The 123,968-nt window shown below is 43.9% G+C and overlaps 25 non-coding genes and 8 pseudogenes across 25 annotated transcripts; all 33 read left to right on the plus strand.

Annotated features, from left to right (window-relative positions):
* Positions 1-5,488: 5,488 nt before the first annotated feature.
* On the plus strand, positions 5,489-5,657 carry LOC130300471 (U2 spliceosomal RNA; annotated as a pseudogene).
* Positions 5,658-7,755: 2,098 nt separating this feature from the next.
* On the plus strand, positions 7,756-7,946 carry LOC130300442 (U2 spliceosomal RNA). Its single transcript, XR_008851304.1, has one exon. It is a non-coding gene; the product is annotated as a U2 spliceosomal RNA (small nuclear RNA).
* A 2,094-nt stretch (positions 7,947-10,040) lies between these two features.
* Positions 10,041-10,231, plus strand: LOC130300453 (U2 spliceosomal RNA). Its single transcript, XR_008851315.1, has one exon. It is a non-coding gene; the product is annotated as a U2 spliceosomal RNA (small nuclear RNA).
* Positions 10,232-12,316: 2,085 nt separating this feature from the next.
* LOC130300464 (U2 spliceosomal RNA) lies at positions 12,317-12,507 on the plus strand. The gene has a single exon (XR_008851323.1). It is a non-coding gene; the product is annotated as a U2 spliceosomal RNA (small nuclear RNA).
* Positions 12,508-19,719: 7,212 nt separating this feature from the next.
* LOC130300466 (U2 spliceosomal RNA) lies at positions 19,720-19,916 on the plus strand. Its single transcript, XR_008851325.1, has one exon. It is a non-coding gene; the product is annotated as a U2 spliceosomal RNA (small nuclear RNA).
* A 2,088-nt stretch (positions 19,917-22,004) lies between these two features.
* On the plus strand, positions 22,005-22,195 carry LOC130300456 (U2 spliceosomal RNA). The gene has a single exon (XR_008851318.1). It is a non-coding gene; the product is annotated as a U2 spliceosomal RNA (small nuclear RNA).
* A 2,089-nt stretch (positions 22,196-24,284) lies between these two features.
* On the plus strand, positions 24,285-24,475 carry LOC130300474 (U2 spliceosomal RNA). The gene has a single exon (XR_008851327.1). It is a non-coding gene; the product is annotated as a U2 spliceosomal RNA (small nuclear RNA).
* Positions 24,476-26,568: 2,093 nt separating this feature from the next.
* Positions 26,569-26,759, plus strand: LOC130300457 (U2 spliceosomal RNA). Its single transcript, XR_008851319.1, has one exon. It is a non-coding gene; the product is annotated as a U2 spliceosomal RNA (small nuclear RNA).
* A 2,097-nt stretch (positions 26,760-28,856) lies between these two features.
* On the plus strand, positions 28,857-29,047 carry LOC130300475 (U2 spliceosomal RNA). The gene has a single exon (XR_008851328.1). It is a non-coding gene; the product is annotated as a U2 spliceosomal RNA (small nuclear RNA).
* A 2,099-nt stretch (positions 29,048-31,146) lies between these two features.
* Positions 31,147-31,256, plus strand: LOC130300473 (U2 spliceosomal RNA; annotated as a pseudogene).
* Positions 31,257-32,028: 772 nt separating this feature from the next.
* On the plus strand, positions 32,029-32,231 carry LOC130300467 (U2 spliceosomal RNA; annotated as a pseudogene).
* Positions 32,232-34,333: 2,102 nt separating this feature from the next.
* LOC130300443 (U2 spliceosomal RNA) lies at positions 34,334-34,524 on the plus strand. The gene has a single exon (XR_008851305.1). It is a non-coding gene; the product is annotated as a U2 spliceosomal RNA (small nuclear RNA).
* Positions 34,525-43,823: 9,299 nt separating this feature from the next.
* On the plus strand, positions 43,824-44,013 carry LOC130300465 (U2 spliceosomal RNA). Its single transcript, XR_008851324.1, has one exon. It is a non-coding gene; the product is annotated as a U2 spliceosomal RNA (small nuclear RNA).
* Positions 44,014-46,105: 2,092 nt separating this feature from the next.
* On the plus strand, positions 46,106-46,296 carry LOC130300444 (U2 spliceosomal RNA). Its single transcript, XR_008851306.1, has one exon. It is a non-coding gene; the product is annotated as a U2 spliceosomal RNA (small nuclear RNA).
* Positions 46,297-48,397: 2,101 nt separating this feature from the next.
* LOC130300445 (U2 spliceosomal RNA) lies at positions 48,398-48,588 on the plus strand. The gene has a single exon (XR_008851307.1). It is a non-coding gene; the product is annotated as a U2 spliceosomal RNA (small nuclear RNA).
* A 6,800-nt stretch (positions 48,589-55,388) lies between these two features.
* On the plus strand, positions 55,389-55,565 carry LOC130300459 (U2 spliceosomal RNA; annotated as a pseudogene).
* Positions 55,566-57,659: 2,094 nt separating this feature from the next.
* LOC130300446 (U2 spliceosomal RNA) lies at positions 57,660-57,850 on the plus strand. Its single transcript, XR_008851308.1, has one exon. It is a non-coding gene; the product is annotated as a U2 spliceosomal RNA (small nuclear RNA).
* Positions 57,851-59,939: 2,089 nt separating this feature from the next.
* On the plus strand, positions 59,940-60,130 carry LOC130300447 (U2 spliceosomal RNA). The gene has a single exon (XR_008851309.1). It is a non-coding gene; the product is annotated as a U2 spliceosomal RNA (small nuclear RNA).
* A 2,093-nt stretch (positions 60,131-62,223) lies between these two features.
* On the plus strand, positions 62,224-62,414 carry LOC130300448 (U2 spliceosomal RNA). Its single transcript, XR_008851310.1, has one exon. It is a non-coding gene; the product is annotated as a U2 spliceosomal RNA (small nuclear RNA).
* A 7,181-nt stretch (positions 62,415-69,595) lies between these two features.
* Positions 69,596-69,781, plus strand: LOC130300462 (U2 spliceosomal RNA). Its single transcript, XR_008851321.1, has one exon. It is a non-coding gene; the product is annotated as a U2 spliceosomal RNA (small nuclear RNA).
* Positions 69,782-71,861: 2,080 nt separating this feature from the next.
* On the plus strand, positions 71,862-72,052 carry LOC130300449 (U2 spliceosomal RNA). The gene has a single exon (XR_008851311.1). It is a non-coding gene; the product is annotated as a U2 spliceosomal RNA (small nuclear RNA).
* Positions 72,053-79,232: 7,180 nt separating this feature from the next.
* LOC130300469 (U2 spliceosomal RNA) lies at positions 79,233-79,440 on the plus strand (annotated as a pseudogene).
* A 2,096-nt stretch (positions 79,441-81,536) lies between these two features.
* Positions 81,537-81,696, plus strand: LOC130300472 (U2 spliceosomal RNA; annotated as a pseudogene).
* A 694-nt stretch (positions 81,697-82,390) lies between these two features.
* LOC130300461 (U2 spliceosomal RNA) lies at positions 82,391-82,565 on the plus strand (annotated as a pseudogene).
* Positions 82,566-84,654: 2,089 nt separating this feature from the next.
* On the plus strand, positions 84,655-84,845 carry LOC130300450 (U2 spliceosomal RNA). Its single transcript, XR_008851312.1, has one exon. It is a non-coding gene; the product is annotated as a U2 spliceosomal RNA (small nuclear RNA).
* A 2,098-nt stretch (positions 84,846-86,943) lies between these two features.
* Positions 86,944-87,134, plus strand: LOC130300451 (U2 spliceosomal RNA). The gene has a single exon (XR_008851313.1). It is a non-coding gene; the product is annotated as a U2 spliceosomal RNA (small nuclear RNA).
* Positions 87,135-89,227: 2,093 nt separating this feature from the next.
* Positions 89,228-89,418, plus strand: LOC130300452 (U2 spliceosomal RNA). Its single transcript, XR_008851314.1, has one exon. It is a non-coding gene; the product is annotated as a U2 spliceosomal RNA (small nuclear RNA).
* A 7,633-nt stretch (positions 89,419-97,051) lies between these two features.
* LOC130300460 (U2 spliceosomal RNA) lies at positions 97,052-97,239 on the plus strand. Its single transcript, XR_008851320.1, has one exon. It is a non-coding gene; the product is annotated as a U2 spliceosomal RNA (small nuclear RNA).
* A 2,092-nt stretch (positions 97,240-99,331) lies between these two features.
* Positions 99,332-99,522, plus strand: LOC130300454 (U2 spliceosomal RNA). Its single transcript, XR_008851316.1, has one exon. It is a non-coding gene; the product is annotated as a U2 spliceosomal RNA (small nuclear RNA).
* Positions 99,523-106,437: 6,915 nt separating this feature from the next.
* On the plus strand, positions 106,438-106,622 carry LOC130300470 (U2 spliceosomal RNA). Its single transcript, XR_008851326.1, has one exon. It is a non-coding gene; the product is annotated as a U2 spliceosomal RNA (small nuclear RNA).
* Positions 106,623-108,719: 2,097 nt separating this feature from the next.
* Positions 108,720-108,910, plus strand: LOC130300455 (U2 spliceosomal RNA). Its single transcript, XR_008851317.1, has one exon. It is a non-coding gene; the product is annotated as a U2 spliceosomal RNA (small nuclear RNA).
* A 7,196-nt stretch (positions 108,911-116,106) lies between these two features.
* Positions 116,107-116,290, plus strand: LOC130300463 (U2 spliceosomal RNA). Its single transcript, XR_008851322.1, has one exon. It is a non-coding gene; the product is annotated as a U2 spliceosomal RNA (small nuclear RNA).
* A 6,800-nt stretch (positions 116,291-123,090) lies between these two features.
* On the plus strand, positions 123,091-123,266 carry LOC130300458 (U2 spliceosomal RNA; annotated as a pseudogene).
* The last annotated feature ends 702 nt before the right edge of the window (positions 123,267-123,968 follow it).

Genomic DNA, 123,968 nt, shown 5'->3' on the forward strand with positions numbered 1-123,968 from the left:
AGCCAAGGAGGCATCTGCAGGCAACAAAGGTAGGTGTGTGCTTGTGTGTGTGTTTCCTATGCAGATCCTAAGCCCAGTGTCACATGCAAGTAGGAGGAGTAAGAAGGGTTCCTGGCAAATCCGGGTTATGGATTGCATTTAAAAAGGCCCCGTGGGAGTGCAATGGGCCCCTGTCTTGCTGCTTAGCAATAATGGTATGGGTTTAGGTTCTGCTGTGTGTACTGGTGGTTGACTGCCCCCCAGCCCAGAGTGTGCATGGAAAATTGTCTGGCAGCCTCCCTGACAGCAAGCAGTGATAGTGCCCATGAAGGGGACCTTGTTGGGCCTGCCCCTTTCACGGTTATCGCTTCTCGGCCTTTTGGCTAAGATCACGTGTGGATTTCTGTGCGTGGTTTGGGTTGAAAGGAGTGGTGATCGGGGCCCTCTTTACGGGGGGCCCTGGATTGTTGCTGAGCTGTGATCGTGGGTTTTACCTGCAAAAATGAGCGAGAAGGCGCGTGGACTTGAGGACACGGTGCGGATCTACGTTCCTGGCGAGCACCGGGGGACGATCGGACTTGACCAAATCGTTGTGGAGATTCTTCGCAAGCTTGATTACCTACAGGTATGGAATGTATTGGCTATACAGGATTTTCCTAGGCAAGGAATTTATGATATTACTTTTTGTGGTTCTGAGATTTGCCAGAGAGTCTATATGGATCTTGAAGAAATGAAGAGGAAAAGTGAGCCTGCTATAATGAAGAAGATTAAAGTGGAACCGTTATTTATGAATACAACAAAGGTAGTAATTGTCCACATGTATAATCCTAAGGTTTCTGATGAAATGGTTACAAACTTTTTGTTCCGGTATTGCGAGGAAGTGAAATTTATAGGAAGACTTAAGAACAAGTTTGGGTACTTTAATTGTAAGAGAAAGTTTATTGTAAAATTTAAAAAAGATGAAGGAATGCAAGATGGAAGGAAGAGCATACCACAGGTGTTTTCTATCGGAGGAGAGAGAGGTTTCTGCTTTTATGAAGGCCAGTTGCAATATTGTAGAAAGTGCCATGCCTATGGCCATGTGCAGGATTATTGCCCTGAGAAAGGAGAATGTTGCAGAAATTGTGGGAAAACTGGTCATGAAGCAAGTATTTGTACAGAGAAGAAGACATGTGATATCTGTGGAAGTGAGGAACATTTGGCAAGAGGCTGTGATATGTGGTATAAAAAGAAGAGAAGTTATGCTGATGCAGCTGGGAATAGAGGAGAACAAAGAGAAAAAGGGGGAGGGAGGTTTGTTCTTGGAGTTGGTGAGAGTGTGAGTGTGAGTGTTAATGTGGCACAGGTGGCTGAGGAAAGTTCTGTGATAGTGGAGCACATTAGCACTCAGGAGAGGTCAGGGGAGGAGGGTGTTTCCACTGCTGTGACTGGTGAGGAGACAGGTGTGGGAGGTGAATTTACCTTGGTGAAAAAGAAAAAAGCAAAAAAAGTGAAAGTGGTGGAGAAAATTGAGACAGTGTATGGTGATGTTCTTTCTAGTGAAGAGGCTATGGATGATATTGAATGTCCAAACCCAATTGTGGGGGAGGAGGAGGGAATGGAAGTTGTTGGGTCATCTCAGAGATCTCTAACACCTGGTCAGAGAGTTTCTCGCAGTAAGGAAGAAGAGGAGGAGGAAGATGAGGATGTGCAGGTTGTGAATAAAAGGTGTAAGACAGGGAGCTGGTCTGAGGATCAGGAAGCCCTTGTTCTTGGTAGTGATAATGAAATAGACAGGGACTCTAACATAGGGTCGCCTGATTGTTTTGCAAGTTTACATAGGAAAGTTGAAGGCCAAAATGTTAATTTCTAAGTTAAGATGGATTTTAAAGCATTTGGTTTTCTTTTCCTAGTTATTATGACTTTGGTTGTAACAACTATTAATGTAAGAAGTATTGAGTCTGAAATTAGGAGAGCTGCAATTTTTGATATTCTTGAGAATGTTAGAAGTGATGTGATATGTTTACAGGAGTGTGCAATAAAGTCAGCACCTTATGCAAATGAGTGGAAGTGTGGGCAGTCCTTCTGGTCCACATGTGCAGAAAACAAAAATGAAGTTGTTGGGATTTTATTGCGAAACAGGGACATTAAAGTTTTAAATTGCCAAACTTTAGTACCTGGTCGTTGTATGGTTTTAATTTTTGAGGTTTTGGGCCAGAGGATGAGAATTTTTAATGTGTATGCTCCAGCAGAAAAACAAGCACGTTTGTCTTTTTTAGAGTCCCTTAAGTTTTTTATCCCTGGTCGTGAAGATACTATTATTGTTGGCGATTTTAACTGCATTAGATCCGTCAATGATCGTGAGAGCTCTGCTGAGGTTAGAACTGATATTACTTCCAATGTTTTAAATCAAATTATTCAAGACTTGCATTTTACTGATGTTGGACTGATGGTTAGCACTGATGAAAGATATACGTACATATCAGATAGTGGCCGCTGTAAATCCCGGATCGATTACATCCTGGTCTCTGATGGGATTAAGGTGGTCCGGTGCAATCAAATGATGTCAACTTTCTCAGACCACAAGATGGTGTCGGCTGAGATAAGTGTCACAGAGTCCCTTCATTTTGGGAGGGGGCTCTGGAAATTAAATGTAAGTCTATTGGAAGATGAGGAAGTAATGGCTGGTTTTAATCATGTGTTTTTATCCTGTGTTTCTAAACAACCTGATTTTAGTAATGTCTTAGTGTGGTGGGAATGGGCTAAAGGAGAGTTTTCTAATTTCTTTAAGATGTTTTGCATAAAGAGAGCACAAGAGAAGAGGAGGAGTGATGAAAGGCTTGTATCCCGGTTAGAGACTCTCTATAAGTTTAAACGTGTTGGTGTGGAGGTGGAGGATGAGATTGTTAAGGTGAAGGGGGAGATGAAAAAAAGGTTGTTGGAAAAGGGAAGGAATATTGTATATAAGTCTAAAGTGCAGCACCTAGAAGAAAATGAGCAGTGTACACGGTATTTCTTTAAAAAATGTTTTAATGCTAAAGGTGTTTTTAAATCTGTTTTTACCCCTACGGGGGAAGTTTTTGGAGAGGAGATGGTGAAGGAGATTGGCAGATTTTATGAGACACTCTTTAGTAATAAGAGCAGAGCCAGTGAGACGGAGATGAATGATTATTGTAATATTTTGGAGAATAATGTTCCTGTTGAAAAAGTAGATTTTTTGATTGATGATGTTAGTGAAGGGGAGATCAAGCAGGCCCTGGATAAGATGGCCAAAGGGAAGACACCAGGCTGTGATGGTCTCCCCGCTGAGTTTTATTCCGCGTTCTGGAATATTTTAAGTAAAGAGTTTACACGGGTGGTGCAATATGTTTTTAACTCAGGTGTTTTAGCTGAATCTATGAAGAAAGGGGTCATAACATTAATTCATAAAAAAGGTGATGGCAGAGATCTTAAAAATTGGAGACCTATAACTTTATTAAATTGTGACTACAAGATAATTGCTAAGATTGTGGCTAATAGACTGAGTGATGTAGTGGACCACCTTGTGGGAGAATACCAAGTTTGTGCAGTACCGAAAAGAAAAATAACAGATAATTTATTGCTTTTAAGAGACTCTATTTATTACAGTAACTTTAACAAGAATGCACTGTTTGTTGAGTCCATAGATTTCGAAAAGGCTTATGATAAGGTTGCACATGATTTTATGTTCATTGCTTTAAAACACTTAGGTATTCCAGAAAAGTTATTATCTGTTATTATGAGTTTTTATCATGGGGTGACAAGTCAGATTTTAGTAAATGGGCATGTGGGGCCTGCTTTTAATGTCTTGTCTGGAGTCAGACAGGGATGCCCACTCTCCCCAATTCTGTTTATATGCGTTATAGAGGGCCTGTTGAAGAATGTGCAGAAAGATAAATGTGTGAGTGGTGTTTTTATTCCAGGTAGTGATGGTAGTAAGTTAAAGGTTTTAAGTTATATGGACGATGTGGTTTTTACTTGTACATCCCAAGCAGATCTCAACAGAGTAAATTTGCATGTGAGGATTTTTTGTTGTGTGGCTGGGATGAATGTGAACTGGGGGAAGTGCCAATTATGCAGTTTTGGGAACCAAGAGAATATAGTAGTGGATGGTGTTAAGGAAAAAGAAGACATTGAAGTGCTAGGAGTGATATTTGATAAAGACCTCAAAGGAAAGAAAAGTTATGAGACTTTGGACAGTAAAATTGAGAAGAAGCTATCCTTCTGGAGGTTAAGGAACTTGTCACTTAAAGGGAAAGTTCTTATCATTAAGTCTGTAATCCTACCGCTTCTCTTGTATACGGCTATGGTGCTTCCTCCAGGGAAGTTATGGACTAGGAGAGTCACAAGGAAGCTTTTTGTGTTCTTCTGGGGGTCTAAGATGGAGAAAATGAGAAGAGAAGAAGTGATGAAGAGTATGAATTTGGGCGGATATAACTTTCCAAACATTGATCTGTTTTTAAAGGTGCACTATTTTCTTTTAATTTTTAAATTGATACAGTGCAATAATAGGGCGGCAGACATGAGTAAATACCTTGCAGGATGGTTGTTTTCCAAATGGGGCTGGTGTGAGAGGGATTTGAGGAGACCCATAGCACATGTGATACCTACCTTCTATGTGCTCCTCAGGTCTTTCAATGATCAATTTGGTTTGAGCTCTTTAGGTGAACCTGATAAAAAGAAAATAGAACAAGAAATAAGGAAAAATGAGAGATTATATGAAGTACCATTCTGCACTAATGCTCAGTCTGTGAAGATTTGGAAGTTTTTTAAAGTTATTGGACTATCAAACAGACAAAAAGACGTTAGTTGGATGTCCTTTCATGGCTGCCTCCCAACCCGATCTTTTTTAAATGGAAGAGGTTTGAGAATAAGTGACAGATGCCCAAGAGAGGGTTGTGGAGGTAGAGAAGACTTAGTGCATCTTTATTGGGACTGTTTTTATGCAAAAGAATTTTTTATGTTTTTAAAGAAGTTTTTAATCCAACTCACTGGATATAACAGTTTTTCTTTTGAGAAAGTTTTTATTGGTCAAGATCTTAGTAAAAAGGAAGATACACGTACTAATTGGATTCTTTTTTCTGTTTTTAAAGAGGTTTTATGGGACTCACGCAATTTGCTTGTTTTTAAAAATGTTGTTATTTCTCCGAGGGAATTGAAAAGATTGTTTTTAGGAAGGATTTTTACTATCTTTCTACTGGACAAAAAGAGAATTGGTGAAGAAGAAGCGGAGAAAATCTGGATGCATACACGATGGAAAAATTTATAAGAAGTACGTAAAGGAGAAAGCTGTAAGTTTTTGACCAATTTCTGTGATTGTTTTTGACATGTTTTTTTGTTTTGTTGTTTGGTCACTTTTTCTTGGCACTCGGTTCCCTTAGTTAGTTTTTTCCGTATGATGTTTTTTCAGATATTGTTTTAAGTGACGAGTCTTGGTAGGTGACCTGATGATCGTCCAAACAATAGTCTGTAACTGAGGAAAAAAAAGAAAAAAAAAAAAAGAAAAAAAAAAAAAGAAAAAAAAAAAATCTGTTCTTATCAGTTTAATATCTGATACGTCCCCTATCTGGGGACCATATATTAAATGGATTTTTGAGAACGGGGGCCGATTTCGAAGCTTGCTTCCGTCGCCCTATGCATTGACCCGATATGGCAGTATCTTCGGGTACAGTGCACCACCCCCTTACAGGGTTAAAAAGAAAGATTCCTACTTTCATTGCTACCTGCTTGCTGGCTAGCCAGCTAGCCAGCCCTGTGGGCCTTGCTGCTGCTGCAGCCAAAAAACAAAAGGTGGTGCTGCTGCTGCTTCTGCTGCTTCTGCTTGTGTCTGGCCCCTGTTGGAGCGTCCAGGCACAGGACTTCTGCTGCTGCTGACTAAATGGCCTCCTTAATTGGATCATTTGAGTAGCCAGCACACCTGTGCAGGTAGGGCATGACATGATAGGCAGCTGCCTTGATAGCGGGTGGGTGCTGAATGTTCCTAATTGACAAAATAAGATTAATGCTTATGAAGAAATATAAAATCTCATCCCTTCCCCAATATCGCGCCACACCCCTACCCCTTAATTCCCTGGTTGAACGTGATGGACATATGTCTTTTTTCGACCGTACTAACTATGTAACTATGTAACATAACATGGGGGGGGGGGGGGGGGGGTCTCCTGGCTGTTCACACAGGTGTGTCATTGCTGTACATTGACCATGCATTGCTTCTGTGGTATTGCAAAGGCAAAGACAAATGCTTCCAGCCATCCATTGCACTAATGGATTGGTCATCAGCTGGCTGTCTATGTCCCGCATCAATATAGACCAAAGTACAGAGGGTTAGGCTATGCTATTGTGCACCTACCTGATGCATCAGAAGGTGCGAGGCCCTTGCTAAATTCTGTGCACAGACTTTGAGATCTATGCTTTAGACTGTATCTAAACCTGCTCCAACATGGACTGACATTCTGGCCTACTTTCAGCCGATGCGACTTGTCTGTCGCTGAACAGTCGCTTTTTATGTATTCAGCACCTATGTATAATGTTGTAAAAATGCTCTAGAAGCTAAAGTCGCAGAAATGTCACACATATTTGGCCTGTAACTTTCTGTGCGACAAATTCAGACAGGAAAAATCAGTATAAATCCTTAGAAAATTATCCCCCAGTGTCTCCATCTGCTGGCGGTATTGAATAAGCATTGCTGCACTGATGGGGTATGCATTAGACGAAAAAAAAGAAGAAAAAGAAGAATAATACGCCCAGAAAAGAGGCGAAAAGGAGAAAAACGTAAAAAAACGTGAAAAAAAAGTAAGAGGAAGAGAAGGGAAAAAAAGGTGGAAATGGGTTTAAAAGTGATTTCGGCGGAGAAATATATATATATATATATATATATATATATATATATATATATATATATATATATGCGCACACACACACATAGATATAAACGTATTCTCCGTTGAGATATTGCAGCCGCTGCTGTGTCCAGGCCCAGGAGCCTTAGCACTGTGCTGTGATGTCACTCAATACCACTGACATCACTAGGTGTAAACAACATCTCTCCTTTGCTGTGTATGTGACTATGGAGCTGTTTGGTGATGTCGTCTATTACGGCCTTCATAGAAGCAACAGGAGATTGTTGCATCCATCTTGAACCCTCAGAACTACAGTGCTATGATGTCACTCACTTCCACAGGCCTTGCAGAGTGTAAACAACAACAACCCAGCTTTGTTGTGTATGTAACCAAAGGGATTTGTGATGTCACCTAGAACCTTCACAGCAGCGACAGCTTTATGAGGAGCATCAGCACTGCTCTGCCTGAGCAGAACCATCACCGCCATAGGTTGTCAAATAACCCGGATTTAACCCACACAGGTAAGTCCAATGGGGTGCAGGCATGTCCTCTATGCTTACAGCTTCCCGTGGGTGTTGGTTTGATACCGTTTGGGGACAGCCAAGGAGGCATCTGCAGGCAACAAAGGTAGGTGTGTGCTTGTGTGTGTGTTTCCTATGCAGATCCTAAGCCCAGTGTCACATGCAAGTAGGAGGAGTAAGAAGGGTTCCTGGCAAATCCGGGTTATGGATTGCATTTAAAAAGGCCCCGTGGGAGTGCAATGGGCCCCTGTCTTGCTGCTTAGCAATAATGGTATGGGTTTAGGTTCTGCTGTGTGTACTGGTGGTTGACTGCCCCCCAGCCCAGAGTGTGCATGGAAAATTGTCTGGCAGCCTCCCTGACAGCAAGCAGTGATAGTGCCCATGAAGGGGACCTTGTTGGGCCCGCCCCTTTCACGGTTATCGCTTCTCGGCCTTTTGGCTAAGATCAAGTGTAGTATCTGTTCTTATCAGTTTAATATCTGATACGTCCCCTATCTGGGGACCATATATTAAATGGATTTTTGAGAACGGGGGCCGATTTCGAAGCTTGCTTCCGTCGCCCTATGCATTGACCCGATATGGCAGTATCTTCGGGTACAGTGCACCACCCCCTTACAGGGTTAAAAAGAAAGATTCCTACTTTCATTGCTACCTGCTTGCTGGCTAGCCAGCTAGCCAGCCCTGTGGGCCTTGCTGCTGCTGCAGCCAAAAAACAAAAGGTGGTGCTGCTGCTGCTTCTGCTGCTTCTGCTTCTGCTTGTGTCTGGCCCCTGTTGGAGCATCCAGGCACAGGACTTCTGCTGCTGCTGACTAAATGGCCTCCTTAATTGGATCATTTGAGTAGCCAGCACACCTGTGCAGGTGGGCATGACATGATAGGCAGCTGCCTTGATAGCGGGTGGGTGCTGAATGTTCCTAATTGACAAAATAAGATTAATGCTTATGAAGAAATATAAAATCTCATCCCTTCCCCAATATCGCGCCACACCCCTACCCCTTAATTCCCTGGTTGAACGTGATGGACATATGTCTTTTTTCGACCGTACTAACTATGTAACTATGTAACATAACATGGGGGGGGGGGGGGGGGGGGGGGGTCTCCTGGCTGTTCACACAGGTGTGTCATTGCTGTACATTGACCATGCATTGCTTCTGTGGTATTGCAAAGGCAAAGACAAATGCTTCCAGCCATCCATTGCACTAATGGATTGGTCATCAGCTGGCTGTCTATGTCCCGCATCAATATAGACCAAAGTACAGAGGGTTAGGCTATGCTATTGTGCACCTACCTGATGCATCAGAAGGTGCGAGGCCCTTGCTAAATTCTGTGCACAGACTTTGAGATCTATGCTTTAGACTGTATCTAAACCTGCTCCAACATGGACTGACATTCTGGCCTACTTTCAGCCGATGCGACTTGTCTGTCGCTGAACAGTCGCTTTTTATGTATTCAGCACCTATGTATAATGTTGTAAAAATGCTCTAGAAGCTAAAGTCGCAGAAATGTCACACATATTTGGCCTGCAACTTTCTGTGCGACAAATTCAGACAGGAAAAATCAGTATAAATCCTTAGAAAATTATCCCCCAGTGTCTCCATCTGCTGGCGGTATTGAATAAGCATTGCTGCACTGATGGGGTATGCATTAGACGAAAAAAAAGAAGAAAAAGAAGAATAATACGCCCAGAAAAGAGGCGAAAAGGAGAAAAACGTAAAAAAACGTGAAAAAAAAGTAAGAGGAAGAGAAGGGAAAAAAAGGTGGAAATGGGTTTAAAAGTGATTTCGGCGGAGAAATATATATATATATATATATATATATATATATATATATATGCGCACACACACACATAGATATAAACGTATTCTCCGTTGAGATATTGCAGCCGCTGCTGTGTCCAGGCCCAGGAGCCTTAGCACTGTGCTGTGATGTCACTCAATACCACTGACATCACTAGGTGTAAACAACATCTCTCCTTTGCTGTGTATGTGACTATGGAGCTGTTTGGTGATGTCGTCTATTACGGCCTTCATAGAAGCAACAGGAGATTGTTGCATCCATCTTGAACCCTCAGAACTACAGTGCTATGATGTCACTCACTTCCACAGGCCTTGCAGAGTGTAAACAACAACAACCCAGCTTTGTTGTGTATGTAACCAAAGGGATTTGTGATGTCACCTAGAACCTTCACAGCAGCGACAGCTTTATGAGGAGCATCAGCACTGCTCTGCCTGAGCAGAACCATCACCGCCATAGGTTGTCAAATAACCCGGATTTAACCCACACAGGTAAGTCCAATGGGGTGCAGGCATGTCCTCTATGCTTACAGCTTCCCGTGGGTGTTGGTTTGATACCGTTTGGGGACAGCCAAGGAGGCATCTGCAGGCAACAAAGGTAGGTGTGTGCTTGTGTGTGTGTTTCCTATGCAGATCCTAAGCCCAGTGTCACATGCAAGTAGGAGGAGTAAGAAGGGTTCCTGGCAAATCCGGGTTATGGATTGCATTTAAAAAGGCCCCGTGGGAGTGCAATGGGCCCCTGTCTTGCTGCTTAGCAATAATGGTATGGGTTTAGGTTCTGCTGTGTGTACTGGTGGTTGACTGCCCCCCAGCCCAGAGTGTGCATGGAAAATTGTCTGGCAGCCTCCCTGACAGCAAGCAGTGATAGTGCCCATGAAGGGGACCTTGTTGGGCCCGCCCCTTTCACGGTTATCGCTTCTCGGCCTTTTGGCTAAGATCAAGTGTAGTATCTGTTCTTATCAGTTTAATATCTGATACGTCCCCTATCTGGGGACCATATATTAAATGGATTTTTGAGAACGGGGGCCGATTTCGAAGCTTGCTTCCGTCGCCCTATGCATTGACCCGATATGGCAGTATCTTCGGGTACAGTGCACCACCCCCTTACAGGGTTAAAAAGAAAGATTCCTACTTTCATTGCTACCTGCTTGCTGGCTAGCCAGCTAGCCAGCCCTGTGGGCCTTGCTGCTGCTGCAGCCAAAAAACAAAAGGTGGTGCTGCTGCTGCTTCTGCTGCTTCTGCTTCTGCTTGTGTCTGGCCCCTGTTGGAGCGTCCAGGCACAGGACTTCTGCTGCTGCTGACTAAATGGCCTCCTTAATTGGATCATTTGAGTAGCCAGCACACCTGTGCAGGTAGGGCATGACATGATAGGCAGCTGCCTTGATAGCGGGTGGGTGCTGAATGTTCCTAATTGACAAAATAAGATTAATGCTTATGAAGAAATATAAAATCTCATCCCTTCCCCAATATCGCGCCACACCCCTACCCCTTAATTCCCTGGTTGAACGTGATGGACATATGTCTTTTTTCGACCGTACTAACTATGTAACTATGTAACATAACATGGGGGGGGGGGGGTCTCCTGGCTGTTCACACAGGTGTGTCATTGCTGTACATTGACCATGCATTGCTTCGGTGGTATTGCAAAGGCAAAGACAAATGCTTCCAGCCATCCATTGCACTAATGGATTGGTCATCAGCTGGCTGTCTATGTCCCGCATCAATATAGACCAAAGTACAGAGGGTTAGGCTATGCTATTGTGCACCTACCTGATGCATCAGAAGGTGCGAGGCCCTTGCTAAATTCTGTGCACAGACTTTGAGATCTATGCTTTAGACTGTATCTAAACCTGCTCCAACATGGACTGACATTCTGGCCTACTTTCAGCCGATGCGACTTGTCTGTCGCTGAACAGTCGCTTTTTATGTATTCAGCACCTATGTATAATGTTGTAAAAATGCTCTAGAAGCTAAAGTCGCAGAAATGTCACACATATTTGGCCTGCAACTTTCTGTGCGACAAATTCAGACAGGAAAAATCAGTATAAATCCTTAGAAAATTATCCCCCAGTGTCTCCATCTGCTGGCGGTATTGAATAAGCATTGCTGCACTGATGGGGTATGCATTAGACGAAAAAAAAGAAGAAAAAGAAGAATAATACGCCCAGAAAAGAGGCGAAAAGGAGAAAAACGTAAAAAAAACGTGAAAAAAAAGTAAGAGGAAGAGAAGGGAAAAAAAGGTGGAAATGGGTTTAAAAGTGATTTCGGCGGAGAAATATATATATATATATATATATATATATATATATATATATGCGCACACACACACATAGATATAAACGTATTCTCCGTTGAGATATTGCAGCCGCTGCTGTGTCCAGGCCCAGGAGCCTTAGCACTGTGCTGTGATGTCACTCAATACCACTGACATCACTAGGTGTAAACAACATCTCTCCTTTGCTGTGTATGTGACTATGGAGCTGTTTGGTGATGTCGTCTATTACGGCCTTCATAGAAGCAACAGGAGATTGTTGCATCCATCTTGAACCCTCAGAACTACAGTGCTATGATGTCACTCACTTCCACAGGCCTTGCAGAGTGTAAACAACAACAACCCAGCTTTGTTGTGTATGTAACCAAAGGGATTTGTGATGTCACCTAGAACCTTCACAGCAGCGACAGCTTTATGAGGAGCATCAGCACTGCTCTGCCTGAGCAGAACCATCACCGCCATAGGTTGTCAAATAACCCGGATTTAACCCACACAGGTAAGTCCAATGGGGTGCAGGCATGTCCTCTATGCTTACAGCTTCCCGTGGGTGTTGGTTTGATACCGTTTGGGGACAGCCAAGGAGGCATCTGCAGGCAACAAAGGTAGGTGTGTGCTTGTGTGTGTGTTTCCTATGCAGATCCTAAGCCCAGTGTCACATGCAAGTAGGAGGAGTAAGAAGGGTTCCTGGCAAATCCGGGTTATGGATTGCATTTAAAAAGGCCCCGTGGGAGTGCAATGGGCCCCTGTCTTGCTGCTTAGCAATAATGGTATGGGTTTAGGTTCTGCTGTGTGTACTGGTGGTTGACTGCCCCCCAGCCCAGAGTGTGCATGGAAAATTGTCTGGCAGCCTCCCTGACAGCAAGCAGTGATAGTGCCCATGAAGGGGACCTTGTTGGGCCCGCCCCTTTCACGGTTATCGCTTCTCGGCCTTTTGGCTAAGATCAAGTGTAGTATCTGTTCTTATCAGTTTAATATCTGATACGTCCCCTATCTGGGGACCATATATTAAATGGATTTTTGAGAACGGGGGCCGATTTCGAAGCTTGCTTCCGTCGCCCTATGCATTGACCCGATATGGCAGTATCTTCGGGTACAGTGCACCACCCCCTTACAGGGTTAAAAAGAAAGATTCCTACTTTCATTGCTACCTGCTTGCTGGCTAGCCAGCTAGCCAGCCCTGTGGGCCTTGCTGCTGCTGCAGCCAAAAAACAAAAGGTGGTGCTGCTGCTGCTTCTGCTGCTTCTGCTTCTGCTTGTGTCTGGCCCCTGTTGGAGCGTCCAGGCACAGGACTTCTGCTGCTGCTGACTAAATGGCCTCCTTAATTGGATCATTTGAGTAGCCAGCACACCTGTGCAGGTAGGGCATGACATGATAGGCAGCTGCCTTGATAGCGGGTGGGTGCTGAATGTTCCTAATTGACAAAATAAGATTAATGCTTATGAAGAAATATAAAATCTCATCCCTTCCCCAATATCGCGCCACACCCCTACCCCTTAATTCCCTGGTTGAACGTGATGGACATATGTCTTTTTTCGACCGTACTAACTATGTAACTATGTAACATAACATGGGGGGGGGGGGGGTCTCCTGGCTGTTCACACAGGTGTGTCATTGCTGTACATTGACCATGCATTGCTTCTGTGGTATTGCAAAGGCAAAGACAAATGCTTCCAGCCATCCATTGCACTAATGGATTGGTCATCAGCTGGCTGTCTATGTCCCGCATCAATATAGACCAAAGTACAGAGGGTTAGGCTATGCTATTGTGCACCTACCTGATGCATCAGAAGGTGCGAGGCCCTTGCTAAATTCTGTGCACAGACTTTGAGATCTATGCTTTAGACTGTATCTAAACCTGCTCCAACATGGACTGACATTCTGGCCTACTTTCAGCCGATGCGACTTGTCTGTCGCTGAACAGTCGCTTTTTATGTATTCAGCACCTATGTATAATGTTGTAAAAATGCTCTAGAAGCTAAAGTCGCAGAAATGTCACACATATTTGGCCTGCAACTTTCTGTGCGACAAATTCAGACAGGAAAAATCAGTATAAATCCTTAGAAAATTATCCCCCAGTGTCTCCATCTGCTGGCGGTATTGAATAAGCATTGCTGCACTGATGGGGTATGCATTAGACGAAAAAAAAGAAGAAAAAGAAGAATAATACGCCCAGAAAAGAGGCGAAAAGGAGAAAAACGTAAAAAAACGTGAAAAAAAAGTAAGAGGAAGAGAAGGGAAAAAAAGGTGGAAATGGGTTTAAAAGTGATTTCGGCGGAGAATATATATATATATATATATATATATATATATATATATATATATGCGCACACACACACATAGATATAAACGTATTCTCCGTTGAGATATTGCAGCCGCTGCTGTGTCCAGGCCCAGGAGCCTTAGCACTGTGCTGTGATGTCACTCAATACCACTGACATCACTAGGTGTAAACAACATCTCTCCTTTGCTGTGTATGTGACTATGGAGCTGTTTGGTGATGTCGTCTATTACGGCCTTCATAGAAGCAACAGGAGATTGTTGCATCCATCTTGAACCCTCAGAACTACAGTGCTATGATGTCACTCACTTCCACAGGCCTTGCAGAGTGTAAACAACAACAACCCAGCTTTGTTGTGTATGTAACCAAAGGGATTTGTGATGTCACCTAGAACCTTCACAGCAGCGACAGCTTTATGAGGAGCATCAGCACTGCTCTGCCTGAGCAGAACCATCACCGCCATAGGTTGTCAAATAACCCGGATTTAACCCACACAGGTAAGTCCAATGGGGTGCAGGCATGTCCTCTATGCTTACAGCTTCCCGTGGGTGTTGGTTTGATACCGTTTGGGGACAGCCAAGGAGGCATCTGCAGGCAACAAAGGTAGGTGTGTGCTTGTGTGTGTGTTTCCTATGCAGATCCTAAGCCCAGTGTCACATGCAAGTAGGAGGAGTAAGAAGGGTTCCTGGCAAATCCGGGTTATGGATTGCATTTAAAAAGGCCCCGTGGGAGTGCAATGGGCCCCTGTCTTGCTGCTTAGCAATAATGGTATGGGTTTAGGTTCTGCTGTGTGTACTGGTGGTTGACTGCCCCCCAGCCCAGAGTGTGCATGGAAAATTGTCTGGCAGCCTCCCTGACAGCAAGCAGTGATAGTGCCCATGAAGGGGACCTTGTTGGGCCCGCCCCTTTCACGGTTATCGCTTCTCGGCCTTTTGGCTTCGATCCCGTGCGGTTTACCGGGCGGGTTAGGAGTTGAAGGGGGTGGTGATCGGGGCCCTCTTTGCGGGGGGCCCTGGGTTATTTCGGAGTTGCGATAGTGGGTTTCATCGCCTGCAAAAATGAGTGGAGGAGAGAGGATTCGCGGAATGGAAGACACGGTCAGGATTTTCGTCCCAACGGAACATCGGGGAACGGTTGGCCTGGACCAGATTGTGCTGGAGATTCTACGCAGGCTCCAGTACCTAAAGGTAACAGATGTATTTGCAATGCAAGATTTCCCTAGACAGGGTATTTATGATGTTACATTTGTTAATTCCGAGATTTGTCAGAGGGTCTACAAGGACCTGGAAGGAATGAAGAGAAAGAATGAGCCGGATATTATGAGGAAAGTTAAAGTAGAGCCTTTGTTTCTGAGTACAGAGAAAGTGGTCATCGTACATATGTACAATCCCAAAGTTACAGACTCAATGGTAACAAATTTTCTTTATCGTTATTGTGAAGAAGTGAAGTTTTTTGGAAAACTAAAGAACAGACATGGTTTTTTTAACTGTAAAAGGAAATATGTTGTGAAGTTCAAGAAGGATGAGTCTATGGAGGAGGGAATTAAGAGTATTCCTCAAGTTTTTTCCATTGGAGGAGAGCGTGGTTTTTGTTTTTATGAGGGGCAGCTTCAGTTTTGCCGCAAATGTCAAGCATATGGCCACGTGCAGGACGCATGTCCTGTGAAGGGTGTTGTTTGTAGGAACTGTGGCAAGACTGGGCATGAAACAAGTTTTTGCGTTGAGGAAAAGACTTGTGATATTTGTGGGAGTAATTCCCATTTGGCAAGAGGATGTCACTTATGGTACAAGAGAAGGAGTTATGCTGATGCGGCTGGAAGTAAAGGTGGACAGAGCAATGAACAGGGAATGGGAAGGAGGTCTTTTTCAGAAGCCACAGGTGTGGATGGAGGTGTGGATGGAGGTGTGGATGGAGGTGAAAAAGAAAAATCTAATGTGGAGGGGGAATGTGAAGTCGGGAGGAGCGCAGGTGGTACGATTGTTAAAAATGTTGTTGCTCAAGTGGATGTGATTAAAGAGGCTTTTGTGGAGACAAGTGTGGTGGTTGAACAGGAGTATAAGAAAGTGGTCTCCACAAGTGAAGTAACATGTGCAAAGGGGGTGGAGGTCAAGAAGATTGAAACTGTGTATGGAGATGTGTTTCCTTGTGGAAGCATGAGTGGTGATGTGGAATGTCCAGACCCTGTTGTGGGGGAGGAGGAGGGAATGGAATTCCAAGAAAATGTGCAGTCATCTGAGAAGTCCCTTACACCTGCTCAGAGATTTGTCAGCAGTGATGAGGAGGATGAGGTGGGGGTGGAAAGTAAAAGAAGTAAAAAAGGAAGTTGGACTGGGGATCAAGAGGACCCAGTGGTTGGAAGAGGAGTTGAAATGGACAGGGACTCTGATCCAGGGTCGCCTGATTGTTATGAAAATGTTTTAAGGAAAGTTGAGAGTCAGAGCAGTAATTTTTAACTATGATGGATATTAAAGTTTTGATTTTATTCATTTTAGTTATTATGACTCTTATCTTAACAACCCTTAATGTCAGGAGTATTGGATCAGAAGTAAGAAGAGCTGCTATTTTTGAGGTGTTGGAGAATGTGAGAGCTGATATAATATGTTTACAGGAGTGTGCAATTAAATCTGCACCTTATGCTGATGAGTGGAGGATGGGACAATCTTTTTGGTCAACTAGTACGGATAACAAGAATGAAGGAGTTGGTTTTTTAATCAAAAATAACAATATCAAAGTTTTAAATTGCCAGATTTTAATACCAGGCCGTTGCATGGTTTTAAACTTTGAGTTTTTAGACCAGAGGATTAGAGTTTTTAACGTATATGCCCCAGCAGAGAAGAAAGAGCGGTTGGTTTTTTTAGAGTCCTTGAAGTTTTTTATCCCTGGTCGGGAAAGTACTATAGTGGCTGGTGATTTTAACTGTATCCGTACTGTTAATGACCGTGAGAGTGCTGCTGAAGTCCGAACTGACATTACCTCTAATGCTTTAAATCAATTAGTACAAGACTTACACTATATAGATGCTGGACTGATGATTGACACTGATGATAGATATACATATGTATCGGATAGTGGTCACTGTAAATCCCGGATAGATTATATTTTTGTGTCTGAAGGGATGAAGGTGGCCCGGTGTAATCAGATGATGTCGATTTTCTCAGATCATAAAATTTTATCTGCTGAAATAAGCATCTCAGAGTCCATTGCCTTTGGTAGGGGACTCTGGAAGTTGAATGTGAGTTTACTTGAAGAAGAGGAGGTAATGGCAGGTTTTAAAAATATATTTTTATCCTGTGCTGCTAAACAAGACTGTTTTAAAAATATTTTAGACTGGTGGGATTGGGCTAAAGTGAACTTTGCTGGTTATTTTAAGTCTGTTTGCATTAAGAGAGCACAGGAGAAGAGGCGGAGAGATGAGACTTTAGTTTCACAGTTGGAGACTCTCTTTAAGTTTAAGAACGCTGGTCTAGAGGTGGATGCTGAAATTTGTGAAATTAAGGAAGAGATGAAGACAAGGTTGAAGGAAAGAGGAAGGAATATTGTTTACAGGGCTAAGGTGCAACATTTGGAGGAGAATGAACAATGTAGTCGATATTTTTTTAAAAAGTGTTTTAAGCCAAAGGGGGTCTTTAAGTCAGTTTTAACCTCAAGTGGTGAGGTGGTTGGTAGGGAGATGGAGGAGGAGGTTTGTAAATTTTATGAAACACTTTTTAGTAATGAAAGTAAAGCTGCTATTAATGAAATGGAAGACTACTGTAACATTTTAGAGGATCAAATTCCAGATGAGGAGAAAGTTTTTTTGGTGGAAGATGTTAGTGAAAATGAAATTAGAATGGCGCTGAATGGAATGGCAAAAGGTAAAACCCCTGGTAGTGACGGCCTTCCAGCTGAGTTTTATGTTGTATTTTGGCCTCTTTTAAAAGATGTTTTTACTCGGGTTGTGCAATATGTTTTTAAGTTTGGGATTTTAGCTGATTCAATGAAGAAGGGAATTATCACACTAATACATAAGAAAGGTGACGAACGTGATATAAAAAATTGGAGACCAATTTCATTGTTAAACAGTGACTATAAAATTATTGCTAAAATTGTTGCAAACAGGCTTAGGAATATTATTGGCCATATGGTAGATAATTACCAAGTATGTGCTGTACCCGGGAGAAGAATTACTGATAATTTATTGATTTTAAGGGATGTTATTTATTATTGTAATTTTAATAAGGTGCCTCTTTTTGTCGAGTCAGTGGATTTCGAGAAGGCCTATGATAAAGTCGCACACAAATTTATGTTTATGGCCCTAAAACATATGGGGATCCCAATGAAGTTATTACATGTTATTAAAGGGTTATATAATGGTGTTACTGGACAAGTTTTAATGAATGGCCATGTTGGTCCTGCTTTTAAGATTTTATCAGGGGTTCGGCAGGGTTGCCCACTCTCCCCAATCCTTTTCATCTGTGTAATAGAGGCCTTGTTAAAGAATGTTCAGAAAGACAAATGTGTTAAAGGAGTTTTTATACCTGGCAGTGGTGGGAGTGATCTTAAGGTTTTAAGCTACATGGATGATGTTGTGTTTACATGTACTTCAAAAGCAGATTTGAATAGAGTGAATTTGCATATTCAAATTTTTTGCTGTGTGGCCGGAATGTGTGTAAACTGGGGCAAATGTCATTTGGTGAATTTTGGGAAATGCGAAGATGTGTTGGTGGATGGAGTAGAGATAAAGGAGAATGTGGAAGTTTTAGGGGTCATTTTTGAAAAGAATCTTAAAGGGACAGAGACTTACAACAAGCTGGACAGTAAAATTGAAAAGAAATTGAATTTTTGGAAATTGAGGAGTTTATCCCTTAAAGGGAAAGTACTTGTTATTAAGACTGTGATTTTACCTTTACTTTTATATACTGCGATGGTTTTTCCACCTGGTAAGCTTTGGATGAGGAAGACAACAAGAAGATTTTTTGTTTTCTTTTGGGGATCCAAAATGGAAAAAATGAAAAGAGAGAAGGTAATGAGTACTGTAAAGAATGGTGGATATGACTTTCCAAATATTGATTTGTTTTTAAAGTTACACTATTTTCTTTTAATTTTCAAGACGATCCAGTGCAATAGTAAAACAGCTGATATGTGTAAATATTTAGCAGGATGGTTGTTTTCTAAGTGGGGCTGGTGTGAGAGGGATCTGAGGAAACCAATGGCGCTGATTATACCTACCTTTTATGTGGTTCTTCGGTCTTTCAATGATCAGTTTAATTTGAGCTCCTTGGGGAAACCTGAAAAGAAGAAAATAGAATATGAGTTGAGAAAGAGTGAAAAATTTAATGAAGTACCATTCTGTAATATTGCACAGTCAGTTAAGATTTGGAGCCTTTTTAATTCCTTTGGTTTATCAAATAGACAAAAAGATGTGGTATGGATGTCTTACCATGGTTGCCTCCCAACTCGAGTGTTTTTAAGAGGAAGAGGAATAAGAGTGAGTGAACAGTGTCCAAGAGAGGGTTGTGGAGGTAAAGAAGATATTGTACATTTGTGGTGGGACTGTTTTTATGCCAAGGAAGTTTTTAGGCTTTTAACAAGATTTTTTATTGCACTTATGGGTTTTAATGATTTTACTTTTGAGAAAATTTTTATCGGTCAGAACTTTAACATGAAGAATGATGCACGTGTTACTTGGATAATTTTTTCTGTTTTTAAAGAAGTTTTATGGGACTCCAGGAATTTGCTTGTTTTTAAAAATGTTTCCATTTCTCCAAGTGAATGTAGGAGGTTGTTGCTCGGAAGACTTTTTATTGCATATTTATTAGATAAGAAGAGAATGGGAGAAGACAATGCTGAAAAGATCTGGAAATATACCCAATGGTGGAAACTGTAAGTCTGACCAGTTTATGTTTGGTTTTTTAAAAGTTTTTGTTTTCCTTCAGCTTTTACCTTTTGGTTTTAAGTTCTTGACCCTCGGTTCCCTTTTTTTTGTCTTTCCGCATGATGTTTTTTCAGACATTGTTTTAAGTGACGAGTCCTGGTAGGAGACCTGATGATCGTTCAAACAATAGTCTGTAACTGAGGAAAAAAAAAAAAAAAAAAAAAAAAAAATCTGTTCTTATCAGTTTAATATCTGATACGTCCCCTATCTGGGGACCATATATTAAATGGATTTTTGAGAACGGGGGCCGATTTCGAAGCTTGCTTCCGTCGCCCTATGCATTGACCCGATATGGCAGTATCTTCGGGTACAGTGCACCACCCCCTTACAGGGTTAAAAAGAAAGATTCCTACTTTCATTGCTACCTGCTTGCTGGCTAGCCAGCTAGCCAGCCCTGTGGGCCTTGCTGCTGCTGCAGCCAAAAAACAAAAGGTGGTGCTGCTGCTGCTTCTGCTGCTTCTGCTTCTGCTTGTGTCTGGCCCCTGTTGGAGCGTCCAGGCACAGGACTTCTGCTGCTGCTGACTAAATGGCCTCCTTAATTGGATCATTTGAGTAGCCAGCACACCTGTGCAGGTAGGGCATGACATGATAGGCAGCTGCCTTGATAGCGGGTGGGTGCTGAATGTTCCTAATTGACAAAATAAGATTAATGCTTATGAAGAAATATAAAATCTCATCCCTTCCCCAATATCGCGCCACACCCCTACCCCTTAATTCCCTGGTTGAACGTGATGGACATATGTCTTTTTTCGACCGTACTAACTATGTAACTATGTAACATAACATGGGGGGGGGGGGGTCTCCTGGCTGTTCACACAGGTGTGTCATTGCTGTACATTGACCATGCATTGCTTCTGTGGTATTGCAAAGGCAAAGACAAATGCTTCCAGCCATCCATTGCACTAATGGATTGGTCATCAGCTGGCTGTCTATGTCCCGCATCAATATAGACCAAAGTACAGAGGGTTAGGCTATGCTATTGTGCACCTACCTGATGCATCAGAAGGTGCGAGGCCCTTGCTAAATTCTGTGCACAGACTTTGAGATCTATGCTTTAGACTGTATCTAAACCTGCTCCAACATGGACTGACATTCTGGCCTACTTTCAGCCGATGCGACTTGTCTGTCGCTGAACAGTCGCTTTTTATGTATTCAGCACCTATGTATAATGTTGTAAAAATGCTCTAGAAGCTAAAGTCGCAGAAATGTCACACATATTTGGCCTGCAACTTTCTGTGCGACAAATTCAGACAGGAAAAATCAGTATAAATCCTTAGAAAATTATCCCCCAGTGTCTCCATCTGCTGGCGGTATTGAATAAGCATTGCTGCACTGATGGGGTATGCATTAGACGAAAAAAAAGAAGAAAAAGAAGAATAATACGCCCAGAAAAGAGGCGAAAAGGAGAAAAACGTAAAAAAACGTGAAAAAAAAGTAAGAGGAAGAGAAGGGAAAAAAAGGTGGAAATGGGTTTAAAAGTGATTTCGGCGGAGAAATATATATATATATATATATATATATATATATATATATATATATGCGCACACACACACATAGATATAAACGTATTCTCCGTTGAGATATTGCAGCCGCTGCTGTGTCCAGGCCCAGGAGCCTTAGCACTGTGCTGTGATGTCACTCAATACCACTGACATCACTAGGTGTAAACAACATCTCTCCTTTGCTGTGTATGTGACTATGGAGCTGTTTGGTGATGTCGTCTATTACGGCCTTCATAGAAGCAACAGGAGATTGTTGCATCCATCTTGAACCCTCAGAACTACAGTGCTATGATGTCACTCACTTCCACAGGCCTTGCAGAGTGTAAACAACAACAACCCAGCTTTGTTGTGTATGTAACCAAAGGGATTTGTGATGTCACCTAGAACCTTCACAGCAGCGACAGCTTTATGAGGAGCATCAGCACTGCTCTGCCTGAGCAGAACCATCACCGCCATAGGTTGTCAAATAACCCGGATTTAACCCACACAGGTAAGTCCAATGGGGTGCAGGCATGTCCTCTATGCTTACAGCTTCCCGTGGGTGTTGGTTTGATACCGTTTGGGGACAGCCAAGGAGGCATCTGCAGGCAACAAAGGTAGGTGTGTGCTTGTGTGTGTGTTTCCTATGCAGATCCTAAGCCCAGTGTCACATGCAAGTAGGAGGAGTAAGAAGGGTTCCTGGCAAATCCGGGTTATGGATTGCATTTAAAAAGGCCCCGTGGGAGTGCAATGGGCCCCTGTCTTGCTGCTTAGCAATAATGGTATGGGTTTAGGTTCTGCTGTGTGTACTGGTGGTTGACTGCCCCCCAGCCCAGAGTGTGCATGGAAAATTGTCTGGCAGCCTCCCTGACAGCAAGCAGTGATAGTGCCCATGAAGGGGACCTTGTTGGGCCCGCCCCTTTCACGGTTATCGCTTCTCGGCCTTTTGGCTAAGATCAAGTGTAGTATCTGTTCTTATCAGTTTAATATCTGATACGTCCCCTATCTGGGGACCATATATTAAATGGATTTTTGAGAACGGGGGCCGATTTCGAAGCTTGCTTCCGTCGCCCTATGCATTGACCCGATATGGCAGTATCTTTGGGTACAGTGCACCACCCCCTTACAGGGTTAAAAAGAAAGATTCCTACTTTCATTGCTACCTGCTTGCTGGCTAGCCAGCTAGCCAGCCCTGTGGGCCTTGCTGCTGCTGCAGCCAAAAAACAAAAGGTGGTGCTGCTGCTGCTTCTGCTGCTTCTGCTTCTGCTTGTGTCTGGCCCCTGTTGGAGCGTCCAGGCACAGGACTTCTGCTGCTGCTGACTAAATGGCCTCCTTAATTGGATCATTTGAGTAGCCAGCACACCTGTGCAGGTAGGGCATGACATGATAGGCAGCTGCCTTGATAGCGGGTGGGTGCTGAATGTTCCTAATTGACAAAATAAGATTAATGCTTATGAAGAAATATAAAATCTCATCCCTTCCCCAATATCGCGCCACACCCCTACCCCTTAATTCCCTGGTTGAACGTGATGGACATATGTCTTTTTTCGACCGTACTAACTATGTAACTATGTAACATAACATGGGGGGGGGGGGTCTCCTGGCTGTTCACACAGGTGTGTCATTGCTGTACATTGACCATGCATTGCTTCTGTGGTATTGCAAAGGCAAAGACAAATGCTTCCAGCCATCCATTGCACTAATGGATTGGTCATCAGCTGGCTGTCTATGTCCCGCATCAATATAGACCAAAGTACAGAGGGTTAGGCTATGCTATTGTGCACCTACCTGATGCATCAGAAGGTGCGAGGCCCTTGCTAAATTCTGTGCACAGACTTTGAGATCTATGCTTTAGACTGTATCTAAACCTGCTCCAACATGGACTGACATTCTGGCCTACTTTCAGCCGATGCGACTTGTCTGTCGCTGAACAGTCGCTTTTTATGTATTCAGCACCTATGTATAATGTTGTAAAAATGCTCTAGAAGCTAAAGTCGCAGAAATGTCACACATATTTGGCCTGCAACTTTCTGTGCGACAAATTCAGACAGGAAAAATCAGTATAAATCCTTAGAAAATTATCCCCCAGTGTCTCCATCTGCTGGCGGTATTGAATAAGCATTGCTGCACTGATGGGGTATGCATTAGACGAAAAAAAAGAAGAAAAAGAAGAATAATACGCCCAGAAAAGAGGCGAAAAGGAGAAAAACGTAAAAAAACGTGAAAAAAAAGTAAGAGGAAGAGAAGGGAAAAAAAGGTGGAAATGGGTTTAAAAGTGATTTCGGCGGAGAAATATATATATATATATATATATATATATATATATATATATATATATGCGCACACACACACATAGATATAAACGTATTCTCCGTTGAGATATTGCAGCCGCTGCTGTGTCCAGGCCCAGGAGCCTTAGCACTGTGCTGTGATGTCACTCAATACCACTGACATCACTAGGTGTAAACAACATCTCTCCTTTGCTGTGTATGTGACTATGGAGCTGTTTGGTGATGTCGTCTATTACGGCCTTCATAGAAGCAACAGGAGATTGTTGCATCCATCTTGAACCCTCAGAACTACAGTGCTATGATGTCACTCACTTCCACAGGCCTTGCAGAGTGTAAACAACAACAACCCAGCTTTGTTGTGTATGTAACCAAAGGGATTTGTGATGTCACCTAGAACCTTCACAGCAGCGACAGCTTTATGAGGAGCATCAGCACTGCTCTGCCTGAGCAGAACCATCACCGCCATAGGTTGTCAAATAACCCGGATTTAACCCACACAGGTAAGTCCAATGGGGTGCAGGCATGTCCTCTATGCTTACAGCTTCCCGTGGGTGTTGGTTTGATACCGTTTGGGGACAGCCAAGGAGGCATCTGCAGGCAACAAAGGTAGGTGTGTGCTTGTGTGTGTGTTTCCTATGCAGATCCTAAGCCCAGTGTCACATGCAAGTAGGAGGAGTAAGAAGGGTTCCTGGCAAATCCGGGTTATGGATTGCATTTAAAAAGGCCCCGTGGGAGTGCAATGGGCCCCTGTCTTGCTGCTTAGCAATAATGGTATGGGTTTAGGTTCTGCTGTGTGTACTGGTGGTTGACTGCCCCCCAGCCCAGAGTGTGCATGGAAAATTGTCTGGCAGCCTCCCTGACAGCAAGCAGTGATAGTGCCCATGAAGGGGACCTTGTTGGGCCCGCCCCTTTCACGGTTATCGCTTCTCGGCCTTTTGGCTAAGATCAAGTGTAGTATCTGTTCTTATCAGTTTAATATCTGATACGTCCCCTATCTGGGGACCATATATTAAATGGATTTTTGAGAACGGGGGCCGATTTCGAAGCTTGCTTCCGTCGCCCTATGCATTGACCCGATATGGCAGTATCTTCGGGTACAGTGCACCACCCCCTTACAGGGTTAAAAAGAAAGATTCCTACTTTCATTGCTACCTGCTTGCTGGCTAGCCAGCTAGCCAGCCCTGTGGGCCTTGCTGCTGCTGCAGCCAAAAAACAAAAGGTGGTGCTGCTGCTGCTTCTGCTGCTTCTGCTTCTGCTTGTGTCTGGCCCCTGTTGGAGCGTCCAGGCACAGGACTTCTGCTGCTGCTGACTAAATGGCCTCCTTAATTGGATCATTTGAGTAGCCAGCACACCTGTGCAGGTAGGGCATGACATGATAGGCAGCTGCCTTGATAGCGGGTGGGTGCTGAATGTTCCTAATTGACAAAATAAGATTAATGCTTATGAAGAAATATAAAATCTCATCCCTTCCCCAATATCGCGCCACACCCCTACCCCTTAATTCCCTGGTTGAACGTGATGGACATATGTCTTTTTTCGACCGTACTAACTATGTAACTATGTAACATAACATGGGGGGGGGGGGGGGGTCTCCTGGCTGTTCACACAGGTGTGTCATTGCTGTACATTGACCATGCATTGCTTCTGTGGTATTGCAAAGGCAAAGACAAATGCTTCCAGCCATCCATTGCACTAATGGATTGGTCATCAGCTGGCTGTCTATGTCCCGCATCAATATAGACCAAAGTACAGAGGGTTAGGCTATGCTATTGTGCACCTACCTGATGCATCAGAAGGTGCGAGGCCCTTGCTAAATTCTGTGCACAGACTTTGAGATCTATGCTTTAGACTGTATCTAAACCTGCTCCAACATGGACTGACATTCTGGCCTACTTTCAGCCGATGCGACTTGTCTGTCGCTGAACAGTCGCTTTTTATGTATTCAGCACCTATGTATAATGTTGTAAAAATGCTCTAGAACTAAAGTCGCAGAAATGTCACACATATTTGGCCTGCAACTTTCTGTGCGACAAATTCAGACAGGAAAAATCAGTATAAATCCTTAGAAAATTATCCCCCAGTGTCTCCATCTGCTGGCGGTATTGAATAAGCATTGCTGCACTGATGGGGTATGCATTAGACGAAAAAAAAGAAGAAAAAGAAGAATAATACGCCCAGAAAAGAGGCGAAAAGGAGAAAAACGTAAAAAAACGTGAAAAAAAAGTAAGAGGAAGAGAAGGGAAAAAAAGGTGGAAATGGGTTTAAAAGTGATTTCGGCGGAGAATATATATATATATATATATATATATATATATATATATATATATATATGCGCACACACACACATAGATATAAACGTATTCTCCGTTGAGATATTGCAGCCGCTGCTGTGTCCAGGCCCAGGAGCCTTAGCACTGTGCTGTGATGTCACTCAATACCACTGACATCACTAGGTGTAAACAACATCTCTCCTTTGCTGTGTATGTGACTATGGAGCTGTTTGGTGATGTCGTCTATTACGGCCTTCATAGAAGCAACAGGAGATTGTTGCATCCATCTTGAACCCTCAGAACTACAGTGCTATGATGTCACTCACTTCCACAGGCCTTGCAGAGTGTAAACAACAACAACCCAGCTTTGTTGTGTATGTAACCAAAGGGATTTGTGATGTCACCTAGAACCTTCACAGCAGCGACAGCTTTATGAGGAGCATCAGCACTGCTCTGCCTGAGCAGAACCATCACCGCCATAGGTTGTCAAATAACCCGGATTTAACCCACACAGGTAAGTCCAATGGGGTGCAGGCATGTCCTCTATGCTTACAGCTTCCCGTGGGTGTTGGTTTGATACCGTTTGGGGACAGCCAAGGAGGCATCTGCAGGCAACAAAGGTAGGTGTGTGCTTGTGTGTGTGTTTCCTATGCAGATCCTAAGCCCAGTGTCACATGCAAGTAGGAGGAGTAAGAAGGGTTCCGGGCAAATCCGGGTTATGGATTGCATTTAAAAAGGCCCCGTGGGAGTGCAATGGGCCCCTGTCTTGCTGCTTAGCAATAATGGTATGGGTTTAGGTTCTGCTGTGTGTACTGGTGGTTGACTGCCCCCCAGCCCAGAGTGTGCATGGAAAATTGTCTGGCAGCCTCCCTGACAGCAAGCAGTGATAGTGCCCATGAAGGGGACCTTGTTGGGCCCGCCCCTTTCACGGTTATCGCTTCTCGGCCTTTTGGCTAAGATCAAGTGTAGTATCTGTTCTTATCAGTTTAATATCTGATACGTCCCCTATCTGGGGACCATATATTAAATGGATTTTTGAGAACGGGGGCCGATTTCGAAGCTTGCTTCCGTCGCCCTATGCATTGACCCGATATGGCAGTATCTTTGGGTACAGTGCACCACCCCCTTACAGGGTTAAAAAGAAAGATTCCTACTTTCATTGCTACCTGCTTGCTGGCTAGCCAGCTAGCCAGCCCTGTGGGCCTTGCTGCTGCTGCAGCCAAAAAACAAAAGGTGGTGCTGCTGCTGCTTCTGCTGCTTCTGCTTCTGCTTGTGTCTGGCCCCTGTTGGAGCGTCCAGGCACAGGACTTCTGCTGCTGCTGACTAAATGGCCTCCTTAATTGGATCATTTGAGTAGCCAGCACACCTGTGCAGGTAGGGCATGACATGATAGGCAGCTGCCTTGATAGCGGGTGGGTGCTGAATGTTCCTAATTGACAAAATAAGATTAATGCTTATGAAGAAATATAAAATCTCATCCCTTCCCCAATATCGCGCCACACCCCTACCCCTTAATTCCCTGGTTGAACGTGATGGACATATGTCTTTTTTCGACCGTACTAACTATGTAACTATGTAACATAACATGGGGGGGGGGGGGGGGGGTCTCCTGGCTGTTCACACAGGTGTGTCATTGCTGTACATTGACCATGCATTGCTTCTGTGGTATTGCAAAGGCAAAGACAAATGCTTCCAGCCATCCATTGCACTAATGGATTGGTCATCAGCTGGCTGTCTATGTCCCGCATCAATATAGACCAAAGTACAGAGGGTTAGGCTATGCTATTGTGCACCTACCTGATGCATCAGAAGGTGCGAGGCCCTTGCTAAATTCTGTGCACAGACTTTGAGATCTATGCTTTAGACTGTATCTAAACCTGCTCCAACATGGACTGACATTCTGGCCTACTTTCAGCCGATGCGACTTGTCTGTCGCTGAACAGTCGCTTTTTATGTATTCAGCACCTATGTATAATGTTGTAAAAATGCTCTAGAAGCTAAAGTCGCAGAAATGTCACACATATTTGGCCTGCAACTTTCTGTGCGACAAATTCAGACAGGAAAAATCAGTATAAATCCTTAGAAAATTATCCCCCAGTGTCTCCATCTGCTGGCGGTATTGAATAAGCATTGCTGCACTGATGGGGTATGCATTAGACGAAAAAAAAGAAGAAAAAGAAGAATAATACGCCCAGAAAAGAGGCGAAAAGGAGAAAAACGTAAAAAAACGTGAAAAAAAAGTAAGAGGAAGAGAAGGGAAAAAAAGGTGGAAATGGGTTTAAAAGTGATTTCGGCGGAGAAATATATATATATATATATATATATATATATATATATATATATATATATGCGCACACACACACATAGATATAAACGTATTCTCCGTTGAGATATTGCAGCCGCTGCTGTGTCCAGGCCCAGGAGCCTTAGCACTGTGCTGTGATGTCACTCAATACCACTGACATCACTAGGTGTAAACAACATCTCTCCTTTGCTGTGTATGTGACTATGGAGCTGTTTGGTGATGTCGTCTATTACGGCCTTCATAGAAGCAACAGGAGATTGTTGCATCCATCTTGAACCCTCAGAACTACAGTGCTATGATGTCACTCACTTCCACAGGCCTTGCAGAGTGTAAACAACAACAACCCAGCTTTGTTGTGTATGTAACCAAAGGGATTTGTGATGTCACCTAGAACCTTCACAGCAGCGACAGCTTTATGAGGAGCATCAGCACTGCTCTGCCTGAGCAGAACCATCACCGCCATAGGTTGTCAAATAACCCGGATTTAACCCACACAGGTAAGTCCAATGGGGTGCAGGCATGTCCTCTATGCTTACAGCTTCCCGTGGGTGTTGGTTTGATACCGTTTGGGGACAGCCAAGGAGGCATCTGCAGGCAACAAAGGTAGGTGTGTGCTTGTGTGTGTGTTTCCTATGCAGATCCTAAGCCCAGTGTCACATGCAAGTAGGAGGAGTAAGAAGGGTTCCTGGCAAATCCGGGTTATGGATTGCATTTAAAAAGGCCCCGTGGGAGTGCAATGGGCCCCTGTCTTGCTGCTTAGCAATAATGGTATGGGTTTAGGTTCTGCTGTGTGTACTGGTGGTTGACTGCCCCCCAGCCCAGAGTGTGCATGGAAAATTGTCTGGCAGCCTCCCTGACAGCAAGCAGTGATAGTGCCCATGAAGGGGACCTTGTTGGGCCCGCTCCTTTCACGGTTATCGCTTCTCGGCCTTTTGGCTAAGATCAAGTGTAGTATCTGTTCTTATCAGTTTAATATCTGATACGTCCCCTATCTGGGGACCATATATTAAATGGATTTTTGAGAACGGGGGCCGATTTCGAAGCTTGCTTCCGTCGCCCTATGCATTGACCCGATATGGCAGTATCTTCGGGTACAGTGCACCACCCCCTTACAGGGTTAAAAAGAAAGATTCCTACTTTCATTGCTACCTGCTTGCTGGCTAGCCAGCTAGCCAGCCCTGTGGGCCTTGCTGCTGCTGCAGCCAAAAAACAAAAGGTGGTGCTGCTGCTGCTTCTGCTGCTTCTGCTTCTGCTTGTGTCTGGCCCCTGTTGGAGCGTCCAGGCACAGGACTTCTGCTGCTGCTGACTAAATGGCCTCCTTAATTGGATCATTTGAGTAGCCAGCACACCTGTGCAGGTAGGGCATGACATGATAGGCAGCTGCCTTGATAGCGGGTGGGTGCTGAATGTTCCTAATTGACAAAATAAGATTAATGCTTATGAAGAAATAGAAAATCTCATCCCTTCCCCAATATCGCGCCACACCCCTACCCCTTAATTCCCTGGTTGAACGTGATGGACATATGTCTTTTTTCGACCGTACTAACTATGTAACTATGTAACATAACATGGGGGGGGGGGGGGGGGGTCTCCTGGCTGCTCACACAGGTGTGTCATTGCTGTACATTGACCATGCATTGCTTCTGTGGTATTGCAAAGGCAAAGACAAATGCTTCCAGCCATCCATTGCACTAATGGATTGGTCATCAGCTGGCTGTCTATGTCCCGCATCAATATAGACCAAAGTACAGAGGGTTAGGCTATGCTATTGTGCACCTACCTGATGCATCAGAAGGTGCGAGGCCCTTGCTAAATTCTGTGCACAGACTTTGAGATCTATGCTTTAGACTGTATCTAAACCTGCTCCAACATGGACTGACATTCTGGCCTACTTTCAGCCGATGCGACTTGTCTGTCGCTGAACAGTCGCTTTTTATGTATTCAGCACCTATGTATAATGTTGTAAAAATGCTCTAGAAGCTAAAGTCGCAGAAATGTCACACATATTTGGCCTGCAACTTTCTGTGCGACAAATTCAGACAGGAAAAATCAGTATAAATCCTTAGAAAATTATCCCCCAGTGTCTCCATCTGCTGGCGGTATTGAATAAGCATTGCTGCACTGATGGGGTATGCATTAGACGAAAAAAAAGAAGAAAAAGAAGAATAATACGCCCAGAAAAGAGGCGAAAAGGAGAAAAACGTAAAAAAACGTGAAAAAAAAGTAAGAGGAAGAGAAGGGAAAAAAAGGTGGAAATGGGTTTAAAAGTGATTTCGGCGGAGAAATATATATATATATATATATATATATATATATATATATATATATATATATGCGCACACACACACATAGATATAAACGTATTCTCCGTTGAGATATTGCAGCCGCTGCTGTGTCCAGGCCCAGGAGCCTTAGCACTGTGCTGTGATGTCACTCAATACCACTGACATCACTAGGTGTAAACAACATCTCTCCTTTGCTGTGTATGTGACTATGGAGCTGTTTGGTGATGTCGTCTATTACGGCCTTCATAGAAGCAACAGGAGATTGTTGCATCCATCTTGAACCCTCAGAACTACAGTGCTATGATGTCACTCACTTCCACAGGCCTTGCAGAGTGTAAACAACAACAACCCAGCTTTGTTGTGTATGTAACCAAAGGGATTTGTGATGTCACCTAGAACCTTCACAGCAGCGACAGCTTTATGAGGAGCATCAGCACTGCTCTGCCTGAGCAGAACCATCACCGCCATAGGTTGTCAAATAACCCGGATTTAACCCACACAGGTAAGTCCAATGGGGTGCAGGCATGTCCTCTATGCTTACAGCTTCCCGTGGGTGTTGGTTTGATACCGTTTGGGGACAGCCAAGGAGGCATCTGCAGGCAACAAAGGTAGGTGTGTGCTTGTGTGTGTGTTTCCTATGCAGATCCTAAGCCCAGTGTCACATGCAAGTAGGAGGAGTAAGAAGGGTTCCTGGCAAATCCGGGTTATGGATTGCATTTAAAAAGGCCCCGTGGGAGTGCAATGGGCCCCTGTCTTGCTGCTTAGCAATAATGGTATGGGTTTAGGTTCTGCTGTGTGTACTGGTGGTTGACTGCCCCCCAGCCCAGAGTGTGCATGGAAAATTGTCTGGCAGCCTCCCTGACAGCAAGCAGTGATAGTGCCCATGAAGGGGACCTTGTTGGGCCCGCCCCTTTCACGGTTATCGCTTCTCGGCCTTTTGGCTAAGATCAAGTGTAGTATCTGTTCTTATCAGTTTTTCATGCCGGTGTATAGTAACGCCGGTATGGGGCTGGTGGGGATGGGTGCTGCATGGAGGAGCAGGTGTACCAGGGCTTTCCGGGGCTGGTTCTGAGGAATCAGCTCGACGGCTGCCCCGATGTGACCTGTTCCCTCCGGGTCTCGCCATGAGGCTGAGAGGGTCTAGAGCCGAGGTACTTTTGTGCCTCGGGGAGTGGTGACCCCGAGGTGCCGAAACTCACTGGGAGAATAGGCTCACTGAGTTGAAGCACGGGCACCATAATCTCTTCACCTTGTGGCACTCACCTCTTGATTCCCGGCCTTCTGGCTAGGATCAGAGAAATTTTTATAGATCCGGCCGGATGTCCGGGCAGTATATCTGCACACATTCACTTATTTATTTCTTTCTTTGTCTCACTGTGTCACTTTTTGCGTGTTGTGTGTTCACAGGATTGGTCAGGATGCGGTAGCCCTTCTGGGTGTCCCTCCTGGCGGTCTAGGGGAGGTGTGTGTGGCCATTAGGTTCCGCAACTCCCTGCAAACACCCCGGGTACTCCTGCTTTGGCAGGGTACCTACCGTAATCGGCTCTGCGGGCAGATACCTTGGCTAACGCCAAGGGGGATGCCGGGAGCATTTGTGGTCCCCTAGTAGCTTCGGCGAAAAGGGACATCGAACCTGGAACCTCGCAGGTACCTTTTGGTCCGGAGGCGAAGGGTAAGGTTTGTTGGGGGGCCTCTCTCCTATCGGAGAAGGGCTTGCGATAGACCGCATCCTTTGTGCACGTTTTTTTTAGTGTAACACGTTTGCACTTTTTCTTGCACTTTGGGTGAATCGAAAGCACGTTCCTCGGCTTTAGAAAAAAAAAAAAAAAAAAAAAAAAAAAAAAAAAAAAAAATCTGTTCTTATCAGTTTAATATCTGATACGTCCCCTATCTGGGGACCATATATTAAATGGATTTTTGAGAACGGGGGCCGATTTCGAAGCTTGCTTCCGTCGCCCTATGCATTGACCCGATATGGCAGTATCTTCGGGTACAGTGCACCACCCCCTTACAGGGTTAAAAAGAAAGATTCCTACTTTCATTGCTACCTGCTTGCTGGCTAGCCAGCTAGCCAGCCCTGTGGGCCTTGCTGCTGCTGCAGCCAAAAAACAAAAGGTGGTGCTGCTGCTGCTTCTGCTGCTTCTGCTTCTGCTTGTGTCTGGCCCCTGTTGGAGCGTCCAGGCACAGGACTTCTGCTGCTGCTGACTAAATGGCCTCCTTAATTGGATCATTTGAGTAGCCAGCACACCTGTGCAGGTAGGGCATGACATGATAGGCAGCTGCCTTGATAGCGGGTGGGTGCTGAATGTTCCTAATTGACAAAATAAGATTAATGCTTATGAAGAAATAGAAAATCTCATCCCTTCCCCAATATCGCGCCACACCCCTACCCCTTAATTCCCTGGTTGAACGTGATGGACATATGTCTTTTTTCGACCGTACTAACTATGTAGCTATGTAACATAACATGGGGGGGGGGGGGGGGGGGTCTCCTGGCTGTTCACACAGGTGTGTCATTGCTGTACATTGACCATGCATTGCTTCTGTGGTATTGCAAAGGCAAAGACAAATGCTTCCAGCCATCCATTGCACTAATGGATTGGTCATCAGCTGGCTGTCTATGTCCCGCATCAATATAGACCAAAGTACAGAGGGTTAGGCTATGCTATTGTGCACCTACCTGATGCATCAGAAGGTGCGAGGCCCTTGCTAAATTCTGTGCACAGACTTTGAGATCTATGCTTTAGACTGTATCTAAACCTGCTCCAACATGGACTGACATTCTGGCCTACTTTCAGCCGATGCGACTTGTCTGTCGCTGAACAGTCGCTTTTTATGTATTCAGCACCTATGTATAATGTTGTAAAAATGCTCTAGAAGCTAAAGTCGCAGAAATGTCACACATATTTGGCCTGCAACTTTCTGTGCGACAAATTCAGACAGGAAAAATCAGTATAAATCCTTAGAAAATTATCCCCCAGTGTCTCCATCTGCTGGCGGTATTGAATAAGCATTGCTGCACTGATGGGGTATGCATTAGACGAAAAAAAAGAAGAAAAAGAAGAAGAATACGCCCAGAAAAGAGGCGAAAAGGAGAAAAACGTAAAAAAACGTGAAAAAAAAGTAAGAGGAAGAGAAGGGAAAAAAAGGTGGAAATGGGTTTAAAAGTGATTTCGGCGGAGAAATATATATATATATATATATATATATATATATATATATATATATATATATATGCGCACACACACACATAGATATAAACGTATTCTCCGTTGAGATATTGCAGCCGCTGCTGTGTCCAGGCCCAGGAGCCTTAGCACTGTGCTGTGATGTCACTCAATACCACTGACATCACTAGGTGTAAACAACATCTCTCCTTTGCTGTGTATGTGACTATGGAGCTGTTTGGTGATGTCGTCTATTACGGCCTTCATAGAAGCAACAGGAGATTGTTGCATCCATCTTGAACCCTCAGAACTACAGTGCTATGATGTCACTCACTTCCACAGGCCTTGCAGAGTGTAAACAACAACAACCCAGCTTTGTTGTGTATGTAACCAAAGGGATTTGTGATGTCACCTAGAACCTTCACAGCAGCGACAGCTTTATGAGGAGCATCAGCACTGCTCTGCCTGAGCAGAACCATCACCGCCATAGGTTGTCAAATAACCCGGATTTAACCCACACAGGTAAGTCCAATGGGGTGCAGGCATGTCCTCTATGCTTACAGCTTCCCGTGGGTGTTGGTTTGATACCGTTTGGGGACAGCCAAGGAGGCATCTGCAGGCAACAAAGGTAGGTGTGTGCTTGTGTGTGTGTTTCCTATGCAGATCCTAAGCCCAGTGTCACATGCAAGTAGGAGGAGTAAGAAGGGTTCCTGGCAAATCCGGGTTATGGATTGCATTTAAAAAGGCCCCGTGGGAGTGCAATGGGCCCCTGTCTTGCTGCTTAGCAATAATGGTATGGGTTTAGGTTCTGCTGTGTGTACTGGTGGTTGACTGCCCCCCAGCCCAGAGTGTGCATGGAAAATTGTCTGGCAGCCTCCCTGACAGCAAGCAGTGATAGTGCCCATGAAGGGGACCTTGTTGGGCCCGCCCCTTTCACGGTTATCGCTTCTCGGCCTTTTGGCTAAGATCAAGTGTAGTATCTGTTCTTATCAGTTTAATATCTGATACGTCCCCTATCTGGGGACCATATATTAAATGGATTTTTGAGAACGGGGGCCGATTTCGAAGCTTGCTTCCGTCGCCCTATGCATTGACCCGATATGGCAGTATCTTCGGGTACAGTGCACCACCCCCTTACAGGGTTAAAAAGAAAGATTCCTACTTTCATTGCTACCTGCTTGCTGGCTAGCCAGCTAGCCAGCCCTGTGGGCCTTGCTGCTGCTGCAGCCAAAAAACAAAAGGTGGTGCTGCTGCTGCTTCTGCTGCTTCTGCTTGTGTCTGGCCCCTGTTGGAGCGTCCAGGCACAGGACTTCTGCTGCTGCTGACTAAATGGCCTCCTTAATTGGATCATTTGAGTAGCCAGCACACCTGTGCAGGTAGGGCATGACATGATAGGCAGCTGCCTTGATAGCGGGTGGGTGCTGAATGTTCCTAATTGACAAAATAAGATTAATGCTTATGAAGAAATATAAAATCTCATCCCTTCCCCAATATCGTGCCACACCCCTACCCCTTAATTCCCTGGTTGAACGTGATGGACATATGTCTTTTTTCGACCGTACTAACTATGTAACTATGTAACATAACATGGGGGGGGGGGGGGGGTCTCCTGGCTGTTCACACAGGTGTGTCATTGCTGTACATTGACCATGCATTGCTTCTGTGGTATTGCAAAGGCAAAGACAAATGCTTCCAGCCATCCATTGCACTAATGGATTGGTCATCAGCTGGCTGTCTATGTCCCGCATCAATATAGACCAAAGTACAGAGGGTTAGGCTATGCTATTGTGCACCTACCTGATGCATCAGAAGGTGCGAGGCCCTTGCTAAATTCTGTGCACAGACTTTGAGATCTATGCTTTAGACTGTATCTAAACCTGCTCCAACATGGACTGACATTCTGGCCTACTTTCAGCCGATGCGACTTGTCTGTCGCTGAACAGTCGCTTTTTATGTATTCAGCACCTATGTATAATGTTGTAAAAATGCTCTAGAAGCTAAAGTCGCAGAAATGTCACACATATTTGGCCTGCAACTTTCTGTGCGACAAATTCAGACAGGAAAAATCAGTATAAATCCTTAGAAAATTATCCCCCAGTGTCTCCATCTGCTGGCGGTATTGAATAAGCATTGCTGCACTGATGGGGTATGCATTTGTCACGATGCCGGCTGGCAGGTAGTGGATCCTCTGTGCCAGAGAGGGATTGGCGTGGACCGTGCTAGAGGATCGGTTCTAAGTCACTACTGGTTTTCACCAGAGCCCGCCGCAAAGCGGGATGGTCTTGCTGCGGCGGTAGTGACCAGGTCGTATCCCCTAGCAACGGCTCAACCTCTCTGGCTGCTGAAGATAGGCGCGGTACAAGGGAGTAGACAGAAGCAAGGTCGGACGTAGCAGAAGGTCGGGGCAGGCAGCAAGGATCGTAGTCAGGGGCAACGGCAGAAGGTCTGGAATCACAGGCAAGGAACACACAAGGAACGCTTTCTCTGGCACTAGGGCAACAAGATCCGGCGAGGGAGTGAAGGGGAAGTGAGGTGATATAGGGAAGTGCACAGGTGTAAACACTAATTGGAACCACTGCACCAATCAGCGGTGCAGTGGCCCTTTAAATCGCAAAGACCCGGCGCGCGCGCGCCCTAGGGAGCGGGGCCGCGCGCGCCGGGACAGAACTGACGGGGAGCGAGTAAGGTACGGGAGCCGGGGTGCGCATCGCGAGCGGGCGCTACCCGCATCGCGAATCGCATCCCGGCCGGAGGTGGTAACGCAGCGCCCCGGGTCCGTGGAACCGACCGGGGCGCTGCAGTGAGGGAAGTGTAGCGAGCGCTCCGGGGAGGAGCGGGGACCCGGAGCGCTCGGCGTAACAGTACCCCCCCCCCTTGGGTCTCCCCCTCTTCTTGGGGCCTGAGAACCTGAGGATCAGACTTTTGTCCAGGATATTGTCCTCAGGTTCCCAGGACCTCTCTTCTGGACCACAACCCTCCCAATCCACTAAAAAAAAAGTTCTTCCCCTGACCTTTTTAGAGGCCAAAATCTCTTTGACAGAGAAGATGTCCGAGGAGCCGGAAACAGGAGTGGGAGGAACAGATTTAGGAGAAAAACGGTTGAGGATGAGAGGTTTAAGAAGAGAGACGTGAAAGGCATTAGGGATACGAAGAGAAGGAGGAAGAAGAAGTTTGTAAGAGACAGGATTAATTTGACACAAAACTTTAAAAGGACCAAGATAGCGTGGTCCCAACTTATAGCTCGGGACACGGAAACGGACATATTTAGCGGAGAGCCATACCTTGTCTCCAGGGGAAAAAATGGGAGGAGCTCTTCTTTTCTTATCTGCGAATCTCTTCATGCGAGAAGAAGCCTGTAAGAGAGAATTTTGGGTCTCTTTCCATATGGTGGAAAGATCACGAGAAATTTCATCCACAGCGGGCAGACCAGAGGGCAAGGGGGTAGGGAGGGGGGGAAGAGGGTGACGGCCGTACACCACGAAAAACGGAGATTTGGAGGAAGATTCAGAGATTCTGAAATTATACGAGAATTCGGCCCAAGGTAGAAGATCTGCCCAGTCATCCTGGCGGGAGGAAACAAAATGTCGTAAATAGTCACCCAAGATCTGGTTAATTCTCTCTACTTGTCCATTGGATTGAGGATGGTATGCAGAAGAAAAATTTAATTTAATCTTGAGTTGTTTACAGAGAGCCCTCCAGAATTTAGACACAAATTGGACGCCTCTATCCGAGACGATCTGTGTAGGCAACCCGTGAAGACGAAAAATGTGTACAAAAAATTGTTTAGCCAACTGAGGCGCTGAAGGAAGGCCAGGAAGAGGGATGAAATGTGCCATTTTGGAGAATCGATCAACGACCACCCAAATAACAGTGTTGCCATGGGATGGGGGTAAGTCAGTAATAAAATCCATACCAATCAGAGACCAAGGTTGTTCGGGGACAGGTAGAGGATGAAGAAAACCAGCGGGCTTCTGGCGAGGAGTCTTATCCCGGGCACAGATAGTGCAGGCTCGCACAAAGTCCACCACATCAGTCTCTAGAGTCGGCCACCAATAGAAGCGAGAGATGAGTTGCACAGATTTCTTGATGCCCGCATGACCTGCGAGATGGGAGGAGTGACCCCATTTGAGGATCCCAAGGCGTTGGCGTGGAGAAACAAAGGTCTTTCCTGGAGGAGTTTGCCTGATGGAGGCTGGAGAAGTGGAAATCAGGCAGTCAGGAGGAATGATGTGTTGAGGAGAGAGTTCAATTTCAGAGGCATCTGAGGAACGAGAGAGAGCATCGGCCCTAATGTTTTTATCAGCAGGCCGAAAGTGAATTTCAAAATTAAATCGGGCAAAGAACAGAGACCACCTGGCCTGACGAGGATTCAGCCGTTGGGCAGACTGGAGGTAGGAGAGGTTCTTGTGATCGGTGTAAATAATAACTGGAAATCTTGATCCCTCCAGCAGATGCCTCCATTCCTCAAGTGCTAATTTAATGGCTAGAAGCTCTCGATCCCCGATGGAGTAGTTCCTCTCCGCCGGAGAGAAGGTCCTGGAAAAAAAACCACAAGTAACAGCATGCCCGGAAGATTTTTTTTGTAGAAGGACAGCTCCAGCTCCCACTGAGGAGGCATCAACCTCCAATAGGAAGGGTTTAGATGGGTCAGGTCTGGAGAGCACGGGAGCCGAAGAAAAGGCAGACTTGAGTCGTTTAAAGGCGTCTTCCGCTTGAGGAGGCCAGGACTTGGGATCGGCATTTTTTTTTGTTAAAGCCACAATAGGAGCCACAATGGTAGAAAAATGTGGAATAAATTGCCTGTAATAATTGGCGAACCCCAAAAAACGTTGGATGGCACGGAGTCCGGAGGGGCGTGGCCAATCTAAGACGGCAGAGAGTTTATCTGGGTCCATTTGTAGTCCCTGGCCAGAGACCAAGTATCCTAGAAAAGGAAGAGATTGGCATTCAAACAGACATTTCTCTATTTTGGCATAGAGTTGATTATCACGAAGTCTCTGAAGAACCATACGGACATGCTGGCGGTGTTCTTCTAGATTGGCAGAAAAAATCAGGATATCGTCCAGATATACAACAACACAGGAGTATAGTAGATCACGAAAAATTTCATTAACAAAGTCTTGGAAGACGGCAGGGGCGTTGCATAGACCAAAGGGCATGACCAGATACTCAAAGTGTCCATCTCTGGTGTTAAATGCCGTTTTCCATTCATCCCCCTCTCTGATGCGGATGAGATTATAAGCACCTCTTAAGTCCAGTTTGGTAAAAATATGGGCACCTTGGAGACGATCAAAGAGTTCAGAGATGAGGGGTAGGGGGTAGCGGTTCTTAACCGTGATTTTATTAAGACCGCGGTAGTCAATGCAAGGACGTAGAGAGCCATCTTTTTTGGACACAAAGAAAAATCCGGCTCCGGCAGGAGAGGAGGATTTACGGATAAAGCCCTTTTTTAAATTTTCTTGGACGTATTCAGACATGGCAAGAGTCTCTGGGACGGACAGAGGATAGATTCTGCCCCGGGGTGGAGTAGTGCCCGGGAGGAGGTCAATGGGACAATCATAAGGCCTGTGAGGAGGTAGAGTCTCAGCTTGTTTTTTGCAAAAAACGTCCGCAAAGTCCATATAGGCCTTAGGGAGACCGGTTACATGAGGAAGCACAGGGACACGGCAAGGTTTACTGGGAACCGGTTTTAAGCAGTCCTTGGAACAAGAGGGCCCCCAACTCTTGATCTCCCCAGTGGACCAATCCAGGATTGGGGAATGGAGTTGAAGCCAGGGAAGTCCAAGAAGGATTTCAGAAGTGCAATTGGGGAGGACCAACAGTTCAATCCTCTCGTGATGAGATCCGATGCACATTAGAAGGGGCTCCGTGCGAAAACGTATAGTACAGTCCAATCTTTCATTGTTTACACAATTGATGTAGAGGGGTCTGGCGAGACTGGTCACCGGGATGTTGAACTTGTTGACGAGAGAGGCTAAGATGAAATTTCCTGCAGATCCAGAGTCCAAGAAGGCCACAGCAGAGAAGGAGAAGGCAGAGGCAGACATCCGCACAGGCACAGTAAGACGTGGAGAAGCAGAGTAGACATCAAGGACTGTCTCACCTTTGTGCGGAGTCAGCGGACGTCTTTCCAGGCGGGGAGGACGGATAGGACAATCCTTCAGGAAGTGTTCGGTACTAGCACAGTACAGGCAGAGATTCTCCATGCGGCGTCGTGTCCTCTCTTGGGGTGTCAGGCGAGACCGGTCGACCTGCATAGCCTCCACGGCGGGAGGCACAGGAACAGATTGCAGGGGACCAGAGGAGAGAGGAGCCGGGGAGAAGAAACGCCTCGTGCGAACAGAGTCCATATCCTGGCGGAGCTCCTGACGCCGTTCGGAAAAACGCATGTCAATGCGAGTGGCAAGATGGATGAGCTCATGTAGGTTAGCAGGGATTTCTCGTGCGGCCAGAACATCTTTAATGTTGCTGGATAGGCCTTTTTTAAAGGTCGCGCAGAGTGCCTCATTATTCCAGGATAATTCTGAAGCAAGGGTACGGAACTGTACGGCATACTCGCCAACGGAAGAATTACCCTGGACCAGGTTCAACAGGGCAGTCTCAGCAGAAGAGGCTCGGGCAGGTTCCTCAAAGACACTTCGAATTTCCGAGAAGAAGGAGTGTACAGAGGCAGTGACGGGGTCATTGCGGTCCCAGAGCGGTGTGGCCCAAGCCAGGGCTTTTCCAGACAGCAGGCTGACTACGAAAGCCACCTTAGACCTTTCAGTGGGGAACTGGTCCGACATCATCTCCAAGTGTAATGAACATTGGGAAAGAAAGCCACGGCAAAACTTAGAGTCCCCATCAAATTTATCCGGCAAGGATAGTCGTATTCCAGAAGCGGCCACTCGCTGCGGAGGAGGTACAGGAGCTGGCGGAGGAGATGATTGCTGGAGCTGTGGTAGTAACTGTTGTAGCATAACAGTCAGTTGAGACAGCTGTTGGCCTTGTTGCGCAATCTGTTGTGACTGCTGGGCGACCACCGTGGTGAGGTCAGCGACAACTGGCAGAGGAACTTCAGCGGGATCCATGGCCGGATCTACTGTCACGATGCCGGCTGGCAGGTAGTGGATCCTCTGTGCCAGAGAGGGATTGGCGTGGACCGTGCTAGAGGATCGGTTCTAAGTCACTACTGGTTTTCACCAGAGCCCGCCGCAAAGCGGGATGGTCTTGCTGCGGCGGTAGTGACCAGGTCGTATCCCCTAGCAACGGCTCAACCTCTCTGGCTGCTGAAGATAGGCGCGGTACAAGGGAGTAGACAGAAGCAAGGTCGGACGTAGCAGAAGGTCGGGGCAGGCAGCAAGGATCGTAGTCAGGGGCAACGGCAGAAGGTCTGGAATCACAGGCAAGGAACACACAAGGAACGCTTTCTCTGGCACTAGGGCAACAAGATCCGGCGAGGGAGTGAAGGGGAAGTGAGGTGATATAGGGAAGTGCACAGGTGTAAACACTAATTGGAACCACTGCACCAATCAGCGGTGCAGTGGCCCTTTAAATCGCAAAGACCCGGCGCGCGCGCGCCCTAGGGAGCGGGGCCGCGCGCGCCGGGACAGAACTGACGGGGAGCGAGTAAGGTACGGGAGCCGGGGTGCGCATCGCGAGCGGGCGCTACCCGCATCGCGAATCGCATCCCGGCCGGAGGTGGTAACGCAGCGCCCCGGGTCCGTGGAACCGACCGGGGCGCTGCAGTGAGGGAAGTGTAGCGAGCGCTCCGGGGAGGAGCGGGGACCCGGAGCGCTCGGCGTAACAGCATTAGACGAAAAAAAAGAAGAAAAAGAAGAATAATACGCCCAGAAAAGAGGCGAAAAGGAGAAAAACGTAAAAAAACGTGAAAAAAAAGTAAGAGGAAGAGAAGGGAAAAAAAGGTGGAAATGGGTTTAAAAGTGATTTCGGCGGAGAAATATATATATATATATATATATATATATATATATATGCGCACACACACACATAGATATAAACGTATTCTCCGTTGAGATATTGCAGCCGCTGCTGTGTCCAGGCCCAGGAGCCTTAGCACTGTGCTGTGATGTCACTCAATACCACTGACATCACTAGGTGTAAACAACATCTCTCCTTTGCTGTGTATGTGACTATGGAGCTGTTTGGTGATGTCATCTATTACGGCCTTCATAGAAGCAACAGGAGATTGTTGCATCCATCTTGAACCCTCAGAACTACAGTGCTATGATGTCACTCACTTCCACAGGCCTTGCAGAGTGTAAACAACAACAACCCAGCTTTGTTGTGTATGTAACCAAAGGGATTTGTGATGTCACCTAGAACCTTCACAGCAGCGACAGCTTTATGAGGAGCATCAGCACTGCTCTGCCTGAGCAGAACCATCACCGCCATAGGTTGTCAAATAACCCGCATTTAACCCACACAGGTAAGTCCAATGGGGTGCAGGCATGTCCTCTATGCTTACAGCTTCCCGTGGGTGTTGGTTTGATACCGTTTGGGGACAGCCAAGGAGGCATCTGCAGGCAACAAAGGTAGGTGTGTGCTTGTGTGTGTGTTTCCTATGCAGATCCTAAGCCCAGTGTCACATGCAAGTAGGAGGAGTAAGAAGGGTTCCTGGCAAATCCGGGTTATGGATTGCATTTAAAAAGGCCCCGTGGGAGTGCAATGGGCCCCTGTCTTGCTGCTTAGCAATAATGGTATGGGTTTAGGTTCTGCTGTGTGTACTGGTGGTTGACTGCCCCCCAGCCCAGAGTGTGCATGGAAAATTGTCTGGCAGCCTCCCTGACAGCAAGCAGTGATAGTGCCCATGAAGGGGACCTTGTTGGGCCCGCCCCTTTCACGGTTATCGCTTCTCGACCTTTTGGCTAAGATCAAGTGTAGTATCTGCTTGCTTGATCTGGCTGGAAGGTGCCCGGGGTACCCGCTCCTTTTCCCTGGGGGATCGTCCCATCTATATGGTGGGACTAAACCCCCTTGCTGACATCAGGGTGGCGGCTTAGTCCCCGGGCAACGAGGAGCGATCACCACCTACCTACCTACCTGCCTGCAGTAGGGGAGGTGTTTTTTCTGCGATGGAGGAGGCTGGCAAGAAAGAAGAGCCTGCTGGAGGTGTACCTAGCTACGCCAGACTACGAAATGGAGTCCGAATTACTCTTTTGGATGCTGGAAAGAAGGAGAGAGGTTTATTCTTCGTGGTGGAGGAGATTTTGTTCCAGCTTTTTGAGCTGAGGAAGGACCAGATATTATCGATGCTGGAATTTCCAAGAAGTGGAGTCTATGATGTGGTTCTGGTTTCGGAGGAGGACTATGGTGTGTTCTGCAATAAAGCATTGCTGTGGAAGTCGCACCCTAAGTTGGGAGGGGTAGAGATTACTCCCCATTTCCCGACTCGGGAAAGACTTATAACTGTGAGGATGTACAGTCCGTATATCACAGAAGAAGAGATTGTTCTGTTCCTTTCTAGATTCTGTGAGGAGGTGAAGCCAAAAGGCAAGATCTATAATCAATATGGACTTTGGACGACAAAGTGGAAATTTCAAGTGAAGTTTCAGAAAACACCTGATGGAAAGCTAATTTATCCCCCAGGGCGTTTTAAGATTGGCCCAGTAAATGGGGACCTGTTCTTTTCAGGCATGGACGACTTTTGTCGAAAGTGTAAAAGGTATGGCCATAGGAAAGATTTTTGTGATATTGTTTGGTGCTATAAATGCCAAGAAGAAGGCCATGAGCCAGAAGCATGTAAGGTGAAGAAAAAGTGTCATCTATGTGGTGATGAGGGACACCTGGCAGTAATGTGTCCTAAGAAGAAGAAGAAGAAAAAGGAGGTTATGAAACGAAGTAGGGAGGAGGAAACTGATGTGAGGGAAGAACCTGAAGAGGAGGAAACCCCAACCAGGAAAGTGATGGAGGAGAAGAAAAGGAAAGAAAATGAAGAAGAATATGTACCGGTAGAGTATGGAGGCTCTCTTGATGTTGTCTTCAAGAGTGTGTCAAAAAAAGAGAAAAAAGCCTTTGACGAGGATTTGGGAAATCTGAAAGAAAGATTGGGAATCAAAGTCAATGAAGCAAGGGATAAAGTCTATTGTTCCTTTCACGCAGATATAGATAGATTTGTGGAAACATACAAGGTTCCAGCGTGGCTGGCGATTCCAGCCAAAAGTGAGATGCTGAGTGGATCTATAACTTGTGGTTTCTTAGACTTCTTGATGGTCTTTGCATGGAGAAGAGGAATGACATTTGGGTAATTTTTCTTTAAGAAATTATAGAATTATAGTATGGTTAGTTTTGGTTTGATAATTTTTTTATGTTTTAAATATGGTTTCTTTTATTGTTTAAAAAAAAAAAAAAAAAGAGATAAAGAAATAAAGAAAAACGGGTTTTCCTGATGATGAACAAAAAATCAAGCTCAAATAAGATCTTAGAGCTCTGATGGAGTTCTGAGGGTTAACTAAAAAAAAAAAAAAAATCTGTTCTTATCAGTTTAATATCTGATACGTCCCCTATCTGGGGACCATATATTAAATGGATTTTTGAGAACGGGGGCCGATTTCGAAGCTTGCTTCCGTCGCCCTATGCATTGACCCGATATGGCAGTATCTTCGGGTACAGTGCACCACCCCCTTACAGGGTTAAAAAGAAAGATTCCTACTTTCATTGCTACCTGCTTGCTGGCTAGCCAGCTAGCCAGCCCTGTGGGCCTTGCTGCTGCTGCAGCCAAAAAACAAAAGGTGGTGCTGCTGCTGCTTCTGCTGCTTCTGCTTCTGCTTGTGTCTGGCCCCTGTTGGAGCGTCCAGGCACAGGACTTCTGCTGCTGCTGACTAAATGGCCTCCTTAATTGGATCATTTGAGTAGCCAGCACACCTGTGCAGGTAGGGCATGACATGATAGGCAGCTGCCTTGATAGCGGGTGGGTGCTGAATGTTCCTAATTGACAAAATAAGATTAATGCTTATGAAGAAATATAAAATCTCATCCCTTCCCCAATATCGCGCCACACCCCTACCCCTTAATTCCCTGGTTGAACGTGATGGACATATGTCTTTTTTCGACCGTACTAACTATGTAACTATGTAACATAACATGGGGGGGGGGGGGGGGGTCTCCTGGCTGTTCACACAGGTGTGTCATTGCTGTACATTGACCATGCATTGCTTCTGTGGTATTGCAAAGGCAAAGACAAATGCTTCCAGCCATCCATTGCACTAATGGATTGGTCATCAGCTGGCTGTCTATGTCCCGCATCAATATAGACCAAAGTACAGAGGGTTAGGCTATGCTATTGTGCACCTACCTGATGCATCAGAAGGTGCGAGGCCCTTGCTAAATTCTGTGCACAGACTTTGAGATCTATGCTTTAGACTGTATCTAAACCTGCTCCAACATGGACTGACATTCTGGCCTACTTTCAGCCGATGCGACTTGTCTGTCGCTGAACAGTCGCTTTTTATGTATTCAGCACCTATGTATAATGTTGTAAAAATGCTCTAGAAGCTAAAGTCGCAGAAATGTCACACATATTTGGCCTGCAACTTTCTGTGCGACAAATTCAGACAGGAAAAATCAGTATAAATCCTTAGAAAATTATCCCCCAGTGTCTCCATCTGCTGGCGGTATTGAATAAGCATTGCTGTACTGATGGGGTATGCATTAGACGAAAAAAAAGAAGAAAAAGAAGAATAATACGCCCAGAAAAGAGGCGAAAAGGAGAAAAACGTAAAAAAACGTGAAAAAAAAGTAAGAGGAAGAGAAGGGAAAAAAAGGTGGAAATGGGTTTAAAAGTGATTTCGGCGGAGAAATATATATATATATATATATATATATATATATATATATATATATGCGCACACACACACATAGATATAAACGTATTCTCCGTTGAGATATTGCAGCCGCTGCTGTGTCCAGGCCCAGGAGCCTTAGCACTGTGCTGTGATGTCACTCAATACCACTGACATCACTAGGTGTAAACAACATCTCTCCTTTGCTGTGTATGTGACTATGGAGCTGTTTGGTGATGTCGTCTATTACGGCCTTCATAGAAGCAACAGGAGATTGTTGCATCCATCTTGAACCCTCAGAACTACAGTGCTATGATGTCACTCACTTCCACAGGCCTTGCAGAGTGTAAACAACAACAACCCAGCTTTGTTGTGTATGTAACCAAAGGGATTTGTGATGTCACCTAGAACCTTCACAGCAGCGACAGCTTTATGAGGAGCATCAGCACTGCTCTGCCTGAGCAGAACCATCACCGCCATAGGTTGTCAAATAACCCGGATTTAACCCACACAGGTAAGTCCAATGGGGTGCAGGCATGTCCTCTATGCTTACAGCTTCCCGTGGGTGTTGGTTTGATACCGTTTGGGGACAGCCAAGGAGGCATCTGCAGGCAACAAAGGTAGGTGTGTGCTTGTGTGTGTGTTTCCTATGCAGATCCTAAGCCCAGTGTCACATGCAAGTAGGAGGAGTAAGAAGGGTTCCTGGCAAATCCGGGTTATGGATTGCATTTAAAAAGGCCCCGTGGGAGTGCAATGGGCCCCTGTCTTGCTGCTTAGCAATAATGGTATGGGTTTAGGTTCTGCTGTGTGTACTGGTGGTTGACTGCCCCCCAGCCCAGAGTGTGCATGGAAAATTGTCTGGCAGCCTCCCTGACAGCAAGCAGTGATAGTGCCCATGAAGGGGACCTTGTTGGGCCCGCCCCTTTCACGGTTATCGCTTCTCGGCCTTTTGGCTAAGATCAAGTGTAGTATCTGTTCTTATCAGTTTAATATCTGATACGTCCCCTATCTGGGGACCATATATTAAATGGATTTTTGAGAACGGGGGCCGATTTCGAAGCTTGCTTCCGTCGCCCTATGCATTGACCCGATATGGCAGTATCTTCGGGTACAGTGCACCACCCCCTTACAGGGTTAAAAAGAAAGATTCCTACTTTCATTGCTACCTGCTTGCTGGCTAGCCAGCTAGCCAGCCCTGTGGGCCTTGCTGCTGCTGCAGCCAAAAAACAAAAGGTGGTGCTGCTGCTGCTTCTGCTGCTTCTGCTTCTGCTTGTGTCTGGCCCCTGTTGGAGCGTCCAGGCACAGGACTTCTGCTGCTGCTGACTAAATGGCCTCCTTAATTGGATCATTTGAGTAGCCAGCACACCTGTGCAGGTAGGGCATGACATGATAGGCAGCTGCCTTGATAGCGGGTGGGTGCTGAATGTTCCTAATTGACAAAATAAGATTAATGCTTATGAAGAAATATAAAATCTCATCCCTTCCCCAATATCGCGCCACACCCCTACCCCTTAATTCCCTGGTTGAACGTGATGGACATATGTCTTTTTTCGACCGTACTAACTATGTAACTATGTAACATAACATGGGGGGGGGGGGGGGGTCTCCTGGCTGTTCACACAGGTGTGTCATTGCTGTACATTGACCATGCATTGCTTCTGTGGTATTGCAAAGGCAAAGACAAATGCTTCCAGCCATCCATTGCACTAATGGATTGGTCATCAGCTGGCTGTCTATGTCCCGCATCAATATAGACCAAAGTACAGAGGGTTAGGCTATGCTATTGTGCACCTACCTGATGCATCAGAAGGTGCGAGGCCCTTGCTAAATTCTGTGCACAGACTTTGAGATCTATGCTTTAGACTGTATCTAAACCTGCTCCAACATGGACTGACATTCTGGCCTACTTTCAGCCGATGCGACTTGTCTGTCGCTGAACAGTCGCTTTTTATGTATTCAGCACCTATGTATAATGTTGTAAAAATGCTCTAGAAGCTAAAGTCGCAGAAATGTCACACATATTTGGCCTGCAACTTTCTGTGCGACAAATTCAGACAGGAAAAATCAGTATAAATCCTTAGAAAATTATCCCCCAGTGTCTCCATCTGCTGGCGGTATTGAATAAGCATTGCTGCACTGATGGGGTATGCATTAGACGAAAAAAAAGAAGAAAAAGAAGAATAATACGCCCAGAAAAGAGGCGAAAAGGAGAAAAACGTAAAAAAACGTGAAAAAAAAGTAAGAGGAAGAGAAGGGAAAAAAAGGTGGAAATGGGTTTAAAAGTGATTTCGGCGGAGAAATATATATATATATATATATATATATATATATATATATATATATATATATATATGCGCACACACACACATAGATATAAACGTATTCTCCGTTGAGATATTGCAGCCGCTGCTGTGTCCAGGCCCAGGAGCCTTAGCACTGTGCTGTGATGTCACTCAATACCACTGACATCACTAGGTGTAAACAACATCTCTCCTTTGCTGTGTATGTGACTATGGAGCTGTTTGGTGATGTCGTCTATTACGGCCTTCATAGAAGCAACAGGAGATTGTTGCATCCATCTTGAACCCTCAGAACTACAGTGCTATGATGTCACTCACTTCCACAGGCCTTGCAGAGTGTAAACAACAACAACCCAGCTTTGTTGTGTATGTAACCAAAGGGATTTGTGATGTCACCTAGAACCTTCACAGCAGCGACAGCTTTATGAGGAGCATCAGCACTGCTCTGCCTGAGCAGAACCATCACCGCCATAGGTTGTCAAATAACCCGGATTTAACCCACACAGGTAAGTCCAATGGGGTGCAGGCATGTCCTCTATGCTTACAGCTTCCCGTGGGTGTTGGTTTGATACCGTTTGGGGACAGCCAAGGAGGCATCTGCAGGCAACAAAGGTAGGTGTGTGCTTGTGTGTGTGTTTCCTATGCAGATCCTAAGCCCAGTGTCACATGCAAGTAGGAGGAGTAAGAAGGGTTCCTGGCAAATCCGGGTTATGGATTGCATTTAAAAAGGCCCCGTGGGAGTGCAATGGGCCCCTGTCTTGCTGCTTAGCAATAATGGTATGGGTTTAGGTTCTGCTGTGTGTACTGGTGGTTGACTGCCCCCCAGCCCAGAGTGTGCATGGAAAATTGTCTGGCAGCCTCCCTGACAGCAAGCAGTGATAGTGCCCATGAAGGGGACCTTGTTGGGCCCGCCCCTTTCACGGTTATCGCTTCTCGGCCTTTTGGCTAAGATCAAGTGTAGTATCTGTTCTTATCAGTTTAATATCTGATACGTCCCCTATCTGGGGACCATATATTAAATGGATTTTTGAGAACGGGGGCCGATTTCGAAGCTTGCTTCCGTCGCCCTATGCATTGACCCGATATGGCAGTATCTTCGGGTACAGTGCACCACCCCCTTACAGGGTTAAAAAGAAAGATTCCTACTTTCATTGCTACCTGCTTGCTGGCTAGCCAGCTAGCCAGCCCTGTGGGCCTTGCTGCTGCTGCAGCCAAAAAACAAAAGGTGGTGCTGCTGCTTCTGCTGCTTCTGCTTCTGCTTGTGTCTGGCCCCTGTTGGAGCGTCCAGGCACAGGACTTCTGCTGCTGCTGACTAAATGGCCTCCTTAATTGGATCATTTGAGTAGCCAGCACACCTGTGCAGGTAGGGCATGACATGATAGGCAGCTGCCTTGATAGCGGGTGGGTGCTGAATGTTCCTAATTGACAAAATAAGATTAATGCTTATGAAGAAATATAAAATCTCATCCCTTCCCCAATATCGCGCCACACCCCTACCCCTTAATTCCCTGGTTGAACGTGATGGACATATGTCTTTTTTCGACCGTACTAACTATGTAACTATGTAACATAACATGGGGGGGGGGGGGGGGGGTCTCCTGGCTGTTCACACAGGTGTGTCATTGCTGTACATTGACCATGCATTGCTTCTGTGGTATTGCAAAGGCAAAGACAAATGCTTCCAGCCATCCATTGCACTAATGGATTGGTCATCAGCTGGCTGTCTATGTCCCGCATCAATATAGACCAAAGTACAGAGGGTTAGGCTATGCTATTGTGCACCTACCTGATGCATCAGAAGGTGCGAGGCCCTTGCTAAATTCTGTGCACAGACTTTGAGATCTATGCTTTAGACTGTATCTAAACCTGCTCCAACATGGACTGACATTCTGGCCTACTTTCAGCCGATGCGACTTGTCTGTCGCTGAACAGTCGCTTTTTATGTATTCAGCACCTATGTATAATGTTGTAAAAATGCTCTAGAAGCTAAAGTCGCAGAAATGTCACACATATTTGGCCTGCAACTTTCTGTGCGACAAATTCAGACAGGAAAAATCAGTTTAAATCCTTAGAAAATTATCCCCCAGTGTCTCCATCTGCTGGCGGTATTGAATAAGCATTGCTGCACTGATGGGGTATGCATTAGACGAAAAAAAAGAAGAAAAAGAAGAATAATACGCCCAGAAAAGAGGCGAAAAGGAGAAAAACGTAAAAAAACGTGAAAAAAAAGTAAGAGGAAGAGAAGGGAAAAAAAGGTGGAAATGGGTTTAAAAGTGATTTCGGCGGAGAATATATATATATATATATATATATATATATATATATATATGCGCACACACACACATAGATATAAACGTATTCTCCGTTGAGATATTGCAGCCGCTGCTGTGTCCAGGCCCAGGAGCCTTAGCACTGTGCTGTGATGTCACTCAATACCACTGACATCACTAGGTGTAAACAACATCTCTCCTTTGCTGTGTATGTGACTATGGAGCTGTTTGGTGATGTCGTCTATTACGGCCTTCATAGAAGCAACAGGAGATTGTTGCATCCATCTTGAACCCTCAGAACTACAGTGCTATGATGTCACTCACTTCCACAGGCCTTGCAGAGTGTAAACAACAACAACCCAGCTTTGTTGTGTATGTAACCAAAGGGATTTGTGATGTCACCTAGAACCTTCACAGCAGCGACAGCTTTATGAGGAGCATCAGCACTGCTCTGCCTGAGCAGAACCATCACCGCCATAGGTTGTCAAATAACCCGGATTTAACCCACACAGGTAAGTCCAATGGGGTGCAGGCATGTCCTCTATGCTTACAGCTTCCCGTGGGTGTTGGTTTGATACCGTTTGGGGACAGCCAAGGAGGCATCTGCAGGCAACAAAGGTAGGTGTGTGCTTGTGTGTGTGTTTCCTATGCAGATCCTAAGCCCAGTGTCACATGCAAGTAGGAGGAGTAAGAAGGGTTCCTGGCAAATCCGGGTTATGGATTGCATTTAAAAAGGCCCCGTGGGAGTGCAATGGGCCCCTGTCTTGCTGCTTAGCAATAATGGTATGGGTTTAGGTTCTGCTGTGTGTACTGGTGGTTGACTGCCCCCCAGCCCAGAGTGTGCATGGAAAATTGTCTGGCAGCCTCCCTGACAGCAAGCAGTGATAGTGCCCATGAAGGGGACCTTGTTGGGCCCGCCCCTTTCACGGTTATCGCTTCTCGGCCTTTTGGCTAGATCAAGTGTCTGGTCAGGAGGATCCTGGGAGTTTGTCCTACCTTTTCCAAGGGGGGCTGCTACGAGGAACCGAAAAGGCGATCGACAAGATGGGTGTTCGCATCCGTTACCTTACATCCGGTGAAACGCGGATTCGTTTTTCCTTTCGCTTTGATGTTGATGAAGACAAACAAGAACTCGTCCAACTTTCTTATTTTGTGAAAGAAACTCTCTACAAGCTTCTTGGGGTGAAGAAAGAGAACATCGTCTGTCTCAGAGATCCTCGGAAGGGCAGCTTCATCCTAACTCTGGACTCTGTTTATGCATGCCAGAATCTTTTTGAGAAGCTGAAAAGCAATCAAGACCTTGCTGAGCTTGATGGGATCACGGTCACAGTGTTGTATACTGGAGGCGATATTCCTCTAGTTGTGTGTATGCACAATCCCTTTGTGACTGTGTCCCATATTGAGCTCTTTTTGGGGAAATACTGCAGTTCTGTTAAGTATTCCCATAAGGTGATGAATTCAGAAGACCTATGGACGGGGAAACATAAGTTTTTTGTGAAAATGAAGGAGGATGCTACTGGCATTGGAGGGTTGTGTCATCCACCCTCCAACTTTTCTATCGGTCGGGATAAGGGCTATTTGTTTTATCCCGAGATGCCTACTTTTTGTAGGAAATGTAAGAAATTCGGACATACTATGGAAGTTTGCACGGACACTACAGTTCGCTGTGGTCGGTGCAATCAAGAAGGCCATGTTTCTAAGGACTGTGCTAAAATCGTCTGCAACATTTGTGGTGAAGAAGGCCATGCCTTTAAAGATTGCAGTCTCCGTTCCAGTGTAGCTAGATCGTGGGCTGACCGTGTAGCGGGGAGAGTGGGTGTAGTGCAAGCTGAAGTACCACCTGCGAAAGCACCCCAGCGGTCTGAGGCGCCTTCAGAAAAGCCGGCTGTAACTTCTGATGTCGTGGCGGAGCTTATGGACCTTTCTGCTGCTGTGCCTGAGACAGAGGGGAGACCTTCTGTGGAGGGTTCTGGCGGAGGAGGGTCACTAGTGAGCAGTGAAGCCATGGAGGTTGGCGTGAAGGAGATCAAGCGGAAGAAGGAACTCGGAGATGAGCCACAACTTGGCATTAAACGGCCTGTCAAAAAAAGCTCAGACGGATGTGAGGACAGTCAACATGCATGGAGGCCTTCTATAAGATCAGCGTCCGATCCAAAAAATATCAAAGAGTTCGAAAGCCCGGAGTCACCTGTGGGTTTCATATCGGACTCAAACTCCAGTAGCGAATAGCTTCCTTAAAGTGCTCCTCTCTTAATGTGAGAGGTCTAAAGAGCCCTACGAGAAGGGCTGCTTTGTTTAGTTTTTTAGAGACCTTGGACTGTTCTCTGTTCTTTTTACAAGAATGTGGAATTGAACATAGTCCAAATTATGAGGACCTTTGTCGTGGCTGGACTTTGGGACCATCGGTCTGGTCGGGTGACAATATGAACAGATCTTCAGGTGTTGGGATCTTGTTTAGAGGTTCAGATGTACAAGTTTTGTCCTTCTTAGAAATTATACCTGGTAGAGCGCTATTAGTTAATATTAAGTACAATGGCTCGGAGATTAAGCTTTTTAACATCTATGCTTCTCCTGAAAAAAATGAGAGAGCCGACTTGATTAATGATATTCAGGCTTTTATCCCAGGTTCAACACCTATTTTAATGGCTGGAGATTTTAATTGTTGTATGAGTGGTGATCATCGTGAGAGTGGAAGTTTGCATGTCAGAGTGGATAAAACAGAGAAACAGATTAAGAGTATGACTGAGGATTTTAACTTTACCGATGTCTGGAGGAGAAAATACCCAGACGACCCTGGTTACACATGGGAAAATAATGTCTGCAAATCCAGGATTGATTTTATTTTTTTATCGGAAAGTTTTAATCTAGTTGATGTTTCTCTTTTATCAAATATTTTCTCTGATCATAAGTTATTATATGCACATGTCACTTTACCTGGCCTAGAGAAAGGCAGAGGCGTTTGGAAGCTCAACACTACTTTATTAGAGGACATGAAAACAAAAAATGATTTTATTGCTGCTTATAACAAATGGAGATTGCGTCAATCCCAATATAAAAATATTTTGGATTGGTGGGAGGATGTTAAAAAGTGGACTAAACTGTTTTTTATCCGTGTGGGCATCCAAAAGGCTAAGGAGAAAAAGTTATGGTTTAAAATGTTAAACACTAAAATCCAAACATATTATAAACTAAAGCAAGCCGGGCTTGAGATGGATGATGTTATTGCTCAGACAAAGAATGAAATAAAAAATGCCATTAGTCAAAAAGGAAAAGAAATGATTTTTAACAGCAAGGTGCAATGTCTGGAGAATGATGAAAAGTGTTCGAGATTCTTTTTTAAGAAGGTGGTGGGAAAGAAAGAAATGATATCTGTAATAGAAGGGAAGATAACTAATGAAGAGATGTTGCGAGACGCACAAGTATTTTATCAGGAGCTTTTTAATAAAAAAGATATTGATATTTCCTTTACTAATGATGTTTTAGATACCTTGGATTCAAAACTTGACAAAACTGACCAAGACAGCCTTTGTGATGAAATCTTTTTACCTGAACTTTTAAGCATTTTTAAGAGTTTTTTAAATGGTAAAACACCTGGTTCGGATGGGTTGCCAGTTGAATTTTATTTGTGTTTTTGGTCCATTTTAAAAGATGATCTTTTAGGTATTTTTAACTGTGCTTTTAAATCTGAGATTTTACCTGCGTCCTGGAGAGATGGTGTTGTTACTCTGATTTTTAAAAAAGGAGACATCTCTAAATTAGAAAATTGGAGGCCTATTACCCTGCTAAATACAGACTATAAGGTTTTAGCAAAAATTTTAGCAAATAGGCTCAAGCAGGTAATTGCTAAGGTTATACACAGTGACCAAGTATGCGGAGTACCTGGAAGGAAAATAAGTGATCATCTAAACCTTGTAAAAGATGTTTTATGGTATCAGAAACAATGTGATCAGAAATTGGCAATTTTATCCTTGGATTTTCAAAAGGCTTATGACCGTGTTTCTCATGATTTTTTATGGTTGGTTTTAAAGAAAATGAATTTTCCTGATTTTATTGTTGGAAAAATTGCACTTTTATATAAAAACTGTTTTAGTCGTATTTTAATTAACGGTTTTTTATCCCAAGAGGTATGTTTACAGTCTGGGGTGAAACAGGGGTGCCCCCTATCACCCATTCTTTTCATATGTGCAATAGAACCTCTGTTGAATGTTTTGAGAAAAGATAAGCTCATTAGAGGAGTGCCAATCCCTGGAAGTGGAGGACAGAGCGTAAAGACGATAGCATACATGGATGATGTTAATATTCTATGTTCAGATGAACCATCCCTGAAACGTGCTATCAGACAGACAGAATTTTTTTGTGAGGGCTCTGGCTTCAAATTAAATAAAAATAAATGTGATTGCTTTGCAATAGGGAATTGGGGCAATACGGAGGTGAATGTGCAATATGATAAAATCAAAATCTTGGGTGTCATCTTTGACAATGAAAATAATGGAGAGGAAAGCTGGTCCATCGTCAAAGAGAAAGTGCAAAAGAAAATAAGTTTTTGGAAAATGAGGAAATTAACAATAGAAGGAAAAGTACTGATAATGAAAGCTTTGTTGCTACCTATCATGCTATATTTAAGCTTGGTTTTCCCACCGAGTGAACGCACCTTAAAGTTTTTAAACAAGATTTGCTTTCATTTTTTATGGGGGTCTAAAATGGATAAACTCAGGAGAGATGTAATGATGAAGACAAAGAAATTGGGGGGTAAGGATGTGCCTGATTTAAAAAGGTTTTTATATATTCACTTTTTTTCTATGTGTTTTAATGGCTTGCAAAGAAACTGTTATTGGTCTTATTTTTTAAAATATGCTGCAGGTCACATTTTTAGAAAAAGAAAGTGGATAACCTTACCTTTAACGTCCCCAATCTTATTTATTCCCCCAGCGCACTATGTGGTTTTAGAAAAGATTATTCGTATTTATGGCATTGCTAATTTTAGTCAAGAAATTTGTAGTAATGCACGAAAATTAGTTCCTGAAATCAGGAAGATAGAACAGATTTGCTTAATATCTAATTATTCCACTGAGAAATCTCTAAGAGTTTGGAGGATGGTGAATATGGGATTCTTATCTAATGACTTAAAAGATCTGGCCTGGCAGATAGCACATCAATGTTTGCCTACCAGAGAATTCCAACACAGAAGAGGATTGTGTCGTAGTGCAAAGTGCCCGAGAATGGGGTGTCCTAGTGAGGAAACAGTTTTACACATTTTTTGGAACTGTTTTTACGCCCAAGAGATATGGCATTTGATAGGACCCTTACTAAAATTCATTTCTGATCTTAATTTTTTAAATCATGAAGTTATTTTATATGGATTTTATAATGTTTTATCTGTGGAGAAGTCTCGGGTTTTGTGGATTAGTATAAATTGTATTAAAATTGCACTATGGAAGACGAGGAATATTCTTCTTTTTAAAAGAGACACTATTACCTCTAAAGATTGTGTTCGCCTAGCTCTTAGTGAGATGTATGTTTTCTATTTATTGGATAAAAAAAGATTAGGTCACAAAGTGGCTAAAAGTCTTTGGAATCTACATCTGTGGAATATGCTTTTAGCAGACTAAGTGTAATCTGGACTGCGTAAGGTCTTTTAGTCTAAGAATATTATATCTAAAAGTAAAAAAATCTGTTCTTATCAGTTTAATATCTGATACGTCCCCTATCTGGGGACCATATATTAAATGGATTTTTGAGAACGGGGGCCGATTTCGAAGCTTGCTTCCGTCGCCCTATGCATTGACCCGATATGGCAGTATCTTCGGGTACAGTGCACCACCCCCTTACAGGGTTAAAAAGAAAGATTCCTACTTTCATTGCTACCTGCTTGCTGGCTAGCCAGCTAGCCAGCCCTGTGGGCCTTGCTGCTGCTGCAGCCAAAAAACAAAAGGTGGTGCTGCTGCTGCTTCTGCTGCTTCTGCTTCTGCTTGTGTCTGGCCCCTGTTGGAGCGTCCAGGCACAGGACTTCTGCTGCTGCTGACTAAATGGCCTCCTTAATTGGATCATTTGAGTAGCCAGCACACCTGTGCAGGTAGGGCATGACATGATAGGCAGCTGCCTTGATAGCGGGTGGGTGCTGAATGTTCCTAATTGACAAAATAAGATTAATGCTTATGAAGAAATATAAAATCTCATCCCTTCCCCAATATCGCGCCACACCCCTACCCCTTAATTCCCTGGTTGAACGTGATGGACATATGTCTTTTTTCGACCGTACTAACTATGTAACTATGTAACATAACATGGGGGGGGGGGGGGGTCTCCTGGCTGTTCACACAGGTGTGTCATTGCTGTACATTGACCATGCATTGCTTCTGTGGTATTGCAAAGGCAAAGACAAATGCTTCCAGCCATCCATTGCACTAATGGATTGGTCATCAGCTGGCTGTCTATGTCCCGCATCAATATAGACCAAAGTACAGAGGGTTAGGCTATGCTATTGTGCACCTACCTGATGCATCAGAAGGTGCGAGGCCCTTGCTAAATTCTGTGCACAGACTTTGAGATCTATGCTTTAGACTGTATCTAAACCTGCTCCAACATGGACTGACATTCTGGCCTACTTTCAGCCGATGCGACTTGTCTGTCGCTGAACAGTCGCTTTTTATGTATTCAGCACCTATGTATAATGTTGTAAAAATGCTCTAGAAGCTAAAGTCGCAGAAATGTCACACATATTTGGCCTGCAACTTTCTGTGCGACAAATTCAGACAGGAAAAATCAGTATAAATCCTTAGAAAATTATCCCCCAGTGTCTCCATCTGCTGGCGGTATTGAATAAGCATTGCTGCACTGATGGGGTATGCATTAGACGAAAAAAAAGAAGAAAAAGAAGAATAATACGCCCAGAAAAGAGGCGAAAAGGAGAAAAACGTAAAAAAACTTGAAAAAAAAGTAAGAGGAAGAGAAGGGAAAAAAAGGTGGAAATGGGTTTAAAAGTGATTTCGGCGGAGAAATATATATATATATATATATATATATATATATATATATATATATATATGCGCACACACACACATAGATATAAACGTATTCTCCGTTGAGATATTGCAGTCGCTGCTGTGTCCAGGCCCAGGAGCCTTAGCACTGTGCTGTGATGTCACTCAATACCACTGACATCACTAGGTGTAAACAACATCTCTCCTTTGCTGTGTATGTGACTATGGAGCTGTTTGGTGATGTCGTCTATTACGGCCTTCATAGAAGCAACAGGAGATTGTTGCATCCATCTTGAACCCTCAGAACTACAGTGCTATGATGTCACTCACTTCCACAGGCCTTGCAGAGTGTAAACAACAACAACCCAGCTTTGTTGTGTATGTAACCAAAGGGATTTGTGATGTCACCTAGAACCTTCACAGCAGCGACAGCTTTATGAGGAGCATCAGCACTGCTCTGCCTGAGCAGAACCATCACCGCCATAGGTTGTCAAATAACCCGGATTTAACCCACACAGGTAAGTCCAATGGGGTGCAGGCATGTCCTCTATGCTTACAGCTTCCCGTGGGTGTTGGTTTGATACCGTTTGGGGACAGCCAAGGAGGCATCTGCAGGCAACAAAGGTAGGTGTGTGCTTGTGTGTGTGTTTCCTATGCAGATCCTAAGCCCAGTGTCACATGCAAGTAGGAGGAGTAAGAAGGGTTCCTGGCAAATCCGGGTTATGGATTGCATTTAAAAAGGCCCCGTGGGAGTGCAATGGGCCCCTGTCTTGCTGCTTAGCAATAATGGTATGGGTTTAGGTTCTGCTGTGTGTACTGGTGGTTGACTGCCCCCCAGCCCAGAGTGTGCATGGAAAATTGTCTGGCAGCCTCCCTGACAGCAAGCAGTGATAGTGCCCATGAAGGGGACCTTGTTGGGCCCGCCCCTTTCACGGTTATCGCTTCTCGGCCTTTTGGCTAAGATCAAGTGTAGTATCTGTTCTTATCAGTTTAATATCTGATACGTCCCCTATCTGGGGACCATATATTAAATGGATTTTTGAGAACGGGGGCCGATTTCGAAGCTTGCTTCCGTCGCCCTATGCATTGACCCGATATGGCAGTATCTTCGGGTACAGTGCACCACCCCCTTACAGGGTTAAAAAGAAAGATTCCTACTTTCATTGCTACCTGCTTGCTGGCTAGCCAGCTAGCCAGCCCTGTGGGCCTTGCTGCTGCTGCAGCCAAAAAACAAAAGGTGGTGCTGCTGCTGCTTCTGCTGCTTCTGCTTCTGCTTGTGTCTGGCCCCTGTTGGAGCGTCCAGGCACAGGACTTCTGCTGCTGCTGACTAAATGGCCTCCTTAATTGGATCATTTGAGTAGCCAGCACACCTGTGCAGGTAGGGCATGACATGATAGGCAGCTGCCTTGATAGCGGGTGGGTGCTGAATGTTCCTAATTGACAAAATAAGATTAATGCTTATGAAGAAATATAAAATCTCATCCCTTCCCCAATATCGCGCCACACCCCTACCCCTTAATTCCCTGGTTGAACGTGATGGACATATGTCTTTTTTCGACCGTACTAACTATGTAACTATGTAACATAACATGGGGGGGGGGTCTCCTGGCTGTTCACACAGGTGTGTCATTGCTGTACATTGACCATGCATTGCTTCTGTGGTATTGCAAAGGCAAAGACAAATGCTTCCAGCCATCCATTGCACTAATGGATTGGTCATCAGCTGGCTGTCTATGTCCCGCATCAATATAGACCAAAGTACAGAGGGTTAGGCTATGCTATTGTGCACCTACCTGATGCATCAGAAGGTGCGAGGCCCTTGCTAAATTCTGTGCACAGACTTTGAGATCTATGCTTTAGACTGTATCTAAACCTGCTCCAACATGGACTGACATTCTGGCCTACTTTCAGCCGATGCGACTTGTCTGTCGCTGAACAGTCGCTTTTTATGTATTCAGCACCTATGTATAATGTTGTAAAAATGCTCTAGAAGCTAAAGTCGCAGAAATGTCACACATATTTGGCCTGCAACTTTCTGTGCGACAAATTCAGACAGGAAAAATCAGTATAAATCCTTAGAAAATTATCCCCCAGTGTCTCCATCTGCTGGCGGTATTGAATAAGCATTGCTGCACTGATGGGGTATGCATTAGACGAAAAAAAAGAAGAAAAAGAAGAATAATACGCCCAGAAAAGAGGCGAAAAGGAGAAAAACGTAAAAAAACGTGAAAAAAAAGTAAGAGGAAGAGAAGGGAAAAAAAGGTGGAAATGGGTTTAAAAGTGATTTCGGCGGAGATATATATATATATATATATATATATATATATATATATATATATATATATGCGCACACACACACATAGATATAAATGTATTCTCCGTTGAGATATTGCAACCGCTGCTGTGTCCAGGCCCAGGAGCCTTAGCACTGTGCTGTGATGTCACTCAATACCACTGACATCACTAGGTGTAAACAACATCTCTCCTTTGCTGTGTATGTGACTATGGAGCTGTTTGGTGATGTCGTCTATTACGGCCTTCATAGAAGCAACAGGAGATTGTTGCATCCATCTTGAACCCTCAGAACTACAGTGCTATGATGTCACTCACTTCCACAGGCCTTGCAGAGTGTAAACAACAACAACCCAGCTTTGTTGTGTATGTAACCAAAGGGATTTGTGATGTCACCTAGAACCTTCACAGCAGCGACAGCTTTATGAGGAGCATCAGCACTGCTCTGCCTGAGCAGAACCATCACCGCCATAGGTTGTCAAATAACCCGGATTTAACCCACACAGGTAAGTCCAATGGGGTGCAGGCATGTCCTCTATGCTTACAGCTTCCCGTGGGTGTTGGTTTGATACCGTTTGGGGACAGCCAAGGAGGCATCTGCAGGCAACAAAGGTAGGTGTGTGCTTGTGTGTGTGTTTCCTATGCAGATCCTAAGCCCAGTGTCACATGCAAGTAGGAGGAGTAAGAAGGGTTCCTGGCAAATCCGGGTTATGGATTGCATTTAAAAAGGCCCCGTGGGAGTGCAATGGGCCCCTGTCTTGCTGCTTAGCAATAATGGTATGGGTTTAGGTTCTGCTGTGTGTACTGGTGGTTGACTGCCCCCCAGCCCAGAGTGTGCATGGAAAATTGTCTGGCAGCCTCCCTGACAGCAAGCAGTGATAGTGCCCATGAAGGGGACCTTGTTGGGCCCGCCCCTTTCACGGTTATCGCTTCTCGGCCTTTTGGCTAAGATCAAGTGTAGTATCTGTTCTTATCAGTTTAATATCTGATACGTCCCCTATCTGGGGACCATATATTAAATGGATTTTTGAGAACGGGGGCCGATTTCGAAGCTTGCTTCCGTCGCCCTATGCATTGACCCGATATGGCAGTATCTTCGGGTACAGTGCACCACCCCCTTACAGGGTTAAAAAGAAAGATTCCTACTTTCATTGCTACCTGCTTGCTGGCTAGCCAGCTAGCCAGCCCTGTGGGCCTTGCTGCTGCTGCAGCCAAAAAACAAAAGGTGGTGCTGCTGCTGCTTCTGCTGCTTCTGCTTCTGCTTGTGTCTGGCCCCTGTTGGAGCGTCCAGGCACAGGACTTCTGCTGCTGCTGACTAAATGGCCTCCTTAATTGGATCATTTGAGTAGCCAGCACACCTGTGCAGGTAGGGCATGACATGATAGGCAGCTGCCTTGATAGCGGGTGGGTGCTGAATGTTCCTAATTGACAAAATAAGATTAATGCTTATGAAGAAATATAAAATCTCATCCCTTCCCCAATATCGCGCCACACCCCTACCCCTTAATTCCCTGGTTGAACATGATGGACATATGTCTTTTTTCGACCGTACTAACTATGTAACTATGTAACATAACATGGGGGGGGGGGGGGGGGGTTTCCTGGCTGTTCACACAGGTGTGTCATTGCTGTACATTGACCATGCATTGCTTCTGTGGTATTGCAAAGGCAAAGACAAATGCTTCCAGCCATCCATTGCACTAATGGATTGGTCATCAGCTGGCTGTCTATGTCCCGCATCAATATAGACCAAAGTACAGAGGGTTAGGCTATGCTATTGTGCACCTACCTGATGCATCAGAAGGTGCGAGGCCCTTGCTAAATTCTGTGCACAGACTTTGAGATCTATGCTTTAGACTGTATCTAAACCTGCTCCAACATGGACTGACATTCTGGCCTACTTTCAGCCGATGCGACTTGTCTGTCGCTGAACAGTCGCTTTTTATGTATTCAGCACCTATGTATAATGTTGTAAAAATGCTCTAGAAGCTAAAGTCGCAGAAATGTCACACATATTTGGCCTGCAACTTTCTGTGCGACAAATTCAGACAGGAAAAATCAGTATAAATCCTTAGAAAATTATCCCCCAGTGTCTCCATCTGCTGGCGGTATTGAATAAGCATTGCTGCACTGATGGGGTATGCATTAGACGAAAAAAAAGAAGAAAAAGAAGAATAATACGCCCAGAAAAGAGGCGAAAAGGAGAAAAACGTAAAAAAACGTGAAAAAAAAGTAAGAGGAAGAGAAGGGAAAAAAAGGTGGAAATGGGTTTAAAAGTGATTTCGGCGGAGAAATATATATATATATATATATATATATATATATATATATATATATGCGCACACACACACATAGATATAAACGTATTCTCCGTTGAGATATTGCAGCCGCTGCTGTGTCCAGGCCCAGGAGCCTTAGCACTGTGCTGTGATGTCACTCAATACCACTGACATCACTAGGTGTAAACAACATCTCTCCTTTGCTGTGTATGTGACTATGGAGCTGTTTGGTGATGTCGTCTATTACGGCCTTCATAGAAGCAACAGGAGATTGTTGCATCCATCTTGAACCCTCAGAACTACAGTGCTATGATGTCACTCACTTCCACAGGCCTTGCAGAGTGTAAACAACAACAACCCAGCTTTGTTGTGTATGTAACCAAAGGGATTTGTGATGTCACCTAGAACCTTCACAGCAGCGACAGCTTTATGAGGAGCATCAGCACTGCTCTGCCTGAGCAGAACCATCACCGCCATAGGTTGTCAAATAACCCGGATTTAACCCACACAGGTAAGTCCAATGGGGTGCAGGCATGTCCTCTATGCTTACAGCTTCCCGTGGGTGTTGGTTTGATACCGTTTGGGGACAGCCAAGGAGGCATCTGCAGGCAACAAAGGTAGGTGTGTGCTTGTGTGTGTGTTTCCTATGCAGATCCTAAGCCCAGTGTCACATGCAAGTAGGAGGAGTAAGAAGGGTTCCTGGCAAATCCGGGTTATGGATTGCATTTAAAAAGGCCCCGTGGGAGTGCAATGGGCCCCTGTCTTGCTGCTTAGCAATAATGGTATGGGTTTAGGTTCTGCTGTGTGTACTGGTGGTTGACTGCCCCCCAGCCCAGAGTGTGCATGGAAAATTGTCTGGCAGCCTCCCTGACAGCAAGCAGTGATAGTGCCCATGAAGGGGACCTTGTTGGGCCCGCCCCTTTCACGGTTATCGCTTCTCGGCCTTTTGGCTAAGATCAAGTGTAGTATCTGTTCTTATCAGTTTAATATCTGATACGTCCCCTATCTGGGGACCATATATTAAATGGATTTTTGAGAACGGGGGCCGATTTCGAAGCTTGCTTCCGTCGCCCTATGCATTGACCCGATATGGCAGTATCTTCGGGTACAGTGCACCACCCCCTTACAGGGTTAAAAAGAAAGATTCCTACTTTCATTGCTACCTGCTTGCTGGCTAGCCAGCTAGCCAGCCCTGTGGGCCTTGCTGCTGCTGCAGCCAAAAAACAAAAGGTGGTGCTGCTGCTGCTTCTGCTGCTTCTGCTTCTGCTTGTGTCTGGCCCCTGTTGGAGCGTCCAGGCACAGGACTTCTGCTGCTGCTGACTAAATGGCCTCCTTAATTGGATCATTTGAGTAGCCAGCACACCTGTGCAGGTAGGGCATGACATGATAGGCAGCTGCCTTGATAGCGGGTGGGTGCTGAATGTTCCTAATTGACAAAATAAGATTAATGCTTATGAAGAAATATAAAATCTCATCCCTTCCCCAATATCGCGCCACACCCCTACCCCTTAATTCCCTGGTTGAACGTGATGGACATATGTCTTTTTTCGACCGTACTAACTATGTAACTATGTAACATAACATGGGGGGGGGGGGGGGGGTCTCCTGGCTGTTCACACAGGTGTGTCATTGCTGTACATTGACCATGCATTGCTTCTGTGGTATTGCAAAGGCAAAGACAAATGCTTCCAGCCATCCATTGCACTAATGGATTGGTCATCAGCTGGCTGTCTATGTCCCGCATCAATATAGACCAAAGTACAGAGGGTTAGGCTATGCTATTGTGCACCTACCTGATGCATCAGAAGGTGCGAGGCCCTTGCTAAATTCTGTGCACAGACTTTGAGATCTATGCTTTAGACTGTATCTAAACCTGCTCCAACATGGACTGACATTCTGGCCTACTTTCAGCCGATGCGACTTGTCTGTCGCTGAACAGTCGCTTTTTATGTATTCAGCACCTATGTATAATGTTGTAAAAATGCTCTAGAAGCTAAAGTCGCAGAAATGTCACACATATTTGGCCTGCAACTTTCTGTGCGACAAATTCAGACAGGAAAAATCAGTATAAATCCTTAGAAAATTATCCCCCAGTGTCTCCATCTGCTGGCGGTATTGAATAAGCATTGCTGCACTGATGGGGTATGCATTAGACGAAAAAAAAGAAGAAAAAGAAGAATAATACGCCCAGAAAAGAGGCGAAAAGGAGAAAAACGTAAAAAAACGTGAAAAAAAAGTAAGAGGAAGAGAAGGGAAAAAAAGGTGGAAATGGGTTTAAAAGTGATTTCGGCGGAGAAATATATATATATATATATATATATATATATATATATATATATGCGCACACACACACATAGATATAAACGTATTCTCCGTTGAGATATTGCAGCCGCTGCTGTGTCCAGGCCCAGGAGCCTTAGCACTGTGCTGTGATGTCACTCAATACCACTGACATCACTAGGTGTAAACAACATCTCTCCTTTGCTGTGTATGTGACTATGGAGCTGTTTGGTGATGTCGTCTATTACGGCCTTCATAGAAGCAACAGGAGATTGTTGCATCCATCTTGAACCCTCAGAACTACAGTGCTATGATGTCACTCACTTCCACAGGCCTTGCAGAGTGTAAACAACAACAACCCAGCTTTGTTGTGTATGTAACCATAGGGATTTGTGATGTCACCTAGAACCTTCACAGCAGCGACAGCTTTATGAGGAGCATCAGCACTGCTCTGCCTGAGCAGAACCATCACCGCCATAGGTTGTCAAATAACCCGGATTTAACCCACACAGGTAAGTCCAATGGGGTGCAGGCATGTCCTCTATGCTTACAGCTTCCCGTGGGTGTTGGTTTGATACCGTTTGGGGACAGCCAAGGAGGCATCTGCAGGCAACAAAGGTAGGTGTGTGCTTGTGTGTGTGTTTCCTATGCAGATCCTAAACCCAGTGTCACATGCAAGTAGGAGGAGTAAGAAGGGTTCCTGGCAAATCCGGGTTATGGATTGCATTTAAAAAGGCCCCGTGGGAGTGCAATGGGCCCCTGTCTTGCTGCTTAGCAATAATGGTATGGGTTTAGGTTCTGCTGTGTGTACTGGTGGTTGACTGCCCCCCAGCCCAGAGTGTGCATGGAAAATTGTCTGGCAGCCTCCCAGACAGCAAGCAGTGATAGTGCCCATGAAGGGGACCTTGTTGGGCCCGCCCCTTTCACGGTTATCGCTTCTCGGCCTTTTGGCTAAGATCACGTGTGGATTTCTGTGCGTGGTTTGGGTTGAAAGGAGTGGTGATCGGGGCCCTCTTTACGGGGGGCCCTGGATTGTTGCTGAGCTGCGATCGTGGGTTTTACCTGCAAAAATGAGCGAGAAGGCGCGTGGACTTGAGGACTTGGTGCGGATCTACGTTCCTGGCGAGCACCGGGGGACGATCGGACTTGACCAAATCGTTTTGGAGATTCTTCGCAAGCTTGATTACCTACAGGTATGGAATGTATTGGCTATACAGGATTTTCCTAGGCAAGGAATTTATGATATTACTTTTTGTGGTTCTGAGATTTGCCAGAGAGTCTATATGGATCTTGAAGAAATGAAGAGGAAAAGTGAGCCTGCTATAATGAAGAAGATTAAAGTGGAACCGTTATTTATGAATACAACAAAGGTAGTAATTGTCCACATGTATAATCCTAAGGTTTCTGATGAAATGGTTACAAACTTTTTGTTCCGGTATTGCGAGGAAGTGAAATTTATAGGAAGACTTAAGAACAAGTTTGGGTACTTTAATTGTAAGAGAAAGTTTATTGTAAAATTTAAAAAAGATGAAGGAATGCAAGATGGAAGGAAGAGCATACCACAGGTGTTTTCTATCGGAGGAGAGAGAGGTTTCTGCTTTTATGAAGGCCAGTTGCAATATTGTAGAAAGTGCCATGCCTATGGCCATGTGCAGGATTATTGCCCTGAGAAAGGAGAATGTTGCAGAAATTGTGGGAAAACTGGTCATGAAGCAAGTATCTGTACAGAGAAGAAGACATGTGATATCTGTGGAAGTGAGGAACATTTGGCAAGAGGCTGTGATATGTGGTATAAAAAGAAGAGAAGTTATGCTGATGCAGCTGGGAATAGAGGAGAACAAAGAGAAAAAGGGGGAGGGAGGTTTGTTCCTGGAGTTGGTGAGAGTGTGAGTGTTAATGTGGCACAGGTGGCTGAGGAAAGTTCTGTGATAGTGGAGCACAGTAGCACTCAGGAGAGGTCAGGGGAGGAGGGTGTTTCCACTGCTGTGACTGGTGAGGAGACAGGTGTGGGAGGTGAATTTACCTTGGTGAAAAAGAAAAAAGCAAAAAAAGTGAAAGTGGTGGAGAAAATTGAGACAGTGTATGGTGATGTTCTTTCTAGTGAAGAGGCTATGGATGATATTGAATGTCCAAACCCAATTGTGGGGGAGGAGGAGGGAATGGAAGTTGTTGGGTCATCTCAGAGATCTCTAACACCTGGTCAGAGAGTTTCTCGCAGTAAGGAAGAAGAGGAGGAGGAAGATGAGGATGTGCAGGTTGTGAATAAAAGGTGTAAGACAGGGAGCTGGTCTGAGGATCAGGAAGCCCTTGTTCTTGGTAGTGATAATGAAATAGACAGGGACTCTAACATAGGGTCGCCTGATTGTTTTGCAAGTTTACATAGGAAAGTTGAAGGCCAAAATGTTAATTTCTAAGTTAAGATGGATTTTAAAGCATTTGGTTTTCTTTTCCTAGTTATTATGACTTTGGTTGTAACAACTATTAATGTAAGAAGTATTGAGTCTGAAATTAGGAGAGCTGCAATTTTTGATATTCTTGAGAATGTTAGAAGTGATGTGATATGTTTACAGGAGTGTGCAATAAAGTCAGCACCTTATGCAAATGAGTGGAAGTGTGGGCAGTCCTTCTGGTCCACATGTGCAGAAAACAAAAATGAAGGTGTGGGGATTTTATTGCGAAACAGGGACATTAAAGTTTTAAATTGCCAAATTTTAGTACCTGGTCGTTGTATGGTTTTAATTTTTGAGGTTTTGGGCCAGAGGATGAGAATTTTTAATGTGTATGCTCCAGCAGAAAAACAAGCACGTTTGTCTTTTTTAGAGTCCCTTAAGTTTTTTATCCCTGGTCGTGAAGATACTATTATTGTTGGCGATTTTAACTGCATTAGATCCGTCAATGATCGTGAGAGCTCTGCTGAGGTTAGAACTGATATTACTTCCAATGTTTTAAATCAAATTATTCAAGACTTGCATTTTACTGATGTTGGACTGATGGTTAGCACTGATGAAAGATATACGTACATATCAGATAGTGGCCGCTGTAAATCCCGGATCGATTACATCCTGGTCTCTGATGGGATTAAGGTGGTCCGGTGCAATCAAATGATGTCAATTTTCTCAGACCACAAGATGGTGTCGGCTGAGATAAGTGTCACAGAGTCCCTTCATTTTGGGAGGGGGCTCTGGAAATTAAATGTAAGTCTATTGGAAGATGAGGAAGTAATGGCTGGTTTTAATCATGTGTTTTTATCCTGTGTTTCTAAACAACCTGATTTTAGTAATGTCTTAGTGTGGTGGGAATGGGCTAAAGGAGAGTTTTCTAATTTCTTTAAGATGTTTTGCATAAAGAGAGCACAAGAGAAGAGGAGGAGTGATGAAAGGCTTGTATCCCGGTTAGAGACTCTCTATAAGTTTAAACGTGTTGGTGTGGAGGTGGAGGATGAGATTGTTAAGGTGAAGGGGGAGATGAAAAAAAGGTTGTTGGAAAAGGGAAGGAATATTGTATATAAGTCTAAAGTGCAGCACCTAGAAGAAAATGAGCAGTGTACACGGTATTTCTTTAAAAAATGTTTTAATGCTAAAGGTGTTTTTAAATCTGTTTTTACCCCTACGGGGGAAGTTTTTGGAGAGGAGATGGTGAAGGAGATTGGCAGATTTTATGAGACACTCTTTAGTAATAAGAGCAGAGCCAGTGAGACGGAGATGAATGATTATTGTAATATTTTGGAGAATAATGTTCCTGTTGAAAAAGTTGATTTTTTGATTGATGATGTTAGTGAAGGGGAGATCAAGCAGGCCCTGGATAAGATGGCCAAAGGGAAGACACCAGGCTGTGATGGTCTCCCCGCTGAGTTTTATTCCGCGTTCTGGAATATTTTAAGTAAAGAGTTTACACGGGTGGTGCAATATGTTTTTAACTCAGGTGTTTTAGCTGAATCTATGAAGAAAGGGGTCATAACATTAATTCATAAAAAAGGTGATGGCAGAGATCTTAAAAATTGGAGACCTATAACTTTATTAAATTGTGACTACAAGATAATTGCTAAGATTGTGGCTAATAGACTGAGTGATGTAGTGGACCACCTTGTGGGAGAATACCAAGTTTGTGCAGTACCGAAAAGAAAAATAACAGATAATTTATTGCTTTTAAGAGACTCTATTTATTACAGTAACTTTAACAAGAACGCACTGTTTGTTGAGTCCATAGATTTCGAAAAGGCTTATGATAAGGTTGCACATGATTTTATGTTCATTGCTTTAAAACACTTAGGTATTCCAGAAAAGTTATTATCTGTTATTATGAGTTTTTATCATGGGGTGACAAGTCAGATTTTAGTAAATGGGCATGTGGGGCCTGCTTTTAATGTCTTGTCTGGAGTCAGACAGGGATGCCCACTCTCCCCAATTCTGTTTATATGCGTTATAGAGGGCCTGTTGAAGAATGTGCAGAAAGATAAATGTGTGAGTGGTGTTTTTATTCCAGGTAGTGGTGGTAGTAAATTAAAGGTTTTAAGTTATATGGACGATGTGGTTTTTACTTGTACATCCCAAGCAGATCTCAACAGAGTAAATTTGCATGTGAGGATTTTTTGTTGTGTGGCTGGGATGAATGTGAACTGGGGGAAGTGCCAATTATGCAGTTTTGGGAACCATGAGAATATAGTAGTGGATGGTGTTAAGGAAAAAGAAGACATTGAAGTGCTAGGAGTGATATTTGACAAAGACCTCAAAGGAAAGAAAAGTTATGAGACTTTGGACAGTAAAATTGAGAAGAAGCTATCCTTCTGGAGGCTAAGGAACTTGTCACTTAAAGGGAAAGTTCTTATCATTAAGTCTGTAATCCTACCGCTTCTCTTGTATACGGCTATGGTGCTTCCTCCAGGGAAGTTATGGACTAGGAGAGTTACAAGGAAGCTTTTTGTGTTCTTCTGGGGGTCTAAGATGGAGAAAATGAGAAGAGAAGAAGTGATGAAGAGTATGAATTTGGGCGGATATAACTTTCCAAACATTGATCTGTTTTTAAAGGTGCACTATTTTCTTTTAATTTTTAAATTGATACAGTGCAATAATAGGGCGGCAGACATGAGTAAATACCTTGCAGGATGGTTGTTTTCCAAATGGGGCTGGTGTGAGAGGGATTTGAGGAGACCCATAGCACATGTGATACCTACCTTCTATGTGCTCCTCGGGTCTTTCAATGATCAATTTGGTTTGAGCTCTTTAGGTGAACCTGATAAAAAGAAAATAGAACAAGAAATAAGGAAAAATGAGAGATTATATGAAGTACCATTCTGCACTAATGCTCAGTCTGTGAAGATTTGGAAGTTTTTTAAAGTTATTGGACTATCAAACAGACAAAAAGACGTTAGTTGGATGTCCTTTCATGGCTGCCTCCCAACCCGATCTTTTTTAAATGGAAGAGGTTTGAGAATAAGTGACAGATGCCCAAGAGAGGGTTGTGGAGGTAGAGAAGACTTAGTGCACCTTTATTGGGACTGTTTTTATGCAAAAGAATTTTTTATGTTTTTAAAGAGGTTTTTAATCCAACTCACTGGATATAACAGTTTTTCTTTTGAGAAAGTTTTTATTGGTCAAGATCTTAGTAAAAAGGAAGATACACGTACTAATTGGATTCTTTTTTCTGTTTTTAAAGAGGTTTTATGGGACTCACGCAATTTGCTTGTTTTTAAAAATGTTGTTATTTCTCCGAGGGAATTGAAAAGATTGTTTTTAGGAAGGATTTTTACTATCTTTCTACTGGACAAAAAGAGAATTGGTGAAGAAGAAGCGGAGAAAATCTGGATGCATACACGATGGAAGAATTTATAAAAAGTACGTAAAGGAGAAAGCTGTAAGTTTTTGACCAATTTCTGTGATTGTTTTTGACATGTTTTTTTTGCTTTGTTTTTTGGTCACTTTTTCTTGGCACTCGGTTCCCTTAGTTAGTTTTTTCCGTATGATGTTTTTTCAGATATTGTTTTAAGTGACGAGTCTTGGTAGGTGACCTGATGATCGTCCAAACAATAGTCTGTAACTGAGGAAAAAAAAAAAAAAAATCTGTTCTTATCAGTTTAATATCTGATACGTCCCCTATCTGGGGACCATATATTAAATGGATTTTTGAGAACGGGGGCCGATTTCGAAGCTTGCTTCCGTCGCCCTATGCATTGACCCGATATGGCAGTATCTTCGGGTACAGTGCACCACCCCCTTACAGGGTTAAAAAGAAAGATTCCTACTTTCATTGCTACCTGCTTGCTGGCTAGCCAGCTAGCCAGCCCTGTGGGCCTTGCTGCTGCTGCAGCCAAAAAACAAAAGGTGGTGCTGCTGCTGCTTCTGCTGCTTCTGCTTCTGCTTGTGTCTGGCCCCTGTTGGAGCGTCCAGGCACAGGACTTCTGCTGCTGCTGACTAAATGGCCTCCTTAATTGGATCATTTGAGTAGCCAGCACACCTGTGCAGGTAGGGCATGACATGATAGGCAGCTGCCTTGATAGCGGGTGGGTGCTGAATGTTCCTAATTGACAAAATAAGATTAATGCTTATGAAGAAATATAAAATCTCATCCCTTCCCCAATATCGCGCCACACCCCTACCCCTTAATTCCCTGGTTGAACGTGATGGACATATGTCTTTTTTCGACCGTACTAACTATGTAACTATGTAACATAACATGGGGGGGGGGGGGGGGGGGTCTCCTGGCTGTTCACACAGGTGTGTCATTGCTGTACATTGACCATGCATTGCTTCTGTGGTATTGCAAAGGCAAAGACAAATGCTTCCAGCCATCCATTGCACTAATGGATTGGTCATCAGCTGGCTGTCTATGTCCCGCATCAATATAGACCAAAGTACAGAGGGTTAGGCTATGCTATTGTGCACCTACCTGATGCATCAGAAGGTGCGAGGCCCTTGCTAAATTCTGTGCACAGACTTTGAGATCTATGCTTTAGACTGTATCTAAACCTGCTCCAACATGGACTGACATTCTGGCCTACTTTCAGCCGATGCGACTTGTCTGTCGCTGAACAGTCACTTTTTATGTATTCAGCACCTATGTATAATGTTGTAAAAATGCTCTAGAAGCTAAAGTCGCAGAAATGTCACACATATTTGGCCTGCAACTTTCTGTGCGACAAATTCAGACAGGAAAAATCAGTATAAATCCTTAGAAAATTATCCCCCAGTGTCTCCATCTGCTGGCGGTATTGAATAAGCATTGCTGCACTGATGGGGTATGCATTAGACGAAAAAAAAGAAGAAAAAGAAGAATAATACGCCCAGAAAAGAGGCGAAAAGGAGAAAAACGTAAAAAAACGTGAAAAAAAAGTAAGAGGAAGAGAAGGGAAAAAAAGGTGGAAATGGGTTTAAAAGTGATTTCAGCGGAGAAATATATATATATATATATATATATATATATGCGCACACACACACATAGATATAAACGTATTCTCCGTTGAGATATTGCAGCCGCTGCTGTGTCCAGGCCCAGGAGCCTTAGCACTGTGCTGTGATGTCACTCAATACCACTGACATCACTAGGTGTAAACAACATCTCTCCTTTGCTGTGTATGTGACTATGGAGCTGTTTGGTGATGTCGTCTATTACGGCCTTCATAGAAGCAACAGGAGATTGTTGCATCCATCTTGAACCCTCAGAACTACAGTGCTATGATGTCACTCACTTCCACAGGCCTTGCAGAGTGTAAACAACAACAACCCAGCTTTGTTGTGTATGTAACCAAAGGGATTTGTGATGTCACCTAGAACCTTCACAGCAGCGACAGCTTTATGAGGAGCATCAGCACTGCTCTGCCTGAGCAGAACCATCACCGCCATAGGTTGTCAAATAACCCGGATTTAACCCACACAGGTAAGTCCAATGGGGTGCAGGCATGTCCTCTATGCTTACAGCTTCCCGTGGGTGTTGGTTTGATACCGTTTGGGGACAGCCAAGGAGGCATCTGCAGGCAACAAAGGTAGGTGTGTGCTTGTGTGTGTGTTTCCTATGCAGATCCTAAGCCCAGTGTCACATGCAAGTAGGAGGAGTAAGAAGGGTTCCTGGCAAATCCGGGTTATGGATTGCATTTAAAAAGGCCCCGTGGGAGTGCAATGGGCCCCTGTCTTGCTGCTTAGCAATAATGGTATGGGTTTAGGTTCTGCTGTGTGTACTGGTGGTTGACTGCCCCCCAGCCCAGAGTGTGCATGGAAAATTGTCTGGCAGCCTCCCAGACAGCAAGCAGTGATAGTGCCCATGAAGGGGACCTTGTTGGGCCCGCCCCTTTCACGGTTATCGCTTCTCGGCCTTTTGGCTAAGATCAAGTGTAGTATCTGTTCTTATCAGTTTAATATCTGATACGTCCCCTATCTGGGGACCATATATTAAATGGATTTTTGAGAACGGGGGCCGATTTCGAAGCTTGCTTCCGTCGCCCTATGCATTGACCCGATATGGCAGTATCTTCGGGTACAGTGCACCACCCCCTTACAGGGTTAAAAAGAAAGATTCCTACTTTCATTGCTACCTGCTTGCTGGCTAGCCAGCTAGCCAGCCCTGTGGGCCTTGCTGCTGCTGCAGCCAAAAAACAAAAGGTGGTGCTGCTGCTGCTTCTGCTGCTTCTGCTTCTGCTTGTGTCTGGCCCCTGTTGGAGCGTCCAGGCACAGGACTTCTGCTGCTGCTGACTAAATGGCCTCCTTAATTGGATCATTTGAGTAGCCAGCACACCTGTGCAGGTAGGGCATGACATGATAGGCAGCTGCCTTGATAGCGGGTGGGTGCTGAATGTTCCTAATTGACAAAATAAGATTAATGCTTATGAAGAAATATAAAATCTCATCCCTTCCCCAATATCGCGCCACACCCCTACCCCTTAATTCCCTGGTTGAACGTGATGGACATATGTCTTTTTTCGACCGTACTAACTATGTAACTATGTAACATAACATGGGGGGGGGGGGGGGTCTCCTGGCTGTTCACACAGGTGTGTCATTGCTGTACATTGACCATGCATTGCTTCTGTGGTATTGCAAAGGCAAAGACAAATGCTTCCAGCCATCCATTGCACTAATGGATTGGTCATCAGCTGGCTGTCTATGTCCCGCATCAATATAGACCAAAGTACAGAGGGTTAGGCTATGCTATTGTGCACCTACCTGATGCATCAGAAGGTGCGAGGCCCTTGCTAAATTCTGTGCACAGACTTTGAGATCTATGCTTTAGACTGTATCTAAACCTGCTCCAACATGGACTGACATTCTGGCCTACTTTCAGCCGATGCGACTTGTCTGTCGCTGAACAGTCGCTTTTTATGTATTCAGCACCTATGTATAATGTTGTAAAAATGCTCTAGAAGCTAAAGTCGCAGAAATGTCACACATATTTGGCCTGCAACTTTCTGTGCGACAAATTCAGACAGGAAAAATCAGTATAAATCCTTAGAAAATTATCCCCCAGTGTCTCCATCTGCTGGCGGTATTGAATAAGCATTGCTGCACTGATGGGGTATGCATTAGACGAAAAAAAAGAAGAAAAAGAAGAATAATACGCCCAGAAAAGAGGCGAAAAGGAGAAAAACGTAAAAAAACGTGAAAAAAAAGTAAGAGGAAGAGAAGGGAAAAAAAGGTGGAAATGGGTTTAAAAGTGATTTCGGCGGAGAAATATATATATATATATATATATATATATATATATATATATATATGCGCACACACACACATAGATATAAACGTATTCTCCGTTGAGATATTGCAGCCGCTGCTGTGTCCAGGCCCAGGAGCCTTAGCACTGTGCTGTGATGTCACTCAATACCACTGACATCACTAGGTGTAAACAACATCTCTCCTTTGCTGTGTATGTGACTATGGAGCTGTTTGGTGATGTCGTCTATTAAGGCCTTCATAGAAGCAACAGGAGATTGTTGCATCCATCTTGAACCCTCAGAACTACAGTGCTATGATGTCACTCACTTCCACAGGCCTTGCAGAGTGTAAACAACAACAACCCAGCTTTGTTGTGTATGTAACCAAAGGGATTTGTGATGTCACCTAGAACCTTCACAGCAGCGACAGCTTTATGAGGAGCATCAGCACTGCTCTGCCTGAGCAGAACCATCACCGCCATAGGTTGTCAAATAACCCGGATTTAACCCACACAGGTAAGTCCAATGGGGTGCAGGCATGTCCTCTATGCTTACAGCTTCCCGTGGGTGTTGGTTTGATACCGTTTGGGGACAGCCAAGGAGGCATCTGCAGGCAACAAAGGTAGGTGTGTGCTTGTGTGTGTGTTTCCTATGCAGATCCTAAGCCCAGTGTCACATGCAAGTAGGAGGAGTAAGAAGGGTTCCTGGCAAATCCGGGTTATGGATTGCATTTAAAAAGGCCCCGTGGGAGTGCAATGGGCCCCTGTCTTGCTGCTTAGCAATAATGGTATGGGTTTAGGTTCTGCTGTGTGTACTGGTGGTTGACTGCCCCCCAGCCCAGAGTGTGCATGGAAAATTGTCTGGCAGCCTCCCTGACAGCAAGCAGTGATAGTGCCCATGAAGGGGACCTTGTTGGGCCCGCCCCTTTCACGGTTATCGCTTCTCGGCCTTTTGGCTAAGATCACGTGTGGATTTCTGTGCGTGGTTTGGGTTGAAAGGAGTGGTGATCGGGGCCCTCTTTACAGGGGGCCCTGGATTGTTGCTGAGCTGCGATCGTGGGTTTTACCTGCAAAAATGAGCGAGAAGGCGCGTGGACTTGAGGACACGGTGCGGATCTACGTTCCTGGCGAGCACCGGGGGACGATCGGACTTGACCAAATCGTTGTGGAGATTCTTCGCAAGCTTGATTACCTACAGGTATGGAATGTATTGGCTATACAGGATTTTCCTAGGCAAGGAATTTATGATATTACTTTTTGTGGTTCTGAGATTTGCCAGAGAGTCTATATGGATCTTGAAGAAATGAAGAGGAAAAGTGAGCCTGCTATAATGAAGAAGATTAAAGTGGAACCGTTATTTATGAATACAACAAAGGTAGTAATTGTCCACATGTATAATCCTAAGGTTTCTGATGAAATGGTTACAAACTTTTTGTTCCGGTATTGCGAGGAAGTGAAATTTATAGGAAGACTTAAGAACAAGTTTGGGTACTTTAATTGTAAGAGAAAGTTTATTGTAAAATTTAAAAAAGATGAAGGAATGCAAGATGGAAGGAAGAGCATACCACAGGTGTTTTCTATCGGAGGAGAGAGAGGTTTCTGCTTTTATGAAGGCCAGTTGCAATATTGTAGAAAGTGCCATGCCTATGGCCATGTGCAGGATTATTGCCCTGAGAAAGGAGAATGTTGCAGAAATTGTGGGAAAACTGGTCATGAAGCAAGTATTTGTACAGAGAAGAAGACATGTGATATCTGTGGAAGTGAGGAACATTTGGCAAGAGGCTGTGATATGTGGTATAAAAAGAAGAGAAGTTATGCTGATGCAGCTGGGAATAGAGGAGAACAAAGAGAAAAAGGGGGAGGGAGGTTTGTTCCTGGAGTTGGTGAGAGTGTGAGTGTTAATGTGGCACAGGTGGCTGAGGAAAGTTCTGTGATAGTGGAGCACATTAGCACTCAGGAGAGGTCAGGGGAGGAGGGTGTTTCCACTGCTGTGACTGGTGAGGAGACAGGTGTGGGAGGTGAATTTACCTTGGTGAAAAAGAAAAAAGCAAAAAAAGTGAAAGTGGTGGAGAAAATTGAGACAGTGTATGGTGATGTTCTTTCTAGTGAAGAGGCTATGGATGATATTGAATGTCCAAACCCAATTGTGGGGGAGGAGGAGGGAATGGAAGTTGTTGGGTCATCTCAGAGATCTCTAACACCTGGTCAGAGAGTTTCTCGCAGTAAGGAAGAAGAGGAGGAGGAAGATGAGGATGTGCAGGTTGTGAATAAAAGGTGTAAGACAGGGAGCTGGTCTGAGGATCAGGAAGCCCTTGTTCTTGGTAGTGATAATGAAATAGACAGGGACTCTAACATAGGGTCGCCTGATTGTTTTGCAAGTTTACATAGGAAAGTTGAAGGCCAAAATGTTAATTTCTAAGTTAAGATGGATTTTAAAGCATTTGGTTTTCTTTTCCTAGTTATTATGACTTTGGTTGTAACAACTATTAATGTAAGAAGTATTGAGTCTGAAATTAGGAGAGCTGCAATTTTTGATATTCTTGAGAATGTTAGAAGTGATGTGATATGTTTACAGGAGTGTGCAATAAAGTCAGCACCTTATGCAAATGAGTGGAAGTGTGGGCAGTCCTTCTGGTCCACATGTGCAGAAAACAAAAATGAAGGTGTTGGGATTTTATTGCGAAACAGGGACATTAAAGTTTTAAATTGCCAAACTTTAGTACCTGGTCGTTGTATGGTTTTAATTTTTGAGGTTTTGGGCCAGAGGATGAGAATTTTTAATGTGTATGCTCCAGCAGAAAAACAAGCACGTTTGTCTTTTTTAGAGTCCCTTAAGTTTTTTATCCCTGGTCGTGAAGATACTATTATTGTTGGCGATTTTAACTGCATTAGATCCGTCAATGATCGTGAGAGCTCTGCTGAGGTTAGAACTGATATTACTTCCAATGTTTTAAATCAAATTATTCAAGACTTGCATTTTACTGATGTTGGACTGATGGTTAGCACTGATGAAAGATATACGTACATATCAGATAGTGGCCGCTGTAAATCCCGGATCGATTACATCCTGGTCTCTGATGGGATTAAGGTGGTCCGGTGCAATCAAATGATGTCAACTTTCTCAGACCACAAGATGGTGTCGGCTGAGATAAGTGTCACAGAGTCCCTTCATTTTGGGAGGGGGCTCTGGAAATTAAATGTAAGTCTATTGGAAGATGAGGAAGTAATGGCTGGTTTTAATCATGTGTTTTTATCCTGTGTTTCTAAACAACCTGATTTTAGTAATGTCTTAGTGTGGTGGGAATGGGCTAAAGGAGAGTTTTCTAATTTCTTTAAGATGTTTTGCATAAAGAGAGCACAAGAGAAGAGGAGGAGTGATGAAAGGCTTGTATCCCGGTTAGAGACTCTCTATAAGTTTAAACGTGTTGGTGTGGAGGTGGAGGATGAGATTGTTAAGGTGAAGGGGGAGATGAAAAAAAGGTTGTTGGAAAAGGGAAGGAATATTGTATATAAGTCTAAAGTGCAGCACCTAGAAGAAAATGAGCAGTGTACACGGTATTTCTTTAAAAAATGTTTTAATGCTAAAGGTGTTTTTAAATCTGTTTTTACCCCTACGGGGGAAGTTTTTGGAGAGGAGATGGTGAAGGAGATTGGCAGATTTTATGAGACACTCTTTAGTAATAAGAGCAGAGCCAGTGAGACGGAGATGAATGATTATTGTAATATTTTGGAGAATAATGTTCCTGTTGAAAAAGTAGATTTTTTGATTGATGATGTTAGTGAAGGGGAGATCAAGCAGGCCCTGGATAAGATGGCCAAAGGGAAGACACCAGGCTGTGATGGTCTCCCCGCTGAGTTTTATTCCGCGTTCTGGAATATTTTAAGTAAAGAGTTTACACGGGTGGTGCAATATGTTTTTAACTCAGGTGTTTTAGCTGAATCTATGAAGAAAGGGGTCATAACATTAATTCATAAAAAAGGTGATGGCAGAGATCTTAAAAATTGGAGACCTATAACTTTATTAAATTGTGACTACAAGATAATTGCTAAGATTGTGGCTAATAGACTGAGTGATGTAGTGGACCACCTTGTGGGAGAATACCAAGTTTGTGCAGTACCGAAAAGAAAAATAACAGATAATTTATTGCTTTTAAGAGACTCTATTTATTACAGTAACTTTAACAAGAATGCACTGTTTGTTGAGTCCATAGATTTCGAAAAGGCTTATGATAAGGTTGCACATGATTTTATGTTCATTGCTTTAAAACACTTAGGTATTCCAGAAAAGTTATTATCTGTTATTATGAGTTTTTATCATGGGGTGACAAGTCAGATTTTAGTAAATGGGCATGTGGGGCCTGCTTTTAATGTCTTGTCTGGAGTCAGACAGGGATGCCCACTCTCCCCAATTCTGTTTATATGCGTTATAGAGGGCCTGTTGAAGAATGTGCAGAAAGATAAATATGTGAGTGGTGTTTTTATTCCAGGTAGTGATGGTAGTAAGTTAAAGGTTTTAAGTTATATGGACGATGTGGTTTTTACTTGTACATCCCAAGCAGATCTCAACAGAGTAAATTTGCATGTGAGGATTTTTTGTTGTGTGGCTGGGATGAATGTGAACTGGGGGAAGTGCCAATTATGCAGTTTTGGGAACCAAGAGAATATAGTAGTGGATGGTGTTAAGGAAAAAGAAGACATTGAAGTGCTAGGAGTGATATTTGATAAAGACCTCAAAGGAAAGAAAAGTTATGAGACTTTGGACAGTAAAATTGAGAAGAAGCTATCCTTCTGGAGGTTAAGGAACTTGTCACTTAAAGGGAAAGTTCTTATCATTAAGTCTGTAATCCTACCGCTTCTCTTGTATACGGCTATGGTGCTTCCTCCAGGGAAGTTATGGACTAGGAGAGTCACAAGGAAGCTTTTTGTGTTCTTCTGGGGGTCTAAGATGGAGAAAATGAGAAGAGAAGAAGTGATGAAGAGTATGAATTTGGGCGGATATAACTTTCCAAACATTGATCTGTTTTTAAAGGTGCACTATTTTCTTTTAATTTTTAAATTGATACAGTGCAATAATAGGGCGGCAGACATGAGTAAATACCTTGCAGGATGGTTGTTTTCCAAATGGGGCTGGTGTGAGAGGGATTTGAGGAGACCCATAGCACATGTGATACCTACCTTCTATGTGCTCCTCAGGTCTTTCAATGATCAATTTGGTTTGAGCTCTTTAGGTGAACCTGATAAAAAGAAAATAGAACAAGAAATAAGGAAAAATGAGAGATTATATGAAGTACCATTCTGCACTAATGCTCAGTCTGTGAAGATTTGGAAGTTTTTTAAAGTTATTGGACTATCAAACAGACAAAAAGACGTTAGTTGGATGTCCTTTCATGGCTGCCTCCCAACCCGATCTTTTTTAAATGGAAGAGGTTTGAGAATAAGTGACAGATGCCCAAGAGAGGGTTGTGGAGGTAGAGAAGACTTAGTGCACCTTTATTGGGACTGTTTTTATGCAAAAGAATTTTTTATGTTTTTAAAGAAGTTTTTAATCCAACTCACTGGATATAACAGTTTTTCTTTTGAGAAAGTTTTTATTGGTCAAGATCTTAGTAAAAAGGAAGATACACGTACTAATTGGATTCTTTTTTCTGTTTTTAAAGAGGTTTTATGGGACTCACGCAATTTGCTTGTTTTTAAAAATGTTGTTATTTCTCCGAGGGAATTGAAAAGATTGTTTTTAGGAAGGATTTTTACTATCTTTCTACTGGACAAAAAGAGAATTGGTGAAGAAGAAGCGGAGAAAATCTGGATGCATACACGATGGAAAAATTTATAAGAAGTACGTAAAGGAGAAAGCTGTAAGTTTTTGACCAATTTCTGTGATTGTTTTTGACATGTTTTTTTGTTTTGTTGTTTGGTCACTTTTTCTTGGCACTCGGTTCCCTTAGTTAGTTTTTTCCGTATGATGTTTTTTCAGATATTGTTTTAAGTGACGAGTCTTGGTAGGTGACCTGATGATCGTCCAAACAATAGTCTGTAACTGAGGGGAAAAAAAAAAAAAAAAAAAAAAAAAAAAAAAAAAAATCTGTTCTTATCAGTTTAATATCTGATACGTCCCCTATCTGGGGACCATATATTAAATGGATTTTTGAGAACGGGGGCCGATTTCGAAGCTTGCTTCCGTCGCCCTATGCATTGACCCGATATGGCAGTATCTTCGGGTACAGTGCACCACCCCCTTACAGGGTTAAAAAGAAAGATTCCTACTTTCATTGCTACCTGCTTGCTGGCTAGCCAGCTAGCCAGCCCTGTGGGCCTTGCTGCTGCTGCAGCCAAAAAACAAAAGGTGGTGCTGCTGCTGCTTCTGCTGCTTCTGCTTCTGCTTGTGTCTGGCCCCTGTTGGAGCGTCCAGGCACAGGACTTCTGCTGCTGCTGACTAAATGGCCTCCTTAATTGGATCATTTGAGTAGCCAGCACACCTGTGCAGGTAGGGCATGACATGATAGGCAGCTGCCTTGATAGCGGGTGGGTGCTGAATGTTCCTAATTGACAAAATAAGATTAATGCTTATGAAGAAATATAAAATCTCATCCCTTCCCCAATATCGCGCCACACCCCTACCCCTTAATTCCCTGGTTGAACGTGATGGACATATGTCTTTTTTCGACCGTACTAGCTATGTAACTATGTAACATAACATGGGGGGGGGGGGGGGGGGGGGGGTCTCCTGGCTGTTCACACAGGTGTGTCATTGCTGTACATTGACCATGCATTGCTTCTGTGGTATTGCAAAGGCAAAGACAAATGCTTCCAGCCATCCATTGCACTAATGGATTGGTCATCAGCTGGCTGTCTATGTCCCGCATCAATATAGACCAAAGTACAGAGGGTTAGGCTATGCTATTGTGCACCTACCTGATGCATCAGAAGGTGCGAGGCCCTTGCTAAATTCTGTGCACAGACTTTGAGATCTATGCTTTAGACTGTATCTAAACCTGCTCCAACATGGACTGACATTCTGGCCTACTTTCAGCCGATGCGACTTGTCTGTCGCTGAACAGTCGCTTTTTATGTATTCAGCACCTATGTATAATGTTGTAAAAATGCTCTAGAAGCTAAAGTCGCAGAAATGTCACACATATTTGGCCTGCAACTTTCTGTGCGACAAATTCAGACAGGAAAAATCAGTATAAATCCTTAGAAAATTATCCCCCAGTGTCTCCATCTGCTGGCGGTATTGAATAAGCATTGCTGCACTGATGGGGTATGCATTAGACGAAAAAAAAGAAGAAAAAGAAGAATAATACGCCCAGAAAAGAGGCGAAAAGGAGAAAAACGTAAAAAAACGTGAAAAAAAAGTAAGAGGAAGAGAAGGGAAAAAAAGGTGGAAATGGGTTTAAAAGTGATTTCGGCGGAGAAATATATATATATATATATATATATATATATATATATATATATGCGCACACACACACATAGATATAAACGTATTCTCCGTTGAGATATTGCAGCCGCTGCTGTGTCCAGGCCCAGGAGCCTTAGCACTGTGCTGTGATGTCACTCAATACCACTGACATCACTAGGTGTAAACAACATCTCTCCTTTGCTGTGTATGTGACTATGGAGCTGTTTGGTGATGTCGTCTATTACGGCCTTCATAGAAGCAACAGGAGATTGTTGCATCCATCTTGAACCCTCAGAACTACAGTGCTATGATGTCACTCACTTCCACAGGCCTTGCAGAGTGTAAACAACAACAACCCAGCTTTGTTGTGTATGTAACCAAAGGGATTTGTGATGTCACCTAGAACCTTCACAGCAGCGACAGCTTTATGAGGAGCATCAGCACTGCTCTGCCTGAGCAGAACCATCACCGCCATAGGTTGTCAAATAACCCGGATTTAACCCACACAGGTAAGTCCAATGGGGTGCAGGCATGTCCTCTATGCTTACAGCTTCCCGTGGGTGTTGGTTTGATACCGTTTGGGGACAGCCAAGGAGGCATCTGCAGGCAACAAAGGTAGGTGTGTGCTTGTGTGTGTGTTTCCTATGCAGATCCTAAGCCCAGTGTCACATGCAAGTAGGAGGAGTAAGAAGGGTTCCTGGCAAATCCGGGTTATGGATTGCATTTAAAAAGGCCCCGTGGGAGTGCAATGGGCCCCTGTCTTGCTGCTTAGCAATAATGGTATGGGTTTAGGTTCTGCTGTGTGTACTGGTGGTTGACTGCCCCCCAGCCCAGAGTGTGCATGGAAAATTGTCTGGCAGCCTCCCTGACAGCAAGCAGTGATAGTGCCCATGAAGGGGACCTTGTTGGGCCCGCCCCTTTCACGGTTATCGCTTCTCGGCCTTTTGGCTAAGATCAAGTGTAGTATCTGTTCTTATCAGTTTTCATGCTGGTGGGGATGGGTGCTGCATGGAGGATGCAGGTGTACCAGGGCTTTCCGGGGCTGGTTCTGAGGAATCAGCTCGACGGCTGCCCCGATGTGACCTGTTCCCTCCGGGTCTCGCCATGAGGCTGAGAGGGTCTAGAGCCGAGGTACTTTTGTGCCTCGGGGAGTGGTGACCCCGAGGTGCCGAAACTCACTGGGAGAATAGACTCACTGAGTTGAAGCACGGGCACCATAATCTCTTCACCTTGTGGCACTCACCTCTTGATTCCCGGCCTTCTGGCTAGGATCAGAGAAATTTTTATAGATCCGGCCGGATGTCCGGGCAGTATATCTGCACACATTCACTTATTTATTTCTTTTTTGTCTCACTGTGTCACTTTTTGCGTGTTGTGTGTTCACAGGATTGGTCAGGATGCGGTAGCCCTTCTGGGTGTCCCTCCTGGCGGTCTAGGGGAGGTGTGTGTGGCCATTAGGTTCCGCACCTCCCTGCAAACACCCCGGGTACTCCTGCTTTGGCAGGGTACCTACCGTAATCGGCTCTGCGGGCAGATACCTTGGCTAACGCCAAGGGGGATGCCGGGAGCATTTGTGGTCCCCTAGTAGCTTCGGCGAAAAGGGACATCGAACCTGGAACCTCGCAGGTACCTTTTGGTCCTGAGGTGAAGGGTAAGGTTTGTTGGGGGGCCTCTCTCCTATCGGAGAAGGGCTTGCGATAGACCGCATCCTTTGTGCACGTTTTTTTTAGTGTAACACGTTTGCACTTTTTCTTGCACTTTGGGTGAATCGAAAGCACGTTCCTCGGCTTTAAAAAAAAAAAAATCTGTTCTTATCAGTTTAATATCTGATACGTCCCCTATCTGGGGACCATATATTAAATGGATTTTTGAGAACGGGGGCCGATTTCGAAGCTTGCTTCCGTCGCCCTATGCATTGACCCGATATGGCAGTATCTTCGGGTACAGTGCACCACCCCCTTACAGGGTTAAAAAGAAAGATTCCTACTTTCATTGCTACCTGCTTGCTGGCTAGCCAGCTAGCCAGCCCTGTGGGCCTTGCTGCTGCTGCAGCCAAAAAACAAAAGGTGGTGCTGCTGCTGCTTCTGCTGCTTCTGCTTGTGTCTGGCCCCTGTTGGAGCGTCCAGGCACAGGACTTCTGCTGCTGCTGACTAAATGGCCTCCTTAATTGGATCATTTGAGTAGCCAGCACACCTGTGCAGGTAGGGCATGACATGATAGGCAGCTGCCTTGATAGCGGGTGGGTGCTGAATGTTCCTAATTGACAAAATAAGATTAATGCTTATGAAGAAATATAAAATCTCATCCCTTCCCCAATATCGCGCCACACCCCTACCCCTTAATTCCCTGGTTGAACGTGATGGACATATGTCTTTTTTCGACCGTACTAACTATGTAACTATGTAACATAACATGGGGGGGGGGGGGGGGTCTCCTGGCTGTTCACACAGGTGTGTCATTGCTGTACATTGACCATGCATTGCTTCTGTGGTATTGCAAAGGCAAAGACAAATGCTTCCAGCCATCCATTGCACTAATGGATTGGTCATCAGCTGGCTGTCTATGTCCCGCATCAATATAGACCAAAGTACAGAGGGTTAGGCTATGCTATTGTGCACCTACCTGATGCATCAGAAGGTGCGAGGCCCTTGCTAAATTCTGTGCACAGACTTTGAGATCTATGCTTTAGACTGTATCTAAACCTGCTCCAACATGGACTGACATTCTGGCCTACTTTCAGCCGATGCGACTTGTCTGTCGCTGAACAGTCGCTTTTTATGTATTCAGCACCTATGTATAATGTTGTAAAAATGCTCTAGAAGCTAAAGTCGCAGAAATGTCACACATATTTGGCCTGCAACTTTCTGTGCGACAAATTCAGACAGGAAAAATCAGTATAAATCCTTAGAAAATTATCCCCCAGTGTCTCCATCTGCTGGCGGTATTGAATAAGCATTGCTGCACTGATGGGGTATGCATTAGACGAAAAAAAAGAAGAAAAAGAAGAAGAATACGCCCAGAAAAGAGGCGAAAAGGAGAAAAACGTAAAAAAACGTGAAAAAAAAGTAAGAGGAAGAGAAGGGAAAAAAAGGTGGAAATGGGTTTAAAAGTGATTTCGGCGGAGAAATATATATATATATATATATATATATATATATATATATATATATATATGCGCACACACACACATAGATATAAACGTATTCTCCGTTGAGATATTGCAGCCGCTGCTGTGTCCAGGCCCAGGAGCCTTAGCACTGTGCTGTGATGTCACTCAATACCACTGACATCACTAGGTGTAAACAACATCTCTCCTTTGCTGTGTATGTGACTATGGAGCTGTTTGGTGATGTCGTCTATTACGGCCTTCATAGAAGCAACAGGAGATTGTTGCATCCATCTTGAACCCTCAGAACTACAGTGCTATGATGTCACTCACTTCCACAGGCCTTGCAGAGTGTAAACAACAACAACCCAGCTTTGTTGTGTATGTAACCAAAGGGATTTGTGATGTCACCTAGAACCTTCACAGCAGCGACAGCTTTATGAGGAGCATCAGCACTGCTCTGCCTGAGCAGAACCATCACCGCCATAGGTTGTCAAATAACCCGGATTTAACCCACACAGGTAAGTCCAATGGGGTGCAGGCATGTCCTCTATGCTTACAGCTTCCCGTGGGTGTTGGTTTGATACCGTTTGGGGACAGCCAAGGAGGCATCTGCAGGCAACAAAGGTAGGTGTGTGCTTGTGTGTGTGTTTCCTATGCAGATCCTAAGCCCAGTGTCACATGCAAGTAGGAGGAGTAAGAAGGGTTCCTGGCAAATCCGGGTTATGGATTGCATTTAAAAAGGCCCCGTGGGAGTGCAATGGGCCCCTGTCTTGCTGCTTAGCAATAATGGTATGGGTTTAGGTTCTGCTGTGTGTACTGGTGGTTGACTGCCCCCCAGCCCAGAGTGTGCATGGAAAATTGTCTGGCAGCCTCCCTGACAGCAAGCAGTGATAGTGCCCATGAAGGGGACCTTGTTGGGCCCGCCCCTTTCACGGTTATCGCTTCTCGGCCTTTTGGCTAAGATCAAGTGTAGTATCTGTTCTTATCAGTTTAATATCTGATACGTCCCCTATCTGGGGACCATATATTAAATGGATTTTTGAGAACGGGGGCCGATTTCGAAGCTTGCTTCCGTCGCCCTATGCATTGACCCGATATGGCAGTATCTTCGGGTACAGTGCACCACCCCCTTACAGGGTTAAAAAGAAAGATTCCTACTTTCATTGCTACCTGCTTGCTGGCTAGCCAGCTAGCCAGCCCTGTGGGCCTTGCTGCTGCTGCAGCCAAAAAACAAAAGGTGGTGCTGCTGCTGCTTCTGCTGCTTCTGCTTCTGCTTGTGTCTGGCCCCTGTTGGAGCGTCCAGGCACAGGACTTCTGCTGCTGCTGACTAAATGGCCTCCTTAATTGGATCATTTGAGTAGCCAGCACACCTGTGCAGGTAGGGCATGACATGATAGGCAGCTGCCTTGATAGCGGGTGGGTGCTGAATGTTCCTAATTGACAAAATAAGATTAATGCTTATGAAGAAATATAAAATCTCATCCCTTCCCCAATATCGCGCCACACCCCTACCCCTTAATTCCCTGGTTGAACGTGATGGACATATGTCTTTTTTCGACCGTACTAACTATGTAACTATGTAACATAACATGGGGGGGGGGGGGGGGGGGGGTCTCCTGGCTGTTCACACAGGTGTGTCATTGCTGTACATTGACCATGCATTGCTTCTGTGGTATTGCAAAGGCAAAGACAAATGCTTCCAGCCATCCATTGCACTAATGGATTGGTCATCAGCTGGCTGTCTATGTCCCGCATCAATATAGACCAAAGTACAGAGGGTTAGGCTATGCTATTGTGCACCTACCTGATGCATCAGAAGGTGCGAGGCCCTTGCTAAATTCTGTGCACAGACTTTGAGATCTATGCTTTAGACTGTATCTAAACCTGCTCCAACATGGACTGACATTCTGGCCTACTTTCAGCCGATGCGACTTGTCTGTCGCTGAACAGTCGCTTTTTATGTATTCAGCACCTATGTATAATGTTGTAAAAATGCTCTAGAAGCTAAAGTCGCAGAAATGTCACACATATTTGGCCTGCAACTTTCTGTGCGACAAATTCAGACAGGAAAAATCAGTATAAATCCTTAGAAAATTATCCCCCAGTGTCTCCATCTGCTGGCGGTATTGAATAAGCATTGCTGCACTGATGGGGTATGCATTAGACGAAAAAAAAGAAGAAAAAGAAGAATAATACGCCCAGAAAAGAGGCGAAAAGGAGAAAAACGTAAAAAAACGTGAAAAAAAAGTAAGAGGAAGAGAAGGGAAAAAAAGGTGGAAATGGGTTTAAAAGTGATTTCGGCGGAGAAATATATATATATATATATATATATATATATATATATATATATATATGCGCACACACACACATAGATATAAACGTATTCTCCGTTGAGATATTGCAGCCGCTGCTGTGTCCAGGCCCAGGAGCCTTAGCACTGTGCTGTGATGTCACTCAATACCACTGACATCACTAGGTGTAAACAACATCTCTCCTTTGCTGTGTATGTGACTATGGAGCTGTTTGGTGATGTCGTCTATTACGGCCTTCATAGAAGCAACAGGAGATTGTTGCATCCATCTTGAACCCTCAGAACTACAGTGCTATGATGTCACTCACTTCCACAGGCCTTGCAGAGTGTAAACAACAACAACCCAGCTTTGTTGTGTATGTAACCAAAGGGATTTGTGATGTCACCTAGAACCTTCACAGCAGCGACAGCTTTATGAGGAGCATCAGCACTGCTCTGCCTGAGCAGAACCATCACCGCCATAGGTTGTCAAATAACCCGGATTTAACCCACACAGGTAAGTCCAATGGGGTGCAGGCATGTCCTCTATGCTTACAGCTTCCCGTGGGTGTTGGTTTGATACCGTTTGGGGACAGCCAAGGAGGCATCTGCAGGCAACAAAGGTAGGTGTGTGCTTGTGTGTGTGTTTCCTATGCAGATCCTAAGCCCAGTGTCACATGCAAGTAGGAGGAGTAAGAAGGGTTCCTGGCAAATCCGGGTTATGGATTGCATTTAAAAAGGCCCCGTGGGAGTGCAATGGGCCCCTGTCTTGCTGCTTAGCAATAATGGTATGGGTTTAGGTTCTGCTGTGTGTACTGGTGGTTGACTGCCCCCCAGCCCAGAGTGTGCATGGAAAATTGTCTGGCAGCCTCCCTGACAGCAAGCAGTGATAGTGCCCATGAAGGGGACCTTGTTGGGCCCGCCCCTTTCACGGTTATCGCTTCTCGGCCTTTTGGCTAAGATCAAGTGTAGTATCTGTTCTTATCAGTTTAATATCTGATACGTCCCCTATCTGGGGACCATATATTAAATGGATTTTTGAGAACGGGGGCCGATTTCGAAGCTTGCTTCCGTCGCCCTATGCATTGACCCGATATGGCAGTATCTTCGGGTACAGTGCACCACCCCCTTACAGGGTTAAAAAGAAAGATTCCTACTTTCATTGCTACCTGCTTGCTGGCTAGCCAGCTAGCCAGCCCTGTGGGCCTTGCTGCTGCTGCAGCCAAAAAACAAAAGGTGGTGCTGCTGCTGCTTCTGCTGCTTCTGCTTCTGCTTGTGTCTGGCCCCTGTTGGAGCGTCCAGGCACAGGACTTCTGCTGCTGCTGACTAAATGGCCTCCTTAATTGGATCATTTGAGTAGCCAGCACACCTGTGCAGGTAGGGCATGACATGATAGGCAGCTGCCTTGATAGCGGGTGGGTGCTGAATGTTCCTAATTGACAAAATAAGATTAATGCTTATGAAGAAATATAAAATCTCATCCCTTCCCCAATATCGCGCCACACCCCTACCCCTTAATTCCCTGGTTGAACGTGATGGACATATGTCTTTTTTCGACCGTACTAACTATGTAACTATGTAACATAACATGGGGGGGGGGGGGGTCTCCTGGCTGTTCACACAGGTGTGTCATTGCTGTACATTGACCATGCATTGCTTCTGTGGTATTGCAAAGGCAAAGACAAATGCTTCCAGCCATCCATTGCACTAATGGATTGGTCATCAGCTGGCTGTCTATGTCCCGCATCAATATAGACCAAAGTACAGAGGGTTAGGCTATGCTATTGTGCACCTACCTGATGCATCAGAAGGTGCGAGGCCCTTGCTAAATTCTGTGCACAGACTTTGAGATCTATGCTTTAGACTGTATCTAAACCTGCTCCAACATGGACTGACATTCTGGCCTACTTTCAGCCGATGCGACTTGTCTGTCGCTGAACAGTCGCTTTTTATGTATTCAGCACCTATGTATAATGTTGTAAAAATGCTCTAGAAGCTAAAGTCGCAGAAATGTCACACATATTTGGCCTGCAACTTTCTGTGCGACAAATTCAGACAGGAAAAATCAGTATAAATCCTTAGAAAATTATCCCCCAGTGTCTCCATCTGCTGGCGGTATTGAATAAGCATTGCTGCACTGATGGGGTATGCATTAGACGAAAAAAAAGAAGAAAAAGAAGAATAATACGCCCAGAAAAGAGGCGAAAAGGAGAAAAACGTAAAAAAACGTGAAAAAAAAGTAAGAGGAAGAGAAGGGAAAAAAAGGTGGAAATGGGTTTAAAAGTGATTTCGGCGGAGAAAATATATATATATATATATATATATATATATATATATATATATATATGCGCACACACACACATAGATATAAACGTATTCTCCGTTGAGATATTGCAGCCGCTGCTGTGTCCAGGCCCAGGAGCCTTAGCACTGTGCTGTGATGTCACTCAATACCACTGACATCACTAGGTGTAAACAACATCTCTCCTTTGCTGTGTATGTGACTATGGAGCTGTTTGGTGATGTTCGTCTATTACGGCCTTCATAGAAGCAACAGGAGATTGTTGCATCCATCTTGAACCCTCAGAACTACAGTGCTATGATGTCACTCACTTCCACAGGCCTTGCAGAGTGTAAACAACAACAACCCAGCTTTGTTGTGTATGTAACCAAAGGGATTTGTGATGTCACCTAGAACCTTCACAGCAGCGACAGCTTTATGAGGAGCATCAGCACTGCTCTGCCTGAGCAGAACCATCACCGCCATAGGTTGTCAAATAACCCGGATTTAACCCACACAGGTAAGTCCAATGGGGTGCAGGCATGTCCTCTATGCTTACAGCTTCCCGTGGGTGTTGGTTTGATACCGTTTGGGGACAGCCAAGGAGGCATCTGCAGGCAACAAAGGTAGGTGTGTGCTTGTGTGTGTGTTTCCTATGCAGATCCTAAGCCCAGTGTCACATGCAAGTAGGAGGAGTAAGAAGGGTTCCTGGCAAATCCGGGTTATGGATTGCATTTAAAAAGGCCCCGTGGGAGTGCAATGGGCCCCTGTCTTGCTGCTTAGCAATAATGGTATGGGTTTAGGTTCTGCTGTGTGTACTGGTGGTTGACTGCCCCCCAGCCCAGAGTGTGCATGGAAAATTGTCTGGCAGCCTCCCTGACAGCAAGCAGTGATAGTGCCCATGAAGGGGACCTTGTTGGGCCCGCCCCTTTCACGGTTATCGCTTCTCGGCCTTTTGGCTAAGATCAAGTGTAGTATCTGTTCTTATCAGTTTAATATCTGATACGTCCCCTATCTGGGGACCATATATTAAATGGATTTTTGAGAACGGGGGCCGATTTCGAAGCTTGCTTCCGTCGCCCTATGCATTGACCCGATATGGCAGTATCTTCGGGTACAGTGCACCACCCCCTTACAGGGTTAAAAAGAAAGATTCCTACTTTCATTGCTACCTGCTTGCTGGCTAGCCAGCTAGCCAGCCCTGTGGGCCTTGCTGCTGCTGCAGCCAAAAAACAAAAGGTGGTGCTGCTGCTGCTTCTGCTGCTTCTGCTTCTGCTTGTGTCTGGCCCCTGTTGGAGCGTCCAGGCACAGGACTTCTGCTGCTGCTGACTAAATGGCCTCCTTAATTGGATCATTTGAGTAGCCAGCACACCTGTGCAGGTAGGGCATGACATGATAGGCAGCTGCCTTGATAGCGGGTGGGTGCTGAATGTTCCTAATTGACAAAATAAGATTAATGCTTATGAAGAAATATAAAATCTCATCCCTTCCCCAATATCGCGCCACACCCCTACCCCTTAATTCCCTGGTTGAACGTGATGGACATATGTCTTTTTTCGACCGTACTAACTATGTAACTATGTAACATAACATGGGGGGGGGGGGGGGGGGGTCTCCTGGCTGTTCACACAGGTGTGTCATTGCTGTACATTGACCATGCATTGCTTCTGTGGTATTGCAAAGGCAAAGACAAATGCTTCCAGCCATCCATTGCACTAATGGATTGGTCATCAGCTGGCTGTCTATGTCCCGCATCAATATAGACCAAAGTACAGAGGGTTAGGCTATGCTATTGTGCACCTACCTGATGCATCAGAAGGTGCGAGGCCCTTGCTAAATTCTGTGCACAGACTTTGAGATCTATGCTTTAGACTGTATCTAAACCTGCTCCAACATGGACTGACATTCTGGCCTACTTTCAGCCGATGCGACTTGTCTGTCGCTGAACAGTCGCTTTTTATGTATTCAGCACCTATGTATAATGTTGTAAAAATGCTCTAGAAGCTAAAGTCGCAGAAATGTCACACATATTTGGCCTGCAACTTTCTGTGCGACAAATTCAGACAGGAAAAATCAGTATAAATCCTTAGAAAATTATCCCCCAGTGTCTCCATCTGCTGGCGGTATTGAATAAGCATTGCTGCACTGATGGGGTATGCATTAGACGAAAAAAAAGAAGAAAAAGAAGAATAATACGCCCAGAAAAGAGGCGAAAAGGAGAAAAACGTAAAAAAACGTGAAAAAAAAGTAAGAGGAAGAGAAGGGAAAAAAAGGTGGAAATGGGTTTAAAAGTGATTTCGGCGGAGAAATATATATATATATATATATATATATATATATATATATATATATGCGCACACACACACATAGATATAAACGTATTCTCCGTTGAGATATTGCAGCCGCTGCTGTGTCCAGGCCCAGGAGCCTTAGCACTGTGCTGTGATGTCACTCAATACCACTGACATCACTAGGTGTAAACAACATCTCTCCTTTGCTGTGTATGTGACTATGGAGCTGTTTGGTGATGTCGTCTATTACGGCCTTCATAGAAGCAACAGGAGATTGTTGCATCCATCTTGAACCCTCAGAACTACAGTGCTATGATGTCACTCACTTCCACAGGCCTTGCAGAGTGTAAACAACAACAACCCAGCTTTGTTGTGTATGTAACCAAATGTGATGTCACCTAGAACCTTCACAGCAGCGACAGCTTTATGAGGAGCATCAGCACTGCTCTGCCTGAGCAGAACCATCACCGCCATAGGTTGTCAAATAACCCGGATTTAACCCACACAGGTAAGTCCAATGGGGTGCAGGCATGTCCTCTATGCTTACAGCTTCCCGTGGGTGTTGGTTTGATACCGTTTGGGGACAGCCAAGGAGGCATCTGCAGGCAACAAAGGTAGGTGTGTGCTTGTGTGTGTGTTTCCTATGCAGATCCTAAGCCCAGTGTCACATGCAAGTAGGAGGAGTAAGAAGGGTTCCTGGCAAATCCGGGTTATGGATTGCATTTAAAAAGGCCCCGTGGGAGTGCAATGGGCCCCTGTCTTGCTGCTTAGCAATAATGGTATGGGTTTAGGTTCTGCTGTGTGTCCTGGTGGTTGACTGCCCCCCAGCCCAGAGTGTGCATGGAAAATTGTCTGGCAGCCTCCCTGACAGCAAGCAGTGATAGTGCCCATGAAGGGGACCTTGTTGGGCCCGCCCCTTTCACGGTTATCGCTTCTCGGCCTTTTGGCTAGATCAAGTGTCTGGTCAGGAGGATCCTGGGAGTTTGTCCTACCTTTTCCAAGGGGGGCTGCTACGAGGAACCGAAAAGGCGATCGACAAGATGGGTGTTCGCATCCGTTACCTTACATCCGGTGAAACGCGGATTCGTTTTTCCTTTCGCTTTGATGTTGATGAAGACAAACAAGAACTCGTCCAACTTTCTTATTTTGTGAAAGAAACTCTCTACAAGCTTCTTGGGGTGAAGAAAGAGAACATCGTCTGTCTCAGAGATCCTCGGAAGGGCAGCTTCATCCTAACTCTGGACTCTGCTTATGCATGCCAGAATCTTTTTGAGAAGCTGAAAAGCAATCAAGACCTTGCTGAGCTTGATGGGATCACGGTCACAGTGTTGTATACTGGTGGCGATATTCCTCTAGTTGTGTGTATGCACAATCCCTTTGTGACTGTGTCCCATATTGAGCTCTTTTTGGGGAAATACTGCAGTTCTGTTAAGTATTCCCATAAGGTGATGAATTCAGAAGACCTATGGACGGGGAAACATAAGTTTTTTGTGAAAATGAAGGAGGATGCTACTGGCATTGGAGGGTTGTGTCATCCACCCTCCAACTTTTCTATCGGTCGGGATAAGGGCTATTTGTTTTATCCCGAGATGCCTACTTTTTGTAGGAAATGTAAGAAATTCGGACATACTATGGAAGTTTGCACGGACACTACAGTTCGCTGTGGTCGGTGCAATCAAGAAGGCCATGTTTCTAAGGACTGTGCTAAAATTGTCTGCAACATTTGTGGTGAAGAAGGCCATGCCTTTAAAGATTGCAGTCTCCGTTCCAGTGTAGCTAGATCGTGGGCTGACCGTGTAGCGGGGAGAGTGGGTGTAGTGCAAGCTGAAGTACCACCTGCGAAAGCACCCCAGCGGTCTGAGGCGCCTTCAGAAAAGCCGGCTGTAACTTCTGATGTCGTGGCGGAGCTTATGGACCTTTCTGCTGTGCCTGAGACAGAGGGGAGACCTTCTGTGGAGGGTTCTGGCGGTGGAGGGTCACTAGTGAGCAGTGAAGCCATGGAGGTTGGCGTGAAGGAGATCAAGCGGAAGAAGGAACTCGGAGATGAGCCACAACTTGGCATTAAACGGCCTGTCAAAAAAAGCTCAGAAGAATGTGAGGACAGTCAACATGCATGGAGGCCTTCTATAAGATCAGCGTCCGATCCAAAAAATATCAAAGAGTTCGAAAGCCCGGAGTCACCTGTGGGTTTCATATCGGACTCAAACTCCAGTAGCGAATAGCTTCCTTAAAGTGCTCCTCTCTTAATGTGAGAGGTCTAAAGAGCCCTACGAGAAGGGCTGCTTTGTTTAGTTTTTTAGAGACCTTGGACTGTTCTCTGTTCTTTTTACAAGAATGTGGAATTGAACGTAGTCCAAATTATGAGGACCTTTGTCGTGGCTGGACTTTGGGACCATCGGTCTGGTCGGGTGACAATCTGAACAGATCTTCAGGTGTTGGGATCTTGTTTAGAGGTTCAGATGTACAAGTTTTGTCCTTCTTAGAAATTATACCTGGTAGAGCGCTATTAGTTAATATTAAGTACAATGGCTCGGAGATTAAGCTTTTTAACATCTATGCTTCTCCTGAAAAAAATGTGAGAGCCGACTTGATTAATGATATTCAGGCTTTTATCCCAGGTTCAACACCTATTTTAATGGCTGGAGATTTTAATTGTTGTATGAGTGGTGATCATCGTGAGAGTGGAAGTGTGCATGTCAGAGTGGATAAAACAGAGAAACAGATTAAGAGTATGACTGAGGATTTTAACTTTACCGATGTCTGGAGGAGAAAATACCCAGACGACCCTGGTTACACATGGGAAAATAATGTCTGCAAATCCAGGATTGATTTTATTTTTTTATCGGAAAGTTTTAATCTAGTTGATGTTTCTCTTTTATCGAATATTTTCTCTGATCATAAGTTATTATATGCACATGTCACTTTACCTGGCCTAGAGAAAGGCAGAGGCGTTTGGAAGCTCAACACTACTTTATTAGAGGACATGAAAACAAAAAATGATTTTATTGCTGCTTATAACAAATGGAGATTGCGTCAATCCCAATATAAAAATATTTTGGATTGGTGGGAGGATGTTAAAAAGTGGACTAAACAGTTTTTTATCCGTGTGGGCATCCAAAAGGCTAAGGAGAAAAAGTTATGGTTTAAAATGTTAAACACTAAAATCCAAACATATTATAAACTAAAGCAAGCCGGGCTTGAGATGGATGATGTTATTGCTCAGACAAAGAATGAAATAAAAAATGCCATTAGTCAAAAAGGAAAAGAAATGATTTTTAACAGCAAGGTGCAATGTCTGGAGAATGATGAAAAGTGTTCGAGATTCTTTTTTAAGAAGGTGGTGGGAAAGAAAGAAATGATATCTGTAATTGAAGGGAAGATAACTAATGAAGAGATGTTGCGAGAAGCACAAGTATTTTATCAGGAGCTTTTTAATAAAAAAGATATTGATATTTCCTTTACTAATGATGTTTTAGATACCTTAGATTCAAAACTTGACAAAACTGACCAAGAGAGCCTTTGTGATGAAATCTTTTTACCTGAACTTTTAAGCACTTTTAAGAGTTTTTTAAATGGTAAAACACCTGGTTCGGATGGGTTGCCAGTTGAATTTTATCTGTGTTTTTGGTCCATTTTAAAAGATGATCTTTTAGGTATTTTTAACTGTGCTTTTAAATCTGAGATTTTACCTGCGTCCTGGAGAGATGGTGTTGTTACTCTGATTTTTAAAAAAGGAGACATCTCTAAATTAGAAAATTGGAGGCCTATTACCCTGCTAAATACAGACTATAAGGTTTTAGCAAAAATTTTAGCAAATAGGCTCAAGCAGGTAATTGCTAAGGTTATACACAGTGACCAAGTATGCGGAGTACCTGGAAGGAAAATAAGTGATCATCTAAACCTTGTAAAAGATGTTTTATGGTATCAGAAACAATGTGATCAGAAATTGGCAATTTTATCCTTGGATTTTCAAAAGGCTTATGACCGTGTTTCTCATGATTTTTTATGGTTGGTTTTAAAGAAAATGAATTTTCCTGATTTTATTGTTGGAAAAATTGCACTTTTATATAAAAACTGTTTTAGTCGTATTTTAATTAACGGTTTTTTATCCCAAGAAGTATGTTTACAGTCTGGGGTGAAACAGGGGTGCCCCCTATCACCCATTCTTTTCATATGTGCAATAGAACCTCTGTTGAATGTTTTGAGAAAAGATAAGCTCATTAGAGGAGTGCCAATCCCTGGAAGTGGAGGACAGAGCGTAAAGACGATAGCATACATGGATGATGTTAATATTCTATGTTCAGATGAACCATCCCTGAAACGTGCTATCAGACAGACAGAATTTTTTTGTGAGGGCTCTGGCTTCAAATTAAATAAAAATAAATGTGATTGCTTTGCAATAGGGAATTGGGGCAATACGGAGGTGAATGTGCAATATGATAAAATCAAAATCTTGGGTGTCATCTTTGACAATGAAAATAATGGAGAGGAAAGCTGGTCCATCGTCAAAGAGAAAGTGCAAAAGAAAATAAGTTTTTGGAAAATGAGGAAATTAACAATAGAAGGAAAAGTACTGATAATGAAAGCTTTGTTGCTACCTATCATGCTATATTTAAGCTTGGTTTTCCCACCGAGTGAACGCACCTTAAAGTTTTTAAACAAGATTTGCTTTCATTTTTTATGGGGGTCTAAAATGGATAAACTCAGGAGAGATGTAATGATGAAGACAAAGAAATTGGGGGGTAAGGATGTGCCTGATTTAAAAAGGTTTTTATATATTCACTTTTTTTCTATGTGTTTTAATGGCTTGCAAAGAAACTGTTATTGGTCTTATTTTTTAAAATATGCTGCAGGTCACATTTTTAGAAAAAGAAAGTGGATAACCTTACCTTTAACGTCCCCAATCTTATTTATTCCCCCAGCGCACTATGTGGTTTTAGAAAAGATTATTCGTATTTATGGCATTGCTAATTTTAGTCAAGAAATTTGTAGTAATGCACGAAAATTAGTTCCTGAAATCAGGAAGATAGAACAGATTTGCTTAATATCTAATTATTCCACTGAGAAATCTCTAAGAGTTTGGAGGATGGTGAATATGGGATTCTTATCTAATGACTTAAAAGATCTGGCCTGGCAGATAGCACATCAATGTTTGCCTACCAGAGAATTCCAACACAGAAGAGGATTGTGTCGTAGTGCAAAGTGCCCGAGAATGGGGTGTCCTAGTGAGGAAACAGTTTTACACCTTTTTTGGAACTGTTTTTACGCCCAAGAGATATGGCATTTGATAGGACCCTTACTAAAATTCATTTCTGATCTTAATTTTTTAAATCATGAAGTTATTTTATATGGATTTTATAATGTTTTATCTGTGGAGAAGTCTCGGGTTTTGTGGATTAGTATAAATTGTATTAAAATTGCACTATGGAAGACGAGGAATATTCTTCTTTTTAAAAGAGACACTATTACCTCTAAAGATTGTGTTCGCCTAGCTCTTAGTGAGATGTATGTTTTCTATTTATTGGATAAAAAAAGATTAGGTCACAAAGTGGCTAAAAGTCTTTGGAATCTACATCTGTGGAATATGCTTTTAGCAGACTAAGTGTAATCTGGACTGCGTAAGGTCTTTTAGTCTAAGAATATTATATCTAAAAGTAAAAAAATCTGTTCTTATCAGTTTTCATGCTGGTGGGGATGGGTGCTGCATGGAGGATGCAGGTGTACCAGGGCTTTCCGGGGCTGGTTCTGAGGAATCAGCTCGACGGCTGCCCCGATGTGACCTGTTCCCTCCGGGTCTCGCCATGAGGCTGAGAGGGTCTAGAGCCGAGGTACTTTTGTGCCTCGGGGAGTGGTGACCCCGAGGTGCCGAAACTCACTGGGAGAATAGGCTCACTGAGTTGAAGCACGGGCACCATAATCTCTTCACCTTGTGGCACTCACCTCTTGATTCCCGGCCTTCTGGCTAGGATCAGAGAAATTTTTATAGATCTGGCCGGATGTCCGGGCAGTATATCTGCACACATTCACTTATTTATTTATTTTTTTGTCTCACTGTGTCACTTTTTGCGTGTTGTGTGTTCACAGGATTTGTCAGGATGCGGTAGCCCTTCTGGGTGTCCCTCCTGGCGGTCTAGGGGAGGTGTGTGTGGCCATTAGGTTCCGCACCTCCCTGCAAACACCCCGGGTACCCCTGCTTTGGCAGGGTACCTACCGCAATCGGCTCTGCGGGCAGATACCTTGGCCAACGCCAAGGGGGATGCCGGGAGCATTTGTGGTCCCCTAGTAGCTTTGGCGAAAAGGGACATCGAACCTGGAACCTCGCAGGTACCTTTTGGTCCGGAGGCGAAGGGTAAGGTTTGTTGGGGGGCCTCTCTCCTATCGGAGAAGGGCTTGCGATAGACCGCATCCTTTGTGCACGTTTTTTTAGTGTAACACGTTTGCACTTTTTCTTGCACTTTGGGTGAATCGAAAGCACGTTCCTCGGCTTTAGATAGAAAAAAAAAAAAATCTGTTCTTATCAGTTTAATATCTGATACGTCCCCTATCTGGGGACCATATATTAAATGGATTTTTGAGAACGGGGGCCGATTTCGAAGCTTGCTTCCGTCGCCCTATGCATTGACCCGATATGGCAGTATCTTCGGGTACAGTGCACCACCCCCTTACAGGGTTAAAAAGAAAGATTCCTACTTTCATTGCTACCTGCTTGCTGGCTAGCCAGCTAGCCAGCCCTGTGGGCCTTGCTGCTGCTGCAGCCAAAAAACAAAAGGTGGTGCTGCTGCTGCTTCTGCTGCTTCTGCTTCTGCTTGTGTCTGGCCCCTGTTGGAGCGTCCAGGCACAGGACTTCTGCTGCTGCTGACTAAATGGCCTCCTTAATTGGATCATTTGAGTAGCCAGCACACCTGTGCAGGTAGGGCATGACATGATAGGCAGCTGCCTTGATAGCGGGTGGGTGCTGAATGTTCCTAATTGACAAAATAAGATTAATGCTTATGAAGAAATATAAAATCTCATCCCTTCCCCAATATCGCGCCACACCCCTACCCCTTAATTCCCTGGTTGAACGTGATGGACATATGTCTTTTTTCGACCGTACTAACTATGTAACTATGTAACATAACATGGGGGGGGGGGGGGGGGTCTCCTGGCTGTTCACACAGGTGTGTCATTGCTGTACATTGACCATGCATTGCTTCTGTGGTATTGCAAAGGCAAAGACAAATGCTTCCAGCCATCCATTGCACTAATGGATTGGTCATCAGCTGGCTGTCTATGTCCCGCATCAATATAGACCAAAGTACAGAGGGTTAGGCTATGCTATTGTGCACCTACCTGATGCATCAGAAGGTGCGAGGCCCTTGCTAAATTCTGTGCACAGACTTTGAGATCTATGCTTTAGACTGTATCTAAACCTGCTCCAACATGGACTGACATTCTGGCCTACTTTCAGCCGATGCGACTTGTCTGTCGCTGAACAGTCGCTTTTTATGTATTCAGCACCTATGTATAATGTTGTAAAAATGCTCTAGAAGCTAAAGTCGCAGAAATGTCACACATATTTGGCCTGCAACTTTCTGTGCGACAAATTCAGACAGGAAAAATCAGTATAAATCCTTAGAAAATTATCCCCCAGTGTCTCCATCTGCTGGCGGTATTGAATAAGCATTGCTGCACTGATGGGGTATGCATTAGACGAAAAAAAAGAAGAAAAAGAAGAATAATACGCCCAGAAAAGAGGCGAAAAGGAGAAAAACGTAAAAAAACGTGAAAAAAAAGTAAGAGGAAGAGAAGGGAAAAAAAGGTGGAAATGGGTTTAAAAGTGATTTCGGCGGAGAAATATATATATATATATATATATATATATATATATATATATATATGCGCACACACACACATAGATATAAACGTATTCTCCGTTGAGATATTGCAGCCGCTGCTGTGTCCAGGCCCAGGAGCCTTAGCACTGTGCTGTGATGTCACTCAATACCACTGACATCACTAGGTGTAAACAACATCTCTCCTTTGCTGTGTATGTGACTATGGAGCTGTTTGGTGATGTCGTCTATTACGGCCTTCATAGAAGCAACAGGAGATTGTTGCATCCATCTTGAACCCTCAGAACTACAGTGCTATGATGTCACTCACTTCCACAGGCCTTGCAGAGTGTAAACAACAACAACCCAGCTTTGTTGTGTATGTAACCAAAGGGATTTGTGATGTCACCTAGAACCTTCACAGCAGCGACAGCTTTATGAGGAGCATCAGCACTGCTCTGCCTGAGCAGAACCATCACCGCCATAGGTTGTCAAATAACCCGGATTTAACCCACACAGGTAAGTCCAATGGGGTGCAGGCATGTCCTCTATGCTTACAGCTTCCCGTGGGTGTTGGTTTGATACCGTTTGGGGACAGCCAAGGAGGCATCTGCAGGCAACAAAGGTAGGTGTGTGCTTGTGTGTGTGTTTCCTATGCAGATCCTAAGCCCAGTGTCACATGCAAGTAGGAGGAGTAAGAAGGGTTCCTGGCAAATCCGGGTTATGGATTGCATTTAAAAAGGCCCCGTGGGAGTGCAATGGGCCCCTGTCTTGCTGCTTAGCAATAATGGTATGGGTTTAGGTTCTGCTGTGTGTACTGGTGGTTGACTGCCCCCCAGCCCAGAGTGTGCATGGAAAATTGTCTGGCAGCCTCCCTGACAGCAAGCAGTGATAGTGCCCATGAAGGGGACCTTGTTGGGCCCGCCCCTTTCACGGTTATCGCTTCTCGGCCTTTTGGCTAAGATCAAGTGTAGTATCTGTTCTTATCAGTTTAATATCTGATACGTCCCCTATCTGGGGACCATATATTAAATGGATTTTTGAGAACGGGGGCCGATTTCGAAGCTTGCTTCCGTCGCCCTATGCATTGACCCGATATGGCAGTATCTTCGGGTACAGTGCACCACCCCCTTACAGGGTTAAAAAGAAAGATTCCTACTTTCATTGCTACCTGCTTGCTGGCTAGCCAGCTAGCCAGCCCTGTGGGCCTTGCTGCTGCTGCAGCCAAAAAACAAAAGGTGGTGCTGCTGCTGCTTCTGCTGCTTCTGCTTCTGCTTGTGTCTGGCCCCTGTTGGAGCGTCCAGGCACAGGACTTCTGCTGCTGCTGACTAAATGGCCTCCTTAATTGGATCATTTGAGTAGCCAGCACACCTGTGCAGGTAGGGCATGACATGATAGGCAGCTGCCTTGATAGCGGGTGGGTGCTGAATGTTCCTAATTGACAAAATAAGATTAATGCTTATGAAGAAATATAAAATCTCATCCCTTCCCCAATATCGCGCCACACCCCTACCCCTTAATTCCCTGGTTGAACGTGATGGACATATGTCTTTTTTCGACCGTACTAACTATGTAACTATGTAACATAACATGGGGGGGGGGGGGGGGGGGGGGTCTCCTGGCTGTTCACACAGGTGTGTCATTGCTGTACATTGACCATGCATTGCTTCTGTGGTATTGCAAAGGCAAAGACAAATGCTTCCAGCCATCCATTGCACTAATGGATTGGTCATCAGCTGGCTGTCTATGTCCCGCATCAATATAGACCAAAGTACAGAGGGTTAGGCTATGCTATTGTGCACCTACCTGATGCATCAGAAGGTGCGAGGCCCTTGCTAAATTCTGTGCACAGACTTTGAGATCTATGCTTTAGACTGTATCTAAACCTGCTCCAACATGGACTGACATTCTGGCCTACTTTCAGCCGATGCGACTTGTCTGTCGCTGAACAGTCGCTTTTTATGTATTCAGCACCTATGTATAATGTTGTAAAAATGCTCTAGAAGCTAAAGTCGCAGAAATGTCACACATATTTGGCCTGCAACTTTCTGTGCGACAAATTCAGACAGGAAAAATCAGTATAAATCCTTAGAAAATTATCCCCCAGTGTCTCCATCTGCTGGCGGTATTGAATAAGCATTGCTGCACTGATGGGGTATGCATTAGACGAAAAAAAAGAAGAAAAAGAAGAATAATACGCCCAGAAAAGAGGCGAAAAGGAGAAAAACGTAAAAAAACGTGAAAAAAAGTAAGAGGAAGAGAAGGGAAAAAAAGGTGGAAATGGGTTTAAAAGTGATTTCGGCGGAGAAATATATATATATATATATATATATATATATATATATATATATATATGCGCACACACACACATAGATATAAACGTATTCTCCGTTGAGATATTGCAGCCGCTGCTGTGTCCAGGCCCAGGAGCCTTAGCACTGTGCTGTGATGTCACTCAATACCACTGACATCACTAGGTGTAAACAACATCTCTCCTTTGCTGTGTATGTGACTATGGAGCTGTTTGGTGATGTCGTCTATTACGGCCTTCATAGAAGCAACAGGAGATTGTTGCATCCATCTTGAACCCTCAGAACTACAGTGCTATGATGTCACTCACTTCCACAGGCCTTGCAGAGTGTAAACAACAACAACCCAGCTTTGTTGTGTATGTAACCAAAGGGATTTGTGATGTCACCTAGAACCTTCACAGCAGCGACAGCTTTATGAGGAGCATCAGCACTGCTCTGCCTGAGCAGAACCATCACCGCCATAGGTTGTCAAATAACCCGGATTTAACCCACACAGGTAAGTCCAATGGGGTGCAGGCATGTCCTCTATGCTTACAGCTTCCCGTGGGTGTTGGTTTGATACCGTTTGGGGACAGCCAAGGAGGCATCTGCAGGCAACAAAGGTAGGTGTGTGCTTGTGTGTATGTTTCCTATGCAGATCCTAAGCCCAGTGTCACATGCAAGTAGGAGGAGTAAGAAGGGTTCCTGGCAAATCCGGGTTATGGATTGCATTTAAAAAGGCCCCGTGGGAGTGCAATGGGCCCCTGTCTTGCTGCTTAGCAATAATGGTATGGGTTTAGGTTCTGCTGTGTGTACTGGTGGTTGACTGCCCCCCAGCCCAGAGTGTGCATGGAAAATTGTCTGGCAGCCTCCCTGACAGCAAGCAGTGATAGTGCCCATGAAGGGGACCTTGTTGGGCCCGCCCCTTTCACGGTTATCGCTTCTCGGCCTTTTGGCTAAGATCAAGTGTAAACTTGGTCTGGGTCAGGGGTGCGGGTGTTTTGCTGAGCAGGAATCCGGAGTGGTGATCTTACTGTGGAATCGACAGACAAGAGAAGAACAATGGCTGGAAAGGAATACCTCCCTGCGATTGAGAAGACTGTACGTTTTGTGGTGGAAACTTCTGACCGGGGTAAGAATCGGATTGAGTACATTGGACATGAACTTGTGGAGAAATTGGGCGGTTTTGGCATGGATAGTTTGTTCTGTGTGCAAGAGAATAGGAAGCAAGGAATATATGATGTGTCCTTCATCTATGAAGCTGATTGCCAGAACTTCTATGAATGTTTGAAAAGAAATGCCAATAACCCTGTCTTGGAAAATGTAAAGTTTTTTCCTTTGTTTGAGATGGGAGTGAAGACTCTGTTTGTACATATGTACAATCCGTTCTTAGACCCGGATATGATTAAGAACTTTCTAAGTATCTACTGTGAAAGTGTCCAAGGGGGAGTGAAGCAAACTAGTAGTTTGGGTGTGTTTAATGGCACATGGAAGTTTTTTGTAAAACTGAAGCTGGATCCTGGGAGCATTGGTGGAGTGAAACACCCACCGGCCAATTTTTCAATCGCTGGAAACCGGGGTTATGTCTATTATTATGGCCAGCCATTGTTTTGCCGTGATTGTTTGCTGTTTGGACATGTTAAAGAGGCTTGTCCAGGTAATAAGAAGTGCCGAAATTGTAAAATGCCAGGGCATGAGGCGGGAGCTTGTCCACAGCCCAGAACTTGTGATCTTTGTGGCCTTGTTGGACATGTGTATAGAAATTGTCCGGAGGTGGCTAAGAGGGAGAAGGAGAAAGAGGCCAGAAAAGATTTGGCAATTAAAAAAAGGGAAAAGGCAAAGGCAGACATGGCAGAAAAGAGTGTGATTGCTAGCATTATTGAGAAAGCAACGGTGGTGGAAGAGAAGGTGCAGGAGGAGATTGAAGAGGAGATGGAGGAGGAGGTGAGAATTGAAGAGGTGCCTAGTCCTCAGGTGTCTGGCACTCAAAAAGTTGAATGGTCGAATTCAGAAGAGGAAAGTGCTAAAGAGAGAGAGGAAGATCTTTTTCGTCCCCCACGGAAGGCGGCGAGAGGTGCCAGTGGTGAAAAGATGGAGCAGACGGTGGTGGAGACGAGTAATCGTTTTGCCGCAATATCTGAGGGTGAAATGGATAAATGCATTGGAGAAGAAACTTCTCCCTCGACACTGAGCCGTAAAGTTCATTAACTCTCTTCTAGGTTTTTTCTTCCTATGGGTTGTTATTTGATTTGATATGTCTTTTTCGGTTAGTTTGTCAAATGTTAGAGTCTTTAAAAATAAGAATAGAAGAGCGGCCATTCTGGAGGAATTGGCAGGAACTAATAATGACATAATTTGTCTACAGGAATGTGGATTGGATTTTCCTCCAAAAAAGGAGGAGTGGAGATATGGACCAGCAGTGTGGTCTTGCTCTAATGTAAATAGAAATGATGGAGTTGGAGTTTTGTTTAGGAATAATAAGTTTAAAGTTTGTAGTCAAATGGTGTTAAGGGAAGGAAGGTGTGTGTTGGTGGAGGTTGGGTTACATGGGTTTAAGTTTAAGTTAATTAATGTTTATGCACCTGTGAATAAGGAGGAGAGGGTGGGTTTGTTTGAAATAATTAAGGGTTTTTTGTCTGGGAAGGAACCAGTGTTGTTAGTAGGTGATTTCAACTGTGAGATTGGGAGGGATGCGGATGTTTCTGGAAATATGCTTAAGAGTATGGTGAGTGATTTCAAGTTAAGAGATGTGGTTGAAGTGTGTGGTGTGAATCCTGTGTTAGCAACATATCATGCTGAGAGTGGAAGGAGTGAGTCAAGATTAGATATGTGTTTTGTGTCCAAAATGATAGGATGTATGTGGTATAAGCAAGAGAGAGTGATTTATTCTGATCATGAGCGTGTGAGTTGTGGTTTGGTGTTGGATGAGATTTGCATAAGTGGGAGGGGTTACTGGAAGCTTAATGTGAAACTGTTGGATGAAAAGGAGGTATATGATAGGTATATTAAGAAGTATAAGTTATGGTGTGAGAAGAAAAAATAATTTTTGGATTTATTGTGTTGGTGGGAGTGGGTTAAAGAAAGAACTAAGGTTTTTTTCAAGAGGGAAGGTTATAAAAGGAAAGCTAGGGAAAGAAAGAAGTATGAATGGCTGAATAAAAGGTTGGGGTTTCTCATTAAGTTGAAAAAGAAGGGATGGAGAGTGGATGGTAAGATTGATGCTGTGAAAAGAGATATAAAGGATTGGTTGAATGAAAGAGGAAAAGAGTTAATGTACCGAGCAAAAGTGGACAAATTGGAGAAGGATGAAAAGTGTTCAAGATATTTTTTTAAGAAAGTGATTGGGAGAAAGGATGATTTAGTGAGTGTGTATGATAAGGATGGTGGTTTGGTGAGAGGCAAAGCTGTACTGAATGTGGTGAAAGAGTTTTATGAGGACTTATATGCAGTCAAACAGTGTGATAGGGGTTTGGCTGAGGAAGTGCTGGAAGTGATTGATAAGAAGGTAGATTGTAATGAGTATGAGAGTTTAATGAGAGAGATTGGAATGGAAGAAATTAAAAGGACGGTTGATAGTATGGCTAAAAATAAGACTCCTGGAGAGGATGGGTTGCCGGCTGAGTTTTATGTGAAATTGTGGGATGTACTGAAGGATGATATGGAGAGTATCTTTAAGTATATGTGGGCTAATGGAAGATTGGTGGAAAGTATGAAGAGTGGGATAGTGGTTTTGATTTATAAGAAAGGGGATGTGAATGATGTAAGGAATTGGAGGCCGATAACTTTGTTGAATGTGGATTATAAAATATTTGCAAAGCTGATTACAAATAGAATGAGGGACGTGATAGAGCAAGTGATTGGGGAGGAGCAAGTGTGTGGTGTGCCAGGAAGAAGAATTAGTGAGAATTTGTGTTTGTTGAGAGATATATTGTGGGATGGTATGTGTAGAAAGCAGGTGGTTCGTGTGTTGTCAATTGATTTTGAAAAAGCTTTTGACCGTTTGTCGCATGGGTTTTTGTTTAAGGTGCTAGTTAAAATGGGGTTTCCAGGTGATTTTGTGAATATTGTGAGAATGTTGTATAAGGAAGTGTATAGTAAGATTCTGATTAATGGATGGATGACTGAGGAGATTAAAGTATGTTCAGGGGTGAGACAGGGATGTCCCTTGTCACCTATTGCTTTTATTTGTGCTATGGAACCATTATTAGAATTATTGCGTAAGGATAAATGTGTGAGAGGTGTGAGAGTTCCGGGGGGTCGTGGTAAAGAGGTTAAAGTGTTGGCTTATATGGATGATGTATGTGTGGTAAGTGAATCTGTTGCGGCTGTAAGAAGATCCAAGTTATTGGTAAGTCTGTTTTGTGGTGCGTCTGGTTTTAAGGTCAATTGGGGAAAGAGTGAATATAAATGTTTTGGTGGTGTGACTCAGAGTGAGGATGTTGGTATGGAAGGGGTGGAAGGGCCTATTCAGGTGTTGGGGGTGAAGATGGATGAACGGTTGGATGGTAGAAATAGTTGGGAGGATGTGGGGAAGAGAGTGCAAAAGAAATTGAATTTTTGGAGGTTGAGAGAGTTGTCAATGGTTGGTAAGGTTATGATAGTGAAGAGTGTGATTTTGCCAATACTGTTATATGTTGCTGTTGTGTTTCCGCCAAGTTATATGGTTTTGCGAAAGGTGAAAAGAATGTTATTTGTGTTTTTGTGGGGTACAAAGATGGAAAGAGTTAAGAGAGAGATTGTAATGAAAGATGGTAAAAATGGAGGAATGGACTTTCCGAATGTTGATGTGTATCTGGGTGTGAATATTGTTTTTGCTTTGAAAAGAATGATGGGAGGTGAAAAGAGTTGTGCATGTATGGTGAGATATTTGGGTGGCAGTGTGTTATGTAAATTGGGTTGGTTGGAAAGAGATTTGAGAGTGCCTTATGCTTTTGTGTGTCCTAGTTGGTATGTATATGTGGTGAAATTTTTGGAGAATTATAGGTTGATTGGTGTGGGTCCAGAAGTGTTTGTGAGTAAAAAGAGTATGATTGGGTACATTAAAAAAGACGAAGTTGAATGTTCAATTAATATGGTGAGAGCTGTAGATGTGGGGAGAGTGTGGAAGAGTATAATGACTGTTGGAGTAACAAATAGACAACGTGAGATAGTATGGCAGAGTTTGCATGGTGCGTTACCGGTAAGAGAATTTCAAAGAAATAGAGGGATTGGAAGGTATGAGAGGTGTCCAAGAGATGGGTGTGATGGGATTGAGAGTGTGATGCATGTATTTTGGAATTGTGAAATGGCGCAAGGTGTGTGGAAAGGGATGAGTTTGCTGTTTAAAGAATTGACTGGTATAAGGTATATGTCGTATGATGTGGTTATGTTTGGACTTAGTATGGTAGGGAGAGATAAGGAAAGGGTTTTTTTTTGTGTTGCTTGCCATTATTAAAGAAGTACTTTGGGATGTTAGGAATTTATGTGTATTCAAAAGAAAAAACGTGTCGGTGGAGGGTTGTATTAAGATGATTCTAGATAGGTTATATGTTGTTTATTTGTGTGATAGGAAGAATTTGGGGGATAAGGATGCTGAGGGGATATGGAAGTTTTTGAAATGGAGATATCTTGTAAGTTTGTAATTGGTGATGGTATTTATGTTTGTTTGAAATTGAAAATAAAAAGAAAGACCTAATGATGAGTTGGACTTTACTACAGAAAGTCTAAGTGACGAAGTATGGAGTTGGATTTTGATGTTTTAATGTCCAAACCTGAAGGTTTAAAAAAAAAAAAAAAAAAAAAAAAATCTGTTCTTATCAGTTTAATATCTGATACGTCCCCTATCTGGGGACCATATATTAAATGGATTTTTGAGAACGGGGGCCGATTTCGAAGCTTGCTTCCGTCGCCCTATGCATTGACCCGATATGGCAGTATCTTCGGGTACAGTGCACCACCCCCTTACAGGGTTAAAAAGAAAGATTCCTACTTTCATTGCTACCTGCTTGCTGGCTAGCCAGCTAGCCAGCCCTGTGGGCCTTGCTGCTGCTGCAGCCAAAAAACAAAAGGTGGTGCTGCTGCTGCTTCTGCTGCTTCTGCTTCTGCTTGTGTCTGGCCCCTGTTGGAGCGTCCAGGCACAGGACTTCTGCTGCTGCTGACTAAATGGCCTCCTTAATTGGATCATTTGAGTAGCCAGCACACCTGTGCAGGTAGGGCATGACATGATAGGCAGCTGCCTTGATAGCGGGTGGGTGCTGAATGTTCCTAATTGACAAAATAAGATTAATGCTTATGAAGAAATATAAAATCTCATCCCTTCCCCAATATCGCGCCACACCCCTACCCCTTAATTCCCTGGTTGAACGTGATGGACATATGTCTTTTTTCGACCGTACTAACTATGTAACTATGTAACATAACATGGGGGGGGGGGGGGGGGGTCTCCTGGCTGTTCACACAGGTGTGTCATTGCTGTACATTGACCATGCATTGCTTCTGTGGTATTGCAAAGGCAAAGACAAATGCTTCCAGCCATCCATTGCACTAATGGATTGGTCATCAGCTGGCTGTCTATGTCCCGCATCAATATAGACCAAAGTACAGAGGGTTAGGCTATGCTATTGTGCACCTACCTGATGCATCAGAAGGTGCGAGGCCCTTGCTAAATTCTGTGCACAGACTTTGAGATCTATGCTTTAGACTGTATCTAAACCTGCTCCAACATGGACTGACATTCTGGCCTACTTTCAGCCGATGCGACTTGTCTGTCGCTGAACAGTCGCTTTTTATGTATTCAGCACCTATGTATAATGTTGTAAAAATGCTCTAGAAGCTAAAGTCGCAGAAATGTCACACATATTTGGCCTGCAACTTTCTGTGCGACAAATTCAGACAGGAAAAATCAGTATAAATCCTTAGAAAATTATCCCCCAGTGTCTCCATCTGCTGGCGGTATTGAATAAGCATTGCTGCACTGATGGGGTATGCATTAGACGAAAAAAAAGAAGAAAAAGAAGAATAATACGCCCAGAAAAGAGGCGAAAAGGAGAAAAACGTAAAAAAACGTGAAAAAAAAGTAAGAGGAAGAGAAGGGAAAAAAAGGTGGAAATGGGTTTAAAAGTGATTTCGGCGGAGAAATATATATATATATATATATATATATATATATATATATATATATATATGCGCACACACACACATAGATATAAACGTATTCTCCGTTGAGATATTGCAGCCGCTGCTGTGTCCAGGCCCAGGAGCCTTAGCACTGTGCTGTGATGTCACTCAATACCACTGACATCACTAGGTGTAAACAACATCTCTCCTTTGCTGTGTATGTGACTATGGAGCTGTTTGGTGATGTCGTCTATTATGGCCTTCATAGAAGCAACAGGAGATTGTTGCATCCATCTTGAACCCTCAGAACTACAGTGCTATGATGTCACTCACTTCCACAGGCCTTGCAGAGTGTAAACAACAACAACCCAGCTTTGTTGTGTATGTAACCAAAGGGATTTGTGATGTCACCTAGAACCTTCACAGCAGCGACAGCTTTATGAGGAGCATCAGCACTGCTCTGCCTGAGCAGAACCATCACCGCCATAGGTTGTCAAATAACCCGGATTTAACCCACACAGGTAAGTCCAATGGGGTGCAGGCATGTCCTCTATGCTTACAGCTTCCCGTGGGTGTTGGTTTGATACCGTTTGGGGACAGCCAAGGAGGCATCTGCAGGCAACAAAGGTAGGTGTGTGCTTGTGTGTGTGTTTCCTATGCAGATCCTAAGCCCAGTGTCACATGCAAGTAGGAGGAGTAAGAAGGGTTCCTGGCAAATCCGGGTTATGGATTGCATTTAAAAAGGCCCCGTGGGAGTGCAATGGGCCCCTGTCTTGCTGCTTAGCAATAATGGTATGGGTTTAGGTTCTGCTGTGTGTACTGGTGGTTGACTGCCCCCCAGCCCAGAGTGTGCATGGAAAATTGTCTGGCAGCCTCCCTGACAGCAAGCAGTGATAGTGCCCATGAAGGGGACCTTGTTGGGCCCGCCCCTTTCACGGTTATCGCTTCTCGGCCTTTTGGCTAAGATCAAGTGTAGTATCTGTTCTTATCAGTTTAATATCTGATACGTCCCCTATCTGGGGACCATATATTAAATGGATTTTTGAGAACGGGGGCCGATTTCGAAGCTTGCTTCCGTCGCCCTATGCATTGACCCGATATGGCAGTATCTTCGGGTACAGTGCACCACCCCCTTACAGGGTTAAAAAGAAAGATTCCTACTTTCATTGCTACCTGCTTGCTGGCTAGCCAGCTAGCCAGCCCTGTGGGCCTTGCTGCTGCTGCAGCCAAAAAACAAAAGGTGGTGCTGCTGCTGCTTCTGCTGCTTCTGCTTCTGCTTGTGTCTGGCCCCTGTTGGAGCGTCCAGGCACAGGACTTCTGCTGCTGCTGACTAAATGGCCTCCTTAATTGGATCATTTGAGTAGCCAGCACACCTGTGCAGGTAGGGCATGACATGATAGGCAGCTGCCTTGATAGCGGGTGGGTGCTGAATGTTCCTAATTGACAAAATAAGATTAATGCTTATGAAGAAATATAAAATCTCATCCCTTCCCCAATATCGCGCCACACCCCTACCCCTTAATTCCCTGGTTGAACGTGATGGACATATGTCTTTTTTCGACCGTACTAACTATGTAACTATGTAACATAACATGGGGGGGGGGGGGGGGGGGGGGGTCTCCTGGCTGTTCACACAGGTGTGTCATTGCTGTACATTGACCATGCATTGCTTCTGTGGTATTGCAAAGGCAAAGACAAATGCTTCCAGCCATCCATTGCACTAATGGATTGGTCATCAGCTGGCTGTCTATGTCCCGCATCAATATAGACCAAAGTACAGAGGGTTAGGCTATGCTATTGTGCACCTACCTGATGCATCAGAAGGTGCGAGGCCCTTGCTAAATTCTGTGCACAGACTTTGAGATCTATGCTTTAGACTGTATCTAAACCTGCTCCAACATGGACTGACATTCTGGCCTACTTTCAGCCGATGCGACTTGTCTGTCGCTGAACAGTCGCTTTTTATGTATTCAGCACCTATGTATAATGTTGTAAAAATGCTCTAGAAGCTAAAGTCGCAGAAATGTCACACATATTTGGCCTGCAACTTTCTGTGCGACAAATTCAGACAGGAAAAATCAGTATAAATCCTTAGAAAATTATCCCCCAGTGTCTCCATCTGCTGGCGGTATTGAATAAGCATTGCTGCACTGATGGGGTATGCATTAGACGAAAAAAAAGAAGAAAAAGAAGAATAATACGCCCAGAAAAGAGGCGAAAAGGAGAAAAACGTAAAAAAACGTGAAAAAAAAGTAAGAGGAAGAGAAGGGAAAAAAAGGTGGAAATGGGTTTAAAAGTGATTTCGGCGGAGAAATATATATATATATATATATATATATATATATATATATATATATATGCGCACACACACACATAGATATAAACGTATTCTCCGTTGAGATATTGCAGCCGCTGCTGTGTCCAGGCCCAGGAGCCTTAGCACTGTGCTGTGATGTCACTCAATACCACTGACATCACTAGGTGTAAACAACATCTCTCCTTTGCTGTGTATGTGACTATGGAGCTGTTTGGTGATGTCGTCTATTACGGCCTTCATAGAAGCAACAGGAGATTGTTGCATCCATCTTGAACCCTCAGAACTACAGTGCTATGATGTCACTCACTTCCACAGGCCTTGCAGAGTGTAAACAACAACAACCCAGCTTTGTTGTGTATGTAACCAAAGGGATTTGTGATGTCACCTAGAACCTTCACAGCAGCGACAGCTTTATGAGGAGCATCAGCACTGCTCTGCCTGAGCAGAACCATCACCGCCATAGGTTGTCAAATAACCCGGATTTAACCCACACAGGTAAGTCCAATGGGGTGCAGGCATGTCCTCTATGCTTACAGCTTCCCGTGGGTGTTGGTTTGATACCGTTTGGGGACAGCCAAGGAGGCATCTGCAGGCAACAAAGGTAGGTGTGTGCTTGTGTGTGTGTTTCCTATGCAGATCCTAAGCCCAGTGTCACATGCAAGTAGGAGGAGTAAGAAGGGTTCCTGGCAAATCCGGGTTATGGATTGCATTTAAAAAGGCCCCGTGGGAGTGCAATGGGCCCCTGTCTTGCTGCTTAGCAATAATGGTATGGGTTTAGGTTCTGCTGTGTGTACTGGTGGTTGACTGCCCCCCAGCCCAGAGTGTGCATGGAAAATTGTCTGGCAGCCTCCCTGACAGCAAGCAGTGATAGTGCCCATGAAGGGGACCTTGTTGGGCCCGCCCCTTTCACGGTTATCGCTTCTCGGCCTTTTGGCTAAGATCACGTGTGGATTTCTGTGCGTGGTTTGGGTTGAAAGGAGTGGTGATCGGGGCCCTCTTTACGGGGGGCCCTGGATTGTTGCTGAGCTGCGATCGTGGGTTTTACCTGCAAAAATGAGCGAGAAGGCGCGTGGACTTGAGGACACGGTGCGGATCTACGTTCCTGGCGAGCACCGGGGGACGATCGGACTTGACCAAATCGTTGTGGAGATTCTTCGCAAGCTTGATTACCTACAGGTATGGAATGTATTGGCTATACAGGATTTTCCTAGGCAAGGAATTTATGATATTACTTTTTGTGGTTCTGAGATTTGCCAGAGAGTCTATATGGATCTTGAAGAAATGAAGAGGAAAAGTGAGCCTGCTATAATGAAGAAGATTAAAGTGGAACCGTTATTTATGAATACAACAAAGGTAGTAATTGTCCACATGTATAATCCTAAGGTTTCTGATGAAATGGTTACAAACTTTTTGTTCCGGTATTGCGAGGAAGTGAAATTTATAGGAAGACTTAAGAACAAGTTTGGGTACTTTAATTGTAAGAGAAAGTTTATTGTAAAATTTAAAAAAGATGAAGGAATGCAAGATGGAAGGAAGAGCATACCACAGGTGTTTTCTATCGGAGGAGAGAGAGGTTTCTGCTTTTATGAAGGCCAGTTGCAATATTGTAGAAAGTGCCATGCCTATGGCCATGTGCAGGATTATTGCCCTGAGAAAGGAGAATGTTGCAGAAATTGTGGGAAAACTGGTCATGAAGCAAGTATTTGTACAGAGAAGAAGACATGTGATATCTGTGGAAGTGAGGAACATTTGGCAAGAGGCTGTGATATGTGGTATAAAAAGAAGAGAAGTTATGCTGATGCAGCTGGGAATAGAGGAGAACAAAGAGAAAAAGGGGGAGGGAGGTTTGTTCCTGGAGTTGGTGAGAGTGTGAGTGTGAGTGTTAATGTGGCACAGGTGGCTGAGGAAAGTTCTGTGATAGTGGAGCACATTAGCACTCAGGAGAGGTCAGGGGAGGAGGGTGTTTCCACTGCTGTGACTGGTGAGGAGACAGGTGTGGGAGGTGAATTTACCTTGGTGAAAAAGAAAAAAGCAAAAAAAGTGAAAGTGGTGGAGAAAATTGAGACAGTGTATGGTGATGTTCTTTCTAGTGAAGAGGCTATGGATGATATTGAATGTCCAAACCCAATTGTGGGGGAGGAGGAGGGAATGGAAGTTGTTGGGTCATCTCAGAGATCTCTAACACCTGGTCAGAGAGTTTCTCGCAGTAAGGAAGAAGAGGAGGAGGAAGATGAGGATGTGCAGGTTGTGAATAAAAGGTGTAAGACAGGGAGCTGGTCTGAGGATCAGGAAGCCCTTGTTCTTGGTAGTGATAATGAAATAGACAGGGACTCTAACATAGGGTCGCCTGATTGTTTTGCAAGTTTACATAGGAAAGTTGAAGGCCAAAATGTTAATTTCTAAGTTAAGATGGATTTTAAAGCATTTGGTTTTCTTTTCCTAGTTATTATGACTTTGGTTGTAACAACTATTAATGTAAGAAGTATTGAGTCTGAAATTAGGAGAGCTGCAATTTTTGATATTCTTGAGAATGTTAGAAGTGATGTGATATGTTTACAGGAGTGTGCAATAAAGTCAGCACCTTATGCAAATGAGTGGAAGTGTGGGCAGTCCTTCTGGTCCACATGTGCAGAAAACAAAAATGAAGGTGTTGGGATTTTATTGCGAAACAGGGACATTAAAGTTTTAAATTGCCAAACTTTAGTACCTGGTCGTTGTATGGTTTTAATTTTTGAGGTTTTGGGCCAGAGGATGAGAATTTTTAATGTGTATGCTCCAGCAGAAAAACAAGCACGTTTGTCTTTTTTAGAGTCCCTTAAGTTTTTTATCCCTGGTCGTGAAGATACTATTATTGTTGGCGATTTTAACTGCATTAGATCCGTCAATGATCGTGAGAGCTCTGCTGAGGTTAGAACTGATATTACTTCCAATGTTTTAAATCAAATTATTCAAGACTTGCATTTTACTGATGTTGGACTGATGGTTAGAACTGATGAAAGATATACGTACATATCAGATAGTGGCCGCTGTAAATCCCGGATCGATTACATCCTGGTCTCTGATGGGATTAAGGTGGTCCGGTGCAATCAAATGATGTCAACTTTCTCAGACCACAAGATGGTGTCGGCTGAGATAAGTGTCACAGAGTCCCTTCATTTTGGGAGGGGGCTCTGGAAATTAAATGTAAGTCTATTGGAAGATGAGGAAGTAATGGCTGGTTTTAATCATGTGTTTTTATCCTGTGTTTCTAAACAACCTGATTTTAGTAATGTCTTAGTGTGGTGGGAATGGGCTAAAGGAGAGTTTTCTAATTTCTTTAAGATGTTTTGCATAAAGAGAGCACAAGAGAAGAGGAGGAGTGATGAAAGGCTTGTATCCCGGTTAGAGACTCTCTATAAGTTTAAACGTGTTGGTGTGGAGGTGGAGGATGAGATTGTTAAGGTGAAGGGGGAGATGAAAAAAAGGTTGTTGGAAAAGGGAAGGAATATTGTATATAAGTCTAAAGTGCAGCACCTAGAAGAAAATGAGCAGTGTACACGGTATTTCTTTAAAAAATGTTTTAATGCTAAAGGTGTTTTTAAATCTGTTTTTACCCCTACGGGGGAAGTTTTTGGAGAGGAGATGGTGAAGGAGATTGGCAGATTTTATGAGACACTCTTTAGTAATAAGAGCAGAGCCAGTGAGACGGAGATGAATGATTATTGTAATATTTTGGAGAATAATGTTCCTGTTGAAAAAGTAGATTTTTTGATTGATGATGTTAGTGAAGGGGAGATCAAGCAGGCCCTGGATAAGATGGCCAAAGGGAAGACACCAGGCTGTGATGGTCTCCCCGCTGAGTTTTATTCCGCGTTCTGGAATATTTTAAGTAAAGAGTTTACACGGGTGGTGCAATATGTTTTTAACTCAGGTGTTTTAGCTGAATCTATGAAGAAAGGGGTCATAACATTAATTCATAAAAAAGGTGATGGCAGAGATCTTAAAAATTGGAGACCTATAACTTTATTAAATTGTGACTACAAGATAATTGCTAAGATTGTGGCTAATAGACTGAGTGATGTAGTGGACCACCTTGTGGGAGAATACCAAGTTTGTGCAGTACCGAAAAGAAAAATAACAGATAATTTATTGCTTTTAAGAGACTCTATTTATTACAGTAACTTTAACAAGAATGCACTGTTTGTTGAGTCCATAGATTTCGAAAAGGCTTATGATAAGGTTGCACATGATTTTATGTTCATTGCTTTAAAACACTTAGGTATTCCAGAAAAGTTATTATCTGTTATTATGAGTTTTTATCATGGGGTGACAAGTCAGATTTTAGTAAATGGGCATGTGGGGCCTGCTTTTAATGTCTTGTCTGGAGTCAGACAGGGATGCCCACTCTCCCCAATTCTGTTTATATGCGTTATAGAGGGCCTGTTGAAGAATGTGCAGAAAGATAAATGTGTGAGTGGTGTTTTTATTCCAGGTAGTGATGGTAGTAAGTTAAAGGTTTTAAGTTATATGGACGATGTGGTTTTTACTTGTACATCCCAAGCAGATCTCAACAGAGTAAATTTGCATGTGAGGATTTTTTGTTGTGTGGCTGGGATGAATGTGAACTGGGGGAAGTGCCAATTATGCAGTTTTGGGAACCAAGAGAATATAGTAGTGGATGGTGTTAAGGAAAAAGAAGACATTGAAGTGCTAGGAGTGATATTTGATAAAGACCTCAAAGGAAAGAAAAGTTATGAGACTTTGGACAGTAAAATTGAGAAGAAGCTATCCTTCTGGAGGTTAAGGAACTTGTCACTTAAAGGGAAAGTTCTTATCATTAAGTCTGTAATCCTACCGCTTCTCTTGTATACGGCTATGGTGCTTCCTCCAGGGAAGTTATGGACTAGGAGAGTCACAAGGAAGCTTTTTGTGTTCTTCTGGGGGTCTAAGATGGAGAAAATGAGAAGAGAAGAAGTGATGAAGAGTATGAATTTGGGCGGATATAACTTTCCAAACATTGATCTGTTTTTAAAGGTGCACTATTTTCTTTTAATTTTTAAATTGATACAGTGCAATAATAGGGCGGCAGACATGAGTAAATACCTTGCAGGATGGTTGTTTTCCAAATGGGGCTGGTGTGAGAGGGATTTGAGGAGACCCATAGCACATGTGATACCTACCTTCTATGTGCTCCTCAGGTCTTTCAATGATCAATTTGGTTTGAGCTCTTTAGGTGAACCTAATAAAAAGAAAATAGAACAAGAAATAAGGAAAAATGAGAGATTATATGAAGTACCATTCTGCACTAATGCTCAGTCTGTGAAGATTTGGAAGTTTTTTAAAGTTATTGGACTATCAAACAGACAAAAAGACGTTAGTTGGATGTCCTTTCATGGCTGCCTCCCAACCCGATCTTTTTTAAATGGAAGAGGTTTGAGAATAAGTGACAGATGCCCAAGAGAGGGTTGTGGAGGTAGAGAAGACTTAGTGCACCTTTATTGGGACTGTTTTTATGCAAAAGAATTTTTTATGTTTTTAAAGAAGTTTTTAATCCAACTCACTGGATATAACAGTTTTTCTTTTGAGAAAGTTTTTATTGGTCAAGATCTTAGTAAAAAGGAAGATACACGTACTAATTGGATTCTTTTTTCTGTTTTTAAAGAGGTTTTATGGGACTCACGCAATTTGCTTGTTTTTAAAAATGTTGTTATTTCTCCGAGGGAATTGAAAAGATTGTTTTTAGGAAGGATTTTTACTATCTTTCTACTGGACAAAAAGAGAATTGGTGAAGAAGAAGCGGAGAAAATCTGGATGCATACACGATGGAAAAATTTATAAGAAGTACGTAAAGGAGAAAGCTGTAAGTTTTTGACCAATTTCTGTGATTGTTTTTGACATGTTTTTTTGTTTTGTTGTTTGGTCACTTTTTCTTGGCACTCGGTTCCCTTAGTTAGTTTTTTCCGTATGATGTTTTTTCAGATATTGTTTTAAGTGACGAGTCTTGGTAGGTGACCTGATGATCGTCCAAACAATAGTCTGTAACTGAGGAAAAAAAAAAAAAATCTGTTCTTATCAGTTTAATATCTGATACGTCCCCTATCTGGGGACCATATATTAAATGGATTTTTGAGAACGGGGGCCGATTTCGAAGCTTGCTTCCGTCGCCCTATGCATTGACCCGATATGGCAGTATCTTCGGGTACAGTGCACCACCCCCTTACAGGGTTAAAAAGAAAGATTCCTACTTTCATTGCTACCTGCTTGCTGGCTAGCCAGCTAGCCAGCCCTGTGGGCCTTGCTGCTGCTGCAGCCAAAAAACAAAAGGTGCTGCTTCTGCTGCTTCTGCTTCTGCTTGTGTCTGGCCCCTGTTGGAGCGTCCAGGCACAGGACTTCTGCTGCTGCTGACTAAATGGCCTCCTTAATTGGATCATTTGAGTAGCCAGCACACCTGTGCAGGTAGGGCATGACATGATAGGCAGCTGCCTTGATAGCGGGTGGGTGCTGAATGTTCCTAATTGACAAAATAAGATTAATGCTTATGAAGAAATATAAAATCTCATCCCTTCCCCAATATCGCGCCACACCCCTACCCCTTAATTCCCTGGTTGAACGTGATGGACATATGTCTTTTTTCGACCGTACTAACTATGTAACTATGTAACATAACATGGGGGGGGGGGGGGGGGTCTCCTGGCTGTTCACACAGGTGTGTCATTGCTGTACATTGACCATGCATTGCTTCTGTGGTATTGCAAAGGCAAAGACAAATGCTTCCAGCCATCCATTGCACTAATGGATTGGTCATCAGCTGGCTGTCTATGTCCCGCATCAATATAGACCAAAGTACAGAGGGTTAGGCTATGCTATTGTGCACCTACCTGATGCATCAGAAGGTGCGAGGCCCTTGCTAAATTCTGTGCACAGACTTTGAGATCTATGCTTTAGACTGTATCTAAACCTGCTCCAACATGGACTGACATTCTGGCCTACTTTCAGCCGATGCGACTTGTCTGTCGCTGAACAGTCGCTTTTTATGTATTCAGCACCTATGTATAATGTTGTAAAAATGCTCTAGAAGCTAAAGTCGCAGAAATGTCACACATATTTGGCCTGCAACTTTCTGTGCGACAAATTCAGACAGGAAAAATCAGTATAAATCCTTAGAAAATTATCCCCCAGTGTCTCCATCTGCTGGCGGTATTGAATAAGCATTGCTGCACTGATGGGGTATGCATTAGACGAAAAAAAAGAAGAAAAAGAAGAATAATACGCCCAGAAAAGAGGCGAAAAGGAGAAAAACGTAAAAAAACGTGAAAAAAAAGTAAGAGGAAGAGAAGGGAAAAAAAGGTGGAAATGGGTTTAAAAGTGATTTCGGCGGAGAAATATATATATATATATATATATATATATATATATATATATATATATGCGCACACACACACATAGATATAAACGTATTCTCCGTTGAGATATTGCAGCCGCTGATGTGTCCAGGCCCAGGAGCCTTAGCACTGTGCTGTGATGTCACTCAATACCACTGACATCACTAGGTGTAAACAACATCTCTCCTTTGCTGTGTATGTGACTATGGAGCTGTTTGGTGATGTCGTCTATTACGGCCTTCATAGAAGCAACAGGAGATTGTTGCATCCATCTTGAACCCTCAGAACTACAGTGCTATGATGTCACTCACTTCCACAGGCCTTGCAGAGTGTAAACAACAACAACCCAGCTTTGTTGTGTATGTAACCAAAGGGATTTGTGATGTCACCTAGAACCTTCACAGCAGCGACAGCTTTATGAGGAGCATCAGCACTGCTCTGCCTGAGCAGAACCATCACCGCCATAGGTTGTCAAATAACCTGGATTTAACCCACACAGGTAAGTCCAATGGGGTGCAGGCATGTCCTCTATGCTTACAGCTTCCCGTGGGTGTTGGTTTGATACCGTTTGGGGACAGCCAAGGAGGCATCTGCAGGCAACAAAGGTAGGTGTGTGCTTGTGTGTGTGTTTCCTATGCAGATCCTAAGCCCAGTGTCACATGCAAGTAGGAGGAGTAAGAAGGGTTCCTGGCAAATCCGGGTTATGGATTGCATTTAAAAAGGCCCCGTGGGAGTGCAATGGGCCCCTGTCTTGCTGCTTAGCAATAATGGTATGGGTTTAGGTTCTGCTGTGTGTACTGGTGGTTGACTGCCCCCCAGCCCAGAGTGTGCATGGAAAATTGTCTGGCAGCCTCCCTGACAGCAAGCAGTGATAGTGCCCATGAAGGGGACCTTGTTGGGCCCGCCCCTTTCACGGTTATCGCTTCTCGGCCTTTTGGCTAGATCAAGTGTCTGGTCAGGAGGATCCTGGGAGTTTGTCCTACCTTTTTCAAGGGGGGCTGCTACGAGGAACCGAAAAGGCGATCGACAAGATGGGTGTTCGCATCCGTTACCTTACATCCGGTGAAACGTGGATTCGTTTTTCCTTTCGCTTTGATGTTGATGAAGACAAGCAAGAACTCGTCCAACTTTCTTATTTTGTGAAAGAAACTCTCTACAAGCTTCTTGGGGTGAAGAAAGAGAACATCGTCTGTCTCAGAGATCCTCGGAAGGGCAGCTTCATCCTAACTCTGGACTCTGCTTATGCATGCCAGAATCTTTTTGAGAAGCTGAAAAGCAATCAAGACCTTGCTGAGCTTGATGGGATCACGGTCACAGTGTTGTATACTGGAGGCGATATTCCTCTAGTTGTGTGTATGCACAATCCCTTTGTGACTGTGTCCCATATTGAGCTCTTTTTGGGGAAATACTGCAGTTCTGTTAAGTATTCCCATAAGGTGATGAATTCAGAAGACCTATGGACGGGGAAACATAAGTTTTTTGTGAAAATGAAGGAGGATGCTACTGGCATTGGAGGGTTGTGTCATCCACCCTCCAACTTTTCTATCGGTCGGGATAAGGGCTATTTGTTTTATCCCGAGATGCCTACTTTTTGTAGGAAATGTAAGAAATTCGGACATACTATGGACGTTTGCACGGACACTACAGTTCGCTGTGGTCGGTGCAATCAAGAAGGCCATGTTTCTAAGGACTGTGCTAAAATTGTCTGCAACATTTGTGGTGAAGAAGGCCATGCCTTTAAAGATTGCAGTCTCCGTTCCAGTGTAGCTAGATCGTGGGCTGACCGTGTAGCGGGGAGAGTGGGTGTAGTGCAAGCTGAAGTACCACCTGCGAAAGCACCCCAGCGGTCTGAGGCGCCTTCAGAAAAGCCGGCTGTAACTTCTGATGTCGTGGCGGAGCTTATGGACCTTTCTGCTGCTGTGCCTGAGACAGAGGGGAGACCTTCTGTGGAGGGTTCTGGTGGTGGAGGGTCACTAGTGAGCAGTGAAGCCATGGAGGTTGGCGTGAAGGAGATCAAGCGGAAGAAGGAACTCGGAGATGAGCCACAACTTGGCATTAAACGGCCTGTCAAAAAAAGCTCAGACGAATGTGAGGACAGTCAACATGCATGGAGGCCTTCTATAAGATCAGCGTCCGATCCAAAAAATATCAAAGAGTTCGAAAGCCCGGAGTCACCTGTGGGTTTCATATCGGACTCAAACTCCAGTAGCGAATAGCTTCCTTAAAGTGCTCCTCTCTTAATGTGAGAGGTCTAAAGAGCCCTACGAGAAGGGCTGCTTTGTTTAGTTTTTTAGAGACCTTGGACTGTTCTCTGTTCTTTTTACAAGAATGTGGAATTGAACATAGTCCAAATTATGAGGACCTTTGTCGTGGCTGGACTTTGGGACCATCGGTCTGGTCGGGTGACAATCTGAACAGATCTTCAGGTGTTGGGATCTTGTTTAGAGGTTCAGATGTACAAGTTTTGTCCTTCTTAGAAATTATACCTGGTAGAGCGCTATTAGTTAATATTAAGTACAATGGCTCGGAGATTAAGCTTTTTAACATCTATGCTTCTCCTGAAAAAAATGAGAGAGCCGACTTGATTAATGATATTCAGGCTTTTATCCCAGGTTCATCACCTATTTTAATGGCTGGAGATTTTAATTGTTGTATGAGTGGTGATCATCGTGAGAGTGGAAGTGTGCATGTCAGAGTGGATAAAACAGAGAAACAGATTAAGAGTATGACTGAGGATTTTAACTTTACCGATGTCTGGAGGAGAAAATACCCAGACGACCCTGGTTACACATGGGAAAATAATGTCTGCAAATCCAGGATTGATTTTATTTTTTTATCGGAAAGTTTTAATCTAGTTGATCTTTCTCTTTTATCGAATATTTTCTCTGATCATAAGTTATTATATGCACATGTCACTTTACCTGGCCTAGAGAAAGGCAGAGGCGTTTGGAAGCTCAACACTACTTTATTAGAGGACATGAAAACAAAAAATGATTTTATTGCTGCTTATAACAAATGGAGATTGCGTCAATCCCAATATAAAAATATTTTGGATTGGTGGGAGGATGTTAAAAAGTGGACTAAACTGTTTTTTATCCGTGTGGGCATCCAAAAGGCTAAGGAGAAAAAGTTATGGTTTAAAATGTTAAACACTAAAATCCAAACATATTATAAACTAAAGCAAGCCGGGCTTGAGATGGATGATGTTATTGCTCAGACAAAGAATGGAATAAAAAATGCCATTAGTCAAAAAGGAAAAGAAATGATTTTTAACAGCAAGGTGCAATGTCTGGAGAATGATGAAAAGTGTTCGAGATTCTTTTTTAAGAAGGTGGTGGGAAAGAAAGAAATGATATCTGTAATAGAAGGGAAGATAACTAATGAAGAGATGTTGCGAGAAGCACAAGTATTTTATCAGGAGCTTTTTAATAAAAAAGATATTGATATTTCCTTTACTAATGATGTTTTAGATACCTTGGATTCAAAACTTGACAAAACTGACCAAGAGAGCCTTTGTGATGAAATCTTTTTACCTGAACTTTTAAGCACTTTTAAGAGTTTTTTAAATGGTAAAACACCTGGTTCGGATGGGTTGCCAGTTGAATTTTATCTGTGTTTTTGGTCCATTTTAAAAGATGATCTTTTAGGTATTTTTAACTGTGCTTTTAAATCTGAGATTTTACCTGCGTCCTGGAGAGATGGTGTTGTTACTCTAATTTTTAAAAAAGGAGACATCTCTAAATTAGAAAATTGGAGGCCTATTACCCTGCTAAATACAGACTATAAGGTTTTAGCAAAAATTTTAGCAAATAGGCTCAAGCAGGTAATTGCTAAGGTTATACACAGTGACCAAGTATGCGGAGTACCTGGAAGGAAAATAAGTGATCATCTAAACCTTGTAAAAGATGTTTTATGGTATCAGAAACAATGTGATCAGAAATTGGCAATTTTATCCTTGGATTTTCAAAAGGCTTATGACCGTGTTTCTCATGATTTTTTATGGTTGGTTTTAAAGAAAATGAATTTTCCTGATTTTATTGTTGGAAAAATTGCACTTTTATATAAAAACTGTTTTAGTCGTATTTTAATTAACGGTTTTTTATCCCAAGAGGTATGTTTACAGTCTGGGGTGAAACAGGGGTGCCCCCTATCACCCATTCTTTTCATATGTGCAATAGAACCTCTGTTGAATGTTTTGAGAAAAGATAAGCTCATTAGAGGAGTGCCAATCCCTGGAAGTGGAGGACAGAGCGTAAAGACGATAGCATACATGGATGATGTTAATATTCTATGTTCAGATGAACCATCCCTGAAACGTGCTATCAGACAGACAGAATTTTTTTGTGAGGGCTCTGGCTTCAAATTAAATAAAAATAAATGTGATTGCTTTGCAATAGGGAATTGGGGCAATACGGAGGTGAATGTGCAATATGATAAAATCAAAATCTTGGGTGTCATCTTTGACAATGAAAATAATGGAGAGGAAAGCTGGTCCATCGTCAAAGAGAAAGTGCAAAAGAAAATAAGTTTTTGGAAAATGAGGAAATTAACAATAGAAGGAAAAGTACTGATAATGAAAGCTTTGTTGCTACCTATCATGCTATATTTAAGCTTGGTTTTCCCACCGAGTGAACGCACCTTAAAGTTTTTAAACAAGATTTGCTTTCATTTTTTATGGGGGTCTAAAATGGATAAACTCAGGAGAGATGTAATGATGAAGACAAAGAAATTGGGGGGTAAGGATGTGCCTGATTTAAAAAGGTTTTTATATATTCACTTTTTTTCTATGTGTTTTAATGGCTTGCAAAGAAACTGTTATTGGTCTTATTTTTTAAAATATGCTGCAGGTCACATTTTTAGAAAAAGAAAGTGGATAACCTTACCTTTAACGTCCCCAATCTTATTTATTCCCCCAGCGCACTATGTGGTTTTAGAAAAGATTATTCGTATTTATGGCATTGCTAATTTTAGTCAAGAAATTTGTAGTAATGCACGAAAATTAGTTCCTGAAATCAGGAAGATAGAACAGATTTGCTTAATATCTAATTATTCCACTGAGAAATCTCTAAGAGTTTGGAGGATGGTGAATATGGGATTCTTATCTAATGACTTAAAAGATCTGGCCTGGCAGATAGCACATCAATGTTTGCCTACCAGAGAATTCCAACACAGAAGAGGATTGTGTCGTAGTGCAAAGTGCCCGAGAATGGGGTGTCCTAGTGAGGAAACAGTTTTACACCTTTTTTGGAACTGTTTTTACGCCCAAGAGATATGGCATTTGATAGGACCCTTACTAAAATTCATTTCTGATCTTAATTTTTTAAATCATGAAGTTATTTTATATGGATTTTATAATGTTTTATCTGTGGAGAAGTCTCGGGTTTTGTGGATTAGTATAAATTGTATTAAAATTGCACTATGGAAGACGAGGAATATTCTTCTTTTTAAAAGAGACACTATTACCTCTAAAGATTGTGTTCGCCTAGCTCTTAGTGAGATGTATGTTTTCTATTTATTGGATAAAAAAAGATTAGGTCACAAAGTGGCTAAAAGTCTTTGGAATCTACATCTGTGGAATATGCTTTTAGCAGACTAAGTGTAATCTGGACTGCGTAAGGTCTTTTAGTCTAAGAATATTATATCTAAAAGTAAAAAATCTGTTCTTATCAGTTTAATATCTGATACGTCCCCTATCTGGGGACCATATATTAAATGGATTTTTGAGAACGGGGGCCGATTTCGAAGCTTGCTTCCGTCGCCCTATGCATTGACCCGATATGGCAGTATCTTCGGGTACAGTGCACCACCCCCTTACAGGGTTAAAAAGAAAGATTCCTACTTTCATTGCTACCTGCTTGCTGGCTAGCCAGCTAGCCAGCCCTGTGGGCCTTGCTGCTGCTGCAGCCAAAAAACAAAAGGTGGTGCTGCTGCTGCTTCTGCTGCTTCTGCTTCTGCTTGTGTCTGGCCCCTGTTGGAGCGTCCAGGCACAGGACTTCTGCTGCTGCTGACTAAATGGCCTCCTTAATTGGATCATTTGAGTAGCCAGCACACCTGTGCAGGTAGGGCATGACATGATAGGCAGCTGCCTTGATAGCGGGTGGGTGCTGAATGTTCCTAATTGACAAAATAAGATTAATGCTTATGAAGAAATATAAAATCTCATCCCTTCCCCAATATCGCGCCACACCCCTACCCCTTAATTCCCTGGTTGAACGTGATGGACATATGTCTTTTTTCGACCGTACTAACTATGTAACTATGTAACATAACATGGGGGGGGGGTCTCCTGGCTGTTCACACAGGTGTGTCATTGCTGTACATTGACCATGCATTGCTTCTGTGGTATTGCAAAGGCAAAGACAAATGCTTCCAGCCATCCATTGCACTAATGGATTGGTCATCAGCTGGCTGTCTATGTCCCGCATCAATATAGACCAAAGTACAGAGGGTTAGGCTATGCTATTGTGCACCTACCTGATGCATCAGAAGGTGCGAGGCCCTTGCTAAATTC

The sequence above is a fragment of the Hyla sarda genome, unplaced genomic scaffold, assembly GCF_029499605.1.
Source record: "Hyla sarda isolate aHylSar1 unplaced genomic scaffold, aHylSar1.hap1 scaffold_1082, whole genome shotgun sequence".
NCBI lineage: Eukaryota > Metazoa > Chordata > Amphibia > Anura > Hylidae > Hyla > Hyla sarda.